Raw genomic sequence first — 144,179 nt, 5'->3', positions numbered from 1 at the left:
CTGTATCAACTGTGAGATGGGTCCTGGAGATTTGAAAGTGTTCTAGTGTTTGTAAATTACAGGTATTTTTGCAAACGATTTTGATAAAAATATATATTTACACGTTCTAAGTGTTTTCAAATTGTTCTTACATTTTATACACATTGTACTTTTAAATACATATATGAAAATGTATATCCTATACAGTTCATGTGTTTGATTTGATCCCAGGAATTTAACTTCTGTACATAACATGCAATCTGTACATGTGTGTTAATAACAACATATACGTGTAAATAAATAAAATAAAATGGTAAACATATAAATACATGTAGAAAAAAATATAGTATTTGAAATAGAAAATAAACATTCGTATTATTTAATAAGTATGATTTCAACGCACAGACACAAACAATCTCTGTTTCAAAGGTAAGGATGACAAGTGGTCATGTGGCGTATCCATCACATTCAGTAGTTGATATTTAAATATCAAAAGGGGGTACCCAGTGAAATAAAGTATTTACATGTAGCCAAAAAAACTTTTTGAGCATAAAGAGTTTCCGCTTGTGACATTCCTGTCGGTTATTTTCCTAAATATCATGTTAAAAATGGTTTGATTAAATTGCCTCAAATTTGTAAACATTATCATTGTGGCTGATTTAAACGAAAGCTAGTTGTTTGCTACTAAGGGGGTTTTTAACGTCTTTGACTACTCTGTCGGGTCTCGCATGGGCGGCAAGCTAGTCGTTTGGTAAGTGCAAGCACTTTTTAAAGCTTTATATTATGCAATACATTTTTGTCAGTCCATGCATGTATTGATTATATAATCCTCGTAATGTCCGTAAGACACAGGTAAGCACAGAAACTATGACATTACATGCACATAATGGGCACTTGTTCATGTTCCTAAACCGCAAACTGCTGTAAATTTTGTAAGTTCTTTCAAGAGTAATCAAGGGGACCAAGGTTTTAGCGGTAATAAAAAAATGTAATCCAGGCACAAAGACCAGACATTGAAAACAGACATATACAACAAAGTACATAAAGTAACTAAAATCATACATACAAAGTAACAAAAGCAAATGAGCAACTCGGACTCCACTAAAAACTGGGAGCATGGACCAGGTACACCGATAGGGTAAGCGTCCTCTGCTTTTCTAGAAACATGAGTTGCTCATAAAAAGTCAAGTCCCGGGTAGACATACGAGGAAAGGAAAACTATGACCCGTTGAATAAATCAGTTTTCATGGTGCTGATGGATACACCATAACGATCCACGAGTTCATGATGATGACCATAAAACTTCTGTAGTGATGACTTCAATCTTGTAGCAACATAACCGTGTTCCAGAAGCCTATTTGTTAGAGTTCTAGTCTGCGTAGTTTCGATAAGCTTTGGCATAACGTATGAGTTGTGATATGAAAACTCCATACGCATGTGCTGTAGGGATGTTACCATAGATGAAAGGAAAGTTGACAATTCTGAATGAAAAGTCATCACGTTTGTCGTAAAGTTTGGTCAATAGTTTTCCTTTACCATCGATTTCTAAGTGTAGGTCAAGATATGAGGCTGACTTCACAGGGTCTGTAGTATCCTTTATCTCAAGTTTTTTGGGGTAGATGCGATGTATCAAATCCCCAAAGTTAGGATTGTTTAAAGATAATACGTCATGTATATAGCGGAAACTGAGATTAAAGGATCTAGCCAAACGATATTCTTTCTTCCGGATCAGATCAGTTATAAAGTCAGCCTCATAAGAGTGAAGGAATAGGTCAGCAAGTAAAGGAACACAATACGTCCGCATTGGAGTGCCGACAGTTTGTTGAAAAACGCGTCCACCACGCTGGACATATATGTTGTCGATTAAAAATTCCAGCATTTTGTAAACATCTTCCTCAGTATATTTGGAAGATAATTTGGAATTATTTCTTACAAAGTCTGAGGAATCTCTACTGAAAACTATATATTTGTATCTAGGTGTACCATTCTTTTTTTTTTGGAAAAAAAAACAACGATGTATAATGTTTTTAAGGCGGGATTTTAACTGAGTATGGGAAATAAATCATAGGTTTTAATGCTTTTATATGCAGATAATATACTTGAAATGATTGTCTCCAAAAGATCTTTCGAATTTTTCAGGATCCATATTGAATTAATACCACTACGGGAGTAACAAGAGCTGTAGTAGGAATGCAGACCCTCTTTGACAGCTGTGGGTATAGAAGTTAAAAGTTTTGAAAGAGGTTTGGTGGTACATTTTGCAGATCCAGCTATGAAACGTTGTCTGTATGGATTCTTGTGGAGTTTAGGAATCCAGTATATAGTCGGTAAATCACAATCATCGTCCTTGGTAGAGAGACCAAAAGAGGATAGCACAGATTTCTGGTTTTCCACAATATCTTCTTTGGAGAGTATGGTAGCAGTACAGGTCTTATCACTGCTATTATTTTCTACGTCTACCTCTGATAATAAACATTGGATGTAAAACGTTTTGCAAACAAAACAATGTTGTTTTGGGCTTTGTCTGCTGGTGTGACAACATATTTGTCATGTGTAGTAGACAATGTTTTCGCAACATCGGGGTCTTGAAAACTTACGTAGCCTTGGAAGTCATTGCCCTACTTAAAACTTTCATTCGTTTCAAAATTAAAGACCTCACGGCCTTTAATCACTCTAACAGAGAATCAATGTCTTCTTGTTCTCGTTTTATCCATTTTATGCATAGTCCTCCACGGCATTCATAAGAACTTGTTATAATTCCAATTTATTGAGCGTGGTTCAAGGTACTTGGGACATTTAGAAAGGATATTATGCAGAGATTCGTTTTTGATGATGGACAAATCTCCCGTAACAACGTGACCGGAAGGATCATATTTGAATGGAGAGTTTTTGCACGAACAGTCTGGTGGTTTAGCCTTGAATTCCTCAATCTCAAGGTTCTGCAATAGCCTTTTATAATTGAAAATTTTGGATGCAATGGGTGAAGTATAGGAATATGAAATAATTGGTATGAATTTGTCTTTGAAATATGGGGAATTGGCCAAATTAATTGCATCTATACCTTTGTTGACAAACGGTAGTGGAAGAAATGATCGTTTTTCTTCATCTTTTCACACAAACTGTTTTTTCTGTGGAAACCAATATCCAAAATGATGACAAGTCTGTATAAGGAATAGGTAGGGTCAGAAACAGGAGTGTCAAGACCTGTTTTGTAAAGGGAGTGTAGTAAAGTGAGAGGTATAGAATAAAGTTTCGTTCTAATGTGATGAAATCCAAGAAGTTTTTGTATAAAAGGGAGGAGACCATCTATGGAGACATCGTGTAACTTAGGTGACGTATAGTGGCGGTGGCCGTGACTCCTTTCCCGTCTTGGATTTAAAAAAAAAAAATTCATCACATTTTTGCTATTGTGATATTGGCTTGATAGGTGTCCTATACTTTTGTGATGTTGTCATTGCATCCTTGATGTATTGCAGTACCTAGTCTGCGTATCCAGTACTCCTCTCTTTCCCTACGATAGTTTTTACTTAGAACGGGACTGTTCGTAGGATGTAATTTTTTTCTATAAAATACGAACTTTCATAGAGAGGATTGAATGATCTTGTTGATTAAAATGTTGATAAACTGTCGGGAATTTGATAGTATTTATTCCCGAACGATGAACGTGTGATTGGGTACTTTTTGTACTGGAATAGTTCGTCTGCATACTGAACGTGTGATTGGGTACTTTTTGTACTGGAATAGATGGTCTGCTGATTGAAGGTGTGATTGGGTACTTTTTGTTGGAATGGTCGGGCACTATCCATACCAGATGTGAGTGTGCTAAGATTCCCATCTGGGGAAACCACAGTCTTACAAGACAACAGTGTGTCCGACCTTTTTATACTGGGCGACGTCCAAGCCAGTTTTTCTTTCATTCCTCTTGTTTTAAAAAAACATAAACTTAGGTAACCCCGGTGATAAGCAATAATGAATGTTAATAGCTAAAAAGGCAATATTGACCTAATACTCATTTGGTAATATGGAACGATTTGAGGTTACAATACGTTTGGTGTTTCTGAACTTAATTCTAAAATCTTCAGTGTTCATTTATAGAAGTATAGAAAAATAATCAAGGGGGCAAAGATCCTAAATGCAATCAAAGGATAGAGACTATACAGGAACAACAGACACACATAGCAACGAATATAATGTAACCAAAATAAAACATGCAAAAAAAAAAACAAAACAAAACAAACAAAAACAAAAGTAATTGAGCAAGCCTCATTTCACATGAACAATAAAGAATTGACTTGTCGGAACAGGAAGTCGATAATTTGCAGAATGTATGCAAATATTTTATTGATATCTAGGTACTTTGCAAAAGGAGGATCGGTTTATAGATGCGATAAGTAATTGATATAGGGAAATGAAAAAAGAACATTAGAAAACCATGTCTATTTAAATTGGTCATGTAATGTCGTTTTTACTGTTATTTTAAGCCATTGTTCTGAAAGAAAGTTTTGCTGCACCCAAATAAGTGTTCTCCAGCATTCATTTTATGCATTTTAAATAAATCTCATCCATTTTAATACTTCATTGCTTTCTTCATTCTAAGATATATAACATTGAATTACACAGTATGCAGGAGATTTTAATGTCTTTTCCATGCAACATGCTTGCCCAGTATGAGAACAGTCTTTGATGTCCATGTTCAGAGGAAATATAAACGTCTCAGAATGTGACGACTCAATATACATATTTTTTGTGTAAACGTTCCTGTCCTCGAAAGCGATACACCTAAATGATTGAACTTCTTTACCACTTCAATTACCAAACCATCATAAATACCTTTGGAAAATACTTTCGTTTTCTGTGTGTTCATTTTAATGCAATTCTTTGCAAAAATGTTTAGCTCATTTTTGCAGATCACTTGCTAATTCTGCTAAAATAACTGTCATCAGCATATAATATGACAAATAGATTCCTTAAAACATCTAACCATTTTTTTTCAATTCCAAACTTAGATTCGAGTAAGGAATATTAGTATGAAAATAAATGAAGAATGACATCTTCAAAAGTACTTTGACTATAACCATTAGGTTCATTAAAACTCATTAAATTCACTTATAAATTCACATAAAAAAACAGAAAGACAAAATATTAACTTTGTTTATACTTTAACAGCATATTTAATTGGTATGAGGAAAATACAGGTGAATCGGGTTTTTAAATATTTTTGAATTTGTGTTCAACGGGGAAAAATTATAAGTGTTTTGCCTTAATCATTGTAACAAAAACATCTCATTAATAAAGTTTGTTCTATCAGTATTTAAAAATGAAACTCATTAGTGCCCTTTTAACCTAAAACGTAATAACAAAATGAACTCAAGACAAAATGGTGACGCACCATTTGTATTTGCAGAAACATCGTTACTTATATTAACTGCTGCGGTCTTTGATTTTCTACGTACTTTATTCATCACAGGGAATTATTGCACCACTAATGTGAATTATACAGTGTATATTGTATTTCATAACAGACTTGATATACATGTATGCAACTCGGTGGGTATTTCTGGTAAAGCATAAATCGCTTTTAATATCCTTCAACTGATCCAATGTAACAGTTCATGCTTTTTTTTATTAGAATTTGAGTTAACGTTATTATTTTTCTTCTTTTTTCGTTTTTAATGCTGTGCATTGTTTTTGTACGACTTTCTCTATAGTAATGACTTGCCTAGGTTACCGCTGAGATTTTAGCAAATACAAACTAAACATGTATGCAAAATTTTCGATGATTTCATATCCTAGCTTATAATTGTATGGTAATATTCATACTAAAAAGCTAACAAAATATTTTTTTTTCCTTTTCTGCGGAAGCGGATTCAGAAGAGGGTATGAGCAGGCCGCCTTTGTTTGAAAGATACATGTATATATATAGCAGATAAAGTTGGGACAGGGAGAATCATTGTGAGTAACGAATTTTATTACATGTATGTATGTTGATACAAAATTTTCTGATTTTCTCTTTCTTCTTTCTCTGCACTTGAAAGTAGACACGGAGAATAGTAACGTTTTTTTTTTCGTAATTTGTTTAATTATTCAGAAAAGATACACAACACGTTATCGTTGGCGACATGATCGAAAATATTTCATGTGCACTTTGTAGGAAAACAGTCTGGTGTAATGAATAGGAAAATATACATAACTCTAGTTGAATTGAAACAAATTTCCCCTCACAATTTCGTTTCGTTTTTTTTTTTTTTTTTTTTTAGATTTCGTATGATGATTTTGTTTTTATTTTGTTGTTTTTCGTTTTTTAGTTTCCTAGTACTAAATCGAACATTCCGGAACTGACTGCAGGTGTGCTCGGGAACTCTTTCCGATTTACATATGTGTTTCACACATCCGGTTTCCCTCGACACATCAGGGGATATCATAGGGAAAGGGGAAGGAAACAGAGAAATATGCCGCAAGAAAATGGCGATTATTTCCTCTCGGAAAAGCTTTGGGTTCTTTAAAAATGCCCGATAAATATATAAAGTAACGCTGTGTTCTCGCTAACGAGATGTTCATTTCATTGGCTGTAAACTTAGCCGAACCATAACGAATATTGTAATTAGCCACGTGCATAACAGCTTTTTTTTTAAGGTTAAACCTCTAGATTCGGCATCCTTTATATAATAATTTACAAATAATATTCAAACCGTAGACATTTAATTGAAAATTTAAACAACCAAATACATATATCCAGGGGGTCATTTTTTTCTGTAAGTGGAAAAGAGGGTTCAGTTGTTTTATAACTTCAAAGAGGGGGGTCATTTTTTTGCACATGGATTTCAAGGGGGATCCAAATTTTTAGTTAAGCAGAGCATTACACCAGTCAAATTAAAACATATTTTACCACCATTAAACATTTTATTTCATTGTCACATGCATGATCTCTGGTAAAATCAAGTTCACATATCAACATAACCATCAGGACCTAAAACATTTACAGTTATTAAATCAAATTGGTCCGACTTATCTGCTGACGATTCAATTTCCTTACCAATATCTTGATCTTAAGAGCTGTGTCTGATTCTGCTTGATTTTGATAAGACTTTTCCAAAGTATCAAGTTTTGGAATTGAAGACTTGAATTTTTTATTGGAAGAATTCTTTAACATCTCAACTGCTTTTGCTTCAAAGAGTAGTGAAGGGAACTACGGTTATAACGGTAATAAGAAGAATGTTATCATGGAAAACAGACGTACAAAGAACATGAAATTTTGTTAAAATCAAATATACAAATTAACAAAAGCAAATGAGCAACTATGACTCCACTATAAACTTGGAGCATGGACCAGGTGCGCTAGTAGGGTAAGCGTCCTCTGCTTTTCTAGATACACCCACCGAGTTGCTCATAAAAAGACAAGTCCGGGGTAGACGAAAGAGGAAAAGAAAACCATGACACGTTGAACAATTCAGTTTTCATGGCGCAGATGGATACACCATAGCGATCCACGATTTCAGGATGACGACCATATCATAAAACTTCTATAGGTCTAGAGGGATGACTGCAATCTTGTAGCAAAACAACCCTGTTCCAAAAGTTTATTTGTTAGAATTCTAGCGCGATACAAAAACTCTGCGTAGTTTCGACAAGCTCTGGCATAATGTAGTAGTTGTTACATGTATATGAAAACTCCATACGCATGTTTAATAGAGGGGGTATCACATTTAAAAAAAATGTTTTTTAAGGGGGATAAGAAAATATCATGGGGGGTCAAGAAAATTTTATATGATTTCAAAATGACCAGTCCCCCCTCCCAGGTAAATAATGATACATTCCTATATCCATTTGAATTGTAAGGGGAAAAAGGGGCTATATAGTCAAATTTTGTGTCCCGGATCTTTTTATGTAATATTCAAACCAGAACCTTTTTTTCGCGTATTGCATCTTTGTATTTATATAAAATCATATATCATTGTCCTGCCTTTCTATTTCAAATGTGATCCTAGCCCCGACCCCACTCATAAAAATCAACATGGTTACTCGGAGGCGTATTCTGGTGGGGGAGTGCGCCCCCTAAAATTTGCAAAGCATGGGTTGTCATGGGTAGATTTAGGCGGTTTCAAGTTGATCTCGCTAATTTTACCACAAAAGATATCAACATTGCACCCACTCTATAATGTTTCAAAAATTTAACCTCAAAATTTGTGTCACATCGCTCCGCTCGGCAGAATTTTTACTGTGCGCCCCTATCTAAAATCCTGGATCCGTCCCTGTTACTCCTACAATGTAAAAGGTTGGAATTCCGTTCCTCTATACCCTAGGATGGCACCAAGTCAGAAAATAGCTTGCCAGACAACCTTTAGCATTGCTGGAGTATAATGTGGTTTGCTACCTAAGCATTGTATTGTTTTTTTTTTTTATACATTTCTTTATTGCTTTTATGGAGAATATTAAAATAGTTTCAAAACAGGCAACTTGTTTCATGCTAGACGATTAAAGCAAAATATGATGAAAGCTATTTACAGATTAGTGAACAGGGACGGCTCCAGACACTTTGAAAAGGAGGGGTGCAAGCCAAAGTGATGGTGATGCTAACACATTATTTTCCATGTTTTGTCAATTTTACACATGAAAATGACTAATTTTCTGGTAAAAAGGAGGTGTGCCAACCCCCTCTGATCAATGAACAGGTATTACCAGCACAGTTGACTAATAATTATCATTCGATAATATGTCCTATTAAACAGGTGCATCATGAGCTTATGGTATGATTATCTCTCTTAACTTGTGAACAAAAAAAAAATCACAATTTACCTTGTACATTTGAATAAGAAATATGATTTTGAAAATATTTATTTTCAAACTTCAGCTTCATATCAGCTTTCATTATAGTGCAAGCAGAGATTTGAGCAGCATTGAAGATCATCTAAATTATACATGTATGAATTCTTTTCGGTCATATATATGCCATGGATGACCTGGAAGTATAAAAATCAGTAATAAATATACATAATACTCATATTCAAAGTTATTGTGATTCATGAATCCTGTATTGAAGTAGACCTCTATTTAAGTAAACCCTACATAATATAGATCATTGGATGTTTTTTTTTCTTCAAACAAAACATCCCATTATGCTAAAATATTATGTCTATGTTACAATCTTCATTTAAGTGTCATGGGAACTGTAGTGCTACATTATAAGCGATAAACACATATGGGATCTATCTACATTACATATGTAGAAATAATACAAATACATTTCTAAAATAAATTGACTAATGAGAGTTTTTAGTGAACAATCAAAAGACTTTGAAATTGGGGGTCAAAGCTAATAATTTCCTCATTTTTGCAGAAATTTTCCACATTACTTCCAACATTTCCCAACAAAAGAGGTGGGTCCTACTTTTGGAACATCCCAAATCAATATTAATTTTTTTTTCAAAAAAAAAAGGCATAAAAATATTGTATACTGAACCTCAAATACCTACGCAATCGATTATCATACTTCATTTGAACAGAGCTTCCTGTTATGATTTGTCTGGTAACTTGTATCATTGGTAGGTGAACATGACGGCTGCATCCAAAATTTTCTGGAAAATATCAAAACATATTTCCTTTTAATATGGAAAGAGATACTGAAAATCAACATTGATAGACTTATATCATACTGTGATGACTATGGTATAATTGTACATGTTCATGACAGCATACTGTGCAAAAGAAATCTGATGACTGATAAAACTAGTTCATTATCCTTAGTTGCTGATACACAATGTAAGTTAACAGCTTGTATTTATGGATCTATGACACATTAAGGTGAATACAAATAAACCTAAAAATCGTAGTTTGAGATAATTCCAAACCTTCTACAAAAAACACCAAACTGTTTAAAATTTTCTCCATTGTGTTTTTTTATCAGCAGCTTGCTTATGAACTTCGGCATATTTGTCGCTAAATTAATTTTTTATTTGAGTATTTTTTTTCATTTCGAACATGGCAGTTTGTTTTTATTTCAATTGTTTGCTATATTTTCTTGTTTTTATATTTTTATATATCAAAAAATTGATTAGCAAAACGAACGAACATTAATGATATGCATTTATTATTGTTTACAGTGCCACCATGATGAAAATACAAATATTTTATTTAGCTCGAACACAGTTACAATAATGAAGAATTATGATAAATTACTTAAGTGTTTAACATATACCATGTATTTGTTAATTATAATTTGTCCAAATCATGTGCTGTAGTCTAAGTAAATGAGTGCAGTTCAAATTACAGGAGATATGGTACACAAGAAACTTTCTTAAGCCTTACATGTATACATGTTCCATAGTCCATACAAACATTTTTATAAAGACATGAAGAGTTGTCGTTGAGTCAATGACTGTTGATTTTCATTAAATGAAACAGTCTATGATACAAACCCGTTGAACATGATGAGGGTTACACATACAAAACCTTACAAGAATCTATTATTTGTGTATACAGTACCCCATATTTCATTTTTGAGAACAAAAATAAATTCATGTACAAGGTCAAGGAAACTCCAGTGAAACAAGTATTGCTGAACAGTTGACCAAGAGCAATCAAAAGCAATATTTAATGTTCCAATGTATTGTACATGTAAGTCATATGAGAACATTTCATACATAACTTGAAGTAAACTACATGAATTACATGTATATGGTTTGGAAATTAATCTAAACATTAACATATACAATTGTATGACCTTGTAAATGACACAATTTTCAATTTTTTTAAGAAGTTTATCGTGCTATTTTTTTTTTACTTTTTTAATAGATCCATAAATACAAGTTGTTGACTTACATTGTATATCAGTAACTAAGGATAAGGAACTAGTTTTATCAGTCATCAGATTTCTTTTGCACAGTATGCTGTCATGAACATGTACAATTATACCATAGTCATCACAGTATGATACAAGTCTATCCATGTTGATTTTCAGTATCTCTTTCCATATTAAAAGGAAATATGTTTTGATATTTTCCAGAAAATTTTGGATGCAGCCGTCATGTTCTCCTACCAATGATACAAGTTACCAGACAAGTCATACATAACAGGAAGCTCTGTTCAAATGCAGTATGATAATAGATTGTGTAGGTTTTTGAGGTTCTGTATACAATATTTTTATGCCTTTTTTTTTGAAAAAAAATTAATATTGATTTGGGGTGTTCCAAAGGTAGGAACCACCTCTTTTGTTGGGAAATGTTGGAAGTAATGTGGAATTTTTTTGCAAAAATGAGGAAATTAATAGCTTGGACCCTCACTTTCAAAGTCTTTTGATTCTTCACTCGAAACTCCCATTAGTCAATTCATTTTAGAAATGTATTTTATTATTTCTACATATGTAATGTAGATAGATCCCATATGTGTTTATTGCTTATAATGTAGCACTACAGTTCCCATGACACTTAAATGAAGGTTGTAACATAATATTTTAGCATAATGGGATGTTTTGTTTGAAGAAAAAAAAACATCCAATGAGCCATATAATGTAGGGTTTACTTAAATAGAGGTCTACTTCAATACAGGATTCATGAATCACAATAACTTTGAATATGAGTATTATGTATATTTAATCCTGATGTTTATACTTCCAGGTCATCCATGGCATATATATGACTGAAAAGAATTCATACATGTATAATTTAGATGATCTTCAGTGCTGTTCAAATCTCTGCTTGCACTGTAATGAAAGCTGATATGAAGCTGAAGTTTGAAAATAAATATTTTCAAAATCATATTTCTTATGCAAATGTACAAGGTTTAAATGTGTCGTGCTTCAAAAGTAAAAGTCACTTTCATACAATAACAGCCATGTATACTTCTTGACAGTACCGTCCTGGAATACAACCTAGAATCCCTTGCACTGCAAGCTGTCACTCTATCAACTGAGCTAAAATAATACTTCTTTGTTTTCTGTAGATTAGGTTGATTATGGTCTTTTGTAAATAGTTTTACTTTATTTGTTTTTGGGCCTTTTTATAGATTGCTTAATGGTATGTGGTTTGCCAATTATTGATATCCATGTGGTGATTTCACTTGTAGAAGCGTAATCGTTACTTGCTTTGTTTTTTGAATTGGCATCATTGGCAAACATAAATGGTACATGTATTTAAGTTTTCTACTTATGACTAGTGAGTGCTAAATCTTTCACTACTTCTCGAACAAGTTATTTTTTGTAACAACTATTTGGCTAAGCAACTGTTGATTCTGTGAGGTAGCACTATGAAACCGCCTCAAAATGTCATAATAGTAGAGTAGTATAAAGCAGGATCATTTCATACAGTAAAACATTCTTGTCCTGAAATGCAAGAAATAATTGCAATATGCATTGAAACCACAACCAATCAATGAAAAAAAACAAGTTCCATGGGTAAATAGAATAAAATATAAACATTCACAGACATTAAACATTTTGAAAAAGAAGGATTTATTGTTGAATTTTGAGCTAATAATCATGCCATGTACTTGCACCTATAATTTACATTGAATTGATCTGAATTCATGGTTTCCTTGTATAAACTCTACAAGACTGGTAAATTGTGATTTTTGTTTTGTTCACAAGTTAAGAGAGATGTTGAGGTGGGGATAATCATATCATAAGCTCATGATGCACCTGTTTAATATGACATCTTATCGAATGATAATTATTAGTCAACTGTGCTGGTAATACCTGTTCATTGATCAGAGGGGGTTGGCACACCTCCTTTTTACCAGAAAATTAGTCATTTTCATGTGCAAAATTGACAAAACATGGAAAATAATGTGTTAGCATCACCATCACTTTGGCTTGCACCCCTCCTTTTCAAAGTGTCTGGAGCCATCCCTGTTCACTGACCTGTAAATAGCTTTCATCATATTTTGCTTTAACCGTCTAGCATGAAACAAGTTGCCTGTTTTGAAACTATTTTAATATTCTCCATAAAAACAAAAAAGAAATATATATAAAAAAAAACAATGCAATGCTTATGTAGCAAACCATGTTGTACTCCAGCAATGCTAAAAGTTGTCTGGCAAGCTATTTTCTGATTTGGTGCCATCCTGGGGTATAGAGGAACGGAAATTTTGGGGGGCGCACTCCCCCACCAGAATACGCCTCCGAGTAACCATGTTGATTTTTATGAGTGGGGTCGGGGTTAGGATCACATTTTTAATAGAAAGGCAGGACAATGATATATGATTTTATATAAATACAAAGATGCAATACGCGAAAAAAAAGTTCTGGTTTGAATATTACATAAAAAGATCCGGGACACAAAATTTGACTATATAGCCCCTTTTTCCCCTTACAATTCAAATGGATATAGGAATGTATCATTATTTACCTGGGAGGGGGGACTGGTCATTTTGAAATCATATAAAATTTTCTTGACCCCCCCCCATGATATTTTCTTATCCCCCTTAAAAACATTTTTTTTAAATGCGATACCCCCTCTATTAAACATACGTATGGAATTTTCATATACATGTAACAACTCTTATATTATGCCAGAGCTTGCCGGAACTACGCAGAGTTTTTGTATCGCGCTAGAATTCTAACAAATAAACTTCTGGAACAGGGTTGTGTTGCTACAAGACTGAAGTCATCCCTATAGAAGTTTTATGTTATGGTCGTCATCATGAAATCGTGGATCGCAATGGTGTATCCATCTGCGCCATGAAAACTGAATTGTTCAACGTGTCATGGTTTTCCTTTCCTCTTTCGTCTACCCGGGACTTGACTTATTATGAGCAACTCGGCGGGTGCATCTAGAAAAGCAGAGGACGCTTACCCTACTGGCGCACCTGGTCCATGATCCAAGTTTATAGTGGAGTCATAGTTGCTCATTTGCTTTTGTTAATTTGTATATTTGATTTTAACAAATTTCATGTTCTTTGTACGTCTGTTTTCCATGTCTGGCCTTTTTCCCTGGATAACATTCTTCTTATTACCGTTATAACCGTAGTTCCCTTCACTACTCTTTCAAGCAAAAGTTGAGATGTTAAAGAATTCTTACAATAAAAAAATCAAGTCTTCAATTCCAAAACTTGATACTTTGGAAAAGTCTTATCAAAATCAAGCAGAATCAGACACAGCTCTTGAGATTCAAGATATTGGTAAGGAAATTGAATTGTCAGCATATAAGTCGGACCAATTTGATTTAATAACTGTAAATGCTTTAGGTCCTGATGGTTATGTTGATGTGTGAACTTGATTTTACCAGAGATCATGCATGTGACAATGAAATAAAATGTTTAATGGTGGTAAAATATGTTTTAATTTGACTGGTGTAATGCTCTGCTTAACTAAAAATTTGGATCCCTCTTGAAATCCATGTGCAAAAAATGACCCCCCCTCTTTGAAGTTATATAAAAAACTGAACCCCCCTTTCCACTTACAGAAAAAAAATGACCCCCTGGATACATGTACTTGCTTTGTTTAAATTTTCAATTAAATGTCTACGGTTTGAATATTATTTGTAAATTATTATATAAAGGATGCCGAATCTAGAGGTTTAACCTAAAAAAAACAAAGCTGTTATGCACGTGGCTAATTACAATATTCGTTGTGTTTCGGCTAAATTTACATCCAATGAAATGAACATCTCGTTAGCGAGAACACAGCGTTACTTTATATATTTATCGGGCATTTTTAAAGAACCCAAAGCTTTTCCGAGAGGAAATAATCGCCATTTTCTTGCGGCATATTTCTCTGTTTCCTTCCCCTTTCCCTATGATACCCCCGGGCACATTTTTTCTACCAAAAGTTAAACTCAATTTGTCACGTAAAAGGATGTCCTTATAAAGATTTTTTGTATGAAAATTATTGTTATACGGGAACAAGATGACAGATAAGCAATTGACTGTCGATGTGAATGGGCATGACAGCCCCGACTTTCTTGAAAATGGCATTGATGACGATCTACTAAGTCCGAAGGATGCACCTAAACCTTGTAAGTACAAGTTCTGTACAACTAATGCGGGGAAGGCATTTGCCTTAAGTGCGAGCGAGGAATGGTTTATGTTCCCTTTTAAATGAAATGGATTTCATGTTTTGACTACATTTCAAAGCTTTAATACATGTAGGTAGAGATGTAATGTCATGCTTTGACGAAAGTTTCTGAAGTGGTCAAAAAAGAAATTGGATGAATTTCTGCACTGATAAGAGCCGGTTACTTAATATTTACTTTCAAGGGCCATCATTTATTCACTTATTTATCAAATATGTCGGGGGGCAATGCCTTAGTATTTGGGCTTTTTCTATGAGGGAGTTATTTGGACTTCAAAATATTTTAGTTGAGAAGGAAACGATTCACTGTAGCAAAATTGTGGTAGTTTTTGGGATTATTTGGTTCACTGTAGGTCATGGCCACTTTTACAAATGGCGTTTTTGCAATGCTATTTTTAAACGAACTTGTTAATGGAAGTGTTATGGCTAAAATTATTTTAACTACTCAGGGTCAGATAACATCACATCAAATCAAAATAACATCACATTACCATTATGCCCTTCGGGGAACACTGTATTTTTAGCTCACCTGGTTCAGCATGATGAGATCGGTCTGTGGTCAAATTTTAGTTTGAATCTGTTAAGCCATGTTAGAGTTATTGCCCTTTTTCAATGTATTTTGACATGTTAATTCTTTCAAAAATCTTCTTCTCTGACACTACATTTGTACTCGTCCAATGGGTACCAAACTTGGTATGCGTAGAACTGTTGTGGAAATTTATTATCCCTCATAAAACATGGCTGTTGTTACTAAAAATAGAACATAGGAGTCATACAGTAGTTTTTTGCATATCTTCAAAACTGTTAGGTTTATCCAAATTTTGACGTGGGTAAAAGTGTTCAGCATTATGAGATCTGTCTGTGGTCAAATTTTTGTTTTAATCTGTTAAGGTCTCACTAACCACTTCTAACGTTTCCATTACTTTACATGTTAAAAAAGTAATTTTCAAAGTCTCACTGTGAATTCCCAGGACAAATGACATCTTAAAGTTGCATACCGTTGCGAAGCTTGGAAAATAAGGCTTCCAAAATCATTATGCTAATGGTACGATGATAGTAGAAATTCTTCACAAAATTTACTTGAATAAATAATACTGAAAATCCACATTTTTACCTGTTCTGCTAACTGACAGCATGGAGGCAAATTACTCACACATGTAAACAATATTCATACAATTTTGTAGTTAATTACATATATGATTTTAAAGTACACATTCTCAGCTTCATTTTGACTACTTTTAATCATAATACACACAAATAATGCACTTACAATGCATATGTCTAGGTTCAGTGTGTTTTTGGTACTACATAGTGGGGTGGCCATTTGACCCGGAAGTGGTTAGTGAGACCTAAGCCATGTTGGAGTTATCACCCTTTTTTCAACGTTTTTAGATATTTTTAGTGTTATTCTTTCAAAAATTTTCTCCTCTGACATTAATTTGTACTCAGCCAATTGGAACCAAACTTGGTATGAATGTTTCTTTGGGTATCCTGCATAGAATTGAAGTAGGGATTTTTTATCCATCAAAAAGCATGGCTGCCATTACTAAAAATAGAACAAAAAGTCAGACAGTAGTTTTTCACATATTTTATCTCCAAAACAGTTACATGTAGATTCAGCCAAATTCTTTCAGTAACTGAAATGATGATCAAAGTTGTCAGATGACTTCTTGTAGGAGTTGATGCCCTTGAAATGTGAAAAAAGTCTTCTTGAGACAAAATTGTTGGACAACTTCTTTTTAAATTGATTGCACTTGAAATGCAAAATTTAACCAGGTGAGCAATTCAGCCTGGAAGCCTCTTGTTAAATTTTATAGTGCATTTCACATTATGTGACAATAATGATAAAATGTTTTTTTAAATTTCAAGAAGTTAAATGTACATGTATACATTTGTATATGTAAAAGAAATTACTTGTAAAAAGTTGTATTTTGCTGTGCATTTTTTTGGTGTTTGTACTTGTTTGTTCTTTCAAAGTTTTTTGGTTTTTGTGCCTGGACTTTCAAGTTTTTTTTACATTACTTACACCAGTTAGTTACATTTTAATCAGACTGGGGTTCTGAATATTGGAAACATACAGATTTTTGAATCCATACATCTTTTTGTAAATTTGTACTAGTACATGTACACTGTAGGTGTCACAAATATAAAGTGGCATGATAAATCACTTTATGATGCCATCATTGAGAAAATACAAGTCAGAGGTAGAGCTTTACACATGACATGTATTGCATGTTTTCGGATTTCAATATGTATTAACTTTTGACCCTTATATTCGGGAAGACTGGTTTTTCATTGACTTCGGTTTTCAAATGGAAAAAAAGTTTTCTTATTTGTTTTTGCTCATCTACTAAAATGTACATGTTCATGTTATTATCATGTTTTTGTGTACTGTATGTTCAATTTTAATGTGTATATTTATACTCTAAATATAAGAATGGGGATTACATGATAAAATTGACAATGTTATGACTTATTAATTAGAGGTCTCCAGTATAAAATTCAGTCAGGTTGCTATTCATACATGTAAAAAAATCCACCAGTTTAAGAAGTGGTTTTATTATAAAATTCAGTCAGGCTGTGATTCATGCCAGATTAATTAGTGGTCTTTATATAATATATTCAGGTTGCGATTCATGTACATTAATTAAGTAGTGGTCTGTAAATTCAGACTGGTTGTGATTCTTTCATGTCAAAAACCCACAAAATTAAGGTAGCAACCATTTGATTTCTAGGGGAAGGGTGGGGGCTGGGGGTTAAGATCAAAGTTTGTGTTCTTTTTTTTTCTGGAGAATTTCTGACCTGACTTATAATTATTTACTCTTGCCTGTCCTATATCTTTTCAAATCAGAGAAGACAGACCTATGCTGAAATTTTCAAAATGATTTGTTGCCTGACATAGGAGTTCTGGCCCCTGAACTTGGTGTCCATTATCATCATATGTTAACAATTACCAAAAACTACTGAGTGGAATTATATGAAACTTTGCACAGATATGCCTTATGGTATTTTGCACAAAAGTTTTGTTTAGATTTTTGATCCGTCCAAAAACATGCAGATCATTACTAAAAATAGAACATAGGGGTCAGACAATATACATATTTTCACATATACATGTATCCCCAAAACTGTTAGGTTTAGCCTAAATTATGACACAAAGTTAAAGTGTTCAGCATGATTAGATCTATCTGTGGTTTAATTTATGTTTCAATCTTTTAAGCCATGTTGGAGTTATTGCCCTTTTTCAATGTTTTTTTGCTCTTTTTAATGTTTATTCTTTCAAAAACCTTCTCCTCTTACTCTACTCAACCAATTGGAACCAAACCTGGTATGAATATTTCTTGGGGTATTCTGCATAGAACTTGTGTGGGGATTTTCGATCCATCAAAAAACATGTTGGCTGTTACAAAAAAAAAATTAACATACACTGTAGGGGTCAGACATTAAATTTTCGCATATATCTCCAAAACTGTTAGTTTCAGGGTCAATACTATTCCAAGTCCCATACTGGTGAGTATTTGATAAGTCACATGCCTATTTAAGGAAAATTAGTTGGCAATTACTTTAAATTTATGTGAAACTCATCATTAGGACTTGAATATCAAACATTTATTGTGTCTCTGTAACTATCTGAATGAAATCAAGGAAAATGTTAATAGTTCCAAGAGCAATAATTTTGGCAAGAAACACTTAAAATTTAGAGCTCATCATAATAACCTCAGAAAAGAAAACAAAAAATGTCTCAAAATAGGCAAGTGTTAAGACAAATATGTGTATAATTGATTTATCATACTAACAGACAACTAGACAGGTGAAATCTAAAGTCACTTGTTCCCTTATTACTTTGCTAGTTACATAGGAAGTTATAAAAACTGATATTTTGCTACAATTCATTTCACAGGGAATAAACTCTGATTTAGATTTTGATAGCAAGATATTCAACTTTGAATGTACTTTTTTTTGTGAAAATTTGTAAATTCTTCCCGGGATTTGTGCTATAAGATTGCTTTTAGTACAGGAAATATATAAATGGCAAACCAATAGTAATCGATAATCAGTTGGTTGACCCTAACTGATTATGATAAATAATTGGTTGCCACTTTCAACTAATTGCACACTAACTTTTAATTACTTAGTTATTAGGGCATGGTTTACAGGTGAGGCAATTCTTTAAGAGCCTCTTGTTTTTCTACCACTTGCGTCCTGTCTTTTTATTTTATGCACTTGTTCATCCTGTTTTCTTATATTGAATTTGATCTTAGTACCCCAATATAAATCAAATGGTTGTGAGTCATGCATGTCAAACCCTACCAAAGTAAGTAGTGGTTCTTATTATATGATTGATTGATTGTTGGGGTTTAACCCCGAGCAGCAATATTTCAGCTATATTCAGACGATGGACATGAAATGGATGATAAAATGAACATGAAATGATGATGGAATGAAAAAAAGGGATGGGACACAAGGATAATAGGGACGAAAAAATTTTGATTGCCACTAGGAAAAGGGAGGGATGGGTAAGTTCGGGCAATTTAGTCCCTGTGGCGGAACGCATAGGTTCCTATTCCTATCAAAAACCACAGCAGGGTTCTTTAACATGCGAGGAATGTGGCATCTTTCCCAACACAGTGCACCACTATGGTTTGAGGTCAGGTTATCAGTATTACAGCCTGACAACCCCAGCATGTAAAACGCCAGGGGTTCCCCACTCACCACCTGAGGCACACATCCCAGTTGCTCTGTGGGCAGAGGACCTAGCCCCCGGCTAGGTTTCTGAGCACTATTTAATCGCCTTTTACGACACCTTAGCACTGCTGCAGGCCTATCCTTTTAACACGCGGGCCTGCACAGGGCGGTTCTTATTATAAAATTCAGTCAGCTTGTGATTCACATATATGTCAAGAACCCTCGTACAAAATTTAATAGCAGCCTTCATTATAAAAAATACTTAGGTTGTGAATCATGCATGTCAAAACCTCACCACATTAAGTAGCAATTCAGTCAGGTTGTGATTCATATATGTCAAAAGCCCAACACATTAAGTAGCAATTCAGTCAGGTTGTAATTCATGCATGTTAAAAACCCACCTTATTAAATAGCAATTTAGTCAGGTTGTGATTCATATATGTCAAAAGCCCAACACATTACCGGAAAGTAGCAATTCAGTCAGATTGTGAATCATGCATGTTTAAAACCCACCACATTAAATAGCAATTCAGTCAGGTTGTGAATCATGCATGTCAAAAACCCTGGCACCAAATTAAATAGCAGTCTTTATTATAAAAATACTTAGATAGTGAATCATGCATGTCAAACCCTGGCACCAAATTAAATAGCAGTCTTCATTATAAAAAAAATACTTAAGTTGTGAATCATCCATGTCTAAAACCCACCTCATTAAATAGCAATTCAGTCACGATGTGAATCATGTATGTCAAAAAAACCCTGGCACCAAATTAATAGTAGTCTTCATTATAAAAATACTCAGGTTGTGAATCATGCATGTCAAAAACCCTGGCACCAAATTAAATTGCAGTCTTCATTATAAAAATACTCAGGTTGTGAATCAGGCATGTCAAAAACCTTGGCACCAAATTAAATAGCTGTCTTCATTATAAAAAAATACTTAGGTCATGTATCATGCATGTCTAAAACCCACCTCAAGTAGCAATTCAGTCAGGTTGTGATTCATGCATGTCAAAAACCCGACTCCTTAAATAGCAATTCAGTCAGGTTGTGAATCATATATGTCAAAAACCCACCACATTAAGTAGGAATTCAGTCAGGTTGTAATTCTTGCATTTCAAAAACCTACCACTTTAAGTAGCGATTCAGTCAGGTTGTGAATCATGCATGTCAAAAACCCACCTCCTTAAATAGCATTTCAGTCAGGTTGTGAATCATATATGTCAAAAACCCACCACATTAAGTAGGGAATTAGTGAGGTTGTGATTCATATATGTCAAAAACCCACCACATTAAGTAGGGATTCAGTCAGATTGTGAATCATGCATGTCAAAAACCCACCACATTAAGTAGCGATTCAGTCATGTTGTGATTCATATATATCAAAAGCCCACCACATTAAGTAGCAATTCAGTCATGTTGGGATTCATATATGTCAAAACCCACCACATTAAGTAGTAATTCAGTCAGGTTGTGAATCATATATGTCAAAAACCCACCACATTAAGTAGTAATTCAGTCTGGATGTGAATCATGCATGTCAAAAACCCCTCTCATTAAGTAGCGATTCAGTCAGGTTGTGATTCATATATGCCAAAAAACCATCAAATTCACTTTAATTCAGAAACAGTTACATCTTAGTAAGTACAACACCTGAATGACAATTTGGTCACATTGTCATTCAGGTGTTGTACTTAAAAAAGATGTAGATTGTGTGTGATAATGACATTTTGCGAGAGTTATTGTTCATGATTTGGTTGATTTAAGTGGAAGATGGATGGATGGTTTTCTCTAAACTACTGATCTGTACATAGAAAGGACTATAATAGTTTATATTGTTTATGTAAAAGTATGGCTTATACAGATAGAAAATGCATTGTTTGATCAGTGGGTTTTCTGTACCATGAATCTCCTGTACAATTGACAGCATCTGAGCATTATATGTGTTGGTACATAAATATTTTAAAGATATTATGGCACATGTACATATGTACATGATAACAAATGTGCATCTGTCTTAACATGTTGAACCTAATTTTGAAACCACAGTCATGATCTATTGACTTTGAAATTTCAAATTTTCTGTCAATGTTTTATGTTAAGTTTTTAATCTGAATCACATATGTTAGATCAGTCATATTTGGTATGCAGTCTCATTAGCATCATAATAAGACAATTCCTTATCCATTTCATTCATATGTCCCCACATCCACGGTCTATTGACTTCGAAATTTCAAATTTCATGTTCAGATTTTTATGTGCCAGTACAGAAGAAGACATACTGTAACTGATCACTGACATAGTGGTACACCACTCTGAGAGTCAGGTAGCAAATAACATTATAGTACAGAAGGAGATATATCAACACAGATCATTAACATATTGTAAAACCACTCTGAGAGTGGTAGCCAATAACATTACTGTACAGAAGGAGACATACCATGACTGATCACCAACATATTGTAACACCAGTCTGAGAGTGGTAGCCAGTAACATTACTGTACAGAAGGAGACATACCGTGACTGATCACCAACATGTTGCAACACCACTCTGAGAGTGGTAGCTAAAAACATTACTGTACAGGAGACATACCATGACTGATCACCAACATGTTGTAACACCACTCTGAGAGTGGTAGCCAATAACATTACTGTACAGAAGGAGACATACCGTGACTGATCACCAACATGTTGTAACACCACCCTGAGAGTGGTAGCCAATAACATTACTGTACAGAAGGAGACATACCGTGACTGATTACCAACATGTTGTAACACCACTCTGAGAGTTGTAGCCAATAACATTACAGTACAGAAGGAGACATACCATGACTGATCACCAACATATTGTAACACCACTCTGAGAGTGGTAGCCAATAACAGTATTACTTCTTAACACTTTTGGAAGTTGTTTGGCTCAACCTTCCATCAAAGCAACAACCAAAAATTGGGAACTTCTCTTGTGATAAAAAGATTATGGGTTACCACTCCATTATTTCAGTGATAACAGTTATGGTATGTCTCAGTAAGCTAATATTATGATATCCCCCATTAATAAAATTTGGGAGGTATAAAGGAGTCACCATGTCAATCCGTCCAACTTCTTCTCTATTAAATTGTTAGTCTACCCTCATGGAAAAAATACATGGTCAGATACTATTTCTTTCTGTGCTGTATGTTTCAGATTAGGACAGTTTAATATGAAAAACTTGTGATACATTTTGTAGGTCAATCATGTATGGTATGCGGTGACATTTGCATTACTTTTTTTTATTCACAATTCTGTGTGCGTTCTATGTAAATGGCCCTGCAGTAAAGGTTAACTGACATTGAAATTAGTAACTATGTCATCATCAATCAAATTTTGAATCACAGCATCCATGTGCAACAGGCAAGACATACATGTATCTCTTCAATAACAGTATACTTATTCTATATGTATTTTACCTTTAAGTTTTTTCATTTACTTTTGTTACTTTGTATTTATTGTTTTAGTTACCGTATGTTCTTTGTTGTGTTTTTCTGTTTTCCATGTCATGGTCTTTGTCCCTGGATTACATTCTTTTGATATCCACTACAATCTTGGTTCCCTTTATTACTCTTTATACAGATATCATATGTAGACTTAAACATATGTTAAACATATCCTGCATGATTAATGTACTGCAATAGTCAAATGTTGCACTCTATTGATTTATATGATTCTCATATGTGGCACTATTGGTTGCGCATTCAATATAAAATGTAGCAACAGTTGAACTTTCTCCTCATAAAATTATGATTGTAATAAATTAATTAAACATATTTTTTTTTATGAAAGATTAGGTAAACAATTGGCAAACAAATATAAATTTTTCCATAGTGATGAGTATACCTAGTCTAGAAAACTTTTCAGCTTAATTTCCTACCATAAATTAACATTTTATTCCTCAGTTTAACGTTTTTCTCCATTTTACAGCAATGCCATGGTTTGGAATGGATATTGGAGGAACATTAACTAAACTTATTTATTTTGAGCCTGATGATATTTCTGAATTAGAGCAACAAGCTGAGAAGGAAACGCTCAAGACAATTCATAAATATCTGGTTGGCAATGTTGCCTATGGCAACACAGGCATTAGGGACACTCATCTTGAGATGCAAAACCAACAAATTGGTGGAAAAAGTGGGACATTCCACTTTATACGCTTCCCTACAAATGAAATGAATGGTTTTATAAAATTAGCAAAATCCAAAAACTTTTCAAAATTAGCATGTGCAATATGTGCAACAGGAGGAGGAGCTTATAAATTCGAATCTGAATTTAAAGAGGTATGCTTGATTTATAGATGGTATCATTGCCTAAGTGAATATTATGTAAGTGTTCCCAGCTTATTGTAAACAAGAAAAGATACTGTGAAAGTACTATTATTCATGGGGTACCAATTTTCATGGTTTTCATGGGTAGGCCAAACCACAAAATTTATTTCCCAATGAAAAGGAGATTACCTTTGATGAGTATACTGGAAACTTGAAAAGCATGATTTCAAGAATCCACAAACTTGTGTTTCTTGCCTAGTTTACAAAAAATTGGTATTCACGAATTACTTTCACAGTAGCCGACATATTTTCTCGTATTGTTCATTCGAGATCTGAATTAGATATATTTGATTGTGTGATTACTGCATTTTATTTATATAATTGGTTCAACAAGTAAGCTAATATTATGATATCCCCCATTAACAAAATTTGGGAGGTATAAAGGAGTCACCATGTCAATCCGTCCAACTTCTCTATTAAATTGTTAGTCTACCCTCATGGAAAAAATACATGGTCAGATACTTGTTGCTGAAGTGCCTTTTTCCCCGTTTTTTTTTTTTTTTTTTTTTTCACAAAAAAATGAACAAATAGAATTAAAGAACTTTAGAAGATATATATTGTCTTATTTAAAAAATTTGAGGCATCTTTCATGGATTTGATAATTGCAAATTGTTTTTACTGACCATGCATTCGCAGAGCAAATCAATGTTAAAGACAAAAAATCTGCAATAAGAATTACAATTTCAGTTCTTACTAAGAACTGAAGTATACATTTCTAATTCTATTTCAGAAAATTAATCTTACTCTACATAAATTTGACGAACTAGACTGTTTGATAAAGGGGATTCATTACATCGATCGTCACTATGATATGGAGTGTTACTACTGGCGGAATGCCGACTGTGACAATCTAGATGTGGCGGAGAAAGTCCCTTTTGACTTTCACAACCCTTACCCTTACATTGTAGTAAACATAGGATCTGGTGTTAGTATGTTGTCTGTTCGAGGACCATTTGAATTCAAGAGAGTATGGGGAACAAGGTAGGCCTTGCTTCTATATGCGGCCTGTTTAATAATTGCTTGTTGCTGTCTATTTGCATAAGTAAAATATTCTTGGAGCATTTTAGCAATGCACATTTTAGTACAACGTTTATCTTCTCGAACATACTATTTCCATTTTTCATTGTTTTAATTTCTTCGTTTTGGAGTTATAGCCCTTTGAACACTGAGAATAGGGAAAGTGCAATAATATTCAATTTAATAATAAAAAACCTATACATATATAAAACATAATGGACTACATATATTAAACCAAAATCATCGAGTGTGTTTAAAGTTCTTTATTCCCCAGTATACAACACCTACACATCAACTAGATGTCAACTATACAATTATCTGCAAAAAACAAATAAATATCATAAATAATATTGCCAGAAATAAATTCACACAAGTTGGTCAAGATAAATAATGCAATTGTCTTCAATCTTCATGAAATTTCATTACAAAGTTTGTTTAATGATTATGTTACGATTCAATTATTAAATTATGTCTCTGCATAACTCCTACACAATAAATGGTAAACTGAAGGTAAATTACCAGTAGAATCTTACAAAATTATAATCTCTCGTGACATAAATGATGTGAGTCCGAAATATTACTTTCAAAAGAGTATAACTTCATCCATACAATATAAAGCAGACAACATCATGTCATGGAAGCAGACGACAAAAAAAAAAAAAACATACAGACATTTGCCCCATAATAATGTTGTAAAGCCTATATAAATTGGATACATCCTTATTTTTATTTTTATAAGAACATGGTATTGTAAACAAATATTGACAAATTATAACAGTGTATAAGATAAGACAACAATTTGTAAAAATAACAAATAAGGAAACTATTTCCTAAACAATAAGGTTATTTTTATGATCATTGACATTGTCCTACTAGTAGTTATGTTTCATTACTAACGTAAAAAATTTGGGGTCATATATTAGTATGGCATTGTCGTCATCGTAGACCCTAGGTTTTCATGTGATAACTATAGTTGTTGTTGATCAATTGTTATGAACTTTTGATGTGATTTTACTAACTAGTCGTGGAAAGTTTCTTTTTAATTAGGAGCTTGTGGCTCCTACTGTTTTAGAAAAAAATGACCAAAAAGGGTAAAAAGAGGTGTTTTATTAAAAAGCATGTAGAATGTTTAACTCATGATTATGATTGTTTCTTTTTTATTGTGTCCCTTATTTAATTTAATTCTGGTAGATAAATGTTTCAAGCAGATTTGATGCATTTGGACCATTTTTTTAGTTAAAAAATCTCAAAGGGCCACCCCCCCCCCAAAAAAAAAAATCGACTTTTTTTATTTTTATTCTGATTTCATTTTTTTTTATTCCATATGAAAATCCCTGCCTTCATTTTTAAATCAGATTTCATATATCTTATGATTTTCAAGTTATAAGGAGTCAAATGTGCTACACCCTAAAAAATTGACTTTTTTTATATTTTGTCTCATTTTAAAAATTTTTATTTGAATTTCAAATTTTGTACAATATAGTGTCCAAACCAGTTGTTGTATCCATAATAAATTGTAACTCCCTATGCTCAAGTGTGTCAAAAACTAATATTATGTTCACACTTGCCCCCACTGTTCAGGGTTTGACCACTGTAGTTGTATCATGCTGCTCTGCAAAGCTTTATACCCTGCCATATGAAATCATGAGGTATTATGAGAAAAATTGTGTGTTTGTCCCTTCATCAGATTGTTTCATGATGATTACTTGAGAACAGATAGATTTTTTTTAACTTTTCACAGTTTTTAAGTACCATAAAATACAGGTTAAGTTCAATTTGCAACAAAATCGAAAATGTAGTTTTAGAGTTTGGCCATTTTGAACATTTTGCCATCCCCGTTTTCACCATGATGTGGCAGGGTATCACATTAACGCCCTATTTTTAATACTGTCTTTTTCCAATATTTAAATAGCACTCCAGCTAAGAATCATGCAAAATGTGATTCATTGGTAAAAAGCATACATATTTTTATTTTTGATATTTTGTATAAACTGCCAAAGTAAACAGAAATTAATATTCAGTTTTTCATATACCCATGTATAAATTATATAGAATGCACTGTAGATTTCAAAATTAAGGGAGAAAACTCTGTAAATGACACTCAAATACAATAGAATCTATTAGATTTTCAATGTCGATTATCTCCTAAGAGCAGGCGGATTTGAATGAATAATTACACATTTCATAGTATAGACCAATAAAACAACTTAATTACAAAAATGAAAATATATAGCCTTTTTTTGGGGTGTATCTCATTTTTCAGATTTTGCATGATTCTTACAAAGATAGCTACTTAATACTCTATAATGTTGTTTTTCATTGTTTTATTAGTTTAGGTGGTGGAACATTCCTAGGTTTATGTTGTTTATTGACTGGGTGTAGTACATTTGAAGAAGCCATAGAGTTAGCAGCTGCAGGTGATTCACATAAAGTTGATAAACTAGTAAAAGATATATATGGTGGTGATTATGGTAGATTTAATTTAAAAGGCAATAATGTAGCTAGCAGGTAAATAACTAGGTCAGCTTATGGTAGTTGATGCATGCCTTAAGATTAAGTATCTTTCTGTCTAAGAATCTAGCAAAATGTGTATAAGGTATGGCTCATGTAGAAACAAATAACACAAAGATTTTATTACATTATCTTGGTATTAATACCTTATAATCATCAGAAGTAACTATCAGAAGAAGAGGGTTGCAGGGTGGGAGGAAATTTGGACTATTATTTCCTTATTTGAGCAGTATTGAATATAAAAACAACAAAATTGAGAAAAATAATGTGCCACCCATTCAATCTTCATGGTTAAGGAGTAGTTTGAGGCCCGAGGCTTGTCAAAATGGAGGTGGGCCTGTAAAATTAACTACTACAGGCCAACAGTCACCATAAAAAATGTATTTTGGGCTTGTGAACTGAGAAGTTAGTTTTGCAGACTGCCCATTGTTTGATTCTTAAACGGAATTGTATTTAAAAAAACTTGAAACTAGAAATAATTATCATTTCAGTCATGTATTAAACAACTAGGTCACTGACTTATTGACCTACATTTTTATTTCTACATTCCTTCCTGAATTTTCTAGAGAAGCATTAATTACACTAATATGTTGCTTATTATTATGCTTAACCTGTAATAGGCTTTTAATTTATGTTTACAAATACTTAATAGACTTTCTGACTTATGCTTTTTTATAGCTTACAAATGATGATATATCATATTTTATTCACAAAAAATTGTAATTTTTTGTTTTAGTTTGATAGATTTTTTGGAGGGTTAATGTATCTTAATTCATAGTGTTAATTTGAAGGAGAAGTATTCATTTCTAAGTTGATATAAATGACAATTTAATTCACTTTTTACTTACCATAACATTTACAGAAGCACATAGGGAAGCTCATCTTTCAAATTTTTACTAAGTTTTTACTGTGGTAATTAATAATGCAGTGATGAATGAAAATTGTTTTGAAAAATAAATTTGTTTATTTTTGTTTTGTAAACAACTTTCAAAAGAGCATATAAAATACATTTTTTTCTACATTTTTATTGTGAAAGAAAGAAAGTAATTACTCTATTTTAAACATTTTATTTACTGGTCATTGTGATATCCTTCATATTTTGAGAGACACATACAAAATTAAATGTACATTTAAAGAACTGAAATAAGGCCATTCAAAGTGTATTTAAATAATCATTAGAGAAAGAGAGTGTACTGCATTGACTTATGAGAAACTTCATTTCTCCATACTTGTGAATTATAAGTATTTGAACAAGAAGAACAATATTAATGCACAAACCATTTTATTAGCAAGGTTTCTTCTTAAACAAAATAATTCCAAATTTCAGCCAAAAAAATACTCAGTCATAGACAGAAAAAAAACAGCTTAATATTTCCCCCATTTCAAATAAAAACTGATTAAATTCTGGCATGCACAAAAATATTTTTCTCATTCCACAAAAAATCTCAAGATGAAAATGGTCTGTGCCTGATGTCTTTACTTAAGCTTTATGATTTCAAATAACTGGAAAAAAAGTCAGTATAAAGCTCTGTCATGCCGGTAGTTTATAATCTTACTTCATGCCAAGGTTTAAAAAAATCTTTAAGGGCTGAATATACTGCCATATGTGGTAATTTTTTGACAAATACTTTATATGGTGTAAGTCAAATAGCCAGGGGCAACATGAGGTGAGTTAACCCATTTCATCAATTATTTCATTTCTAATAGAACAAATAACTTCACATTTACAGAGAAAGAACGTGTGGGTTATTTGGTTTGACAAACATTTGTGAGTCCTGCCTGAAATTCATTAATGGTAGTTTTTTTTATCATATTTAGATGCACAGGTTTTGTTGGGTAGTGTTTTATTTCTGTAATATTTACTGATATGTGTGAATCAACATGTCATACTATTGTCATTCTTGCTTGTTAAAAATTCCATCATTTCATTACAGTTTTGGCCAAATGAATATACCAGAAAAACGAGACCAAGCATCAAAGAGTGATCTAGCAAGGTCTACATTAGTAACTATAACTAATAATATTGGTTCTATAGCTAGGATGGTTGCTACCACTGAGGTAATTCATATACAATATCATCAGTTTTTATATGACTGAGAAAAATTTTGGGCCATTCAATGTTTTGGTGCTCTGATGGCCAGCATCGATGTCTTTAGTCGTTTGACTTCTAAGCCATTGCATGGATCTCTGTCTGATTGTAGCCCAAGGTTCCAAACCGCTGAAGTGATGCTTGGATTGATTTGGGAGTTTGACTTTTAACTGTTAAGGACTTATGGGCCAAATACAAACATTTTTCTGGTTTCAACGACTATGTTTTGATTAGACCTTCAGACTTACCTGTAAATATGTTTGTTTGTTAAATAATTCTGATAATCATTGATTCTCCTTTTTGATCTCATTTACAGCCTTCACAGGAGTTTATTAAATGCTGTAAGGTATTATTTAGGTTTATAATAACTTGCATTTTCTCCCTTTTAGCTGAACTTACCGTGAACTTCATGAAAAAGCCATTTGGTGTGTAATTTATTTTACCTGACTAAAACAGTTTCAGTGTACATATAATTTTAAATGTGTTATGAATTTGTATTATAAATCTTAAGCAAATACCTTTTACTTGATGTGTTTGCTTGATATCAAGATAAAATAATTATTTCTTCATTTCAGAAAATAGATAAAGTAGTATTTGTTGGGAACTTTCTTCGAGTCAATACTATATCAATGAAGTTACTAGCTTATGCCATGGAGTATTGGTCAAATGGTGCTTTAAAGGCCCTGTTCCTAGAACATGAGGTAAATTTCCATGATATTCCTAAAATATTCATCAAAACAATCAGTTTTTTAAGGGATGACTGTTATATTTTAATGGTCTGTGAAGAAATAACCTCAATCACGTGGTGCACACTAAATAACCTGCGTAGCACCACGGCATTGAGGTTATTTCAAATATACTGAAAAAAATATAACAGTCATTCCTTATAATTTAAGTACCAAAATTCACCGAGTAAATCATTTAAAAAGTTTGATGACATCACAGGCATTACAAAATTTGGTCTTCAAGATGATAATTGAAATTTTTTATCCAATCACAAACTGTGTTACTTCTGAAATTAAATTTTTTTCACAATGATAATAAGAATAGATGTAGTGAAACACAACAATTAAACCAATTATAACTATAATACAAAAAACAGTTAATACTTTCAAAAGTCTTCAACACATTGAAAAATACAAAAACAAGTTATTATACTTATTACTCCATCAGATGGAAGAGTAATCCAAGGAACCAAGGTTATAGCGGTAATCAAAAGAATGTAATCCAGGGACAAAGACCAGACCTGGAAAACAGACATACACAACAAAGAACATAAAGTAACTAAAATCATACATACAAAGTAATAAAAGTAAATGAGCAACTCGGACTCCACTAAAAACTGGGAGCTTGGACCAGGTGCACTGGTAGGGTAAGCGTCCTCTGCTTTATAGAAACACCCGCCGAGTTGCTCATAAAAAGTCAAGTGCGGGGTAAACAAACGAGGAAAGGAAAACTATGACCCGTTGAATAAATCAGTTTTCATGGTGCTGGTGGATACACCATAACAATCCATGAGTTCATGATGACGACCATAAAACTTCTGAAGTGATGACTTCAATCTTGTAGCAACATAACCCTGTTCTTGAAGCCTTTTTGTTAGAGTTCTAGCCCGATACAAAAAGTCTGCATAGTTTCGGCAAGCTCCGGCATAACGTATGAGTTGTGATATGATCACTCCATACGCAGGAGCCGAAGGGATGTTGCCACAGATGGAAGGAAAGTTGACAATTCTGAATGAAAAGTCGTCACGTTTGTCGTAAAGTTTGGGATGTAATATAACCACATGGAGATGTGCATACTGTCAGGAATTAATGTTTGAACAAAATTGTAGAAATGATAGCTGTTGGAACTTAGGCATTTTTTATTATAAATTGGTCTGATGTGTTGTCCGTAACTCCTCTTGAGCGAATTGCAGGATTGTAATGAAACTCAATGGCGTGCTAGATTATAATATGGAGATATGCATAATTTGTCAAGAATTAGTCATATTCTGATATTGTGTTGTTAACAAAAATAGTACTGATTGCTGTTTGGAGTTGAGTGTTTTAAAAATGGTAGCAAATTGTTTGTCAAAAGTGCATAGTATTTCCATTATAAAAATTGTGTCCAATATGAATTGTATATCCACATTGTTCCCCAAATGTACAGGGTTAGTCCTGTTAGGGGCAATGTCTAGTTAAGATTTGTTAAACTTCTTTATTACTTGGAGTAGTCATGCTAATCAGTACAATATTGTTAGTCCTGTTAGGGGCAATGTCTAGTTAAGATTTGTTAAACTTCTTTATTACTTGGAGTAGTCATGCCAATCAGTACAATATTACTATATTGCTAGATTATAATATGGAGATATGCATAATTTGTCAAGAATTAGTCATATTCTGATATTGTGTTGTTAACAAAAAATAGTACTGATTGCTGTTTGGAGTTGAGTGTTTTAAAAATGGTAGCAAATTGTTTGTCAAAAGTGCATAGTATTTCCATTATAAAAATTGTGTCCAATATGAATTGTATATCCACATTGTTCCCCAAATGTACAGGGTTAGTCCTGTTAGGGGCAATGTCTAGTTAAGATTTGTTAAACTTCTTTATTACTTGGAGTAGTCATGCTAATCAGTACAATATTACTATAGACATCACATATATGTGTTAGTCTTTTAACATCACATCATACATGTGTTAGTCTGTTAACATCACATCATACATGTGTTAGTCTGTTAACATCACATCATACATGTGTTAGTCTGTTAACATCAAATACATGTGTTAGTCTGTTAACACCATATACATGTGTTAGTCTGTTAACATCACATACATGTGTTAGTATGATAGTTTGTTGGTTTTGGATTTTGTTTTCTTTCCAGGGTTATTTTGGTGCTATGGGTTGTATAATGGAATATGTCTCTATGAACCATAGTAGTTATAATTAGTTCGACTGTGATATGAACTGTGGGATGATATATCATCACGTGGGACTTCCTGTTAAGGCATTTTTATCCTTCTTTGTTTTGTATGAGTTTCCCTTGGTTTTAATCTTAAGATGCCATGAAGAATGCATTACAAGAAAAGTTATATATTCAGAATCACTTAAAATGCTATTGCTTTTTTTCTAACATCTTAATTTAAAGGGTTTTCTCTACTGAAAGTAATTTTTTTTTCATTTTCATTAGAAAAAAAAGTATTAAAAATGTTTTTTTTTTCATTTTTTCAAATTTTAGTTTTTCATAGGAAGGAGCTGAATGTTTTCACTTGACTGAATACTTTTCACATGACAGCTAATAGTGGCTACAAAATAGTTACCAATTTACTGAAAAAATTCTGTGATAGACCATATAATTTATCATCATTGAAAAGTTCTATGTCATATTGCCTATGTATTTGCCATGGCAACTGAGGCAATTTTGAAATACTAGTCACTTTATTTGTATAACCCTTTACTTTTAGAATAAGGTTATAATTTTTTTTTAAATTTAATGAATTTTAATTGATTTTTTGTCAGTTTTATTCATTTATTCAAGCATTTTTTTTTTAAATGTTTAGCAGAGATAGTTCTTTGTTTTAAAAGAGCAAAAGGGTCCAATGTAAACAACTTTAGTTTATAATCAACTTGCATTGTTTTATTGATATATTTAATCAGAGGGACTTGTTACTAAAATTTCGTATATGCTTTTTTTTAAAGGTTTCTATAAGATCTGACAATAACAATATCCCAGAGTCTTTGCAATACTTATCTATATATATCTATATATCTATATATCTTATTATAACTATTTTGCTAGCAGAAATCCAAATAATTTCCTTATTCTTATCAAATATTCATTTGTATATCATGACATCTATTCTGATGTAATATGTAACAGAGTGTTGTATTAAATTCTTATGAACTTATAAGGTCTTAGCTTTTATATGTTCAGTAATTTTTGTCTTTCATTTACATTGACTATAGGTAAATAGACTATAGATACTACATTGTGATTAGCTGGAATGTACCAATAAGTTTTTGAAAGATATCTTGTTTTGTTGTGTGGTAACATAAAGTGGTAAATAACTTTCATGCCACAATAGCCTTGAATTTTGGCTCTATCATATTGCTACTTTGTTGTGATAGATGTGAAAATATTATAAGGTATAAAACATTTGTTATATATTTTAGAGGTTGTGTTTTCAAGAACATTGCTCACTAGAATTCATTGGAAAGTGTAAAGTTGATATAAATGTATACATAACATTGGTATCAAAACAATCATCAAAGTTTAAAGTTATATACTGCAACAGTTCTTTTTTACCAATCAAAATACGAATTTGACAGTTAATGTATTGATGATGTTGTGAAACCTCTGTTAACCAAATTCTTTTGGACTTTGAAATGTGTACGAGTCAGACAGGTGTTGGTTTAGATACCAAGTTTCAAAATTAAATTTAACTAATGTAAAGGAACTGTCTGTTTTAGACAAGTTTTAGATTATTTAGGTTTTGGTTTTGACAGGTTTTAGATTATTTAGGGTTTGGTTTAGACAGGATTCACAGTACTTGGTCACTGAGGGTATGTAACACTTCAGCTCTCTTTACTTTCCTTGAGCTACCTGTTTAACTTAGTATCACTATTTGAGGAACCATTGGGTAAGATTAGTAATTAAAGCATCATATGAATTTAAACTTGATTCAAAATTATTAGGATTGCAGTATAAAAAATGGTAGTCTATTCATTAGAAATTAAAAAAAAACAGCAAATAAAGTCGGCACAAATTAGTCAAAAACACTCAGCAAAGTCAGGCATTTTACCCTCAAATTAGGCCCCACCCATATGTTTTCAAAAATCTTACAAAAAACATACTGCGATCAAAAATTCATCCTTTAAAAGTCCTAGAAAAAACATAATAAACGTTTGTTTTGTATTGAATAAATTCATTACTCCTAAGCATATCTTTTTCATGTTGGTCATTATAATATTAAAAAAATGCAACAAAGGTGTTTTATTGAAACACAGGAAAAAACCTACATTCAATTTTCCTGTTTATAAATGATGTTAATTTTCACAATTTTTCGCCTGACTTTTTCACATAAATACATACAAAATTTTTTGTTTTCAGAATTTATATTAATATGGAAAACATTTAATTACTATATTATTTGCGACAACGTATTTTTCTTAATTATTTCATTTATCCTAAGCATAACAAAAATATATATATTTTCATATCAGATTTAAACATGATTTCCTATGTTTTAAAACTCGTGAAAAGTGGCATTTTTCCTGTGTAGAGCTTTTCTATATTGCAAACAAATATTTTTTTTAACTTATGTTTAGGAAAAATTACCTCCCTGACTTCAATCACAGCATCTCCACTGTGAGAACAGACTTGACCAGTATGACATAGTTTCTCTCCTAGTGCAACCCAGATTTAACATAATACAAGGGTTTAATGGTTGCTTCTAAACTAGCAGATCGGTGCAACTGGTCCATGCTCCCAGTTGTTAATGAGATTCGAGTTGGTCATTTAATCTGTAGTTCCTGTGTGCATTCGTTAATTTGTTTTGTGGTATTTTTGTCTGTTTCCCTTAACATTTGTTCCTTGATTTTGAATATCCTTCCTTGTTATGATCATGATTCCCTTGCTTTTACTATCAAATGTTTGTGTTGATCAGTATTTTTGATTGATATCTTTTGATGTTCTTGCCTTTACTCTTGGTTCTTGTGTTCATTCCATTAGTCATTTATTTTATGAAGATATTGTTTTACATTTTATTTCCAAATATTAATGTTGTGTTGTGTTCATTTATTTGTTTAGTTTTCTGTGTGGGTATTTAGAGGCTAACACCATGCACTTTGAATGACTAACAATATGAACTAGCTTTTTTTAGTTCTGTAATAATTTTATAAGAACGATACACCAACTGTAATAAGTCTAACTTATTTTTAAAGAAGATTTTTTGGGGTAACATTGTTGATATAAATGTGTTGGCATTATTCATAATGGATTTGTAGTATACATATTCGTGTATTTATTTAAAGAAATATGTTCAAGTTAGAGTATGAAATGATAAAAACATAAAATTGTTTGAATGTTTATAACAAGTTAATTACATTATTTTATTCTCAGCTTTTTTAAATTCTCATTTAATCTTCAGGATGTTCGCTGATCTATTTAAGAATAACAGATTTCAAAGTGTTGTGACCTTTCATGCTAGAACAAAAGAAAAAGAAAAAAATGGATGACTCTGCTCGTTTTTGAGACATAAGCATTCAAAATTTGGCGGCGGAAAAGGATTTCTTTAGATTTTGTCTTAGTAGCTTTTATTAAAACAACTGAAGATATAACTTCCTAACTGATATTTTAAGGTGTATTTAATGAAATTATGAAAAGAAAAGTGGGGGTCACTGGGAAAAGAAAAATGAATGCTTTGAAATGGATAAAACAATGAAAGTCCAAAAATCTGACAAAAATGAACATGACCAACAGACATCCTTATATGCTCAATTGTACTATGAACGACTCAATGAAAACTGATTTTCTTTTTCCCTGAAAGCTTCTGTCTCAAAAGTATATGTGATCATTTGTATTTGGTCTTTATTATACCCCCACCACACAAATTATATGAATACTCCCCGTCAATCCTTCTGTCCACCCTAGACGGTTTCCAGTTGATAATTTTAGAAGATTATGAAAATTCTTTTTTAACATTTGTATTGTTATTCAGTATCATAAAATACAGGTTAGTTTGAAGTTAAGTTTTATTGGATTATTTTCATAATAGTAAAGGTCATTTTAAATTCTTTTTACCCAAAAGTTTTTTTTTTTTTGGCAACATGGTGGGTTATCATTAATGTCCCATTAGATGCCTTATTTTTAAAAAAAAAATATAGTAAGCCATTTAAAGTTAATATATTCGTTCTCATGTCATTTTTCATTAAAAAAATTGCACAAAATATTGAGATAAGAATCAATTGAGAAATTCTATTTTATTTTAGTCGTAGATAAACTAGGCCACATTTTCTTACTTTTTTTTAAATGTACTTTTTAAACGTTCTTCGTGATTTACTATTATGATAGCTTTATAGTTTTAAGTTAAACATACTTGTTCATTACTTCACAATGATTTTATTGATTGAATTCCTCGCTGTAATTCTTTTTGCAAATGAAATATTTAGAATCATATATGTTTAGGCCAAATTGAAAGGATATGTTTTACCTATAACATACTTACATGTAACAGTCTATAAAGATCAGGAGATGATTCATGGACGTCAAAAACCCACTGAATTCACTTTTATTTCTTACATAGAATCAATTACAGACCACATAATCAGTCATAGTTTTTCATTTGGGTGTTGCGCTTTTTACGATAAAACTTATATAGATTGTACATGAAATTAGCACTTTGTAAGAGTTATCGTTCTTGATTATGTTCCATTTGGTTGATTTTAGTGGGAGGTAAATGTATGATTTTCTCAAAAATACAGATCTGAATATAGAAAAGACAACCGTTAAGTAAAATATTGCATACATAGCTTGAAAAAAATCATCGTTCTGTGGGTTTTCTTCACCATGAATCACTTTAATATGGACAGTGTCTGAATTTTGTATGGCCTGGTACGTAAATACATTAACAATATTAATAAGAATTTCTTTTATAAAAATGTTTTACCCCATGAAAGTGGTAGTGTGTGTTAACGTGAATTGTAAAAGATTCTGTAGAATCTACATTATAGAGTTGCTCATCTTGTGTGTAATGTTTGAGTTAGATACAATGTAATTTTTATTTGGTGTTTGTCAATTATAGAATTACCATGTTGAATGAGTCCTAAATAGGTTGGGAAAATACCTTTAGAGAGGTTGCTTACTGATTTTTAATGAGGAGTAGAATGTAATTATGGTTTCATGTATTTTATAAAATATTTGGAATGTATTGTTTTTCTCTCAAATCACAATGTTAAATTTTCAATATGTCCCTCTTTCTTCCCTTTTGTTTTCATGCAATGAAATTTATAGTATCAGTATGGGTTTAGCAGGGTTTCTGTCTTTGATAAGATAGTCTACTTATATTTATACATTTTGTAATATGTTTGATAATTTATTGTATATTTTATGGATATTTGATTTAAAAGATAAAAAAATCAAATTAGTAACTGCTTATTTATATTATCCATAACTGTCACACATGTGAAGAAAGAGATTGATTAACTCCAATTTAATGTTGCCTTTAGAATGCTGAAAAACATTGAAACATTGTAAAAGTGGCTTTATATGAATTCAACAGTTTCCATCATTTTTTGTAAAACTTGTTACAGAGCGTTTGCACAGACCAAATGCTGTTAAGTTTTGTGATTGGTACTAGTGATTATTTGCAAGAAGGCAAAACAGGCTACGTCATCCTAAGAGCACACCCTACTCAACCATATCTGTCAAGCCTAAGAAGGGGAGACCACGATACAAGCCATCATATAAAAGCAATATACCAAATATCTAAGCATTCTTTCTAAGCAAAGGGTCATAGTTTTCCTTTCCTCGTTTGTTTACCCCGGACTTGACTTTTTATGAGCAACTCGGCGGGTGTTTCTAGAAAAGCAGAGGACGCTTACCCTACCGGTGCACCTGGTCCATGCTTCCAGTTTTTAGTGAAGTCCGAGTTGCTCATTTACTTTTGTTACTTTGTATGTATGATTTTAGTTACTTTATGTTCTTTGTTGTGAATGTCTGTTTTCCATGTCTTTTCTTTGTCCCTGGATTACATTCTTTTGATTACCGCTATAACATTGGTTCCCTTGATTACTCCTTCCAACAGATGCTAAGAAATTTGTTCCATCAATTAAAGTTAAACGGATTGGAGGGAGGACAATGTGATAACCCTCACTCATAATAAACCTAAGAAAACGTATATTACACTCTAGAGTCATCTTAAACTCAAAATAGACAATTTTTATCCTAATAAAGACATTTTTTTGTTTTTAAATTTAACTCTTTATCTCTTAGATTTGCAATAGTTGGAAAAAAAAACACGCATGAGCAACGCTATGAAACTGAACAAATTTAGAAAGAAATATCCACTTATATGGAATGATTATTTTAAGAGCAGTTCGGGCCTTAAATTTGTCTTAATGTCCTGCAGTAAATGATGTATTTAATTGTTTATTCTATAGACATTAAGTACACTAATTATACTGGAGTCGGTATTTATGTGAAAGGGGCCACGAATTTGTGTTTTAAAGTAGAGGTTTAATTTAATTCGATTTTAAAAGTTAAATTTATAGGCTGAGAGTGTAAACGTAAGAGTTATATTGTTATTCCGACAATATTCCTCAATGTTGTAGTTTCTTTTTGGTCTAATTTGCAGTGTCAAAATCATCTTGATACGCAGAGTTCTACGCCTCCAAGTTTTTTGGGTTATAAAGCCAAATCATTTATGACATATACACCAATTTATTTAGAAAAATACACACAAATAAATCATACACAAAGTATCAAGGTACAAAATTATCTATTAGACATCGAACACCTTGATGGTAATGCTGCACCATCACTTGGACTACCAAAAACGTCAAGGTCATTTGAAAGGGAAAATAACGTTTTGTTCCATGCTCGCATACAAAAACCAGGATAATCACAGGAAGCAGAGGAAGTCATTTACAATCTGAAATTTCCTTTAAGAAGTGAGAAATTCTTTTTGAAAAACCATGCAGCAAAATATATGCAGTTACTATAAGATAGTGGCATGTCGGAGCTTGTATCATCACGTCAATTCATACAAACTATACACCCATCAATCATTATCTTTTGAAAATAAATACTTTTCATTAAAATGAGAAAACAATTACACTTCAAAAATGCAAGTGACGAAATTAGTAGGTTGATATATGAGTGAAAGCATTTTTGAAGTAACGTGGTCCAAAGTCATTCCAGAATGGTACTGGGTTTGCAGGAATGGCATGGAATACTTGGTGTCTTAGTACGCTTGGTTCTGCCCAGGCATGTAAATCTAAGTCTGGAAGAGCTTCACATGGCATTTTATCGTTCCTGTAATATAAAGTTAACAAAAGTAAGTATATTTCTGTATGTCTCTCTTCTTAACGCAATTTGCCTTTAAATGAAATGTAGTTATAATTTCAGTGAAGAAATGTCACGCTTTATCGCCTATAGAAAAGCGGACAAATGAAATTGATACATATTTCAACATTTCCAATTACATCAATTAGTAACTATTATATTTAATCATTATTATTAATATTAACGTAAATGATATTGGAACTAATCCATTATCTTCATCTTGAATAAACACAAGATTAACGTTAAGCACCTTTAAATTATGGTAGGTTGTATGTATTTTTATTATTTTCGTAGTCGTCTTTGTCATCTCAATGTCATCCATTATCATAATGTCTTCTGCGCCAAATACTTATTTGTAACGCTTTATCGCCTTTACATGAAATAATTGTTTGATTATGACGTATGCGTTCAACTTAATCTTTTTACGAAATTCCCTTTTATGTTCTATGGTGTTAAAATATTTTTTTAGCTTTAAAGCAAGTATCTTGTATCTTAAGGTCAAATATGTTTTGGAAATTAACTGATAATTTAATTATAATGTAGAAAATTTGGTGAATAAAGGTGTAAATTAGACGTTGCTACTTCCCAACAAAATAAAATGTCAAAACGTCTATATAACCCATTCGTCGACATATTCTCCAGCTCAGATGTACTTAATGCATCATTTCGCCTCTTTAATTTACTTATATGAAAACACCTTACTATATGTTTTTTCTCCTTAAGCTTAAAGAACAATCTATCAACATTTACTCGTACTCACTCTTTTGAAGGAAGTTGGAAAGCATGTGGCTGTATACCATATATCTTGGTATTCTGACAAATTATCTTTGCCATTTTGTGACGCCTGATTGAGTCAAGCTGCTCTGTAAAATTAAATTTAAAAATGTAAGAGGAATTTTCTACTTGAAGTAATATTTTAAATAAAATATCTACCGACTACATTAAACGTGAAAATTACTGATTTGATTTAATACTTACGCTTTCAATTTTGTATGCACTTTTGCAACTAATTTTTTTTAATTTTGCGCTTCTGAAAACGCCGCTAAATATTCAGTCACAGTACACTGAGAGAAAGTAGACAAATAAAGTGTGTCTATAGGTCCTTGTCATAATATCAAGCAAAACATTTGAAATTAGTTCAAAACATTGTTACATTTACTTACTTGGTGTGAATCCTGTCAGAGAGAAGTCATTCTCATACCAAAATCGGTCACCAAACTTCCATGTTTCAAATGATTTAGCAATGATGCAAGCAAATGTTGGCCCAGTTAGACCACCTTTCACCCGCCGTTCTGATAATCCTCCAGTATACATATCTATATCATCAACATGTCTACAAAAGTTTTTATTTTTAAAAAATTAAAATAATACTGACTTGTTTGCTTTTCTAAAACGTCCAAAGTTTTTTTAATTTTTTTTATCTCAGGGTTTAAATAGCGAAATAACAATATGAGTTGATCAAACGTTCTCGTCCTGTAATTTAAGAAGTATCTTTCATAGGATGTAATTACATACTATTGAAAGTTGAAAAAAAATGGATTCAATCAGAAAACCTAGAACCATTTACATTTTGATAAGTATTACATTTAGAATATAATTTACAGATTCAATATTTGTTGTTTATCCTGAATTATTGACCATTAAAAACCAACTTAATAACTTTGATCAACACTCACTTGTAGACTTTAGAAAGTCGCATAATGGCATCCTTGTCATGATCAACTAAACCACCGGGACCAAAACCGAAATGTACAGCTGGAGGGAAACCACAGAATTTTCTCCAAGCGTTGTATGTTGGAAGACCATGATCTCTACCTCTCTGGATATTTAAAGATGCAAGATCAAAACTCATACCGTGGTGATCCATAAAGAGGTAGTTTCTGGCACCATCATTTATCATACGATCATTTTTAGCATGTGAATCGTCCAACATCCATTCTCCTAGCCAATCATTTGCTTTTCCACCATTTGACAAAAGGACGCCTGGTTTATTGTATGTTTTGTAAATGGGAAATTCGGCGATTTTCTTTCCACCTGGTCCGCCATATCCAAGGAAATTGGGAATCATAGAATGCCCAAATCTGAAGGCAGCGGCTGCCATTACATTTGCTGTTGTAGGGTCCATCTTCTTGTTGTAAACTGTATTATATTTACCATACACTGACTTAAGTCCATGGACTTTCATAAAGTCTTCATTAAGAACAAGAGGTAACCATTCAGCGTAGACAATATGTTGAATAACTGCTCCGATGATTTTCCTTGTCTCTTGGTAGATAATTTCGTCAGTCCAATGTTTGTTCATTTTTCCGAGAACAGACGCTATACGGTTGTGTTCTCTTAGGAAAACGACATGGATAAATGCAAGAGATGGGACAATTGTGTTTCTGTCATCACCTGTGGAAAAAAAGATTAAATCACTTTTTTATGTATCTCATATTAGGAGTACTAAAACAAAAAATCTCACTTTAGTGAACAAAGATGATTGAGATATTTAAGAAAATATTTATTGCATTAAATAATTATTACAATTGGATTTTTTGTAGAATTTCAAGATTTATGCTATGAGAACACATACCTGCACCGAAGCAGTAATCACCAGGTCCCTCCTTTATACAATCACCATCTGGATATTGAGGCAAGAATCCACCCTCAGTCATTTTCAAGAGACCTGCAAAATGATTAAGAGGTAAATATACACGTGTATCTATACTTTGTAAAAACACAAAAATTATGAAAACGATGGATTTGTCGTATAAAAATTAACGGATATGGTAAATTGCATCTGCGTATAACATAAATGCAAAATAGTAAATACTTTAAGAGATCCCCAAAAGGTTTCCAAAAAGTATTAACAAACCTTTAAATAAGTCCTGAAAGGCCCCGACAACAAAAGTAACCAGAAAAACTGAGCAATTCTCTCTAACTTGTTACCCCCCCCACCCCCTAATTTGATAGAGTGCACCTTTTGACCTCCATTTTAATTTGAATCAAAATCTAAAATAGAAGGTGCACAATGGAAACATGTCATAAAGATTCTTTGAAAGTTTCATTCAATTCTATTCAGTGGATTAGATGGAGTAAAGGAAGAATGATGGACCCCAACCTTGTGTAACATAAGGAAGGAAGGAAGGAAGGAAGGGAGTACGGACGGGACAGACGGACACCGCTATCACTATATACCCCTCACTTTGCAAGTAACGGTTTAATGCAATCCACGGTAATAGAACGATGACACTTCTTTGAAACTCGTGTAGGTTTAGTCTCAACAGAATCACATGTTTAACAAAACCTTATTTTTCGGTGAATCAATATTCGACATAATACAATGAGTAGTCACATAGATTTGTCTTGTCTAGAGCATATCTTAATTATAAGATGGCTATACACCTTTATGACCATTCATTGTAATTTGAACATGATGATCATATAGGTAAAATAACCTTTTACTTGGCGAAATATACAAAAAGGTTTTTCTTGCTTTTTATTTGTTGGTTGCTTATAACATCGGTCTACAACTTATCGTTATTTTAAACTACTGACAGGCTGTTCTACACCAAATAGAAAGTTTACTTTTCACGCTATTTTTCAAGGAATTTTGCATACTTTCCTTAATCCTTTACTTTTCACATACCTCCTTTTCCAAGTCTCAAGTATTGCTGTTCTTTAATTGAGTTGCCGTAGATCATGGATGCATCAATGAAGGATGACTGTTGGTTGATTTGATTTCTTGGAGCTAGACATTGAAAGTTAAGATGTACAGGTGAGTATACTGTATGTATACATGATTCGCTTACTATCAAGGTATTTGGACAAAATATACGGATAAAAGAAACCACACATTATTTTTCACAAGTAACACACTACACAAAAACAATGAATTTCTGTTCTGCATATGGAATCTAAAATACTGTGAACCAATTTTATATCGCGTTTTATGGCGTCAATCTTAATATATGACTATTTAATTTCATGACTAATACACTGTTTTTTATTTTCGGGATTTTTCTTTTGCTCTCAAAATAAAGGAACATAATTCGGTTTACAGAACTGCTGTAATTTTCAACAATATTACTGAAGTTCATACCTGGTTTACAGTAAAGTTCTGGAGCAACTGAGGACCTTACAAAGTTCATACATGGGTAGTTGAAATGTTTGTCTCCTTTAGGGATATGAATTGGGAAGCAGGATCCGCTGGAAATAAATATTAACATGAATGGTTTTCATAAATTAAATTTATAAACACTGAGCATTAGTCCTCCAGTTGGTTAACTTTGAAATTTATGAAATTATTTGGCTTTGTCTATTTATATGCATAAAACCTTATTCATTTTTCGTTTTTACTTATTTTCCTTTATTTCACACTATGTCACTGTCTACGAGAGCTGATTTCAATTTACTTTCGCCATCTTAGGTATTTTTTTACTGTACCACTTGAAACATTTCTCGTCTCTCAAAATATTCTGACATTTCAGATTATTTCTTACCGTTTATCTATCGTGGATTTGTCAAGGTTACAGCACTGGATTTCAGAATTATTAAAACCTAGGAAGGAAGGAACAATGCATAAGTAACCATTGGTTAATACATTATTTTTAGAATACAAATATCCCGCATAGTATTGATAAAGACGTGCATTTTAAAAAAAAAATCCTTTGATATTCTCTTTGTGACTGTACACTGTGGTACATTTTTTTTTATAATTCCATTTTCTTAATGACGCCACTATTTTTATTACAGTGACACATATTTTTTTTCAAGTTAAAAGTAGATTCAATATATAATTTTTAGGCCGTTTCATTTGTTTATACGCCTAGTAGCTTTTTTGGTTTTTTTTATATTGTACAAAAATGTAAAAGTAAGAAAATTACTATTAAACTAATGGCAACATCCATAATATCAGAAAACAATGAAAAATCTACAGAAGATTTATCTTCCAAATTATACTGACGTCTGGACTATGACAAAAATAAATCCTCATAGAAAAATAAGGTTTGAATGGTCGTCTGCCTGAATATATTATTTGTAGTTAATGTCCAAATTGTAAAAATGTGTGGAAAAGGAAATATTTGCATAATCATGATTTATTGCTAATCTTTTTGACTAAATGGTAGTGGTAAATAGATCAACTTTTTAAACACTTTTTACGTACTAGAACCATTTGTTCTTGAAAACTTGAGTAAAGATGAAGTATTTTAATACCTGTGCAATCCATTAAATACCCATTACCTTGGTGATGTTTTAGTCCTTGTATTGTTTCCTATGTTCGTATTTTAACATATGTATCAAACAAACAAACGTTGATGTTTTTAGAATATCTTAAATCAATAAAGTAGATTGAAGCATATTAGAATGTACATTAATTCATACCAAATGACGAACCTTCGATTTGTTGTTCATCAAAGACATTACACATGGTAGAACCTCTTTGGGCTGGATTTCGATACCTTGTGGATTTGAGTACTCCTTGTATACAATAATATTTTTTATTTAGATTTTCCTTTATATTCGACGGTAATGCTGCTGATGAGAGGTTACATCTTGAAATCATTCATGCTTTTGCATTTTTTTTTTGCAAGACCACTAGTAGTTGGTATCAGAATTTGTATTATCCCTTACCTCTGTTGGTTGGAGTTCCAATGAAATCGTGGTCAAGGAACTGACCGAACTGCATCATAAGTGTAGACTGCTTTGGTTCTCGGAAATCGCTCATATGTGCATTGTGGATTACATTACTGATAAGTCTGGGACTTGGGAGGGTTGCACCGGTAACACTCTTAATTCTTGGAACATTCAAACCTACAAACAAGAAAACGAAATTTAGAGAAAACAAATATACTATTTACAGCAATTAAGATGCAAACAATTGACTAGAAAATGTACGTTTAAATTTTGCCGCTGGGCAAATATTGTAAATGTTCCCGTTCAGTTATCGCAAATACTACATTGAAAATGCATATTTTACTCGAAAACACGTTCAAGTAAATAAATAATAGAACCATGTTGTATTTGCTGACTATTTATGTTAACATTAAAAGGTACACACTCCTCACCCTGCTAACATATTACATCTTTTTTTATTTCTGCATAAGAAAGAACTAAAATTTTAAGAAAATAAAAGATATTTTCTTTGCCACGAATTCAATGGTCATGTTTCATAGAATACACTTGGACGAAAATACTGCCACATTCTAATGCAACATCAAATGCCGATTAAAAGTGAGATATAATAATTATTCAAACTTATTAAGCCATTTTTATAAAATGTCATAATTCTGTATTTTTTCTTTGATCTTGAGTTATTATTTTCCAATTATTGATTTTGACATTTATGATCATGTATTTGACCCATGTCTGCCGAAAGTAAACAGTTTATAGATCCATCATGTTATTCTTGTAGGTGACTGTCTCTAATTAATACGGTTTAAAACTTTCATTTTGATAACAAAGTTGCCATAATGACGTTACATCCAGTAAAATATTTAACTTCAGGGGATAAAGTTCGTCGTTGCTCGATATATTGACCATTACCCGATGAATTGTCGCAGGCAGTTACCTGAACAGTAAACAAGATTTCATTTTTCTGTCATTCCATATGTAGTTTAACACATGTGTGATAGACAGTTTAAAGCTCTACCTAAACTACCTAAAGCAGCTTATCAGATAATAATTTAATTTGATATATAAAAAGCTTTCTGATTGGTTGGTTCTCTTTTTGAGCAAGCCAAATTATTTTGCATAGTCTGTCTTAGTACTATGACGATATCAACGTCGATTGGTCCACACTCCGCTATTCAAATGGTCCCCCGAGATAACGGTATGATTACGAATCAATTGTTGGCATTTGACTGTCGCCCATTAGAAATTAAATTATAGGGAATATTTCTTATTTTCGTTTTGGTTACATGTATACTCAATAACCTTAATAACCTGGTTGGACCAGTTTACACTTTAAACTGCCGCAGAACTGGTAATTTTTATATAACCTGTTCAAAAATAAGAAACATTCCTCAAAGGATCATTCTGTCGAGGGAAAAAATCATATCCCCAAAAGTTGACTATTTTCTTGATGCTACAGCATTATAAAATACATTGCAAACTATATACATGACTCGTTTTGTTCGTAATTTTTTTTTATTGAAGCTGAACCAAATTAAACAATAGACATAACCTTTAAGAAACATACTACTGAAAAAAAGTGCGTGAATCTATTTTAATATATTTAAAAGATAAAATAATAAAAAGACAAATATTCACTCCATGAACGAAAGAAAGTTATTTTGATGTAAAAAAGGACGAAGTACCTTTAGTCACAATGATTCAGGCTACTCGCTGTTATTTTATTTCACGTTCGACATACTGTATACGTACTAATTTTCGCTATTTTCGCGGTGGACACGCGAAAAATAGTAGACGCGAAATTGATTTTTAAAAGTATATAACGCTAATCATTTTTTAAAACCGCGAAAATTGATACCCACGAACATGTTCACTTAACAGAATCCGCCAAAAATTAGTAACCGTGAAAATTAATATGTTTACAGTATTGATGTTAGCTTAATTATGGAGGTACTTTTATTCGTGTGTGTTAATATTCGTGGTTTGTCATATATTCGTCATTTATTTAGAGTTTTAAATGAGTTTTCTGTAGAGATTTCACATTTCATTGATATTTAAATTCGTGGTATGTCCGAACAAAATAAAACCAGGAAAATTGATACTCCACAACTAAATGTTCTTCCACCATAATAAATCGGTGGTCTGTCTTGTTATAATTCGTAAGTGTAAAATAAGTTGTAATGTGTGGTGGCAAAATACAAAAATCATTGTGGCATCACAGTTAATAATTTTCACTTACGATTTTTTATGAAATTTACTGCCGATTTGTTTTAAAATGTCTTACCATCGGTGTATGCTGCTGGCAACCACCTCTGTTGTGCTCTCATTGCTTGTCCCCATGTCGGGAATTCAAAATTGTTACAGCTCCCATCAGGTGATCTGTATGGGTATTTGGGATTACATTTGGGAATGGGACAGTCACAATGAGGAGCAATCATTTTCTGCCAAAGTTCAACAAGTTTAAAGTCGTTCTGCATATGGTAAAGGGGAATTCCTGATCTGTGAAATAGATGTTTGAAAATATTTAAATCTAACTTGTTTTATTCAAAACGTCAAGTCTCTTATTCATGAAATCATGTTATTATAATAAGCAAAAATTATTATTGTAAAGTATAATAGACATGATGAATTAACCTGTAGTTACTAAAGATAAATAAAAGAAACAGATAATTTTCTTTAAAAATAGAAATACGAAGAGCAATGTAAGGAAGACAAATCTTTTGAAATAACAAATCTGTGTCTCTGGATGTATAAAGATTGCAATAAAGATGAAAATACAACTAGTGTTCACTGAACAAAGTCGAAAGTCATGTATAGAATGAATAAGATATTGTCTTATTTGAGACAATCGTTCGAGTAACAGGACAGTCTATTCGGTCTTTGTCTTACGTTAATGATATAATTGTCAATTTATCTGTTCAATGGTCGTCTTTTACCGTGGACTAAGAGTGCACATTTTACAACTTTGATGAACTTGTTCGCCCTTTTTATAGAGATTAATTTATATTAATATATAACGCGTATTACTATAAAGTTGTCGTAAAGCTAAAAGAATATTATACGAATCTTTATAGATTTATCTAGTGTTTTATATATATGCTAAAATGCATAAGAGAGAAGTTTACAATCGTTTAAACTGTCTGTTACTGTTTAGTAAGTTTCATCTACTAAGATTAAAATATGAATAAAAGATAACCCAGTGATGTGAAAAATACTAATTATAATATTTGTTAATTTCGAATAGTTTTTTTAAAGAATTTTGTCCATGATTTGATTCACATGTATTGCTTAAAGTTTTAAAAAATGAGATTCGCCTTTAAAGAAAAAAGATCATATTTGTTCCTAATATGGTAAAATTAGTAAATTTTTTGTTTCATTACAAGATCAATTAGAAATATGTTTATGATAGTCATTCGTCAACCCTTAAATCTGTTCTGAATACTTTAAGTCTGTGTGTTTTGTAGTTTCGGTGTCATGGAGCATTAAACAGCTATAAATGACAGTTCTTCTTTGCAAACATTAACCTGATACTTTGTAATTTGCTGTTGGAAAATACAAAAATACTAAGTATATTGAAATTGCAAATGTTGGTATGTTGTACACGTTTTTCAACATCGAGCAATACTCATCGGCCGCATTAGAATCAAATACTTAGAAAGTTCAAGATCTAAATATAAAGTATATAAAGATAACGCAAAACCAAGATTATCAGTACCAATAAGTTCTGCCATAAGTATTTAACATAACTATTTTAAGAATTTTCATCATTGTAACTACGCCACAAATTTAATCCAGTGACTGGATGTATAAATAGACGTCATCCAATAAGGTGCCATCCAAAGATATGGCATCACAGTAGGCGTTCCCGAAAAAACAACCTTTGGGAATTTTGGATACATTACTTTTTATGCACCATCCCTGTTACTTACAAATGCTCAAATTCAGCCAGTGCTCGTAGGTTTATAAAACCTTTCTGATTCAGTATTTGTACTTTTCCGTATTCCTTCAAGTTCATGAACATAGCACGATGCCAAAGATAACTGCCTTTTGACACTTTATCATAACCTGGAATAAAACATGCATCATTGAAATAGTGCATATTTTCATTCCTCAAAGTACTTAGTAATAAAAACTACTTGTATAGGCTTACATTATTTTGTACATGTAGGTTTGTTTGCCTATCTGAGTTATTTCATTTCGTTTTACGTCATATCTAATCTGACACGTAAACACAAACGTAAAACATGTTTATTGTGTGGAAGTTTAAAACTTGTAGAAACACAAACAAGTATTTTGAATTAACTGTAATTGTAATATTAAGTAAAACCATAACATACATCTGGTCCAATGGCATAAAAGCAGAAGAGATTAATTTTTTTCCAGAATTTCATCTGTCAAAATGATTAACTCCTACCTTTCTAAACATCTTAAAACACAAAATATTATATATTTTTTTTAAGTTTTAACCATTAAACCTAATTTTAGCTTACCCGAAAAGTACATTTGTTTCTCAAATTCTGTTCTCATCGCCCAGTCTTTTAAGGCAATGTCTATTGCCTTTGCCATCATTTCTTGTATTGGCATACCACCAGAAGAAATCGTTCCCACTACACTGCGCTTCTGTCTGCCTTCACCAGATATCACGGTGAAACAAACTATAGACGCCACCAGGAACAGTTTGGGGGTCATGATGGTCCTATTATGAAAAAGGTTTTTAAAGACATATTCAATCGTAATACAAAATTGTCTGTGTTACAGTGAGTAAAATAGTAAATTTCTTCGAGATATAAAAATGGGTTTCCTTTATTACAACTTCACAATTGACAAAAAGATTTTTACTTTCTGTAAAACTTAAAATATTTATGAAATGAAGGAAGCATTAGTTCATCACGTGATTGTCATTTATGTGAGAAAAGAGCAGCAAAACTACTGATGCAATTAAATCTAGTCCTACGGTTTTGAAAAAAGAGTCATGTTAAAAACGCCCTTACCAACAAAATGAAAATTCAAAGGGGAGAATTATTGTTCTTCAATCAAAGAATATTTGTTATATTGTATTTTATAAAAGTCTTGTCAAATTAGAAAAGACATGTTATTCAATCAAATCTACAAAAATCTTGTAATTACAAAGAACAATCATTAAACATGCAATGAAAAAAGGAAAAAATAATACAACGAACAAGTTTGTTTGTTGTTTTGACGTGATCGTTGTAAATATGCACAAAATGCAGGTGCAGACCATGTTCACGTAGGTCACGTATTCATACAAGTAAAAGAGTAGAAAAGGTTTAGTTTTTTAATATGTTATTATATCATTACATCAAAATTGTCATGACATGTATCTATATACTGTCATAGATATGAAAATTTATATCTGCGATAAATTCTTGATTTAAAACTTCATAAACATCATATGAACAAAGGTAAGTGGCATTGAAGATAAAGTCTAAATAAAGTAAGTAAATTAGTATAACTGTATTATTTCTTGATCTTTTATAATGAATGATATTCATGAACTTTTTTGTTGTTCTTTTGTATTCTTAAGTAAAACGGCGATTGCGTTGGAAGAAAAGTATTATTTAAAATATGAGCGAATCTCTTGGTCGAACAAAATATTAAGTTCTGGTATGTTTATATACTTACTCTCGGTTGGCCACTAACAGCAAAAATGAAATATATCTCAAAGTCCAACCAATTCAAGTAATTCCTTTTTTCTACACTTTATGTATACAAATGTGCCAAAGTGAGATTTATATATTCCTTGGTTGTTACCAACCTTCTCCTACTTGGATCTTAGAATGTGTCTGAGAATGCCCAGTTTGATCATGTGATAAAGTAAATTTACCTATTAATCATATTTGAAAGAAATCATTTGTCCGTGAAAGACAAAGGTAAATTTACATACATCAAAATTGCAAAGTAATGTTGCTGAGAATTGTTTGAGGAATTAACCATCTATTGTTAAACTAGTCACTGATGATTAATAAATAGTGTAAGCTTTAGATTGATGAACTGTTGTGGTTCCCTACTTACGTATTAATGAAATATGTGGAAGTTTGGAATTATTCTTTTGAACTGTCGTAGTGTAAATTCTGTTTTTTATAATAGTAAAAAAAAAACTCAGATTGAAAAATTTAAACAAAAGTTTAGAAGTTTTCCCATAGTAATAGGAACAGATTTCTTTAATAATTTTTTGTTTTAACGTGACTGATACAGCACATCAATTAAAAGACACTGCTGTATTGTAAAAATACAGCGTTTGTAAAAACAAACAACATTAAAGTCAATAGTAGTGGTTAAATATTATGTTTGTTATTTTAATGTTATAGTAATTCATTTATACAAAACATGAACATCTTTTTGTTTAAGTTTTTATCAAAGTTAAATTTACTATGCTTTTCGATAAATTGCTACTGCTTTGTTTGAAAAAAATGAAAATGTTGGGGGATTACAAACTGTCCCTGTCCCTTTTTCGTTTTCCCTTCTTTCTTGGTTACAGCAAAATAATCTGACACAGTTGTGCTCGGGTGCCCAAGTTCTCCTGATAGGGCCTCTCCTAGAGCGGATGTCATACCTTTACAATCATTCGGAGTTGTGGCTATGAGCGTCCCTTTAGTCGGTTTATATATGTTTAATTAGACACCAATAACAATTTGATGCGTACATGCTATGTATGGGGTGTACACAGGCAAAATTATTTCACATGATTTTCAAATGAACTTAACATGATTTTCACCTGAATTAAGCAAATTAAGGTTGAGCCATAGTTTATGTGAAATTTAGCTGAATCGAGCCTTCACGTAAAATTACTTAAACAGCTCACATGAAGATTATTTCAAATGAATTTCACATTAACTTCATGTGAAGTTCGATTCACACGAATTTCAATTGACAAATATTTGCCTGTGTAGTTTGTTATCGCTTAGATACGAATGTTTTCAAAGTCGTTAATTGCAAAGAATTCAGTCACTTGATTTAAACAAAATATAAATATTACTTAAATAAATGGTCCTAATTAGACGGGGCGAGTCAATAGTTGACTGGTCATAGAACATCAAATCAGATTAATTAAAACATGCCTTCATTTTTTAGATCTAATTATCCAGAAGTCATTAACTAGTTAAACTGTACTTTTATTCTTTGGTAAGAACAAGTATATCGTGTAAGTGATCATTGGATCAGCTTTAATGAAAGGTAATGACATAATTGCCGGACTGATAAACTCAGGGCAATAGTCAAAAGGAAAGTCCGTATTACCAATAGCAGTACAGTACTAGTGTCAAAGGAAAATCAACAAAACATGTAAATTCAATGTACTCTCAGGTTTAAGCCAGGGATTCCTGTTTTCCTGACTTTTTATGAGCAACTCGGTGGGTGTTTCTAGAAAAGCAGAGGACGCTTACCCTACCGTTGCACCTGGTCCATGCTCCCAGTTTTTAGTGGAGTCCGGGTTCATTTGCTTTTGTTACTTGTATGTATTATTTTAGTTACTCAATGTTCTTTGTTGTGTATGTCTGTTTTCCATGTTTGGTCTTTGTCCCTGGATTACTTTCTTTTGATTTCCGCTAGAACCTTGATTCCCTTGGTTACTCCTTTCCTTCCTTTTATATGCATTGGTGTACATATACATGTATGTATAGGTAACCTGAAATGTAACTGAAATGCACCAACTTTTTATATGCATGCAACATTTTTAATTGAAAAAAAAATGTCATTTTTATTTAATGTTGACAGGGAAGGAAAGTACTCACAAGTTAACTGAATTAACCAACTATTTGTCAAAAAATGTTACAAATAAATTATCTCCTTGTTTCATCCACCGGCATCTCGTCAACCAAATTTCGTGGTATAAAGATAAAAATTTGAATACAAATTACCAATAGTATATGTTAATGACCATTTCCATTCGAAAAGGGTATACAAAGTATCCTGCACAGTTTAAATTCAAACTGACAAAGTCCAGATCTAACAGTATCTTGCTAATCACTAACTCTATAAATTTAGTAATATTAACCCGATCTATTAAGTATGATTGAAAGTACGATAACTCCTGCATCACATAGAATACATTTCTATACTCCCAATTAATATATTTCTTGCAGAATTAATCTGTTTGAAAGAAATCATTTACATTACTCCCTTTAGTGTGTTCTTCGTGACATAGAATATTTTTTTTTTAAATCAGATTGCAGCATAACTTAAAGAAAACAATAATAATTCGAGATTACATTTTACAATGATGTTTTGATTAAGTGTCGATGTATTTTTTTTCTAAAATGCATCCTCCGTTTTAATTATAATATTTGCTCATTTTTAACTTTAATTTGCATATTTGCGATATGTTACCTAAATCACTTTAGCTGTTTGTTAATTACTATCTTGTATTATCATGATTGATCTATTTTGAAAATTTCCCCAAACTATTGAAACCTGAATATCACGTTAAGAATTCTTTGATTTTTTTTTCTTTTAAGCGTCATGAAAAAGAGTGATGGTAATTAAGTTGTACTTTTTGTAACGAAACAAAATCTTTAGCACCAGTGTGATGAAATTGTTATGTACATGACATAGTTTTTGATTAATTATAACTTCTGTCCATTGGGAAAAATGATGGATGCTTCGTAAAACCCTCATTTATCGATTCATCATCACAAATTATTTCTGACCTATAAAATGCCATTAAATGTCCAGATAGTTACCTGATTTTCCTTATAATTCAAATTAATGCAATAAAATGATCATAGTTAAGTACAGTTCCAAATATTTTACACTTAATTCAATAAAAAGCACCGTCAGCTTTAAGGGCATTACTAAAGTTCATTGACAAAACAAATAGCATTGATTGGTTCTTTACGCTTTTTGAGTCCTTGATGGACTAAATGAACAATAAGCATTACTTTTGAAATCGGATAAGCGTCGTAATATCTGTATTCTAAACTAAATTCATTCACATTCATCATGGCATGAGAGTTGTATGTACCTATTTCACAAATATGTTATAACCTGTTATAGAATAAAACACCCGAATTACTACGCGATTATGTTTAAAACGTTATATGACAATTCAGCATGATTTTGCCCCAGGAACAGATGTAAACCATGTGTCATAATGAATCAATAGATATATTATTAAAACTTCGAACAATAGCTAAGTTATTCATTGACAATGTCTTGCGTTAGCTCTTATATCATTTTATTTGTTTTTGTTCATTTCGTTTCCTTCTTAATCTCTGTCTTACTTGATAGGACCAACAATTTTCATTCTGCCTCTAATATAACAATATTTAGATGGAGATTCATTTATTTTTGTATAATTATGAAAATAAGATCAAAACCTTTTGTGGTCAATACAAGGCTTCCATATTAAGATTTTGTCATAAATGTATTACAGTTAAATTCTAAAGCGTATATACTTAGCCATGACAATTTGAAGGGTGTCGTTTGTTCGAAAATTTGCTTTTTTGAATCGACCATTAACACAGAAAATGCAAAACTAAAAACATGATTCTCCTAGATTGAATGACATTTATTGTTCAGTGAATATGGTCCTCGTAACGACACATTAAAATGTGCTTTTGTCAAAAATAAATACATGTAAAGTAATAAGACATCAAAATATATGATAATAACCACCTGCTCATATTTATTGTGTGAGAATTTACATTAACAACTACATTTTTTTCAGTATTTTTAGCTTGACATTCTGTCTTTGACATTATATTTTTCATCTCATTTATTTTTTTTTCGTTAAAATGAAAGCGGTCACTTAAGTGTTAACTGCCAACTAATTTCTGTATGTATGTGTTACAGATTGTATACACATTCAGCCATGTTTACGTGTTGAAGACAATTCAAAATATTAAATACTAGTCGAACAAAATACAATAAAAATGATTGTACTAGAGGCTAAAAAATGGATGATCAGTAGGGTTTCTTTTTGTCATAGTGCAATGTACACTACATATTTTAAGAGGATATCTTATTTCAAAGTAATTGATAAAATGAATGTGTCTGGTAAGATGTAATCATTACCTTTAAATTCAAACGGTAAGTTATCGATTGGGCAACCTTGTCATGACCCAAAAGTTAGTTGATTTGCAGCACAACAACACAAATTAAACATGTTTAATACTATGTACCATTGATAAAATTTCATTTATTACTCATGTGTGGGTCTTTTTCACGTATGTATACAACACAGAACAAAGTATATAATGGTTCTTTTAATTCTCTTTGGTAAAAGGAAATTTAGAATTAAATTTATTTGATATCAGTTGGGAAATAAGTCAACATTTTGCAGTGAAAGATATTTTACTATCTGTTCCGCATTATTCTAAATCGTTCGTTTATAAAAATACCAGTATCATGTTTTTTAAAGAAATTAACATCTTAACATTTGAAATGTGACAAAACGGCTATCGAGAAAAAATATTAATCACATATAACTAGATTTGCCACAAGTCCCTCTTTAAAATCTATATGTCACAAAATCTAAGTAATTTACCTATGTGATAACTAACCCACAATAATTGGTATATTTCCTATCAGAGGGATAAGTGCGGTCAATAATTTTTTTTCATATATTCTTTAAAATAAAGAAAGGGACTTAGCAAGTCTGACATATAACCATAAAATATTAACTTGAATTACAGGACAATTAGAAATATGTACCAACGTCTACCTGTTAGGAATTAAGTAGTTGTTAAAGTAAATGCTAAAGCTGTTAAGAGCTAGGTGTTGACCAAGTTACTGCATTTAAAAAAAAATTGCTTTAGGTATCGAAATATAGTTTTTTTATTAAACATTTTTAATTTTCTGGTAGCAGGCAAAAATCAAGGGAATACATTTAATTTTTCAGTTTAGGGAAGATATCACTTCTTTTGCCAATATTGTCTACTATGACTTCTTACAAGCGTATCTTTTTTTAAATAATGTACTTCAAATGAAAATTTATTTCTGTTTCATAAATAAAATTCCTAAAATTTTAAAACTAACACACAAAAAGAAACATCATTTTCAAACAGCAACTTTTCTTTCAAGGTTGAATAAATAAATCAATCAACTGAAGAAATTTGTGTTTACAATACAAAAAAACATTGACCTTGTTTTAAAATTTACATTCAATTATTTGACGTTAAAATTGACAATCGACGAAAACGAACGTAAATCATCATGTTACTAAATTTAAAGACTTAACTATTTAAACTATCATTTTCTAGAATTTTACTAAATGATAGCTATTTTTTTCGGTACAACAGATATTCGTTTTACTTACTTTCGCTTGTTTCCCACAAAGGTAATGACTATTGGTTTTGACCACAAGCAAAGAAATGTGACAATACGAGTATTATTGTCAATAAAATCTTTCGTAATATTTATATAGATGACAGCTAATATGATTGATCATTGGCTGTAACGATTACATAAATTATTAAACTCTTTTATCTAGGTACCATGTATACTGTACTCTTTAAAAATAAATTTAAGTGTACCGAAATATACAATTTAATGGTACTGCACAAATAATTCCTTAATTCTTTCATCTATTTATTTTATTTTTTTTTTCATTTATTTGTTTATTTATTTATTTATTGCTACTGTGTTTTTCTATACTTACCTTTAAATAATTATGTTTAAGGTACTGGAAGAGTAATCAAGGGAACCAAGGTTATAGCGGTAATCCAGGGACAAAGACCAGACATGGAAAACAGACATACACAACAAAGAACATAAAGTAACCAAAATCATACATACAAAGTAACAAAAGCAAATGAGCAACTCGGGCTCTACTAAAAGCTGGGAGCATGGACCAGGTAAAATATTTATGTTTACAACTGTGTTTCCCGTACTTGCTTCAATAGCTTTATATCTACTGGAGTTAGATTGCATATGTTTTTATTTCCTATGTAATTTTTTTTATTAAATAGGTCTTGTTCTTATAGGACTAAGTTAATTAATCTTGATCAATTTAGTAAATTTTCGATGTCGTGCATGCTCTGTAACTGTCACTTTTCTTTCAAAAAAACTAATTTAAAGTTACTGACGAATACAAAAAATACCAATCGTATCAATAGTGCAAATTTTAGAATGTCGTTCAAGTATTTGAATGAACGATTTTTCTCTTCAGAAGCATTAAACCAAATACATAGGAAGATCTAAATCAAAAAATGAATTGTATACAAGAAAACTATTAGTACTCACTTGCCAAAATAGCGAAACAGGAATTCAAATTCAGAAAACCATTTTTCTAAATAGGAAGCAAAATTCAGAACCATGTGCAATACAAGAAAATTACACGGGTCTCAGTTTGAATTTTATGATCCTGCCAATTTTGGCATATAATCTATGATATAATTCAGATCAGTATGTATGACTACTGAGCTGGTATGTTTTGGTCAACCAGGAAACGTTTCTAAATACAAAAATACCAATCATACGATAATGCTAATCATTAATGGTCCAATCCAATTCAAATACGGATGAAAGATGTGTTCTTACATCTCACAAAACAGTCAAAGAAATGTACTCAAAATAGTTCTAGAGTCAGCTCTTCTCGCAGTTCTAGTGGAGTAGACTCTCGTAGAACAATATTAGTTCTGGCTTTGTAAAAACTGCCAGAAGAGTTGCTCCTCTGACAATTTTACTGAGAATTTAGGACAGATCTCATCAGATCGTCTATCTGGTTGTTGGTATCTGAATTTAAACCGTCTTTTCCCTGTGGCTCCCACTTGCAGACAAATGGTGAATGAGAGACTTTAGTTCACCAGACAAAACAAAACATTATATGATTTCCTTATTCAATGTAAATGTCTGATTTAATATGCTTCTGTTAGTGAGACCCATTTGTCCGTTGTAATAAAGTTGTTACTTACTGTATTAGCTTGTCAGATCAGAAAAAATATAGCTACTGGACAGTAGTAAAATGATGACCAATATTGGAATGACCTACAACACCTTTTGTCAGCACTTCCACTAACATTAGCGGATAGTGCTGAAATTCCGAAAGACGGTGGGTGGGGTGACTGGCTAATGAACAGTGTTAGCTCTGTTGCCGTACCCCCAAAAGCGACTTGAGTGGGGACACTCTCCCAGACCCACATAGAGTTGAGATTAAGTCTGAGCGTCACTTCCGCTAGTTGGACACTCTGCTCGAGTTTGTCGGTCAGGTATCCCAAACCAAAAGCCACCACTAAGCATCTACCTTTAATCACCACCAGTAAAATTAGAAATTGGCGAATTCTTTCGTGACCCAAGTTACAGTTAATGGCACTTGTGGCCCTCTGTTATCTGCTAGTTAAATAACACTATAACAATAAAGTTGAAAAAATAGCACTTTCCGTGTGTTATCCGTTACACCCTTCATTCCGTGCATTATAAAGCTAGAACATCGTTGTTTGACTGTCTTTGTGAATATAAACCACTAAAATCCTCAAAAAACTTTCGTAACACAGTGTTAGCCAATCAATGTCACAATATTAGTGACGCTGACCATCAGCTGACTGTTCGTATACTTGATTTAATTATTGTTTTCGTGCTAACATATTATACTCAATATTGTAGACCCGGCTTGCACTCAGATGTGGTATTTGTAATTATACATGACGGACTGAGAAGTTTCTTAACCCCCTTGGCTATCATTTGTGGTCTCTCACGGACGGTGCAAAGCATCGAAGCGTTTACACAGTCCCCGGGCATAGTCATACCCGTGAATGTGGGTCATGGTGTGTTCGGGGAAATTGATTGTCAAGTGATCACGTCCATTCCTCAAATGCATTATCACGTGATTTCATGTCGAAGGCAGATAAAAAATAATGTTAAGCTTCCGATCACCATTCTAAAATTTTGTAGGGTCGATAGGTAGGGATTTATATTGTTTAAAATTGTTTAAATTTTGAAATGAAATAAGTGTGACACCAAACTCAGAATACAATGAAAACCAAATATGCAAGTTCACACTACACATGATAACTATTGGATTCCAACAATTTTAATAAAATTTGATTTATTGTGCTTTTCTTGGACTTAGAACAATTTGCAGTCATATAATAATTTGACAACATCTTCCCTGTTGTCAGTGCATGTCCATAGGCACTGTTTCATGTGATGCATGTAATAAAAGTATTGGTTGGTCAAGTTTTCAAATCCAAAAGGAAGGTTGGTATTAATTTTGGGAGATATGGCCTCAACCGTTAGGGAATTAAGGCCAAAAGTAAGTATTTCATATAATTGAACTATATTACATTGAACTCAAGTAAAAGCAAATGAATGTCTCGGATATCGCTCTACAATGTTTTATACCGCTAAGGCTAGACTAGTGTTGATGGGTAAGATTTGAACCCTTAAGAAATTATGGGCCGAAATAGGGATAGAAACAAGCATTTCCCGGATTTCTGAAAAGTTACGTGTAAGTACCAGGTTCAAGTAAATTGATCTTTTTCAGATTGTACCACAAGATGCCATTTTGGGGGTTTTGACTTGATCAGTTTCAGAACTATGGGGTAAGAAACAAGCATTTACCTGATGCCTGGATGATAACTTGAGTAAAACAGAACTGGTCTCTGAAATTGTACCATCATGTGGCTTTTCTCCAAAGGAAATTTCAGACTGATTTGGACAAAATGCAGGCCAAAAAGGGCCACTTTGATTCTGGTGAAATTCTTATCACGTGTAAATGCAATCAAAGTTCAACTTTATGAGATCTACAACAACTATGCAGCTTTCTTTCAGAGTTACGGGACTTGAAACCTTCAGTACAGAAATATCCTTTTTACCATGTGACTGACAGATACCACGCTGTTGGTTTCTGTAATCTAAAAAAACTGAGAATCCAGAATTACAGCAACAAATTTACCAAGCTGATCTACATAAAGTGAAGTGGTTAATCCTTAACATGACATAGCAAGTTCAACATATCCATGTAAGTACACTTTCAAGAAAGAAGCATTGTAATATGTATATGACTTGTCTTGTGGTAATGGCAAGCCAATGTGGAATTTAATCCCAATTAATTGATATCAGTAGATATTTATTAACATATGTTAATGGATATTTATCAACATGTGCATAATTCAATTATTGAATCAGTGAATGGAGGAGTTTTCTAGCCAATGCAAACACATTCAAGACAAAATGTATGGTTTTTTTTTAATTTGCTCTTCGGGCAATAACAGTCTGCGTCCATACTTGCCCCTCGGGCAATACCAGTCTGTGTCCACACTTGTTTATAGAAAAAGAATAATAAAATAGAAATTGAACGAACAACGTACGTTGATTGAAGTGAGAGTCATTCATAATTATAAAACATAAAACAATTGACATCTTTATTGTTGCTGATTTTTTCAAAAGTATTTTATTTGGTACAAAATGTAAATCGTTAGTTCGTTTTGACATTTTTTAGTATTGCGCGACATCATTTTCAGTTCAAACTAAATAGGCCCTTGTATAAATTATTGCCATATACAGGAAATAAACAGTATGTGGTCACATTTTTTAAAATTGAATTGAGTCGTTTTTCTGGTTTTGCCAATTGAAATTCCATTCATGGATATATTTTTTTATTTATTCATTTCGCCTATTGCAACTAATTTTCACCCAAAAGATTGATCAAATGTGGTCACATGATTGAAGACAGAGATTGCGTAGATGTTCCACTTATCAATGGTGTATAATTGATTTTGTCCGGTTTTCATCAGGAATGTGAAGAAATAAAGAAAAATATTATAAGTTAATAAATAATAGTATCTACGCATGCTGAAAATAACTATAATTACACATGATCTCTGACATGGATACATATGAGATATATGTATATACATATAATTATGTTAAAACTTTAAAAAAAAATGTCACATATCCCATATTCAGTAAATTATGAAATAAGTTGTGTGTGATACGAATTAAATTTGGTATGTTTAAGCAGTGATTATGTACCTAACTAAGGGGGTTTTTAACGTCCTTGACTACCCTGTCGTGTCTCGCACGGACGGGATTGAGTACCGATTTCACTTTTTCATTTATACTCTCAATGGTTCCCAATGCAAGTTTACCCCATCATTCAGTCAATTTACTCACTCACTCGATCGATAGATCCGAATTAATTTATTAAATAACATGCCGGTTCCTGTTGTAATAATATACTATTGAACTTGGTAATTTGGAGGTGAATTTATCGTAGAACTTATGATATTCCTCTTCTGATCTTGCATATGATATTCTCTGTAGGAGGTCTAATTCTCTAATTTTGTCATCTGTTGTAATTCCTAGTTTTTTTTTCTGGTGCTACCTCTCTCCTGTTTGTTCTGGTTCTACCTCTCTCTTGTTTTTTTTTTCTGGTGCTACCTCTCTCCTGTTTGTTCTGGTGCTACCTATCTCCTTTTTTTTCTGGTGCTACCTCTCTCCTGTTTGTACAAAGTAGGTTATTACGTATTACAATCAGGATATTGTATCCTAATCCTAGGTATCTATATCTTAGATATATCATATATTTAGATTACAATATAACTTGTTAGTATATGAATTATTAGTGTAAACCCGATATCGCATACTCCATATTACACCTCGAGACCTATATCACATACCGTATATCACATCCCTTCATAGAACATACTTTAAGTATGGTTAAAATATATATGATATAATGAACATGACATGTTAAAATCTGTATCATATGCTGTATCAACCCTCGACCTATATCACCCGTGGGATGGGTATAGGAGTCTCGGGATGATATTACATGTGATACAGATTTTGACATGTGATAGCATCCATGAGAATTTGTAGCTACAACTTTTTTCATGTTTTTATATTTTGGTAATTTATATGTATATGCAACTTACTATCATTAGAAATTTTAGACTCAATAAAAGTTTTTTTTAAATGACCTTCTAAACTTATACGAGAAAAAAGTGAACTTGCCTGTACTAGAATCCTTTTTTTTCACAATTGCACACATTTTTCCTTTTAATTTTTTTCTAAAACTATATATTTACATGTACTTGTATTACTAAGGTCTTTATAATAGTCAAACTTAGCACCTTGTACGAGTTTTTTTCGACGTTTCTTCTACCTTTTTAATCACAAATTATATAATTATCAAACTATATGTACATGGGTGAAGTTCATCCAAAAGGAATAAACCAATTTTAGTCATGACTAAAGAGCAAAAGTTAATAAATATATTACATTTGTAATTATTGTAGTCATTTTTTTAGAACGGCCAAATAGCATGCAATTGAAAGCCTAATTGAATTGGCTATCTTGCCGGAACTCATATATAGCCCAAGTTAAAAAGAGTTTAAACTGCAGTTTAAGGAATACAAAGATTTTTTTAATTATCTTTATAAATTAAAATTTAGGCTGATTAAATTAACAATTTTGATCAATATCCCTTAATTGGCAGTGTATGGATTTTAGCTCCGTCACTCACACATGTTATAGACAATGCCTTAAATCCCATTTATTATTTTATGAAGTGGTTTTTTATCATACTAAATCAACATTTTTTAAACAATTGCAAGGAAATTACAATATAAAACTATCGTGATGTGTTTTTTGGGGCGAATTATCCTCAAATTTAAAAGTACACGGGTGACAGTTACATTTCCCTGTATTATTTTACCCGAGGAGAGCAGCCCGCCACTTTCAATTCATGAGATATCAAATATATAAGATTTAATCAGCTAATGGGAAAAATGGATGTTGCTATTGAAAGAAAAGGTTTTTGGATGATTTTTTTTCAAATCTTATTCACAGATACACTATTTTCGCATTTATCACTCATTACAAACTGCTTAGTCCAATGTCAGTGGCAATGTTATTGTTAATTTATACAAATGTAACTTACTTGACATGTACATGCCAACTCATATTTCTTTTTACATGTAGGATAAAGGTCCAAACAATGGTGTGATTTAGAGTTTTAAAGGCAACCTGTTACATTATACTTGACTGCATTGTAACAAAAATACTGTATGAATTGTGTTTGAGAGTGAAGAAACTTTGTTTCTCTGTTAAACACATTCCTGTTAACTGAGAAAAGTGCACCATTTACAGCAGTTTTTTCATAGCTGTGACCTTGAAAGCAACTGGCATATTTTTTGGAAGATTCTGTTCCAATGGTAATGGGGTGTAGTGAAACTGGAGGGGGTACATTATCTCATCTACAATGCTTCTAGATGTCATTTGCACCAGCAGAAGAAACATTTTGCAGAATGTATTGTAACTTGATTACTTTAACTGTGGCCTTAGTGTGACCAAGTGGGGCGTGATGGTAAATGCTGGCCCAAATATAACACGAATGTGGAACTACTTTTATTAACACATAGAAGGCATTGAAAGATCTACAAAATAGAGAACAAAAGGAATAATGAATAAATATACAAAATAGACCAATTATCGTCAAATACATGCAAAGCATAGAAAATCATTGCAAATATTCAAACAACTTGCATAAATCAAATTCATTTGCATGTTCAAAACAATTCAACTTAACGAACACACGAAAAGAACACAAATCATCAATTGAATATTTAAATGTAATACCCACAGTTAACTATAATTGTACACAACTGACCATTTAAAGTCCTTTATAAGTACTCACTATAACAAGGTATAACATTAAATCAATTAAACTGATTCAATGATCTGCAAAATCAATAAAACAAATTGAAATAAAACATTGAAATACAAAAATGCTTTAAATGCAAAGTGCCAGTACGAAAAATGAAAAGTAAGAACATGAAAAAGTAACATCATAAATACCTTATCTGCTGGCTATACTTCTAACAATTAAAAGCGGACATTCATCTTGGCCTCCCAGTTCCACATTGAAATACTATAAAAAGTTCTGAGTATTTATACCAAAATATAGTACTACTCACAAGTGGAAAAACTAGAACATCCAACCTCTAAATATATTAAATCCAATAACAACCAGTGAGCAGATTTTCAGCACAATGCGAAGAAAATGCAAAATGCAACGAAGCGTAGAGTAACTCAGACCACTGTAGAGAACAGATCAAAATTTCGAAAGAAATATAAGTCAATAAATGGAAAACAATAATTATTTTGATAAGAAAAAATCAGCTTGTCCACATTAGTGACATGCAGAGTATGATACATGTTTTACTGTAGATGTTTTGTGAATGGCTTGTCACCGAGGGGTGTAGGGTTTGATCCTAGTTGGCGAAGGTATAATTTTGTAATGAGATTCATGCTCTCCCCTTATAATTGTATCCTTCAGACCCATTCAGATTTATTCTTGAGTCACATGGCCAAATCCCCAATTTTGAACTTTCTTTCATTTTTCTCCTACATTTTGTATATGGGTAATTAAAAAAAAATAAAAAATTTCTACTGGACCGAATAAATGGATATTTTGATTGGTCTGATCCTATGCTTAAAATTTTTCACACTTTAGCATAACTTAAGAAGTTTTTATATAATTTGTCAACATTAATGGACACTAATTACTTAATGCGCTATCTAAACTCGGCGGGTGTTTCTAGAAAAGCAGAGGACGTTTACCCTACCGGTGCACCTGGTCCATGCTCCCAGTTTTTGGTGGAGTCTGAGTTGCTCATTTGCGCTTGTTACTTTGTATGTATGATTTTAGTTACTTTATGTTCTTTGTTGAGTATGTCTGTTTTCCATGTCTGGTCTTTGTCCCTGGATTACATTCTTTTGATTACTGCTATAACCTTGGTTCCCTTGATTATTTTTATATGGTAATATTTTTTATTACTACCAACATTTATCAACTGTACTACATCAAATCCCAATTGAAGTAGAACTGTTGATCAATTGAGTAGAAATGATGAAAACATTCCTGGGTTATGATCTATATGTATAGCTAAAGTTTTGGTTTTTGCTTTTCAACCCAAACTTTTCCTACATTATGATTTTTATTGCAAACTGAAATCCTGTCTGAAAGTAGAACATTTATCAAATGTAGATCAAATTTGTTTTGAGTGTCTAGTCACTTTAGAGTTTTGGAGGGGTAGCAAGATGAAACTTCATAAATGCCATCAATTAATTTATATAGAATCTTATAAAAAGTGATGTTTCAGATGACTATTCAGTTTCCACTAAATCCGAAATTGTGATATTTTCATTTTTCTGGGCAGAATATAATGTCACAGCATCCTGTGTCAGCCTCCCTTCTGATTCAAAATAGCCTAAACTTTATTATCTACAGGTTGGAAGTGGTCTGGTCACTTCTCTTAATTAAGCTGTCTTTAATGATTTGTTTTGACAAATAAATACCAGGTAGAACTCAATGATCCCGTTTTTGACACCTCCAGGTATTACAAATAAATCAATTATAATGATGAAAGATAAATTTTAATTGTTAATCAGTTTACAATACATTGGGAAAGGTCACCTTGAAAAAAAATTTTAGGTTCAACAAGATGCTGGTCTGGTGTACTGTGGGACCACCACCCAGGATCCACCAATGTGCTCTGTCTTCAATGACTGACAAAAACTATTGTTGAATTAGTCTTTTAACATTTTTGGTTAGACTGACATCTTGAGCAAATACAAATGTAGGTTGGTCAATTTTAAATGTGTGATACAAATATTCTTTATAGTGATGTCTCTCTAAAATAGACTTTCTGAATATGGACCTATAGTATATATGGTTGTACCTTCAAGATCTAAGTGACAGACAGACTGAATAAAACAGCAGTTGTCTGCAAGTTTCTGGAAGTCTGTTTTCATTCTTGAATCAGGAACATACAAATTTTTAGATGCGCTACTGGGATTGTATACATGTACTAAAACTACATGAATGGTTGTATCAAACAATGCCCAGTGGAGTGCTTTATTTATCATATGAAATTATGCATTAGTTTGATTATGATTTCATTTTTAGAAAGGGACCATGGTAAATATCTAATTGGAGTGTATTTAATTTATGGAGATAATACAGAAACAAGAACTTGTCTTGGAGTTGTCATGGTAACACAGAAACAGGATATGGATTTACACAATCTCCGTACCATGTTATATACGCAGATGGCAACACTTCCAGAAAATTTTGTTTTCTGTACAAGTCAGGGGTAAGAGCTAATTTACATATAACTATTAAAACGTCATTATCAGTGATTTTTGTATGTAATTCATATGCTCATTTTTAGACAAAAAACTTCTGTCCCATCTTTTCATCCACTCTTTATAATGAAACTCAATAATACATAGAGGGATATTTGTAACAGTGTTTCCTTCATAGCACTTAACTTCTTTTAGCTTTTACATATACACTATGGCTAACGACTATTTTGATGATTCCCTTTTCCCACAGTGGGCGTGGGCAATGGTGGACAATTTGTGTCCACCCTTGGACACGTTCCCACCGGCCCATGGTGTACACATGGTTGGTCGCTGTCCACATTACCCACGCATTCTGGTGGTCACTTTTAAATCTTGTTCGGTTTTATCAGGAATTGGAGTTGAAACTCATTCTGATGTAATAAATATTACGATCCTGTTGTATTATAAGAAGCGTATCTAATTGTATGAACTATCAGTAAAAATATTTCACAGGTGTCAATAGAGCTTCTTGTAATTGACAATCATCAATTACATGTGGGATGGATTAAAGCAGAGAAGCATGAGCATTTGCCAACAAATGGAATAAATACAGGAAATTGTGGTAACCTTTGATAGGTGCCATTTGACCTCTTTAATTGACAGTTAAGTAATTAATGGTAGCGGCAGATTTAGTATAGTGCAGCACTATCACTTGTCAAAAAATAAGTTGTGTTATAGAAGAAATTTTGATTTAACGTTAATTAAGTGTTACTTGTTGGATTAGAATATATTCAGAAATACTGAATAGTTCAACTTAACTTATATGAATTTGGAAACAACAACTAATCTTGTAAGATGAATTCTGAGAAAAATACTTTAACGACTATGTGATGGAGAAAGTGCACCCTTTTTTTGCTTATAATATTTAAAGTTCTTAAAGAAATTCAGCTAAGATTGGATGTGCAGTCCCTTTGAAAGATGAAACTATTTACAACTGCATCCCCTTTTACAGCACTGCATTATTTTGCTATGAATTTCTCATGGTGGCTAAAGATGCAGGTGTTCTATCTCGGACTTTTGATTGACATGTAATCAATTAAATAAAATGTCAAGGGTGTGGTTTTAAGTAAGGATGCAATAACGTTGACAGGTATTAAATTATAGGAATATTTAGGGTGTGGTTTAAATTATTGTGAACTGAAACTTGACAGTTAACCGGCGTGTATTAGCAAACGACACTTACATGTACCTTAGAAGACGTATTCATGTAGGATATTTAATCATGATTAGACCTTCGTGCATGTGTGTACTAAGATTGAGGAGTAATAAAGTGTTATAATATGTACAGTATCCATTTCAACAACTACAAGTGAAAGGCAAAATAACGCAAAAATACGAAATTTTCAAACCCATTTTTTGTCCTGTTTTAGTATTGAAATATATTGGAGATTTTCAGAAAAAGGCCTACTAAGTCGGCACACCAGAGTAAATAAAAACCAGGTCAGGTGTACAATATTATTACATGATACATGTAGCAACTGGAAATGATAAAATTAAGGCTTTATGAATTTCTTAAAAAAATTATATCAACTTTGGTTTCCGATTAATCCAGGTTTACATTTCGATGATACCAGATAATGATAGACTGAAGTACGATGTGGGCCGTAAGAAATAGAAAAAAAACAAAAACAAAAAACCAAACAAAAAAAAAAACTAGAGTTTAAAGCATTTAATTCATATAAAAACCTATTATATTAATTCCTAAGTAAACACCTGGTGGTGTCACAATTTCGGCTTGAGGCCCATGATACGTGAAAGAAAATTGATTCTCACGGTCAAGGTAATGATTGACACATTGTTTGTCAACTGTTTGAACATTGTAATAAAATTGCCGATCATGGATTAAATCCAATCAACAGGTTATCACGCATCCACCGGATACCACGGGCGTGGACACTATACTGTCCACCTGACACGGTGGGCACGTGGACATCTGTCCACTGTGGGCATTAAGGGTGGGCAAAGTGTGGACAACTTGATTTGTCCAAAGAGGGCGAGTGGCATCGTCAAGATAGTCGTTAGCTGTAGTGTATGCATGTTGGTAAAAATACATGTATTTTCTTGAATTCCCCTACAGAATTACACATCATATACTTATTGGTGCCAAGTGTAAACATTTGTGCAAATATTTGTAACCATTTCGATGCAGAGATGTTTACCATATGGTTTTGCTGAAATTTCTAAGAAATTTGGCTGCAGATTGATTTAGGGTTTGTTAATCTCTCCATAATACACATGTTGAAATGCCTCAAAATTCACGATTTTATGAATAATTAATACAACTGAAAATTTGGTTTTTTATAAAGTAATATTAATACAATGTAGGTCTGTTGATGTTCTTATAATACAAAGGAAGTTAAAAACTAATTGTTAGAATTCTAAAAATAAGAATTTAAATCATTACATTATCTGAAAATAGAAAAAAATTGAACAGATGATATAATTTGCCACATTAAGATACATTGAACATGTGGAAAAACTGTTTAAAGGTTTTTTTTTCTAAATTGCATCAGCAATGACTAAAGTACATTTGAACTGAAACCATGCCCAAAAACGTGTTTAACACAAATAGGTCATTACAACTATTTGACACACTTGTTTCTTTTCATTGCTGATTGATTTTACTTAAACATTCTGGCAAATTTTTTTTTTCTTTTTTGTTGATTTTGTTGAATAATTAACATAGTTCATCACTGTTAATTAGAGTAGATTTATGTGCATAATTATAAATTAGGACACAAAAATGTATTGTAATGATGATGTATAAGGGTTAAATGATGATGAAATATACACCTATAAATTTGAAGAATTCATTACAACAGAGTAAAATTGATGAATACATTATCATTTATATGAATTAATATGGTAATGTTTCTGTAAATTCCCTTAAATAAAATAAGGGTAACAAATAATCATATTCCAGGCATGGTGTTCCTTTATACAAAACATATTGATGACTGACATATTTACAGACTTATAAGGGTATTCAAGGATGTTTAGAAAATCCTATCATTATGTTTAAAAATATACATGTACATGTACAATTAGCACATCTAGAATGAAGTATTCAAATATACGATGCCTGACTGAGCATCTCTGTATTAAAACAATGGCCTAAGCTTAGTATAGTACATTTACATGTTGTAGTATGGTACATTTACATGCTATAGTATGGTACACTTACATGTTGTAGTATGGTACATTTACATGCTATAGTATGGTACACTTACATGTTATAGTATGGTACATTTACATGCTATAGTATGACACTTTTACATGCTATAGTATGGTACATTTACATGCTATAATATGACACATTTACATGCTATAGTATGACACATTTACATGTTATAGTATGACACATTTACGTGTATAGTATGACACATTTACGTGCTATAGTATGGCACACATGTTATAGTATGACACATTTACAAGTATAGTATGGTACACTTACATGTTATAGTATGACACATTTACGTGCTATAGTATGGTACACTTACATGTTATAGTATGACACATTTACATGCTATAGTATGACACATTTACATGCTATAGTATGACACATTTACATGTTGTAGTTTGACACATTTACGTGCTGTAGTATGATACACTTACATGTTATAGTATGACACATTTACATGTATAGTATGGTACACTTGCATGTTATAGTATGACACATTTACATGTTATAGTATGGTACACTTACATGTTATAGTATGACACATTTACATGCTATAGTATGACACATTTACATGTTGTAGTATGACACATTTACATGTTGTAGTATGACACATTTATGTGCTATAGTATGATACACTTACATGTTATAGTATGACACATTTACATGTATAGTATGGTACCCTTGCATGTTATAGTATGACACATTTACATGTTATAGTATGATACACTTACATGTTATAGTATGACACCTTTACATGCTATAGTGTGGCACATTTACATGCTATAGTATGACACTTTTACATGCTATAGTGTGGTACATTTACATGCAATAGTATGACACATTTACATGTTATAGTATGACACATTTATGTGCTATAGTACGATACACTTACTTATATATTATAGTATGACACATTTACATGTATAGTATGGTACACTTACATGTTATAGTATGACACATTTACATGCTATAGTATGGTACACTTACATGTTATAGTATGGTACATTTACATGCTATAGTATGGTACACTTACATGTTATAGTATGACACATTTACAAGTATAGTATGGTACACTTACATGTTATAGTATGACACATTTACGTGCTATAGTATGGTACACTTACATGTTATAGTATGACACATTTACATGCTATAGTATGACACATTTACATGCTATAGTATGACACATTTACATGTTGTAGTTTGACACATTTACGTGCTGTAGTATGATACACTTACATGTTATAGTATGACACATTTACATGTATAGTATGGTACACTTGCATGTTATAGTATGACACATTTACATGTTATAGTATGGTACACTTACATGTTATAGTATGACACATTTACATGCTATAGTATGACACATTTACATGTTGTAGTATGACACATTTACATGTTGTAGTATGACACATTTATGTGCTATAGTATGATACACTTACATGTTATAGTATGACACATTTACATGTATAGTATGGTACCCTTGCATGTTATAGTATGACACATTTACATGTTATAGTATGATACACTTACATGTTATAGTATGACACCTTTACATGCTATAGTGTGGCACATTTACATGCTATAGTATGACACTTTTACATGCTATAGTGTGGTACATTTACATGCTATAGTATGGTACATTTACATGCAATAGTATGACACATTTACATGTTATAGTATGACACATTTATGTGCTATAGTACGATACACTTACTTATATATTATAGTATGACACATTTACATGTATAGTATGGTACACTTACATGTTATAGTATGACACATTTACATGCTATAGTATGGTACACTTACATGTTATAGTATGGTACATTTACATGCTATAGTATGACACATTTACATGCTATGGTATAGTACATTTACCCAGGTAGGATCTGGGAGCAGGCCGGAGCATCAACACAGCTGCCCAGCCGTTAGAAGGACATAGTATGATATATTTACATGCTATAGTATGGTACACTTAGATGTTATAGTATGACACATTTACATGCTCATAGAGAACATACCAGTAAATAAATACAATATAAGACAAAAAATTTACAGACACCCCCTCCCCCAAGAACTAGACCTATCACATACTGGTAAACAAACACAATTAAAGACCAAAAAATATTTTTAAAATTAAAAAAAAAATAGACAGATAGACACACTTAGACTTGAAGCCCTGGTTTACCATCAGTTTTGAATTTCAAGTAATTTGATAATTATTCATATCTTTTATTTGGTAATTTACCTAATTTTTAAATATTTAGTAGTGCTGAACAAATACATCAAAATAAAAAAAAATGACAACAAAGAAAATTTACACCTCTCTTAGCAAATACATTGTTTCCCCTGATATGATATATATGTGTATAATAACTTTACAAAAAATCCTGTTTTACATACTGGTTGTTTGATTGTACCAATTTCCTACCTAAGGATTATACAGTGAAACCTGTCTTAACCAAATATCTTTGGAATTGTATGATTAATTTGGTTTAGACAGGTTCAAAATACATTTTAACTCATTTTAAGGGACATTAAAAAGTGTCTGGTTTAGACATGTTTTTTTTTTTTGTTTATTTATGATTCGCTTTAAATGGGTTTAACTATATAAACTTACATTTAGTTAAAAATGGATTAAAAAATATAGTATTTGATAAATAAACAGGTTTGAATTATCTGTATTATGTACATTGAAACATTTTTAAACGGAACTCTAGATAAACTAAAAACCTGCACAAACCACTCTAGATAAACTGAAAACCTGCACAAACCACTCAAGATAAACTGAAAACCTGTGTAAACCAGACTTCTTATGAAGTCCATTAATACTGTTGTCAATGCATTTTGTACCTGTGTAAATTGAACATTTGCCTTAACCATTTGAAACCTGTAGATCTTAAAGTGTTTGGTTCAGACATGTATCACTGTACTTTTGTATTAAAAATGCATTTTATATTACTTATATTTAATGTTTCAGTGATTAGAATTAAATTCTGATAAAGTTTCATATTCAATGATATTCCAATATCAATGAGCCATTTAACATTCTGTAAAATGGACCAAATTAGAAATTCATTATCCGTTGACATACAAGTTAACACCCTTGCACTGTTGCAGCATACTCAAAAATATGTCTTGATGTCTCAGGGATGTCATGAACAATAGCAATCCCAGAATGCCATGCAGTTTCTGAATCAGTTAATCGGACATTTTCAGATATTGTGTAATAATGATCTAATGTTAATCACACTATACTCGTTGACATACTCCCAAATGGAGTGGGAAAATGCTCTCTGATCCACTTAGGGTCTGGGAACAGGCCGGAGCGTCAACACAGCTGCCCAGCTGTTAGTAGGACATACTCTTTCCAAGTTCTTTGGTTGGGTATCCTGAAGGCTAGGTTCCACTACCAACACCAGTTGGTTCTGTTAACCACTACCATCAACTATGAGAGACCTGCATTGGTATTCAAGGTCGTTAAAACCCCCCATTCATCTAATCTTAATCACTAATTTTCAGGATATGTTTTATTTTGATTACAGCTGGCATATAAGTAGAAGTTACGAAAAATCTGTGTTCGTCAGACAAGTTCTTACAGAAGATGATTCAGTGTTTATACAGAGGCAATTTGGTTAGTAAACCATGAACAGTGTCTGTGCACATGCAGTACATTTATATTTTCATTTACATCTGTCTGTATGTCTGCCCCAAACGGTTTCCAGATGATGAGTTTTTTTTTAAACTTAACTCAGTTGTTTATTACCATAAAATATATGGAAGAGCAAAAGTCCAAAGTGTATTTATTTAGGTAAAGCTGGTTTATAAATAAAAAAATACCATTCATATAAATACATGTATTGCAAAATTCTATAAGCTTGTTTCAAGAAGTAACCTCTCATAACACGGAGTTTCTTACCAATGTTAAGGATGGCTGCTTCTAGCAAAATAATTTGCCAACCCTGAATAAATTTAAAACATCAGTTGTTGGCTGCATGTTAGGTATATTGAGTTCTATATGTGCTGTGGTGATTAGTGTGTTTTGTTATTTGTTTTATGGTTTTTTTTTATAGATTAGGTCAATTTTCATCTTATTAAGTAGCAGTCTTTATAAGAATCAGACAGAAGGTGATTTATGCATGTGAAAAAACCCACAGAATTCAGTCTTATTTCTTGTTCAGAAACAGTTACTAATCACATAACCAGTGTTAGTTTTTCAGTAGGTTGTTGCGCTTTTGAGATAAAAATCATATAGATTGTACATGAAATTTACACTTTGGCAGAGTTATCGTTCTTGATTTGGCTTCATTTGGTTGATTTCAGTGGGAGAAGAATATATGATTTTCTTAAATGTGCAGATTTTAATGCAGAATAGATTGTTGTTATGTGAAAGTATTGTTTGGTGGGTTTTTCTGACCCATGAATCACTTTACTATTGGCAGAGTCTGAATTTTATGTGGACAGGTACTTAATAATAGTTTCACATTTTTATTTATTTTGTGGCCTTTTACAGCATGGTATAGTTTTTGCCCATCATTGAAGACCACATGGTGATCTGTAAAAGTTTTAAGTTGATTGCTTGGTATTTGGTGGATGACTATCTCATTGGCAAACATTCAACATCTCCTATTTTTATATTGTATTTTATTCAGAAAAACCTTGTGTAGGAATAAGACAGAAGTCTGGTGATAAGCTCTGTGTAGTGTTTGTAGATCTCCATTGTACTTTAATAGAAGCTAGGAAGTGTATACAAACTCAGGTATGTAAATTAGTCAGATGATATGGGTTGATATATGTATGTGTTTTAATAAACTGTAGTTGAGTTAATAATTTAATTCTTTTTTTTGAATGCATGAATAAATACTTTTATTGCATCAGCAAAACAATGCTATACCAAGTAACACAGTCTATATATATGACAAATATGACAGAGAACAAACAATATGTAGTATAATATGAATGAGTTATATCTAAATGTAGTGAAAATAGGAAATAAGCTTCAAATGATTTGAGCCCTTAGTATCCTAGCCGCATTTAGACAATGACATAGTTTTTTTGTTAAACTGCATGATCTTGCTTGTAACAAATGTTTAAGTTTAAAAAGTCTGTGTGGTTTTATCTGCATTGTAGTCAATTTATAGACAGTTCCTTTTCTTGCAATAACTTTTAAAAGTATTGTTTATTTTTGACCTTTAAAAAATTTTGCAACAAGTTTTTAAATGACATAAGGAAGGTATTGTTTTGTTATGGCCCCCTGTTTTATCACATAAGGAAGGTATTGTTTTGTTATGGCCCCCTGTTTTAGATGATTGAACTATTTAACTCCATTAAGAGCATATGGATGTTGTTCCACGATATTCTATACTACTAAGGTCATACTGTGATTTTGGTGGGTTAGACTTGAACCATTTAGGAGTGGATGGGCACAAATGGGGCCAGAAAGAAACATTGACCTGAAATCAGGAAAATAAGTTGACTACCAGTATCCCTGCTTATTTTGATAATACTGGACTCCCTTCTATTTGCTATAATAACAAAAAGCCAACCTGTAAACGTGTCTTTAATTATAGTGAATTATGCAAAGATGTGAATAATAAGGAAAATACACCAATACATGTATCTTGAAATTGAAGTAACTCAAAATTGATGGTCCCAGTTCCCACATTATTACAGGTAATCTGTAAGTCGTTAACAACTGAGAGTTAAAAACATTTCTTCAAAAAGGACCTAATTATTTAGTATTGTCTTGAAGCCACTATCAAGTAGAATAAATGTTCTAACATCAACCAGGACTCAATTCATATTGTATAAAATGGATAAAACACAAGAAAGTAGACAAGAAAGCATTAGATTCTTTCTTTAAAACAGTTATGAAAATAGTTGACATCCAAACAAAACAGTTTGAGGAACACTTTACTCCTAGAAAAAACAACATCCAAACCATATTTCTTGAATAAAACACAAATTGAAAGAGCTCAGCAAGGAATTTGTTTTTTGTTCCTGCTGATAAAGCTGCAAATAATATTATTATTTGATATAAATTTTATATTGAAATTCTACAAAAAGAAATAACGAAATAATCAACAGTCCAACTGACTTAACTTTCAAAAAGTGAAATTATGAACAAACCCAAACTCGTTGCTTCTTCTTTACTAGCTTAGCCTAGTAGCATCCAAGTTCCTACTATATACACCTTATAAATATAGATTCATTTCCTCTCCAAGTAACTGCTTTACAACTAGACTTTCTATTTTACTTACTAGAGCTCTCAATACCATTAAAAATCTGATTATAAATTTTTGTAGCAAAGCTCATGAAAATTTTGGCATTACCTTGACCATTCTTGGAGTGTTAAAAACTTGATTGAAGTGCTTGATAGAGTAATCAAGGGAACCAAGATTCTAGCAGAAATCATAAGAATATAATCCATGGACAAAGACCAGACATGGAAAACAACACAACAAAGAACATAAAATAACTAAAATAATATATACAAAGTAACAAAAGTAAATGAGCAACTCGGTTTCCACTGAAAACTGGAAGCATGGACCAGGTGTACCGGTAGGGGAAGCATCCTCTGCTTTTCTAGAAACACCAAAACCACTTTAATCTGACTTCTTTTCATATGCTTACAGCACTCAAATCCTGTTTGACAACATTTTCATGTACTTTGGCAAAACAGTTTATCATCAAGTAATTGGAAGTCCCATGAGGACCAGTTGTGCACCATTTATTGTGGACCTTTGTCTGTACTGTTACTAATCACAATTTACGGCTAGGAAATATAAAGACCCTTCCAAACAACATTTGGTAGAAAAATTTAATAACACCTTTAGATATGTTTTGGGGTCTGCAGTCTGCCCTGTAGTATGAGGGTTTTCTCCTCGTTTATTGAAGACCAATGGGTGGTCTTTGGCTGACATTTTTATCCAGGTGTGGTTTTTGTCTCTTTGACATATTCACTATACCTATTCTCATTGTATAAGTAAATGGATCTCTGTGAAATTACATCACAAGATGTCAAACCAGCAAAGAAAGGCTGAGATTAATTTAAGGGGTTTTGACATGAACTAGTTTGTGATTAAAAGCCAAAAGGGGTCAGCAACAATCATGTCAAAATTTAAGGCTGTATTATTTGTCTATACTTGCCCCAGTTGTTTAGGGTTCAACCTTTCTGGTTATATCAAGCTACAAACTGCAATCATTTAATTACTACAAGCTGACCATTTTATGTGATAATTTTCTTAAAGTGACAAAAAGAGGTAAAATAATAATAAAATGATGACATAAGTTTGCAGTGCATGGTCCTATCTAAGGATAACCTTGAGTCTCTTTGAATTATTTTAATCTATTATAAACACTGTGAAGAAGTTCTTAAAACAACAACCTATGTAGTGTATGTTACTACAGACAGTTATTATAATGCAAAATAGCTCCATGATATTGTTTCCATATGGTAAAAACCAGTCTATGACATTGTAAATTGCCTGTTCATGGTGCATGTGATAATGTATTAGATCATTATGTAGGGGAATTTTTAAACCATTAAAGTACAAGTGAAGTTTAAGCAGTATTGGTTACAATGTAAGTCAGAGAATGATATGATGTTATTGATTGTCGTTCTAATTGTATATATCTTCATGTTCCAATTCTGTTTCAGCTGGAAGGACATACAACAAAGTTATCAAGACATGCCTACCAATTCCTGACCCCAAGTGGTTGGCCAATCAACAGTAAACAGGAAGGTCAGCTGACAGTGATTGACATATTGACAGATTCCAGTCTGATTGTTGATGTTGATACTTTCCTCACCCCTATAAGTTCACCTTTGATACCTAGTCCACTACCCAGGAAGAAAATCAAAGGGTACATTAAGGTTTTTGAAAGTTGTTTTAATGTATACTGTATGTATATTTTTTTTCTCTTGTGGAAAATTAACAGGTACTTGAAAATACTTGGTATAAATATAGGGGGTACTAGAAGACTAGAAGTTGATTTTTTTATTAGATGGTGGTAATAGGCATTCCTTTGTGATGTTTTCAATTAATTGGCCTTGAAAATGGCAAAAATCAAATGAAGGTTGAGAACAAAATTTCAGAACTAATAAAAATTAGGCAGTAGTCAAAAGGAAAGTATGTTTAACAAACTGGAAAGAGGATTTTTAAAAAATTTTAAAAATCAGACAAAAATACTGGTTCTCAAGAAAAAAGGGGGATGGTCAAAACCATCTCTGCCCCAAACTCTGTGATAAAAATATTTGTTATTAATTTCATGACTTGAAATTTCCTCTGAATAAAAATAAAATGCAAAATTACATGTACATCACCACAAAAAGAACCTGAATTTTGTTACTGTGTATTTACATATTTAATGTTTGTGTAAGTGCAGTACATATGTGATTAGTAGTTATCAGTTTCTAAGTTTTTAGTTTTTTAAACCTTCTCATTTCTTTTACTGAAAAAATCACCAAAACTTTATTCTTCTTGAAAACAAAATCCTGAATTGTTGAAACTCAGGAACAGACACCATTACAAAATATTGCAGACATATCTAAATGTGATCTATATATATTTTTTGAAGTTTTCTCAGGATAATGCATTGAAAAATCTGAGTAAATCATGCTTTTTCCACTCTATTTGTGGACAAAAATAGAATTTCTATTGTTTTGTAAATGGTGAATGGATCAGTGAATGTCAAGGAGTTCATTAGATTTCTTTTTGAAGTTTTAGAGGAATTCAGTTATTGATCATTGTACAATGTTCATTTTGATGAAAGTATTCTTTTTGCCCAAAACACCCTTGGTCAATTATTTCAAGACTTTAAGACTGAGTGTCTTTACAAAAATTAAAGCAAGTTAAATAAGGATTCACCTTCACTGGTTGTAGAAGTACTCTTATAAAAGCAAATTTTTTATTGTTGTTTGATATTATGCCCAATTGTTTGTTTGTCTGTACATCTAACCTCACCTTTTCGTTACAGTTCCTGTGCCACTTCTTATCACAGCTACTTGATATTTTGATAGAAGCTTTATATAAAGATTGTTTTAATTTTTTACCAAGTTATGCAATGTAACCAACTTTGGTGTAATTTAAGCTACATGGGTTGCAAAGCAGTTTATGAACAGATGTATATTGTCCCTAAGTTAATACAAGCATAACTTGTTAAAAAATTAAAAAAACAAACCTCATACTTTAAATTCTAATTGATTTTAGTCCAAATTTAGATTTGATCCTTAATCAGAAGGTCTGGGATTATTTGAATAGCAAACTGTAGACCAGTCGAAGTTAATGATATCTTATTGCCAAATTAGTTTATATAAAATAATACATGTTGCCTTAAGAGTTGCATCCAATCAGAAGGCTTGTTACAAATCAATTTTAGATTACGTAGGTTTCACATTTTGTGGGATATATACATATGGAATAATACAGAAATTGTTGGCACAAATATCTTGGCTACGAATGAATGGATTGATTTCAAATTCATTGTGTGGCTTTATATAGATGAGGTATACATTGTAAGCAACTTTGGGTGCTGTTCATGTCTTGACTTTGACCTTGAACTTTGACTTTCAGGTTAAAATTAATGATTTTTGCACAACTGTTTATGTCTTGACTGTAATGAATTTTGCATGATAAATTTAATTTGTTTAGCATGACTGATGTACAGGATTTTTCCTCAGGGGGGCCCACAGAGATGGATTCCATTTTAATGATATCTAATTAATTTTTCTTCACCTTGTCTTTGTTTCATAAATTATGACATTTGCATTTTGTTTTAATTATGCCTTTGTTTTCACATTAAATGAAGTTAGTATATCCCTGTTGACAACCCTTTCATATGCCCATCTTTTAAGACAAAAGTTCTACATAGGTATACAAATGTCTGTCAGTCTGTATTGATATAATTAAAGAATTACTTGAGAACCTCTTTCTCAGTTATTACAAACTCTTTCCATAATTTTTAGTTTTTTGGTAAAATTTAGTGGAACATATAGAAAATATTAAACAAAGAATTGGTCTGTATACATTGTATACTTTTTGGTGAAAATTTGAAAGTTTCTGCTTCTGACTTATAGAACTTTTACACTTGGAAAATTGTTGTTCATTTCACTCATCAAAATCACATTCTTTTACAGAAATAATTAAATTCTTCTTGAATGGTCATTCTCTTATTATACAGTATTTTATACTGCTAGGTGGATTAGTAGATTTTTTTCTATCAAATATTTAATGTTGTAGTCTGTTTCAGTCAGATATCAACTTGTCTGTCCAACTGCTATACTTGACAGTAACGGATTTCTAACATCTGTGGGAGGGAATGCCGAGATATTTGGTATTTTACCTTTGTATGATGGCTTGTACTGTGTCTCTCTATTTCAGGTGTCTCACTGTTGTACTTCCTGTTCACCATCCAACTAAGTACTTTTTAGGTGATGCATGATGGAAATTTTCATTACAGATTTGTCAGCTTCTATTAAATGGAATGCTTAGACATTTAGTATATTCTTTTGAATGAAGACATGTACAGTGTCTGCCTTTTCCAGGGTTGACAGAAATGGTTAAGTTGGAGTATTCTTAGCTTAATGCCGGTTGCAACATCTCGTTTACTTTAAAGTATTGGTCTTTCTTGGTTCTTCTTCAATAATCTCAGAAATTGAATTTTACATGAGACGCCTCATGTTGTCAGATAGTAGTACCTGAGGTCATGAACATGTCATATACATAAATTAATCACATTTTTTTGTCTCTAATTTGAAAAAAAAAAAACTGAATATGTTGATTTGGTTAGGTATTGTAACAAATTGATAACTTACTGTGACAAAGTTCTTTAATGATTTTTCATTTTAAGTCTCCCATTATGTAATTGCATGTAAAGGAAAACAGTTTTTGTTAATGAGACTCAGTGATTGATAATTTCCTATTTTTGTCTAACTTGATAAAAATTGTGCCATTGTTTGTTTATTGAATACTAAATTAAATTTGACCTTTTCTTATCATCAAAGTAAATATACATCTCACCTCATCAAACATCTTATGTACTTACAAATGCTAGGGTTTTTTTGGCTGTAAATGTTGCATTTTATTTTGTCACTTCCTGCGGTTGAAAAATATTGTTGAATATCAAAGAAAAACGGAAGAAATGGATGTACCGGTACATTTGAATTGTGGTGTGTGATAGATAATATACATGTAGATATTAAATATATATATATATTTTTTTATGCTTTCTTATTTTTGTTGTTGTTTTTTTTGGTTTTTGTTAACATATGTAAACAAGTAATTACTACAAAGAAATTGCACATTAAATTGAAGGGCAAACTTAGAAATTTATCCTACACAACACAATTTTGATTGATAGGGTTTTAACATAAAGGTACATAACTCTGTAATGTACATATTGGACTGGAACATATCTTTTTTGAATTCCTTAAATGTTTTTTTTGAAATTTATACTACATACTAACAATGTACCAGTACATTTCCAAAATTTAACAAGTATTTCTGAGGATGTAAGCGTAACACAAGGTCATGGTCATGTAAATTCGATGACCTGGGTCAAAAAGTATTTCTTGTGCCCTATGGCTTTAAATGAGAGCAATACACAAATTTCTGAACATCCTTCTGGTAATGAGGTGATGTTGATGAAAGTTTGATGTACTAGGGGGAAAAGGAGTTCTTAAACCCCATGCTTTAAATGTAAGTTTTTGTAATATTCAGCAAAATGGGAAAAACCAGTAACATGCATGTCAAAATCTTTCAGATCTGACAATATAACTTCATTCAAGGATGCTTTTTCTATTTGAGAAGACCATTATTTGATCTCTGCATCATTGGATTTGCTCAGAAATCTTTCAATGGAATGTTAGAAAAGTGAGGTCTTTGACAAAGTTATTTGCCCTTGAAATGTTCATTTTCAGTGAGGAAATCTTGTATTTTTTTTTATTGATTCTGATGGTGCAAATAGTCAAAATAATTTTTCAAAATGGTAGGTCTCTTGATACAATAATTCACCCACTGCCTAATTCTTACCGAAACCTACATTTAAATGATAAATGATAGCAGTACTTGATTTTTGTACACCCTCCTTATGATGACAGTTGTACTGTTGTCCATTTGTCTTTCTATCCGTCCACCATTTATATAAGATAAGTTCTTTGAAGGATATAGATGTATGTCAGTCTTTATGGCAGACAGCTCCCTTGTGTGTCTTCCATAGCTTTCATGCCCCCTCACTTTGAAAAGATGGAGGTATATAATGATTGTACTATCTATCCTTATGGTCATCTCAAGTTCTAATCAGCAACTCCGCTGAAACTTAATGAATGGAATCTGTTTCACATGACAACATTTTGCATATCCTATTGTATTTGTCTATTTGAGTGACTCTTGTGGACAAAAGGGGGGACATCATCTTTTTTCTGCAGCTACTGAATGGATTACCCCATACTGCTACTGTGTTTTCTCATGTTCTATTTTCTATTTCAATAACTGTTTTAGTTTCCTATATTGTTTCTGGGAAGGGGACTATGGAGTATTTGATTTCAGAGATACAAGACCTTGAACACTGAAAATATAGGGGATGGGCATTTGAAATAACTTAAAATAACTGTTTATTGAATTAAACTGTTCTTGAAGTAGGGTGTTAACAGATGATGGATGTGTAAAACTTGAAACCTATAAGAGGTCAAAGTTAAATGTTTTTGTTATAAGTATTTTTCTTTAATTTTGAATTTCAATTTCTCCTTAAAATTTCTGGCAAGTTATTAGGTACTTGCTTGTTTTTCTTTGTTTGTCTTGATTTGAAGTTGTCATATTGAAAATTTATTTGATTTTAATTATAGAACCAGACATTTATCATTCCGTACCAGCAAGGATCTGGGTAGAAAACAAGTGGCAGATTCCAGCATGACAGATGAGAAACAGATTCTAATTAGCTATGTTAGAGTTGATGCTGCACATCATGCTCTGGCACTTAAGGAAGAGTTATCTGCTCTTGGTTTTACTGTTTATCTGGTTGGTAGATATTTTGTTGAAAATTGAAAGTGTTTTGAGAAAAAATCTGCAATCCTAATGGTATAGTTTTTTCAGTTCCTTTTACAACAGAAAGGTTGGGTTTAGGTTAGCAATAATCTGTCTTTCTAGATACTTAGCGAAAAAAATATAAAAAATAGGAGATGTTGTATGAGATAGTCATCCACCAAATGCCAAGCAATGAACAACAAAACTTCTATAGGTCTTTTCATGGTCTTCAATAATGGGCAAAACCCTTCCATAAAGCAAGCTGTGAAAGGCCCAAAAACAAATTATGTGAAATTATTCATGAAAGACAAAAATCGACCTGATCTTTAGAAAAAATGGAAAAGGAATAACAATGAACATAAAATCACAAGGACAACCACTGGAATACAGGTCCCTGACTTTGCATGTCTTCTTAGATTGGTTATTGAATTTTGTTGAAGTGATTCCATATTTACGTGGTTATATCACACCACCATTTTGATTTTGAAAGAATTTGTGAGTGCTATTTGATTTAATTTTATTCTTAAGTTCAACCAGACAGGGGAGGGGGATATGGCTACATGACAAAAAGCTTGTATAACTTAAGTATGATCAGTTGCAGTTTAAGACATCAAGTGACAACAGAAACAATTTATTGAGATTCATGTACAAGACTCTGTCTGTTTTTGTTAGAAATTACTTTGTTCCATTATTGTGTATTGCTGTGTTACTCTATTTTCCAATCCATTTAGTATTATCAGGGAAATTATTTTACCAAATTATAGCATTTAAGATTTTGTGATTGGTTTCATACAGAATATTTCGACTTAGGAGCAAGTTATTTTTTAGACCATGCCACAGAAAGTGACAAGGTATTATGTAATACACTCTGAAATGTTGTGTGTATGCTTCTAAAGTTGTCATGTAAAACCATCTTCAGCACAAAGAAGCTGAGGGAAAAGCAATAGGTATAACACTCTCTAATACCATTTCAGGATGTTCATGAGATAACATCTGGTGTAGATTGGCAGGATTCACTCAATAATGCTGTTAGAAGCTGTCAAATCTTTGTACCTCTAGTCACACCTAAGTATGGAGAAACTTTATGGACGAATAGAGAGGTTTGTTAGTTAAAAAGAGAAGAAATAATGGCTTATACTGTTTATGTTATTAATACCTTTGCTCAACTATGGGATGGTGTATTGGAATCAATCTGTCCCTCCATTTGTCCAAATTTTTGTCACAGAAAATTTGTAAAATTTGTAACAATTATAACTTTTTTTTTCATTTTTTACTCTTTTGTTCTGTTAGAGAATAAGACTGATCATATAGAATTTTTTTTAAATGATAATTGTTCTCAATATAGTGAACAACCTTTAATCCATCAGTACATTTATCACTTGTTTGTTTGAAAGAGATCACATGAACACAAGTATAAAATCCTTTTTTTTTTGGTTTACTATTTTAGGTCAAGTTAGCAGATGTGTTGGGGAAATACATTGTACCTGTCAATTTCTTACCAGAGTGGCCTCCCCCTTGTCTGGCTATACAATTCTCTACAACACAGTACATCACTTGGAACAACGCACAAAATTCTGGTATATAGAGCTTACTGGATAAAGTTATGTAGAGAATGATACATGGAAAAATCGGTGTCACTTGCCATTTCATCCCAAGATATCTGTATTACCACAAGAGCCTCAGGCCCAAGGGCTGATATTAATGAAGTGGGAAATGGAAGGTGATGCAGATTTTGCTTTGTAATGTTCAATTTATCATACATCAAAATAGTAGAATACAATATGCAAACTGTCCGAAAATTATAGAGAATTCTGAGTAGGATGCTGTAAAGGGATATGATAAAGGTTAGCCATGTGATACAAGTTTGTGACGTCACTATGTTTGATACTGGTAAAAAAAATTCAGACTATATCAGACATTCAAAACTGCTGTATTTACTACTAAAATATGATAAAAGTTATTAACATGGTATCTTCTGCTGTGCAAAAGGTTATTTATGAATATAAATGACTAGATTGGTATACTGTTAATTCAGAATATAAATGACTAGATTGGTATACTGTTAATTCAGAATATAAATGACCAGATTGGTATTCTGTTTGTTCATAGGTTATTGCTATGTTATTTTTTTTTTTGTTGTTGTGAAAAATGAAATGGTTTTTAATTTTGCTATATTAAAAGCGGTACCATGGAACTTAAAATATTTCTGATGTAGAATTTTGCTTAATATTCCAACAACTGAATTTGTATTTTTATCTGAAATCATAGAATTTCTTAAATTAGTGCACACAATAACTTTAAAAAAGCAGACAATTGGCAGGAAAATGTTCTATAAAAATGTAATGGGAATTTTAGTTCATTTGATATTACAAGAGTAAAAGTTGACTCCCAATTTTCTTTTTAAAATATGGAAGAATGTTAGATTAATGTTTTTTTATGCAAATATACAAAAAAAGTTATATACCAGCTTTTTAATTGTTTGCGAAATAGTGAAAATTTCCCACAAAATCTATATAAAATGTTGAAAAAAATTGCCTATATTTAGGGTCAATTTTTTGGTGACCTTTGCTTTTTAAATTAAATTGTAACAGTATGTTTATTGAAGGTCTTATTTAAGAAAAATAAGGATAATCTAGATATTTTAGGTATGATTTACGTTAAATGTTGTTACTGACTGAATTTAAATTAGTGTTGTGAAGTCAGAAATGTATTACTGATCTGAATTTGCCCAGATGTTGCCTGCTTTGAATCAAAATCACTGTTTTTCTAGCTTTAAACTTTTTTATTTTTATATTCTTTCTTTTAATTTAAAAGATACAAAAACTTTAAAATGAATACAGTTGAACTTCACTCCCTTGAACTCAGATGGCTCAAACACCCAGGATTCCTCAATCACAATTTAAAGTACCAAAATTTTCTCCTATATATTCATTATAAATAACCTTGGATTTCTGGAACTTCGATTTCTCTCACACTCAAACTGACTTGTCGGTCCGTTCAGTAATAAATTTTAGAGAATAACCCTCACTATCTTGAACTTGTCAGCTTGGGTAATAAAAGGTGTGAAAAACTGAAACCCTATCATTATCAGTGTCATTGTAGTTAATTGCAGGTAATATATAAGTCATCACTAATTACCCAGTTTTTATCTTAACTTAGTACTGATTGAATTTCGAAAATGCTCCAAAGTCAGCATGATGAAAGCATCAATGAAAATCAGATGAAAACAAATTATTGACCAAGAAACTTGAACTCTGAAGTTTTTAAAAGCAAACACAGTATTTTTAATGTCCACAAGTCAACATAATCTTCCGAAAGTGAATAAAAAGATCCACAAATTAACAAAACATCGAAGGAAGTAAGTAATTTTTAACGATAGTCTAACTCGGACTGGCAACGAAAAAAATCCTGAAATATTCCAACTTCAATTTCTTGAACTCCTGATAACTCAAACACATTTCAATGGTCCCTTGGAGTTTGAGCTACCAAGGTTTTACTGTATATCAATTTAATGTAACTGGTGAAAATGATTGCACAGTTTTACATTTTTCAGGGTTCTTTGTGGGACAGCCTCATTCATATATTGGCTATAAGTCAAAGTCGGTGCAGTGGTATTGTTTTTATATTCATAGGTATCAAAAAAGATTATTCAACCTGGGATCCTAGAGATCTTAAATTTGTTGCATGTAAAATTGCAGAGAAAGTGAACAAATTCCTCAATACTGACTCAGATATACCATTTTTAATGAAGCGAGTAAGTACTAAATGGATATAGAATTAATAAGATGATCAAATCAATCTGCCTGTTAGTTTGTAGGAATAACTATGTCTTAACGAAATTTGTACTTTTAATCTTTATCACTAAGTAATATAAAGCCATTTGACCTAAATAGTTACTGTTGATGTTTTGTAACAACTTTGGTATTTTTTAAACTAATTCTAACATGTAATTCCTGTATTTACATGCTAGAATAAGCTTAGAAAATTAATATTTTTAATGAAATTTTGAACTGTTTTAATTCTCTAAAGAAAAAAACATTCAGAGACATTTAGCGTATTTTTCCTCCAATTTTTCACTCTAGTCTTCTGAATTTATATCTTAATCTTAAAATGATAAGTGAAAAAAATCCCATTTTCCCAGTCAATAATCAGTTAATAATTTAGAATATTATTTTATAGAAAACTGTAGTAAGGAGCTGTCCATTTGTAGATGAGTCTAACTCTCAAGCTTCCATAGAAAACAGAGGAGGACGACAAATGGTGGTTGTCTCCCTTCATCCTAAACAGGCAGCTTTGGTATATATACATTTACTTTGTTAAATCTTTCAAAATTCTTACTTAAAAAGTCTGTTATGAAAGATATTTTCATACTATTTGTCATTTGTGTTCATAAAGTCCAACCTTTATTCCGTAATAACCTGTCTTAAAATACTATGAGAAAAATATTTCTATATACATGTAGTGCAATCTGTGTAAAAGTAACCTACATGTATGTAAAAGACTACCTGTCTTAATGGCATATAGCCATGACTTCACTATCCTTTGGAAGGTCACTTAACACAGATTTGACTGTATGTGCTTATTTAATCCTTGTAAATTCAGCTCTACAGATTTTAAAAGGTGACCCTCATATTTTTAGCATAGATGTACATTGATCACCAGGAACAACAAAATAGTGTAAGAAGCATTGAAAACAAGTATCCCAACAAATTCTGAAAGGATATTAAATTAAGCTACTTAAATATAAAATTTTTAAAGTCTATAATTTCAGACAAAAACAGAAATGGAATTGACTTGAACTTTTAGCTATAATAAAACACATGACAATAATTTCAATTGAATATACAGTAACCTATCCTCTTTCTTTGAGGAATTTTTACATACTTATATCTGTATATGTAAACTCAATGATAAAATTCCATAATAACATATTTTAAGGGTGAAGAAATAAAATCTTGGTTACTTGGCTATAATTTTGAAGTATGGTGCACAACAGAGCTGTCAATGAATTACCCTGACTCACTGGCAGATTCAGGTATGTTTTATACATAAAGCCATAAAAATATATGTCTGTTTACAGTAACAAAATGAAGGTCAGTAGGTTGGTATTTTCATTTTATTTTAATTCTTTGACACAGATTTCACCTTTTAATTCAATCAATTCATTAGTCTTGGAATTTTACAGTCCCCTTACCCCCTGTTCCTATACATCAAAGTTTATGATGAGTCAGTAAGACACTTCTGTAATAACAGACTCACTGTTCATATGGCAATATTTATTAAATTCAGTGCTGTATGCTACTTTTTGTTTATAATTGGGTGGCTAGTATGCTTTTACGAACATGAAAACGCCTGGTTTACTGAAAGCTGAAATATGCTTCTCTTCTTTTACGGATTTTACTGATTTTTTATTGTTTTGTTTTTGTTTTTGTTTTGCATGTAAAGTGACTGGGGTTCAGAAAGTGGTTGGGTTGGTCTGGTAACTGTTTATAGACATATATTAGTTTATGGATAATAAATGCAATGTATGTGAACAATGTCCACATTTTAAAGATAAAAGGCAACTAAATACAGAGATCAAGATCAACATTTAAAGCCCCCTTCTCTGTATAGTCTGGGCATACCTGTTAACCTTCCCTCTTTATGAGGGAGACTCCCTCTTTTTGGGTCAATCTCCCTCTTGGAGAAAGTCTTTCATGTGGGAGAAATAAATCTCCCTTTTTTACAAATTTCTTCCCGCAAAATCTCCTTCTTACCAGAAATATTGTGCCAATTATGTTCTTAATGGCTTATAAAATTGATATAAATACAATGTTTATGTAACAGAATAATTATTGAAAAACAATAACAAATAATTAATCCTTTATTAATTACTCAATTTTTAATTAGAAACTCAAAAAACAAGATTACCATAGATTTTATATATTTGTCTTGTCTTTTTACTTGGAATTCTTGGGGTTAGCGCTGTATGGCAGCTCCCACAAAGTAAGTGAAATTCGTCTTATTATATGACTTTTTTAAATGAACATTTTGTGGTGAAATTTGGTTCAGATACTTCATTTGCTATGATACATTGATTGATAAACTTAAGTTAAGAAATTTGAAGAGGAAAGTGTAACAAATGATACACATGTACTATTGTTTATAGTACATATAGTGATCAGTCAGCCATGATCTTATCGAAAACAAGGCACCTATTTTTAAAACTTTGTTAAATTGCACTACAAATATTCACCAATACAGTCCAGCGTGAATCCGTTTCATCGCACCAGACGCGGTACAAAAGCAGGCAGGAACTTCAATAGACAAAAGTGTATTGTCAGAACTAATACCTGATGGTTTTGCAATCAGACATACGGCAAGAAACGGCAAAAGAGCGACGGAGTTGCACTTATATACAAAACAAACCTTGATGTTAAAGTTATCAAAGAAAACCATTCGTTTACTCATTTTGAAATGTTACAGTGCAATGTTACCTCGGGAAAACGTCATCTTCGATTGTGCATTATATATCGCCCTCCGCCCTCCACCGTCACGAACAAACAATTTTAAGAACTCTACCTTCTTTGAAGAATGGAATGAATTCCTTGACAAACTTGTGAAAACTCCTGATGAAATATGTTTAACCGGTGATCTAAATTTCCACCTTTACAACGTAGAAGATCACGATTCTCATCATCTCCTAGAAACACTAGATGATCACAGATTAGTACAGCACGTTCACGGTGCGACTCACATCCAAGGCCACACACTAGATGTTGTCATGATAGGTGATAACTCAAGTATCTTGTCGGGTGAACCATCAATTGAAGATCCACATTTCTATGACAATCATGGAAACTCAGTGTGTGATCACCTGGCTCTTCATTCTCAACTTCAGATCACGAGACCACTGAATCAAACGAAGCAAGTGTCGTTTCGCAAGTATCGAGATGTTGTAAAATTAGATCTAATTGAGGACATACAATCTAAATCATGTTTACAAAACCAAGATGCATTGGTTGATATATTAGTGGATTCATATAATTCTGATCTTAAAGCCATCATTGACGACCACGCTCCAATTACAACAAAAGATATGAGAGTTCGTCCCAACAAAGAATGGTATAACGATGAACTTAGAACAGCGAAATTAAACCGACGAAAATCTGAACATCTCATGAGGAAAACCGGTTTAACAATATATCGTCAAATATATAAAGAACAGTGTATACAAACAAACAAATTTCTTCTCAAATGTAACTGAGATTATTATTCAAACAAGATCGAGGAAATTGGAAACGATCAAAAAGAACTTTACAAACTTACAAACCATCTAATGGGAAATAAGTGAGAAACGATCCTTCCATCGCACACGAATGAAAAAGACTTGGCAAATAAATTTGGAGAATTCTTTCTTGGAAAAATTGAACTTCGAGCTGACATCAATTTTACAGGCGAAACACTAACTTTGTTTTCACCGATCAGTGAATCAAAGTTCAGCCATGTTTGTTATATTTTTTTACTCCTCTGGTATTATCCATTCCATAGCATTAATTCTTTTTCCCAGTGACCCTACTTTTTTATTCATCATTTCATAAAACACACCTTAAAACATTTTGATGAAATCCATGTTATTTCTTCAAGGTTTTTAATAGATAAAATCTACAAACACAAAACATATGGAAAATCAAAAGAAATCCTTTTTGCACCAAAATTTCAAACGCTCAAATCTCAAAAACTAGCACACGGACCCATCAGTTTTTCCAACTTATTTGTTCTAGCATGAAAGATCTAAAAAGATTTCACATCCCTTTGTAATCCTAGTTATTTTTAAAGCAGTGAACATCCTTAAAGCCTAATCAGTGTTCTCTCTGATGATATGACACTTCAATTTGGTGTGCCTCAAGGCTCAGTATCCGGGCCTAAATTTTACTGCATGTTTGCCAAACCGATGGGTTAGGTTTACAGGCGTCACATTATGTCGTATCATGGATATGCTGACCATACTCAGGTGTATTTGATAATAAAGCCTCTTGATGACTTGTCTGAGGTGTCTGCTAAATTAGAGCAAAGTGTATGGATGAGCTTTAATTTACTTAAACTGAACAAAGACAAAACTGAACTTATTGTTTTCTCTCCGAAAAATTGTTTAACCAACTTGTCAGAATTTTGGCTTGCTTTCGATGGGGCTATACTGACTAACGTACCATGTGTTAAAAACCTTGATGTCCTCTTTAACAATACATTGAGTATGGAAAATCAATCAAGTGCCATCAGCAGATTGTGTTCTATCATATGCGTAATATTGGTCGTATCCAATCTCATATAACAGAGGACGCCTGTAAAACTTTAGTCTGTTCATTAGTAACTTCTCGGCTGGATTACGGCAATGCTTTATTGTATGGTGTTAATGCAGGGATTATAACGAAACTTCAGCGAATACAAAATACTGCTGCAAGACTAGTGACAAAAATGAAAAAGCATGAACATATCACACCAGTGTTTTTTTTTTTATTTTTTGCTCTCCACTGGCTTCCGATCGAGTTTCGTTGTCAGTACAAGATCTGAATGTATGTTTTCAAATCTCTGCACGAGAAAGCACCAACATATCTCCAAGAACATTTATCTGTTTATAGACCTGTATGAACCTTGCGTTCTGAAAATAGCCACCTACTACAAGTGCTGAAAGTAAGAACTAAATCCTACGGAGAGAAACGTTTCAATAAATCTGCACCACTTCATGGAACAGCTTGCCCTCTCAAACTATGAAATGTGAATTCCCTGGACGTTTTTAAAAAAGATCTCAAGACTCATATTTTTAAACTTGCCTTTTAGATAACATACATTTTATTCATTTTTAACTGAATCATAATATTTTTAATTTTGTATGACAGTTTCCATATCATTTTTATTAATGGCTTCTTGATCTTGATTCTTGCTTAAGATTCATTTTAATTGGTCTGTGTAAATATATAATGTTAATTTAAAAAAAAAACATCCATAATATTATTTTTATTATTTTATAAATTGTAATATTTTATTTTGTACATATGTATATTTTTGCATTCTTAATTGTGATTTTAATTTATGTAATGCACTTAGAGTAATTGTATTATATAATGCGCTATATAAATGTTTATAATAATAATAATTCTTACAAAAACATCCTTTTTTTCTGGGGGAAAGGTTACCATGCTAAATCTACCTCTTACAAAAGCTAAAAAGAGGGTGATCTCCCTTTTTAAGCATTCAAAAGGTTAACAGGTTTGAGTCTGGGTTATCAGTGGTCTCTTCACTTCAAGTACTTTTTTCCTCTGATGAACGCTGAAAACTTGTGCCTCCTTTCAACATTTTATTATGTTTTGTTAGTATTAACTTGTATTTAGTTGCATTTTATCTTTTTTATGTGGCTATTAATCACCTATTTGTGTTTTGGGCCGCTTTGTAACTTATATCATTAATATTTTATTTTAAATGGCCTAAGAAAGCATCATTAGTAGTTTTATGTATTTTTCATGTATTTAAAATAAAAAAAGAATAGTTTATAAATGAATTGTTTAATTTATTAGGCTTTAAGGATGTTCACTGCTTTAAAAATAACTAGGATTACAAAGGGATGTGAAATCTTTTTAGATCTTTCATGCTAGAACAAATAAGTTGGAAAAATTGATGGGTCCGTGTGCTAGTTTTTGAGATTTGAGCGTTTGAAATTTTGGTGCAAAAAGGATTTCTTTTTGATTTTCCATTTGTTTTGTTTTTGTAGATTTTATCTATTAAAAACCTTGAAGAAATAACATAGATTTCATCAAAATGTTTTAAGGTGTGTTTTATGAAATGATGAATAGAAAAGTAAGGTCACTGGGAAAAAGAATTAATGCTATGGAATGGATAATACCAGAGGAGTAAAAAAATATAACAAACATGGCTGAACATATCAGCGAACATCCACAACAGGTGGGTAAACAAATGATGTATAAAGTATGATAGTGTTTTCTGAGTGTGCCTCAAACTTGTGTGTGAAGGTATTTTTGTCTTGCTTGGGATGAATGTCGCGATACAGAAGACCAAGGTATTATTTTTTCAGCATCCACATTGAGATTTTCACTTGAAGTTTACTGAATAGGTCAATTTGATATGAACCATGTATGCTAGGTCAATCATATTTGGTGTGCAGTTCCATTAGTATCATTATATCTCAGTTTTGTAGCCATTTTGTGCATATGCCCCCACAGTCATTGTTTTCCTGATTATCCCTTTATTACAGTTCTATATACAGTTGCATACAATAAACTATACCTGATTTTTTCTTATCACAAACAGGGTTTGGAATAAGCTTGTAAATATAGCATTATTGTCAAAGATTGGTGATAGTACTAATAACTTTGATATATTTTCTATCTGTTGGTACCATTATGGATGCAGGAATACGACCATGTAGTATTGAGATGAGAAACAGACAGATATTCCAACAGCAAGCTGATGAAGCTGGGGTTGTTGTGTTCATCCTCTCTAAAGATTTTGTCTTTTCTAGAACTTGTCAGCAGCAGGTATAATTGAAAAGGGGAAGGGGCAGTTAAGGGTCCCATTGTCCTAAAATACAATTGAAAATTCCTAAAGTGTTAAAGGATTCAATTGTGAATTTGGGAACTTGAATCCAATATAAATGAGAAAACATGAAGATTTCTGAAAATTCTTGCATTAAAAGGATATGTTATGGTTAACTTGTTAACATTTATGGAGACAGTGTCAGTTGGGGAGAATCTCTTACATGAACTGTTCCAAAGGTTAAAGAGTATGGAGACAGTGTCAGTTGGGGAGAATCTCTCACATGAACTGTTCCAAAGGTTAACAAGTATGGAGACAGTGTCAGTTGGGGAGAATCTCTCACATGAACTATTCCAAAGTTCAACCCGTAGGCAGTTAATGACACTAGTAATAGAAGGTGTGTCAAATAAAAGTATTAACTTTTTATGGTGCTTTGCCACAATTATGGTCAAATGGAACATTGTTTTTTGCAAATCATGCTATTTTAGAAATGACATTTCTGTGTTGAATTTTTGAACGGTTATTTTGCCACTTAGTAAAAATTAAAATAACTATGCAGTGAAATATACCATAAGCATATAACAACTGATCAATACCACACTACTATATATAATGCAATACTTTGTTAAGAGTAAGATAAACATGTTGAGATTCATTGTTTGCTCTTACAGGTATTTTACTGCGAACAAAGGAAGAAGTTGATACCTATACTGTGTGGAGATTTCGTTATACCAGGTTGGCTGACTGTATTAACTGGTGGGAATATTATTATGGTATGCATTGTAAGAGCACATTATTAGTCTTGTTTTACCTCTACTCTATGATTGATAATTGGGTGTTATATTTGAATCGCTTGTCCATCTGTCTTTCCATCTGTTTGCCTGTTTGAATATTGTTGCAATTATCTCGGCTTCCAAAGGATGACTTCATTTCAAATTTTGTGTGTGGTTTTCATATAGATCGGGCATATGTTGTAAGCTATTTTGGATGCTGTCTGATATCAACTTTCTGTGTTTTATTTTACTTTATGGAATGATAGAGAAAATTTTTATTACACAAATTTTGGTTCCCAATGAATGGATTGATTAAAAATTTGGTGTGGCATCATATTGATTGGGCTATGTTGTAAGTGGTTGCTTTATGATATCAGCTAACTGTACAAGTAGGGGTATGCCTAGCATGACAATGTGTGCAACTTCTTGTTTTGTTTTTGAGACTTGTATCACCCTTTCCATGCCTTAAAAACTAAGATGATAGTCTGTTATTGAACACTTTTCAATTTTTTCACTGGTAAGAAACATTTGTTGATTTACATGAATGATGACACATTTTGTAATTGTACATCATAATGTGAAGGAGTAATCAAGGGAACCAAGATTTTAGTGGAAATTAAAAGAATGTAATCCAGGGATAAAGACCAGACATGAAAAACAGACCAACAACACAAAGAACATAAAATAACTAAAATCATACATACAGAGTAACAACAGTAAATAAGCAACTCGGACACCACTAAAAACTGGGAGTATAGACCCGGTACACCAGTATTGTAAGCATCCTCTGCTTTTCTAGAAACACCCACCAATATGAGTTGCTCATAAAAAGTCAAATCCAGGGTAGACAAATCCAGGGCAGACAAAAGAGGAATGAAAACTATAACATGTTGAACCATTGGTTCTCATGTTGCAGTTGGATATACAATGTTCCATGAGTTCATGGTGATGACCATAAAACTTCTGTAGTGATGACTTCAACCTTGTACCAACAGCAACATAGCCCTGTTCCAGAAGCCTAATTGTAAGAAGTCTAGCGTGATGCAAAAAGTCTGCATAGTTACGGTAAGATCTGGCAAAATGTATGAGTTGTGATATCAAAATTCCATACACAGGTGTTAAAGAGTTTGTTGCTACAGATGAAAGGAAAATTGACAATACAGAATGAAAAGTCATTCTATTTGTCATATAGTTTTGTCAGTAGTTTTCCTTTACCATCAATCTCTAAGTGTAGGTCAAAGTTTGAGGTTGACTTTAAGCAAGCTTTTAACTATATAGAGATTGATAATAATTAAATCAAACATCAACACCTTAGGCTCTTGTTGGAGGAGGCACTATGAGATAAAAATCTGACTATCAGCAACTTCTTTAGATCCTGATAATGGCTAAACAAAATTAGGTAGGCTGTCCTGGAAATCAGCATTGGAAGTGGAGTGTTCCAAAACATATTATCAATGCTTTCTTGTAAGTTAGTATGAGGGTGATCAGATAAATTTAAACATGTAGTTCAGTACTTTCCTTGTTTTTTAAGGCAAGGCTTTCTCATGTGATATTGCTTTATATTTACAGAATGTAGAGTGTTACAAAGACCAGTTGTTAGGAAGAATTAATCATCTGCTGATATCTGCACACATTTTTACTGTTGATTCTGTGGAATCTGTTGTAAGGTTAAATTTTGAATTATGCTTTAACATTCTGGTTTGCCTATGAATCATACAAGTACATGAAAGAGGAAGGTGATAAGAATATGTCAATTTTGTATTCAACCTCAAGTTTTATAGAACCGCATCTGTGGTCTCAGAATATTTGGCTCAACTTCAGTTATGGAGGTTGTGGGTTAGATCCACAGACAAATCACACCAAAGGCTTTAAAATTGGTTGTCACTGTGTTTCCACGAAGCATGAGGTATATAAAGAAGAAAGATTGATAATTAGTTGGCTTGGAGTCAGAATGATGTGTCCGGGTAGGGTGCATGCCTGCCTGCAGGTTGTTGCTTCTGTTATCTAGCACAACAAAGACCCAGCTCAGCTCGGTCTAGTGCAAAGAAGGGTCTGATGGATTGGTCAGTTGTTCTCATCAAGAGATGCATTAAATATCTCACATAGGATGTTACATCTCAATCAATCAATAAAGTCTTTCAGAAGTTTACAGAAAAAATACACATAACAGTTGCATCTTTGATAGGTATGGGAAAGTAATGAAATTAGTTTTTATTTAGTTGGATTATATATTTAAAACTTATTCCCACCATTTGATCACTTCTATTGACTTTATAAATAAATCATTTCTACTATCCAAGTCTCATCTTGCTTTAATTGGTTCTCAAATTACTAATTAGATATACTGTATGTACATCCCATAAAGGTGATCATTAGGTGAACTTGTATAAATTTGAATAAATAATGCAGTGAGAACTTGTACATAGTCTGCATTGATGTAATATGATTTTTAGTCTTTGAATTTGTGAGCTATATCTAATATTTGATTTATTGTTGACAATGCACCGTTATGGTGTTGTCTCGACCAACTGGATTATGGGACATTCCTATAACGCATGCTGGGCGTCCTCATTAAAATTTCAAACAGTCACTTTCTAACTGCATACATCATTTTTGAAATACATCAGTAAGTCCAGAATAATTTTGAGCCTTTTATATTTCAGAGCTACTACATATAAAGCAAGTTGCTGATGCTCTGTTCTTGTAATCTACACCCCAATTTTGTCTGCATTAGATCAAATAAAATTAGATCTTATTTTTCAGATTCAAAAATATAAGCATTTTATGTTTCTGATAAATTATTTTGGGGCAGGCAATAAGTATGGTATCAGAATATGTTCAGCATTTGCTTTTGTTTTATATTACACACATATACATGTACTCGTATAGTATAAAGTCTTTACTTAAAATATTTACAGGCCAGTGATTTAAAGGATACTTTATCTAATCGACTGTCAGTGTACATTTCTGGTGCTACAGTTCTGGACTACTCGGAGAAAGTTTGCAGGTGATAGTCATTGTAAGAATCAGGCAGGGGGTGAAAAAAACCTACCCATTTTGAAAGTTTAATATGATTATTTGCACCATCAGAATCACAGAAAAAAAGACAAGATTTTCCATATCATTTTGGTGAATTGAGTTGTAATTTCATTGAAATGCACTGAAAATGAGCATTTCAAGGGCAGATAACATTCTTTTAAATTTCTGAGGAAATCCAGTGATGCAGAGATCAAATAATGATCTTTTCAAATAGAGAAAATAGCCTTGAGTGGAATTATATTGCTAAATTGGTTAGGTTCTGACATGCATTTTCCTGATATTTTTATTTTTGTCTCTGGCTTACAATAACTTATATTTTACATCTTAGTCATCTTTTTTACTCACCTGACCCAAAGGGCTGTGTGAGCTTTTACCATCACTTGGCATCTGTCATCAATGTCATCAGTTAACAATTTTTCAAAAATCTTCTGCTCTAAAATTACTGTATGGAATTATATGAAACTTTGCTCAAATGTTCCTAAGGGTATCTTCCTCAAAATTTATGTATAGATTTTTGATCTGTCAAAAAATATGGCCACCATAGATAAAAATGGAACATAGGGATCTGCCCATATGTTTTGACTTATATCTTTAATACCATAACAGATAGAAAGAGTAATCAAGGGAACCAAGTTTCTAGCGGAAGTAAAAAAAATGCAATCCAGGGACAAAGACCAGACATGGAAAACAGACAAACACAACAAGGAACATAGAGTTACTAGAACTCTAGAAGAAATCTGAGTCATCTCAGTCTATTGTCTTGATGGAAGAATGTAGTACTGTGGGAGGATATCAAAGGGAGAAATCTGAGACATCTCAGTCTCTTTGGCTTGATGGAAGAATATAGTACTTTGGGAGGATATAAAAATGAAATGATTGAAAGAGTAATCAAGGGAATCAAAGTTATAGTGGTAATCAAAGAGTAATCAAGGGAATCAATGTTATAGTTGTAATCAAAGAGTAATCAAAGGGAACCAAGGTTATAGCAGTAATCAAAGGTTAAGCGGTAATCAAAGAGTAATCAAGGGAACCAAGGTTATAGCGGTAATCATAGAGTAATCAAGGGAATCAAGGTTATAGCGGTAATCAAAAGAATGTAATCCAGGGACAAAGACTAGACATGGAAAATAGACATACACAACAAAGAACATAAAGCAACGAAAATCATACATACAAAGTAACAAAAGCAAATGAGCAAATTGAAGTTATGGTTGTATATTTAACTTTGAAACAGGGGGTATTTTCTTTGTCAGCTTGCTCACAGATTTTCTAAGTCATTTTAATCATTGTCTTTTTTTTTTAACCTTTTAATGCCCCCTCACTTGGAAAGCAAGAAGTATATGATGATCAAGCTGTATGTCCTATTGTCCATCCCACGTTCTACGCTGCAAGTCTTCTCAAATTGCTGAAAAGTATTGGATGTTACTTAAACACAATCTTTATCTCATGATGTTATTGTGCACCTCTCATTTTGTTTTTTCATCTGAATGACTTTGGGCTTCCATATGTAAAACATTGATTTTGTTATTGGTTCATCAAGGGAGGATCAGCTTTATATCTGCAATCCTTCCTTTAAAATATTCTATTCCAATTTGATGAAATTTTCACAAATTCTTTATCACATGATGTCAATGTCAGGTGGCCCTATAATTCCTACATTCCCTATAAAATCCCTCTCTATATTATTCCTATAAATTAAATTCATTGGCTGAAAAGTTGGGTTTTCTCCTGGATTGAATACTAAAACCTGTTTTTCTACATGTATATATGACCTGCTAGTTAAATCTACAAACTACAAATGAAGACAATTACGGTTTCATTTTTTTTTCTAGAATCTGAATTTTTTTTTATCATTTCATGTTATACTCAACACCCAAGTCTTTGTGATGGACTACAACATTATGGTACCAAGACAGCATTGGCAGTTTGCGAATCTTTGGTTACTGAAGACTTCAAGATGTACCAAAGCTGCTTTGGTTTCCCTGTTGTTGTAGTACATGTACAGTCATTTACAAGACATTATTTAAGGTTCTGCTAAATTTAAACTCTAGGACATTAATTGTCAAAATAATTTTAGTCAAGATGTTCCTGAAAACTTTGCTGATGTTCCTTTATACAGTTTTGTTTTCATGTTTTCTCCCTTCTCAAAACATGTTACATCAGCCATATTTTGCTGACAACAGAAATGTAAACATCAAATTTTTAAATGAATGTACAGATTTACTAGAACAGATTTTTGTTCAGTAATGCAAATATGCTGTAGCCTAAATATCTAGTGCAGTGTAAGATAGCAATAATTTGTGACAAATTACCAGATTTGAATGAAAATTTTATTATTTTATGTATATTGGCATTGGTATTAAACTGGATTCTGGCATAAAATATCTCAATTCATCTAAATTTAAAGAAATGGCAATTTTTTTTAAGAAAATCAATGCTATTGAACAGGACTATATGAAGACTTCAAATCATGTTTTTGACAACTGTAGATTTATTCTAAGATATGTTGTTTACATTTTTGTTGTTTTATGTTAAATAGAGGTTATAAAACATCTTTTCCTAAGTTTGACTTGTATGTGTGTTTAATAATACGCATAAAGAAGATTAATTTAGCAATGTTTCAAAGCTGAATTTAATGTATTATTAAAACTATGAATGAAAACATTTCATTAAGGAATGTCCTAGATATTGACTTTAGCTGAACCTTTAGTGTATATGCTTGATATGATGTCATAAGAGTTTTCATTATAATTAGATAAACATGATAAATAGGTATGTATTTCTAGCATATAAATTTTGTGAAAAATTTAGAAAAATCATATTCATCAGATTTGCCCTATAAAAAAAAATAATGCCCTATTTTTCAAGAAATTTAGCCCCATTAAAAGCCCTTTTTTAACCCAAACCCACTTGAAGGCCTGCAATGTTCACTTTCAATGTACTTTTTTACTTTTTGCCAATTATCAAATATTCCTTATGAATTTTGACCTTAGTCGGACAAAAAAGTAGCACTTGAAAAATACTAAATTCCAACTGATACCTGGATGTCATGCAATAATATTATTTATATTTATTACTCAGAGTGATGTGTATAAGAGACTATAAAGTCTTTGGAATGCCCCACAAAAAGATGGATAAAATAAAATATATACTCAAAAGAATTTTTTAAGGGGCAAACTAATTCCAGTCAATTTGAATTTTTTTTTACATCCAAATGAACCATATGGTACAATATTCAAACAAAAAGTCAGTAAAAATGTATGGAGACCTATGGAATCATTAATTATGCTTCTGTGGCCATTTGAATGACTTTTGGGGTTTCCTGATTCAAAACATGGATTTTGTCATTAGTCCACCAGTGAGTGGGGGCAATTTTTTCTTCATTGAAACCACTCAACAACTTTCACACATTCTTTATCACATGTTGCCAATATGCATCTCCCATAATTTTTCCATCTGAATGACATTTGGGGTTCCTCATATGATTTTTGGGGGAGCCACAGGTATTAACAAGTCAGATTTGCTCAGTTTTTCCAGTTTTTTAATAATTATATTTTAATTTTTGTTTTTTATTGATAAAAAACCCAAGTTTTATTTATTGATACACTTTTAGAAGAAACAATGATTGTTTCATCATAATGTTATACTTTTCCAGATCAATTGGTGAAAACCTTGCCAATTTTGATAACTTAGTTATAGGAACAAGAGGCAATAGTAATACAGAAAACTTTATTGTCCAGAGTTTTTACCAGGAGTCTATAAGGCTATGGAAAGTCAATAATATGGTGCTACATATTCAAACAGGTTCACAGGTATTTTAAGTTGTGCTGATTAAATAGCAATTGAAATAATTTTCATTTTCATGTTAATTTGAGATAACAAAAAATGATTTCTGACTGTTTCAATACCCTTATACCTGTCCATTGATCCTATTCAGAAACCCATGACATTTACCTATTGTGACAGTATTATAATTTTACCCCCAATTTTCATAGTTAGATAATTTTTTTTTTTAATTTAATTTATTGCATGGCTAAGTAATGAAAATCTTAATGTCTTGATTTTTTTAAAGATCATAGGTTAATTTTTTTTTAAATGATGGAATACTGAACTTTTTATGAATGATATCTCTTTTTTGTAGGTTGAAGTAAAATCCCATGGCAAGTCTTTTCAAGTAAAGAGTGAGTTACATGATGGTGTGGTATCTAAAGCTTTTGATGTTTGTCTGTTTTTAGGAGGTACTTATTTATGTAGATGTTTTCAATTACTAATATTCATCCATTGTAATGGCTGTGGTAGCATGTTGACTTGAGGGTGTAACAGCCTCGTTGTAATTGTTGTTGCATATTTGTTTCAGTTTATGATGCTCTGTGTTCTATCCTAGTTCAAGTAATACCAAATATTTACAAATTGGATGAGTAATGACTGGTTGGTTTGGAATGATGTGTTTAGTGAGATGACATAACTATCTGTGAGCTACCACATTAAAAATCTAATTCAATGTGTTGAACTAATACAAAGCAAGATCTGCTCAATTGAACAAACATTCTCATCCTGAAATGCAGTAAATATCATAGGGACATTTGTTTACACTTTAGTCATTTGCCTTTTTTGGCGGGAAAATTGGTAAACAAATAGATGGGGATTCCCAAATTGTACTTATATTCAGATAAACAGAATTCGAGATAATTGAAAAGGGACAAAATTAATGGTCAATGATTGTTTGCTAGAAATTTTATCACTTGAAAAAAGAATTAAGTTTGTTGAAAATATATAAATGAAAAACAAAATTATATTTTAAGATAAACTTGATTAGACCACAAAGGACAAAGGTCAACAATGAACATGTTTTAAAATTTGGGACTATATGAGCATAGTAATATAAAGTCATTGTTAGAAATAAAACACCTTTTTCTGGAGTAGTACTTTATTATTTTGCCTATAAAAAGTGACAAATGGTTTTATATCCTGACTGAGACTAGAGCTAAAAACCTGCTTTATACTTGCATCCAGAGTGAATCTTAGATACATGTACATGTATGTCATGAATGAAGGGGTTATTTTGATGAATTGATAACTCATCACTGGACTTAATACTGTCATATTTAAAAAAAAATAGAAAAGAAAAAAAGATTTTGGCTCTAATTTCGAAAATTGGCAACAAAAATTGGCAGCTGGTGATTTTTCTGGCGACAGAATTTTGAAAGCCAGAGCAGCCCCTGAGAGGATGAAGTAAATTTTGTTAACTCTGAAATTATTGCATGCACTTGTTATTGTGACAGCAATTTGAATAAGAAAATTAAAGAAAGGGCCATTTTTAATGGCTTGCAGAATTACATTTTAACATTCTTGGTAAAAATATCTGATTTTAAAGGAACCTTTTCAGTTAGAATGTGATAAATATTGCATGGCCCCCTCCAATCCCAATTATTATATGATTTTTTATTACATATATTTAAATTTAATAATCCTTAGAAAAAATCCTATTAAGTCATTCATATAAAGTATTCTGAAATGCAACTACTGTGATTACAGTCCTGTTTCATTTTTTCACACTAAAACAATGCAAAAATTTCTGAATTGATATTATGCCTTTATTAAATTAGTATTAGTAACAAATTTACCAGGTTTGTTGAATGTTTTGATAGGTTTTGCTACTACCATTTGGACTAATTGTGTACAAAATAACAGACCTAGAAACCATGGGATGTCATAATCTAATTGTTAACAAGAATGGAAATAGGGCTTTGCATGAATGGAAAAATTTATATAGTAAAATTATTAGGATAAACGGTATGACATGGCCAAGACAGACAATGTCATCTTAGACATGTTAGGCTCTAGGGCATGATATAATGTGTCTAGGCTTTCAAAACTGGTGTAACTATGCTCATTGGCATTCTGAGATAGAAATATCAGACATTACACATGTATGATAATAGGAAATGTATTATGTCAAGAAATTCTTCATGATCTAGAGGTCTGTGGTTATAATGAGTACAAATAAATTATAAGGACATTGCTCTCTTTTTTTTTATTTCAATCTGGGCACATTATAGTCTCATTTAATAGAATATTCACATTTATTTCTGAATGAACAGTATTAAGTATGGTAACCTTTCTGCGTGAGAATTAGGAAAATAATTTTTCTCAATTTAGTCTCTTGCCTGAATTATATTCAATACATCTTTTAAAAAATTGACAAAAACTACTAAAATTTATCCTGAATCATCTGTGGAGTAGATATTTTTTAGTGCTTATATAGGGAAGAATTGATGGAAAATTTTCCTGCCATTTTTCTATAATACATTTCAATTGAATTTGACCTATTACTATCTAAAAAAGGCAAGCTTTACACACACTTTAATGATTATTTCTGGAGGTTATGAGGTATTAATACTTAGATAATGCAATAAAATGTCTGTGTTTTTTTGTTGTTGTTGTGTCACACCTTATACACATTTTGCCTGACTTTTAGACAGAGAAGTGCTTTATGCTTAAACTGTGTTGGATATGCTGTGTGGGTGAAGTGGATTACCATTTAATAAAATTGTTGGTTTTAAATTGAGTTTATAAGTGATTCATGCTAGTAAACAATTTAATTCAGACTTTTAAATCAGATTTGATTAAATGCAATTACCTCCCTTTTTTATGTGCATACATTTTTTCACTCTATGAATCAATATAGGTTTATTGATTTTGAAATTTGAAATATATTTTTGTATTGTAACTATGGTTTACATATACAGTCAAACCAGTCTTGGAAACCACCTGTATTTAGAAATAACCTTCCTCAAAAGACTATGATTAAAAATCTATGTTTTATGTGACCATGATTTTGTTCTTCCTTGTAACATAATTTTAGACCAGTTTGACTCTTAGCAAAGATTTTAACAAGTATTTCAATTTTTTTTCAATTAACCTAACAATGCTTACTGTACAACCAAAATGTTAGTCATGTTAGCCATAAATATGCTGTCAGCTGAGACATTGTCAATTGGTAAATTGCTTTTGGAGTAAAATGATGCTTTTAATTGTAGATGGAATGAAATCCAGTCTGGTAGAGAACTTTACATGGAATGAAAAGATGACTATTCCTGTGCTCAACACTGAAACAAAAAACTTAGAGGTAAATAAGACTGTCTTTGAGCACTTGTACAAGCTAGTTGACTTTTTTAACTGATTTCAGAGTCAACTACTATGCATTGATTACCTCCCTTTAAAAAAATATCAGTAAGTATTGTTATCTCTTTCTGGTGAAAAAAAAAGGTTTAATATGGTTTTCTGTAGATTGCTATTTGGGTTAAAATCTCTTCTTGTCACATTCAGATTACTTCTTCTAAATTGCTCAATGGGTTTTGATGAAATTTTATGAATGTTTAATGTGCATAAAGGAAGATGTTTGCAGAGATTATCTTATATTATAAGGTTAATATTTTTCAAGTCCATGATAATGCAATGATATTTTTCGTAATTCTGCTCATTTTTCCTGCAGCTTTTCCTTTCAGCATTTGTTTTAGCCATTTGTAATATACGTGTTTAAAAGTAGAATCCAACCCCAACATAATTCTATCCAAATGTTTCTATATATAAGTCACACTGTGAATTGCATGTATATTTCAAGTAATCAAATTGTTCTTGGATTGATTTTTTATGCATATTAGGCCAACTTAGAATAATTTCTCAGTTCTCAGGCCCAGCTTTTCATCTCAGTTAAGGTGCCTCATTACCAAGTTTCATTGAGATATCCAAAAAATAAAAACAAAGCAGCACCTCTTTTATCATTTTTATCTAAGGCCCCTCATCCATTTGCTTGCAATAAATTATCTGTTATTTAGTTGAATTACTGTACTACTTGTAGTTACATTTATTTTTGGCTGAATACTTGTCTTTTATAGAAACCACAATCAGTGTCAGAAAAAGACTGGTCAGTACTGAGTGACAGAGAATCACAACCAGACCAGATTGGTCAGTCAGTCGGGAATATAATAACAAACTTGGTTACCATGGAGACCCCTAGTAACACTGAGGGTAGTCCTAATACACAACTGAGGAAAATGAGTACTGTTTTGTTGCCTTAAATTGTATTTTTTTCGTTATCTGCTAGCCGACTTTAATATCTCTTAATGTGCAATTTTCTATATCAATTTATACTGATTTATATTTCTATTATAAAAGAAGTTGATTGTTTGAAGAAAATTAGGTCTTCAGAATAAGAGTTATTTTGTTTGGCACAATCATTTTGCAGCATTATTACTACCATTCATCCATCCTTCTATGAATCACTTTTGAACCAATGTTCTTCAAGTGATTTTACCAGACATACTTTGTACTTTGTCCTATTTGAAAATTTGACCAGACATACTTAGTACTTTGTCCTGTTGAAACTTTGAACCCTGTTGATTTTCACATTACCAGGTCAAAGATTAATGTCACAATGGCAGATTTTTTACTTAGTGTGGGGTGCGATGTAGTGTTCTGTTGGTTTTGTTACCATATTTTGCTCACCAGATGACAAAGGTGTAAAATATGAAATGGTTTGTGAATTAAGCTTTTGACTGTTACAACAGTGTTCACCATGTACTTGTGGATCATTAAGGTGTATCCATCTGCACCATGAGAACCGATTTATTCATCGTGTCAAAGTTTTCCTTTTTTCTTTTGTCTACCCTGGAAGTGACATTTTATGGGCAACTTGGAGGGTGTTTTTAGAAAAACAGAGGATGATTATCTCACCTCGGCACCTGGTCCATACTCCCATTTTTTAGGGGAGTCTAGGTTGTTCATTTATTTTGTTTCTTTGTACATGTTATTTTAGTTATCTCATGTTCTTCACGTACGTGTCTATTTTCTTGTTGTTTCTTTATCCTTGGAATATATTATTTTGATGTCCTCTCGAATCTTGATTCCATTGATTACTTTTCTATAACTTATGGTTCTCTGAGAGTACAAAATAATTAAAAGATAAATAGTAAAATATTGGATTCTTTTGTTTAAGTTATTTATATTACTGTATGTGCATTGTTGGAGCATTAAGTAGCACTCCAGCTAAGAATCATGCAAAATGTGATTCATGGGTAAAAAGCCTACATATTTTTATTTTTGATATTTTGTGTGAATTGCCATATTAAACAGAAATTAACATTCAGTTTTTCATGTAACCGGTGTTCTTAGGAGATAAAAATTATATAGAATGCATTGTAGATTTCAAAATTAAGGGAGATAAATCTGTCAATGACACCCAAATACAATAGAATCTATTGGATTTTCAATGTCAGTTATCTCCTAAGAGCAGGCAGATTTGAATGAATAATTACACATTACATAGTATAGACCCAAAAAACAACTTAGTTACAAAAATAAAAATATGTAGCCTTTTTTGAGGTGTATCACATTTTTCAGATTTTGCATGATTCTTACAAAGACAGTTACTTAAATTGTAACATATTTATGACGAAAAAAAGTATTATTATGCACTCTCAGTTCTCTTGCTTGTTTGTATACTACATTGTGTTTGTCATGGTGGCTTCATAGGCTATTTATATGACTGCAAAAAAAATTGTTGATATATAATGTTATGTTGCAGTTGTGGATGTCATCGTCTGAGAACACTTTTCTGTGTGATAACTTTAGTTGGGGTTGACCAGTTGCTCTGAAATTTCGTTTTGATTTTACTTACTACTAAAGAAATGTTCCTTATTAATTTGGACTGTGTGGCCTCTACATTTAAAATAAAGGACCTTAAAGGGTAAAAATAGGTGTTTTATTATAACTAATGTAGAATGTTTTTTTTTTTTTATCCAATTTTAATTAGTCTTTTTTTTATTGTGTTCCTTATTTAATTCAAGGAAACTATTGTAACAAGCAGATTTTATGTGTTTTTGACTGTTTTCAAGTTATTGGGAGTCAAAATTGGGCCACAACCAAAAAATTCAACTTCTTTATTTTTGGTCCAATTCTTAATTTTTTTTATTGGAATCCTCATAACAATCACTGCCTGCACTTTTAAATCAGATTTCAGATATCTCATATGGTTTTTTGAATTATAAGGGGGTCAAAGGGGCTACACCTAAACAAATTTTTTAAATTTTTGGTCTGATTTCAAATAAAAAAATTTATTGGAATCGTTCTAAAAATCCCAGCCTGTATTTATCAATCAGTTTTCAGGTATTGCTTACGATTTTTTAGTTAAATGTTGTCAAAGGGGCCACAACTTTTTTATTTTTGGTAAGATTTTGAAAAATTTTAATTTTGGGATAGTTTACCAGTTTAAGTGTCATACCATTATTTTTGGGCAAACCGTTGCCCTTTGTTGACAGGGCAGATGACATTGGTATGTTGTTTATTTATATTCAAGAAAACAAAACATAATGTATATTAACAGTTTACCCCTATGATTTCAACAAATTTTCTACAAATAATGATTGTAAATTAAGCTCTAAGAATTATGAATCTCTCCATAACGCCTATGTTAAAATGACACACAAAGTTCAAAATTTTAAGACTCATTTCTATAAAATACAACTAAAACTAAAGCTAACATAAACAGGTCTGTAATAAGTATCATTGTTGAGGAACTATTAATTGTAATTCAGCTGTCAAAACAAAACCAAAGTCTAAAGGAACTTTGTGTACCAAATCTTCATGAAACCCACCATAACATGAAATTGATACCCAAAAATTAGTTGTATTTTTTAAAAAGGGCTTGAGTGTTGTTTTCTGGGTACACTGATTGCAGTAAGTGTTAGAATTAATTGTTGTTTTTTATTTGTATTTTTGTTAGAAATTTACATTTGTATTTGTATTTTAAATTCTGTATTCATGCACTTTTTAGCTCACCTGGCCAAAGGCCATTTGAGCTATTGCCATCACTTGGCGTCCATCGTCGTCATTGACCGTCGTCGTAGTTAACAATTATACAAAACTCTTCTCCTTTGAAACTACTTGACTAATTAGAACCAAACTTGGTATGAGTGTTCCTTGGGGTATCCTGCATAGAACTGATATGGGGATTTTTGATTCGTCAAAAAACATGGCAGCTGTTACTAAAAATAGAACATAGGGGTCAGACAGTAGTTTTTCACATATATCTCCAAAACTGTAAGGTTTAGCTGAATTCTGACATCAGGTAAAAGTGTTCAGCATGATGAGATCTATCTCTGGTCAAATTTCGGTTTTAATCTGTTAAGCCATGTTGGCGTTATTGCCCTTTTTCAATGATTTTTGCTATTTTTAATGTTATTTCTTTCAAAAATCTTCTCCTCTGACACTACTTGACCAATTAAAACCAAACTTGGTATGAATGTCCCTTTGGGTATACTGCATAGAACTGTTGTGGGGATTTTTGATTTGTTGAAAAACATGGCCACCGTTACTAAAAATAGAATATAGAGGTCAGACAGTAGTTTTTCACATATATCTCCAAAACAGTTAAGTTTATCCAAATTCTTTCAGTAGCTGAAATGATCCATATTATTAGGACTACAAAAATCTGCAGACTCCATGCAAAAGTTATTGTCCTTGAAAGGGGAAAATGACTTTTTTTTTAAAAGTTTTCAGTCAATATCTTGAAAACTATGATAGGTTAAAAGAAACTTTCAATTGTTGAAAAGATCTTGTGATAGTCCTACCAAAGACTTCTTGAGTCGAAATTGTTGGACATCTTCTTGTTTAATTTATTGCCTTTGAAAGGCAAAATTCAACAAGGTGAGCGATTCAGGCTCCTGGGAGCCTCTTGTTGTTTTAATAATTTTGAACAAATTTTTTTTTATATAATTGATCCTTTGTTGTATATGATTAATAGTAATAATGAATTTAATACAAATTATTTGTAAATTATTTACACTATTTCACTTTTATTTGTTAAAAATTGTAATGCAAATAATTTTGATAATATATGTATGTTAAACTTATCAAATACTTTTAATTTAGTGTTGCATACATCTTTTACTTTTCTGCTTTTATATTCAATTTTATACTTTTCAGCTTTTATATTAAATTTTTCTTGTTAAGTATTGTTAATATTTGTTGTATTTTATCATTGTTTTGTCATTTCCACTATTTATGATGATCTTTCTTTCATGATCTTTGTTTTTTTGAATATGTAGATCTCTATCCAAAAATGGAGTATATATTTATTCAATCTGTTTGTCTGACTGTCTTACCGTAAAGATTATGAATACATGTAAAACATACCAAGTGAAGGTCTGTTGGACTTGGATCTATATGAATTGTGCATTCGTAGACATATAATGTTTTATAAGATCCTGAAAACACCTTGGCGTACCAGATTCTGACAAATATATTTATGGTTGTATTTATGGAAGAAATCTCCCATTTGTTCGGTAGCTCACCTGGCCTGTAAGGTCATGCAATCTTTTGTCATCACTTGGCATCTGTTGTCATCATTAACTGTCATTCGTCGTTAAAGCAGCAGCCTGGGTATATAAGGGTTGCATCCCTTGCTTTTCAAAAATCTTATTGTAACTGGCAGGGTTAAGATCAGAGAATATAATTTTAGAATATCATGAGCTAGAAACAGATTTTATTGACAATCTTTGTCTCAAATGTTTCTACCTTAACAATAAACAAATTGTGAAAACATATTTGCTATTTGATCAAAATTCCTTGAGAAATTACATTTGAAAAATCTGAAGTGGACACAATTTGTACAGATTTTGAATTCAGTGGGAGGAGCTTGGTATCAGCTGTTTTTGTTTGTAAACAAGTGCACATGCAAGTTAGTGGTTACAGGCATGCTTCACATACCTTGTTAGCAGTACATGTAATTTTCACCTTATTCCAACAAATTAATACTGATATCAAAATCCATTAACACATATCCAAAGAATAGAATATGTCAACAAATAAGTTGTTACACATAAATCAATCTATTCTAATATACTGCAAGTGAAAATTCGTTCTAAATAACAGAGTTTCATATTTAGCACTCTAGCAATTTTCAGTACCATCTGTGCCCCATGTATGGCTTTGACTTAAGATTTGGATAAAGTTCTCTCACAAGATTTAAAACACAGATAGGCATTACCTCTCTCCTCACAACCACTACTGAGTCATCTACTCTATCTCTATTAAGAAGACTTTTTTTTCTGAGGTACTGCTCATGACTCCAGGCTCTTCATTCTGCATCATTCTCCAAAATAGTTTGTATTTGGTTTTCCTAATAGCACTATTTCTAATGTGAGCCATTTGCCCTTCACCTAGCCAACTTTGCCTGTTTATAGTTACACATGGAGTACAAAAACATTCCAAACACACATCCCAATCTACTTCATGCTGAATGTCTTCCTGATGGTTTGGCCCACTTTCAAAAGTTTGCAGGTCAACTTGTTCTTCTTCAGACTCATTTCTGTTGGTGTTTTCAGCTGGTTCTTCAATACAGCAATTTGTCATTTTATCCCAATCCTCAAAACATTGCAACAATCAATCAGATGGGAGGATATACCTGTCAAAGATAAAATATTTCAAAAGGTAATGATGATCCTTACAAAATACATCAATTAATATAAATAAAATGCATTACTATAAATTCCTTGATGGCCCCATGTTTTAGTGGGAAATTTGTAAATGTCACAGTTTGGAGGGAAATTTTGAATAAATGAAAATAAATGTATCATCATGGAAGCACTACCTCTTCAGAATATCAATATAAATAATGAAAATAATCAACGACAGAAAAAAGGAAATACGCCAAAGATAATTTTGAAAGTGCCAAGAGGAGAAATATTGCCAGAAAAGATAAAGCAAAACCTATTGATGAAAAAATTAATTTTACATGTGAATCAATTGATGAAAAATATATATATATATATAATGGCCAATGACATCAAGTGTGCCATGGGTGGTGGAAATCCTAATAGAACAACAAATAAAGACATGCTTTTGGAAGTATTTTCTTTTTGTATGAGAAATAAACTAACACAAAAGTTGGATCCTGAGAACCAAAATGATGAGGAGGATGTTCCATTTTTAGACTGTTTGTTTACAGCTTGTGATATTGATGCATCCCAACAACAGCTTTTTATAACTGGTGAAAAGTCTATAGAAAACCTCATTCAGAGAGTAACACAGGAAAATCTGCAAGAGCAATTTATTTGTCAAATCAACTGATATAAAAGGATATGTTGGAGTTTGTAAACTTAGATGTGAAGACAAACAACATGATCTACTTTGGTCTTCTTCATCCTACCTTGGTGACAAATTTCTTTGTAACGTTCGGATGGCTCATGGATTTTATGTCTCTGGTATTTTACCAAATCCGTATTCACGATTCTGTTAGGCCTCAAATATTGGATGTTGGAGAAATTACCCTAAATGGAATATTTCAGTGGTAGAAGGTTTAGTAAATGAGTCATGTAAAACAGCACTTCTCGAAGAAATTGCTTCCTATGAAGAACTTCAGGACGGCACTGACATTGTTACTGATGCTAGGCATGGAACTAGGAAGAACTCCATGTTTACTGATGTTGTATGTCTTAGTTCTAGAACTCACAAAGTGTTACATTTCGAAACTATTTCTAAAGTTGATTGTCCAAGTGCACAGAAACACGAACTGATTGGAACAGAAAGAATATATGAGTATTTTAACAATTAACATGATGAGTATGAAGTAAAAATCTGTGTTCATTTTCATGACAGAAATACAAGTGTGAACAAATTCATAAGGAGCAATGGAATGGATACTAAATCTACAAATGATACTTGTTGGCATGCAACAAAAAACATTGCAAAGGAAATTAAATCAATTTGCACAGGGCCAAAGTACAGAGAGGGCAAACTTGGCATCCTGAGTTAGCAGATAAAAGTGCCAGTATCAAGACTCACATTTACTGGGCAATGAAAAGTTGTAATCAAGATCCTACAAAATTTAAATTAAGTATACTAAATATTGTAGAACATTATAAAAATAATCATGAACACTGCAGTGAATTATCAAGATGTAAAACAGAACTGAAGTATGAGCCATCAAAAGATGTCTGATCCAAAGGCAGAAATGTTACTTGGACGAGCGTTAATGAACACTCAAGTGTATAAATCACCTGTAGATTATATTCACTACATGGACAGTTATTATGTTGAAAGCTTCAACAATGCAATATCGCAGTATCATGACAAAAGGATAAACTTTTCCAAGCAAGATTATGTACTACGAACAAATATAGCTATCTTAGATTGGAATGAACACGTGAATAGGGAAGCAACATCAACAAAAACTGTGCAAGATGCTAAAAATCCAAGGCGACAAGTAGATATAAAAGTGCTAAAAAGAAAGGCATATAACATGTGGTCAGAAATATGGTGTAAACTAGTAAAAGCATATCTAGATTAATAAAATTGGAAAGGCATTATTCATTTTTCAATTGAAAATGTGATTTAGAACTATTTCTTTATGTAGCAAATAATAATTCTAAAAGTGGTCTGCATATATTTACCTAGATAGACTACCAATTCAACCAATGAGTGTTTGGAACGTATGCAAAAATAGTCCTACGCAGAAATTACCCCTGTTCCTCATAGTGTTGTGAAAAAAGTTCTCATCTCATTTACAAAATTTAAACAGTTTCTGAAAGGAAAAACATTTCTGTACATTTTATAGGTGCATTTTGCTTCTTGTGATGTGAAGCCTAATCTCCATAATGATTTCTAAATATACCCCTATCTTGTGAAAACACTGGGATTTCCCATGCTATTTATAGACACTTCACTTCCAGTGACTAGTACTGCACTGCAAGTCTGCTAACCCCACATGTCATTCTGTGGATTGTGAGATGACATATGTAGAATCATGCTGATATATAGTCCTCTGCAGGTTAAAGTTAAGGTAAAGTCCACAGAAACCATTGAATATTGTGAAATTAGCATAGAAGCCTATGGGAAGTGGAATTAGTGGTTTCTAGCCTAGATAACCACACATGCATTTGTTTTTATTTTATACACAGCTGTTTGTTTAAGTACCGCCCATATGTCCTTATCTAATAAAACTTATTTGCGCATGTTCCCCGATCAGGCTGATTGGATGTTGCTGGTTTAAATCTATTTATAATCTTCTCCTCTGAAACCAATGGACATAATTTGATAAAACTTGGTGATAATCATCCTTGGTAGGTCTACTCCGAAAGTTTATATCCCATATGGTCCCTCGCCAAAAAACATGGCCACTGTTATTAAAAATAGATCATAGGGGTATCACCATATATTTTTGTTTATATCTCAAAAACCATGACAGATAGAAGAAACCTGAGATGTCTTAGGCTTTTTGACTTGAAGAGATCTATCTATCCTGAATTTTCAAGATTATCAATTTACTAATTTTGGAGTTATAACCCACCCATTTTTTGCTAATTTTACCTATTTTGGCAGTTTAAGCCTATTATTTATAAAACTAAAGCAGATTGATGAGGAATTAAAATTGATCAAGTGTTCAGCATTTCAATATCTATTTTTGGCACAAATTTCAGAAAAAATTGTTTACATTTCTTGGAATTATTGCCATCAAAAGTGTCATTTTGACCATTTTCCTTGTTTTTGCCTGCTAAAACAATAGCAGATTAATGATTTATGTAAATTTAAAGCATATGTACTGGTATGTAAAAAATCTGTTGTTTTTTTGTTTTGTTTTTTTTTTATGATTTTTTGCACTTTTAGCATGTTATTCAGATAACATTAGTAGAATGATGATTAATGTTTAAATGTTCAGTATCGTGACAAATATCATCTGTGCAAATTTGATCAAAGGTGTTTGACCATTTTAAGGTTCTGCATGTATTCAACTTTTTATTGCTATTAAACCATATAAGTGATTCAGGCTCCTGGGAGCCTCTTGTTTTACTGTATTCCAAGTTTTCTTTTCAGACAGTGATTTTTATTGGTACATAGAAGCTATCATGCAAATTATGGTTTACATAAGATTATTAATACACTAAAACACATGATACACCCATCCTCTTTTTAAGTGATGAAAGAAAAAGAAAAATGAAGAGCTTTTGTCAGTGATGTCAGGCATTTAGTTTAATAATAATAAGCCCCTCTAATTTCTGTTTATTTTGTGAACAGAAAAAGTAAAAAATATACATGGTATAATTTTGATTAGACTGGATGTTTCTAAACATATGCAAGGTCTTATTTAATGAGACTGGTCAAATATTGTGTAAATTAATTATCTAAACCCTTTAAAACATTTTGAGAGTAATTGTATGACATGTAAGTGCAAAGACAAATTTATACCCATGTACCTCAGTACATTAGTCACATAACTTTATAAGTTTGACTTGACAATATTGTTACCAAGCTAATTGTGAATTGTCCTCAAAAATATCATTAAATCATTTTGTTTCCATATTTGAGTTATTATGTGTGTTCTCTGACTTGCTATTTATTGCTGTTTAAACTATGTCTAGTTTTCATCTAGAAGAAAACTAGGCAATAGTTTAAATAGTAATAAATAGCAAGCAGACATGTCAGAGAACACGCATAATAAGTCAAATGATTTAATGATATTTTTGAGGAAAATTTTTTTTTAAATCCTGGTCCCAAGTGATGGAAATAACTAATTGCAAGTTATCATTTGGAAATAAAAATGTGTTTAACTTAGGAATGGATTTCATTCCTAATTGACATTGGTACAATTGGCTAATTTGCTCATACTTTGTTCTTATGTAGCAAACATGGATCCAAATAGGGGCCTGGTCCCCCTTATGATTTAAAATTTTGATATTTTATATAGAGAATTGCCAGAATCACTGTAACAGGTCTCCATTTTAACTTGTCAGTGCCCCAACTTTTTCTGAATTTCTGGATCAGCTATTTTATTGATGCCTTTTTTCACATGCTTTGGGTTCTTTGGATGCAGTATGCCAACATAGAGCCTTGGAATGATCTGAACATAGCATGTGGAAATACTTTTGGCAGTACTCATTAAAAAGTTTGATTAAAGATCCATTAAAATAAATTAAGTGTGAATGCAATATGCAATGTAGATCCAAGAAAAGGTTTATACAGTGAATTTGGTCTAAACCAATGGGTAGATTTAGAGATTCAACTACCGTATTTATAAAGAGTTGGGGTGTTATGATTCAGAAATTAAAAAAAGGGTGGGGTCTAGGCTATACTTTTCTTATTTTTGCTCAAGTAACAAAATTTTGAAACAAACTTTTCTAACAAAAGGGGAGTTATGACTTCTCCCTGGGTCTGGATCTGAGTCTAGAGCCTTATTAAAATACCTATGCTGTGTCTTGTTATATTAGTTTGTATGCCTCATGAATGAAACCATAAAACCAGACATGATATATTGACCCCTTATTTGGACATCCCCTACTGTATATACAAAACAATTGTCTGAACTTTCTTTGACCCTGCAATCTACCTCTTTAGCTTACCTGGGCCATGTCACCTATTGCCTCACTTGGCTTCTGTTAAATGCTGTCTTTATTCCAGACAATAACGGGTTATAAGTGTATGGATCTTTTTGAAATTATACCAAAAGGTGTTATACCACATAAGGAAAGCTGATTTTTAGAGTTGTGACTTGAACCGTTAAGGAATTAGTAGCCAAAAAGGGGACAGCAATACACATTTTCATGATATCCAGACAGTTAGGTGATCATTTGTAAATGGGACTCAATGAAATTGTACAACAAAAAAATAGCAGTGATTGATTATAGTGGTTGTGAGTTGATTTTTTAGGATATAGGGACCAAGAAGTAGCCAGAAACAATTATATTTAGACAAAAACTTGACATCTCTTTGAAACCGTACCACAATGCGCCATGCCACAAAAGGAAGACTTGCATTGATATTTTTGGTTGTGACTTTAACCGTCCATTAATTAGGGGCCAGGCACAAGCATTTTTGTGATATCTTGACATTCTGACCATCACTTGACTAAAATTGAATGGATCTCTGTAAAATTGTACTTCTAAGTGCCATACATTTGTACCTCCAAAGGAAGGCTGGAATTTATTTTTGGGGTCGTTTATGGAATCATTTATAAATAAAGGGCCAAAAAGGGCACTTTGATTCTGGTAAAAATTTTTATTTGTCAAATATTTAAATTGATTTATCATATCATATAATATATATAATACATTGTTGTTAACAATTTCTTTCTCCTATCAAGCCCCACCCCCCCCCCACCCCCTCCACACACACACAATGACACACATATTTAAGTAGGACTCCAGCTAAGGATTATGCAAAATGTGATTCATGGGTAAAAAGCCTACATATTTTTATTTTTGATATTTGGTTTGAAATGTCATAGTAAACAGAAATTAACATGTGGTTTTTCATCTAACCTGTGCTCTTAGGAGATAAAAATTACATAGAATGCACTGTAGATTTCAAAATTAAGGGAGTAACTGTAAATGGCACTCTAATACAATAGAATCTATTGGATTTTCAATGTGAATTATCTCCTATGAGCAGGCAGATTTGTATGAATAATAACATATTTCATAGTATAGACCCATAAAACAACCTAATTACAAAAATAAAAATATGTAGCCTTTTTTTTGGGGGGGGGATATCACATTTTTCAGATTTTGCATGATTCTTACAAAGACAGCTACTTTAATTTCAATATAGGTCCTATCCAGTGAAATCCGGAATAAACCAATAAGCGGTCGGCTCAAATACACACACCGTCTTTATACAAAAGGTCAAGGTCAATATCATTACGACAAACATTGAATCTGCTCTACAGTCTCTGTAAAAATAAGTTTTTGAAAAGGTATGTGAAAGTCTCTTGTTTTGTTTGACGGTATAAAATACGTTTTGTGTTTTAAGTTTTTATATTCCAGAAGGATAGAACAAAATAACTGACCTAGATTTATCTGCCTTAATCAAGATTAGACTCCCAGCTGATCATGATTTGTGAAACAGTAATAGGGGATTTCTTCATAAACTACATTTCCTCACCCTTTCTCGCACTCCTTAAGTTACTGACGATTTCGATTTATAAATTTGGTAAGAAAATACCTCTGTTTTATGGTATTGCATCACCTTTGTATATACTATGGAAACCTCCCCCTTTTTACTTGAGCTACATCTGTACATCTACATGTACGTAAATTACATATTAGTTATGCAAAGTCCCTTATGTAAAAGATATTTAGATCTCATGAAAGATAAGCAAATTTCTTAGAAGACAAAAGTTTTAAAACCAATTAAAATGAACCAAGAGGAGAGTCGTAGGGTAAGAGGAAATTAAGTCCTATAAGTATGTCGAAACATTTTTGTAAGTTATACAGAATTTTACTGGAGCTCCTTGGAGTGGGGTCTCCTTTTCAGATTCATGGGATCTACCACTGAGACTCCCCAACACCTGAAATTTGATTTGATGCTCGTCAGGAGATATTGGTACATGTATTTGTATATGTACACAAAATTGCTTCAAGCTCCTCTTCAACATACATGTATCATCAGGCCTGTGGTTTTTATTAGACCAATAGAACTTATTATGGTACATGTATATGGCCTTGTTGTCTGTGTTTTTGTCTTCCTCCATAGACACTTGGTTTTCATGCAGTCATTTTAATATTAGTTTGTTGATCTTCATAAAATTTTACAAGGTTCCAAACCACAAAAAAGAAATATACATGTAGAAGATTTAGATTTTTGGGGTTATAGCCCATATGAAATTGCCCCCAACTGTTTTTGAATCACGACACCTAAAACAAGAATTTCATAACTGCATTGAAAGCATACAGATGTCTGTATATACTATATTTCACCAAGGTCAGACGTGTAGATTTTGGGATATACAAAATGTAAGACTAGAGCTGTTTAGGATTGAAGGGTGGAAAAAGGGATTAGAAACAGGCATTTTCATGATTACTAGACAATAACTTCACTATAAGATAAGTAAAAGGATCACATCGAAATTGTGCCAAAGTGTGCCACACCATCAAAAGAAAGGTTGAATTGTGAGTTGAACCAATTAATTTTCCTGATTTCTAAATGATACACAATGTATGGTACACAAAGTAACTTTAGTAAAAGGGAAAGGATCATTGTCTTTTTGAAATTGTACTGGGTCACAAAGTTTCATACATTTGTACCTGTCAAGAAGGTTAGGATTTGTTTGGTAGGTTGTGACTTGAACTGTTTACAAATTAGGGCTCATTTTGACTATGATCAAATTCTTTTTGTATCACAATCAAAAACCATTTTGCTCTGAACAGTAAATTTCATAATGAACAAAAAAGCTACCAGTAAGACTATATATAATATCATGGAATACATATTTACCCCAACATTTACAGAACTTGAGGCCATACAGTAACTACAGGTTAATTTAATATAGTGAAATAAATGATGTTAAAAAAAGTTATACCAGTACAAATGTAGTTAATCTTTACTACATAATGTACTATATTACTATTTTTGTTATTTAATACATATTAAATTACTAGACTAAATCCTGTGTGAGTAGGAAGAGATTAAGATGCATATAACTACCATGTACATGAATCTAAATTGTATATTGTGTAATGAATTTTCTAATAAATACAAGATTATTTGATGTAATTAATTGACCTGGATATTTTTGACACTTTATTTCCTGTTTTACTATTTTTAGCATGCTTGATGTGTAATATCAGGTAACGAGGTATGGAAAATCTTGAAGAAGCAGCACTACCTTCAGGTAGCATCCCTACATTTAAGATTAAAAATCTTGCTACTGCTGATACCCAGGACGAGGGAGCTGCTAATCAAGGGGGTTACAGTTATATACCAAGAACTTTTAATTTATTTTCTTGGTTTGGAAGATTTGCCAATATAATTCCAGAAGAAACTGATGGTAAGTTTGTTGGTAGTCATGTATCTTTGTATTGATTTGTTCAGTAATTCAATTTCTGCATAAATTTACAATGCGTGCAATATAAAATTTATGAAATATTCAATTTAATATGGACTCGGTCAAATTAAAATTAGACCATGCATACTATTCCATTAAATGTGCTTTCATTCCCAAGGAAAATGAAATTGAAAGGGTTAATCTTAATAAGAATGAAAGCATTATATGTTATTAAAGGTCAAACATCTTGCTTTGAATTACCGTACAAATAATTACATTGTGTATGTTACAGGTACACGAATCATAACATTCTATTTTTATACTTTGTATGTACTAATATGTATAATGTACATATACAATATGTACATTATGTACACATGGAAATAAGGAACTGTGATTTTAATATTTCAAGAAAATGATATGAAAAATGTTTGAAAATACAGCATTCTAGTGATGTTCATAGAGAGCATACTAGGGAGCACAATGTATGACGCTGCAGTACATTAAATTCAAAAAGTAATCAAGGGAACCAAGATTTGAGTGGAAATCAAAAGTTTATATAATAAGGAGATAGACTAGATAGGGAAAACAGACATACGCAACAAAGAACATGAAATAACCAAAATAACACATACAAAGAAACAAAAGTAAATGAGCAACTCGGGCTCCATTAAAAACTGGGTGCATGGACCAGGTGCATTAGTAGGGTAAGCATCCTCTGTTTCCTAGAAACACACACCGAGTTGCTCATAAAATGTCTAGTCTGGATTAAGAGGAAAGGAAGGCTGACACAGTGAACAAATTGGTTTTCATGGATGGATACATTGTAACACTGTGTGTACATGCTTTATGTAGAGAGCTAATGAAAAATATGAAAGGTATTTTATTGGCATATCTTTCCCATATATGTATAGAAAGTATTCAAAATACATATTTGATGATTTATACTCTTGGGAAATGATTGTGTAGGTAAATCAGACAAGAATTATGCATCCAAAAAGAGTAAGTATGCAGTATACACACCTGGTTTTCAGTTGAATGTTTCCCACTGCTTATGCTTTTCCAAGACACCTAGGTCATTTTCTGAATGCTACTTACTTGTGTTAATTGAAGTGAAATGAGAAATGTAAGGGTTGTTTTACTGATTTGCTAACACATTTATTTTCCTACTGCTTTGGGGAAGGGCCTGTGGCCCATGGAATTGGGAAAAACAGCGTAAAACTTCTGACTGGGAAGTAATCTATATAGAGGGAATTTTGTACATCTTTCAAATCTTCATTTTAATCATGTAAAAATCTTGAGATAATGTTTTAAGTCTAAATTGGAAATTTCATGATAAATTTTGGGAATTTGGAGCGTATATTTCTTTGGGAATGACACCCAAATGCAGACCTAAAATATGGAAAATCACTGTTAACATGTTTGTGCCCTGATAATATCAAGATTAACATGTACTAAAGTTAGTCCTTCAAAGCGATTGAAAAAGGGACAGATCTAGATATGGTGGAACACAACAGATGCATCAGCATATAAAGTAAATATAAAATAGTAAATACTTTCATAGATCACCAAAAAGTCTTCAACAAGTGTAAACACACCTTTCAGTATTTGCTCCGCATTTGGAGACTTCGGGGCAAAAGAAATATTTTTATACATTTTTTTTGCATGTAGGACAGATATAATCTAGTGATTGCTACTCAACACTGTTAGTTGATGTTGAATGGCTTTTATACATGACTATGCTTTGTGTTAGATAGAGTTAACTTTCTTGGAACCAAAGAAAACCAGAAGCCTTCATGTTTTCTATAGCAAATGCTTTTTTATTTCTCTGAACATATATATTATTCATTGAAATTTATGTACATACATACCTATTATTTTCTTCAAAATATGAATCAGTAGTAACTTAGTTTTTCTTTGATAGCATTGTTTCAAATTCTATACATAAGAGAGTAGATTTTATCTTGTAAAATGTTAGGATTTGATTCATTCTCACAAATCATTCATGTGTTTATTGTAACAGCACAAAGGGGTAAATACACTAACATGAGTTTCAGGCCATAATTTTTTGACAAAATTTCATCTTTCTATTTGAAATTTTCTATTAGCCTATTTTAAAGCTAAAATACAGTGTACTGTCTAATACTAATATACAGAAAATACAATCTGTTATGTCATAATTTAGTTACAAGAAGGGCACAAAGCTATGCTTCTACAAGATTTTCAAAGAATTTTCATAAAAATGAGAGGATTAGGGATAGTGTTTTAATTCAAGAATATAGAGCAACAAAATCTGTTGTCAGGAGTTGGGATGGTACAGAAGGCTGTTTTTGTATAAATATCTAAAAGTGCGACATATGCGCTCTATATTTTCTACATAAACTTGTCTTGTGAAATAAGCTATTTTGACATAATTCGGCTAAATTTTCTAATTTTGCTTTGATTTCATCAACAATTTTAGTGCAACACATTCATTAACAGCTATGAAACTTTGTTTCAAACAAAGTCACATATTCAACTAGTGAATTATGCAATTTTCAAATTTATTTGACACACTTTATTTTTTGGGGCTTGTTTTGATACTTTCTGAACAATGTTCAACATACTCCTGTCCCCGCCGACTCATTTCCATATGTTAATTTTGATACTTTTTGAACAATGTTCAACATACTCCTGTCCCCGCCGACTCATTTCCATATGTTAATTTTGATACTTTTTGAACAATGTTCAACATACTCCTGTCCCCGCCGACTCATTTCCATATGTTAATTTTGATACTTTTTGAACAATGTTCAACATACTCCTGTCCCCGCCGACTCATTTCCATATGTTAATTTTGATGTTCAACATACTTCTTTACCCACCGACTCATTTCCATATGTTCAGATGCCCTAAACATCCTATCATGTACAGTATCAGTACATTTTTTGTGCATTGAAGAATTTATTCAAATTTGTATATTAATTTTTCAATATTTGGAAGAAAAAAAAGGATTTTTGAAAATGATTTATCAGTGGTTTTATCCATGAAAATTACATAAATAATGCTTATAAAACAATAAACATGCACAAAACTTCTGAATAGATATTTTGTACTCAAAGTGAAGATCGAAAAGCTTTGTACAGATGTAATGTCAATGACCATTTTCTCCATTGATAACAAATTACTGTAAACTGTCTTATTTTCATGAGCAATTTATTTTCTCTATTTTCACAAGCTAGAAAAAAAATCACAAAAAGTAAATCACCACAAAAATCGCTTTATTAATATCAAATAAATGTTCAACAGAATGTTAGACAAGAAATTAATAGTAAAGATACTGAAGTGATATCCTGAAATGAGAAAATGGATATGATGAAGTAAATTGGTTTGCAGAACTGGTAAGTATTATTAATTCCTGAATTTAATGAGCATACACGTACATGTATGCATTGTATTATTGTAAAGCACTATCTCACAGTGTTATCTACAAGTTGTATATAATTATGTTTCTTCTATTTTTATTTTTAGAAGCGACAGATGATGCTTTCCACAGTGCCACACAAATAAGTATCAGTGTTCAATCTTCTGGGACTAATCCACCTTCTGCAATCACTAGCGAAGTAAAAAAACTTGGCTTAACAGCAGATGTCCAAAACAATTTAAGTAACTTCGAACCTCGTTGGGTTGAAGTTCAACCAAAATACAATTGTTATGGATCACGACGACATTCTATTGGTAAGAAAAAGACAGGAGTTGAGAAAGAGGTACTGGCAGCTCCAGTAAAAGGGAGTGCTGACAATGTAATTCAGAGTAAAGATGATCTTGATTTAGTGAAACAAACAACGTTACAGAGAATGGCTGAATTTCTTGATGACACTGGTGTAGATTTTAGTCAAATCGTTGATGTGCCAGAAACATCAGGCACTGACTCAGTGTTGCAAATGACACGGTCACCATTGATTAAAAGGGGAGGGCTATTTAGAAGGGATGACCCTCAAACATCTGAAGATATGATCACATTTGTACGTGGAGGAATATTTGGATCAAAGAAAGGGCTACGAAGGTCAAGTTCTACAAGTAAACTTCAAGCAATGAAGGAAGAAGAAAACAGAAAAATGGAACCTTATCATGGATCAAATTCCTCATCTTCAGATGTGTTTGAGTCTTCAAAAGAGCTAAATTTAGATCGACCAAAAAACTTAGGACATAGAAGATCAAGTTCAATGGGATCTCTTCAAAGGTTGAATACTACAGAGAATGATGAAGACAAAACAAGTGATGTTCATGGAGAGAAAATTTCAGAGAAATATAATTCAAAACAAAGTGGAGATGGAACAACTCCTCTTAAATCAGTAAAAGATCATATAACTAGTGTAGGCAAACAGACTGTATCATGGGCAACTACCTCAAAAGTACGGCAAAGCAAAAGAGAAAAACAGTTTTTTGCCCCAACATCATTTTAGATCTGTTATTTATTTGTACAGTACTTGCATGTCTATGTTATGGACTGAATCTCACTATATTAGTAGAACTTAAGAAAGAAAGAAAATTAGTTCATTTACTCACTAGCAGTGTGGTAGGCTAGTGTGGCTTTTTTTTTTCTGAAGAATGGACATTTGAAAAATGTATTAATCAAAACCAATGAATGTTCTTAAAGTTCCCTGACTTTGAAAATAATCTGCAAACAGTATAGATCAGAATTGCTACTGTCAAAGCATTATTTCTCACCAATGATTCATAAAAATAGAAAAATGAAAAAGAAAGTGCAACATGTTAATTTTTTTTAATAATCTCAAGCAGGTGTACAGTATGTTCCTTGGAAGATATATTATTTAATGTACAACTTAATGTGGAAAAAAAGATAAGAACTGGTGTACATTATTAAACTTCGGCTTTCTTGAAATAGCAAGTTATGTTATCTTTAGATAGTTGAGTTGCCTCCTATTCCCTTTACTCATACATGTATGTTACTTTTTTTGTAATAGTTTAAATGGAAAATTTAGGTTTATTACTGTCTTGAAAAAAAAATAACCTTAAACAATTACATTGTAGTTTTGGAAGGCAAAGCTTCATGGATTTGTATGATGAAAAAAGTTTAAAAGTCATATGAAAATCACTGAAAAATTATTGTGTTAAATGTTCTTCTTGTTTAAGGTTTTATTATATTCTGGTACATAAATAATGAAAAAAGGACTCATTCCAACCTTAAAAGGATGAATGTACATTATACTGGCTAAGATATGTAAGTATGGTATTTGTGACCTTTGATCTCCATTTGTTTATATACATTGTGTGTTCTTTAATTTATTTGACTGATTATGATTTTGATTAATTTATTCAAAATGTTTGCATGAATTAAGTTCCATCATTGTATAAATGTAAATATCAGTTTATTTTTCCTTTGGGTACCTCAACAGTTTTATATCATTATTGTGAATTTTTTTTTTTGGAACTTCTTAGATCACTTTACATATTTTTTCTCAAAAAGCAAAAAAAAACTTCAGTCATAGTATCAAATGGTCGTGTTTTGTAGAATATTTTATTTTTCCTTATCATTTTATATGACAGACATACTTGTATAATGGTATAGAGCTATCTGTCCACATCACTTTAAAATGTTTATGGATTTTAGATAAATTTTTGATAGAGTGCTTAATCTTCTTTGACTTTTTGTTGCTTCCTGATTCTTCATTTCCAAATTATTGGACTTTGAAGCAAAACAAGGGTTCTCTTTTCTTTTTTTTTTTTTTTGGTGGCCATTCTTCATTTCAAAGTCATGGGGATTTTGATGTTAAAAAGAGGGGAGGGCAAGTCATGTGTGCATTGACACTGTTGTTCAACTCTATTATTTTCTATGCTCAAATGGTTACTGTGAGCAAAAAATAAAATTGTCATTTAATATTTATGAAGAGTCTAAGGAAAGTTTATAATGAATTCTTCTATATAGCTGAATTATAGCTGATCTGATCCAAAAGAAAGAACATCCATTAGCTAGATCTTTTAATCGTAGTTTCTGCAATACAGATGACATATTATCATTAAACAGTCCCTGTTTCTAGGGTTCGACACATCTCATCTACCCAAAGAACTTGAGATGAAGGATACTACAGGCACTGTGAAGTCATTCTAATATCTTGACCTACACTTAGAGATTGATGGTGAAGGAAAATTATCGACCAAACTATATGACAAACACAATGACTTTTCATTCTGTATTGTCAACTTTCCTTTCATCTGTGGTAGCATCCCTTCAGCACCTGTGTATTGAGATCACACGTTAAGCCAGAGCTTGCTGTAACAGACTTCTTGTGTTGCACTAGACTACTTACAATTAGGCTTCTGGAACAGGGTTATGTTGCTACAAGAACACTACAGAAGTTTTCTGGTCGTCATCATGAACTTCTGTATCCATCTGCACCTTGAAGACTGATTTGTTTGAAGTGTCATAGTTTGCCTTTCTGCTTTCGTCTACCTGGACTTGACTTTTTATGAGCAACTGGGTGGGTGTTTCTAGAAAAGCAGAGGACCCTTATTCTACCGATGCACCTGGTTCATGCTCCCAGTTTTTAGTGGAGTTCATGTTGCTTATTAACTTATGTTACTTTGTATGTATTATTTTGGTTAATTCATGTTCTTTGTTGTGTTTTGTCTGGTCTTTGTTACTCTATTACATTCTTTTGATTTCCACTAGAATCTTGGTTCCCTTGATTAGTTTTTTCTAGAGCTGTTTAATTCAATACAGCTTGGTTTAGCCTTTCTTTTGGCTGACTCATTGATTAAATGTTGCTTGTTTACATTTTGTAAAAGAGGGAAATTAATGCAATAATTAATCATGAACATCCTGGGTGACAATAATGGATCAAGTCAGATATTGTTTCATTGCAGAAGTCAATATTATATATGATTTTAAGGTGCATTTGTACTTACATTGATATTGAAAACATTGAAACTTATTTTTATATTTTTAAAGAGCACTGATACTTCTTTACTTCTACTATATAATAGGTCGAATTTCTGTTTATCAGTACTAATGACACCAAGTCAGAATATAGCTTGCCAGACAATCTCTAGCATTGCTGAAGTATGACCTTCCTTTGCAAAAGTATCACCATTGCTTAAAAAATGTAACCTGATAACTTAGAAGTCAATGAATCAGTGTTGCTAAAAATATGAATTTTGTTTTAATATTATTTGTTTATGTTTGAAGGAATCTGATGTTGTGGATTTTATTAGGGTATATTTTCTAAAGAAACCAAGAGATTCTAAGTACAGTGACACCTGTCCAAACCAAATGCCTTTTGTTTGGCTAAACAGGTGTACAGTTAATTCAGGTAAGATGAAAGAACTTGAAAAAAGAATCTGATTAAGACATGACTTTGGTTTACTCAGGGTTTAGTATAGACAGGTTTCCAGTTTACTCAGAGTTTGGTATAGACAAGTTTCACTGTATTTTGTTTCTGTTGCTTAAGTATTTCCTGTCTAAGAATCAGGCAAAATGTGTGTAGGATGTGGCACATGAAGAAAAAAAAACATATTTTATTGCATTATCTAAGTATTCATACCTCATGACCTCCAGAAATAACCATCAAAGTGTTTGTAAAATTTGCCTTTTAAGATTTTGAATGCTCTAATTTAGATGAAATTCATTTTGGAAAAATGAGGACAAAATTTTCCAGCACTATTTCTTTATATAATCAGTCAAAAATAACTTCATCACAGATGCTCCAGGATAATTTTACATAGCTTTCCGGTTGCTTTCTGGATGTATTGAATATATTTCAGGTAAAAAAAGGCCAGCTTAAGAAAAATGATGCCCCACCAATTGCCTTATTCTTACACAGAATGGTACTTAATCATACTGACATTAAAATACATATCCTTCTTACTGTCATGTTTTGCTTCATTTTCATCAGAAATGTACTTTTCAAAAATTATGATTAAAAAATGTGATATTTATATCTTTGTGTTACTATTGAAACTTGAACATAGTGGATCATGCCTTTTGTGACTGCTTCTTGTTCTTTGTGTAATAAATGTTTAATTCATGACATATTGTTTTTTGTTTTTTTTGTTTTTTTTCAAAACTGGTTGTTTATCATTCTTGATATGGTTGGTAAAAAGGGGGATGATTGTGTGGTTTTCTCCAAAGGTACAGATCTGTGTGCTGAAAGGACAATAGTTTTCTGAAAATATGGTTTGTAGACCGAAAAAATAGCATCTTTGTTTGGCAGTTTTTTTTTTGACATTGTATTTTATCAAAATGTTTCACCATAAGGGCAGCAGCATTAGGTCTTCAACTTGGAACAAACTGGCAGGAGGGAGGCAAGCTTTCAACTGGCCCTTATATTCTCAATTTTCCTCCTTTTTGGGGGACAGCCCTTTTTTCCAGATTTTTAGATGAAAATCCTAAAATTGCCTTATTTTTAATTTGAATTCCTTCTCTTTTGAAATACCACATTTTTTTTCAGTTGCATTATACATTTTAATTAAGATATCTATAATATTAATATGTATTTAACTGTAGTACTGTCAGATACTGGTAAATTTCTACCAGAAGTCTGTTAAACAGTCATGGGAGGATACATTTAGCATTGGACCTCAATCCATGAAGTGTCTAAAATGTTCATAGAATTGCTGAATGTGTAAGCTGATTATTGTGGAACTAAAACCTGGTAATAACATAGCCATAGCACCCATTGAAGCAAGTGAGTAATTGCCTCACTATATGATTTAGACCAAATATGATTTTCATTTTCCATACGATTAATTACGGAGTTCATGGAGTTGGAACTATAGTTGATGAGAAATGTCTGAGTTCAATCGATCAATAAGCATATGTTATTTAAACAAAGCATTATTTTTTCTCCGCATGGATTTTCGTACACATCCGCTCCTCCATACAAAATGTTAATGGATATATGTTTAAGATATGAATAAAAATAATATTAATATGGAAAATACAACTAGCTTACCATCGCATTATCACAAACTAGAGAAACATACTCCAAGTCAATTTTAGAGGATTTTTTCTTTCTTTTTTTTCTACGCTGATTGCAAGCATAAATTCATAAGGGCGAACCCAGCGTACACCCCTCTCTAAAATAGGGAAAACATTGAACTCTTGATTTTTCACAAATTTCTTCAAGAATTCAATAAGTGTGTTTCCCTATTCAATATTGTCTACTGGCTTTACTCAAACAGCGATGAGTGAGGATCTTTCAAATTGGGCGAATTTGTGAGAGAAAAAATATGTCCTGCTTCTTTATAAAAAGTGAGTTGAAAGCCTGAAAAGATTAACAGTTATGCTGATCTGATTTCTAAAATGCAAAGAAAGATGGATGACCCTACATCTCCAGTCAAAATAAAAATAAACCAACCATTTGGGGAATGTGTTGTCAAATGATGTTTTTGCCTTTGAATTGCCAAAATGGTTGATGTCAACAGTTTCCTGTTGAAAATTATCTTCTAGTACTGATAGGTTAAAATGGTTGTAAAAGTTTATACATAAAAACCTAGAGGCTGTACACTCAATAGTTTGTTTAGTATTTACAGCTAAACTTTATCAGGTTGGTTGTTAAGATGTATCTGTCTGAAATGTTTCAGGGGCGGAACTACTGATTTTGAATAGTAGGTGGACCAGGCAAGTATCTGCTTTTTCCCCACATTTTGAACAAAACACACATTTTTTTCAACAAAAGAGGGGAGGGATTGTAGTTTTTTTTTTTTTATTAATAGTTTTTATCTGATCTCGATCTGTTATAATTGTGTAATTAAAACGAAGCTGTGTATCAAAACAACGTAACCACCCTGTCCTCAAATATTATTTTGTTTTATCAACGATAAATTCCCTCATAAACTTCGTCTATTGACTTTGATCCACACCTCAACTGCACTCTAATCATAGACCTCTGGTTTGTGGTTGGTACATGTAAACTTTCTATCTCGGGCCATACCGATGTTTAGAAAAGATCCTTTGCAATGCATTCAGTAGTACTGCAAACGGAGATGATACTAGAAGATCATCCAAAGGAGGCGGGGTGTTGGTACCACCCTTTTGTTGGAAAGTTTTGTTTATTTGGTACACCATTTGCCAAAATGTGCAAGTACAAATGGAATAGCCTAAGACCCCTTTTTCAAAATCTCTGGGTCAATACTTGGATGGGATTATATTTCTACTGCTCCTATATTGCCTTTCCTCGTATGATTATTCACATGTAACTCTTGTTATTCAAATTAAACAAGTCTAGTGAATTTGGTTTGAATTTCAACACGACCACACATATGCATCTTGTCATGAAAACTTCTTTGTGTGTTAATAAACAGTTTTGGTATTTAGGAGCTGATCCGTAGAATTGGAAAAGGCAACAAAAGAGGGTGGTCTAGACTGTGATCCGTTACTGGGAATTTCAAAATTTCTCATGGTAGGTAACACTTGCTACCTACATAATACTGTAAAAGAACTGTCACCTTCTAAGAACAGACCAATCTGTCACCGCTAGAACTAGCCAATAACAAATAACTGTAGTGACCTTCAGATTAGCCCAAAATTCCTTCATGCCTCTAGTTTACACAAAAAGTTGTATTTATAATAATATACATGTATGTGCAATTTTTAAAATATTTTGTTCTACATGATTGGCAACTTAAAAAAAACAATTCTGTAACAACAGGTCCCAGTGTTTTGACTCGATAAGGTTGTTAACATTTAATCAAATGTCCTCTACAAGCGATCCATCGTTAGTTAAAATTCGTGCAAAATTCGGACAAAAATAGCAAATAAAAGCCTAGAAGCCTCTTTTAAAATCTCTGATTCAGCCCTGAAACCCAAGAATGATATTCGGTCCAGACGAAAAACATCGGTATACAGGTACTATACTGATTTTCCATAGTTTTATTACTTTGGGATCTTTTGGATATTAAGTCCTGAAGTCAAAGCTGCTGTGACGAAGTTTCTTTTATATCTATAAAATTGTTTGCCGTAAGGAAAACTTAGACTTCGAGAAATATTTTTTGTCAAATGATGTTATGTGTGCAAAGTACACAGTCCTGATTTCAAGCAACTGAAAAAATCAGCACATTTATCTCTTATCTTACTGTCCCACTTATTCACGTTCTGTAAAGTGAATGTAATACATGAACGTCACTATTCTTTGTTTGTAGATACTAGTAATGTATGCTTTATCTTTATCTCAGTTACGAAATCTTAGACGTGTGCAGTTTAAAAGCCCAAAACATTGTACTAACTACCAGTTTGTTTAGGAATTCCAAAATGTTTAAAACAATTTTCTATTTCGTCATACCGGCTTTAGCCTTTTCATGTACTCCTCCAAAGCATTGGCAAGGTATCACGTTTGCTGAATATATTAGTGTGCCAAATGGCAAGTTACCAGTAGTGTTAGAGGTAAGTTTTTTTTATGTTTGTGTAACAGTTTTGTTAAAAATAAAACAATATTATGACGGATCCAGGACCGTTTGCTGGAATCCGTACCCTCCGTTTCGTTGGAAAGTATTGTAATTTTCGTGCAAAATTTGGGCAAAATGAACCAATAATAGATTTGAATTCCCTTTTTTTCTGGAACGCTCTTTCCAAACTCTCTAAACCCTCTACTACCTCAACGATATGTTTCCCTAATTTCTTCAATGAAGTCTTAATACAATATATCTAGTCATTGATAATTAAGGCTAATTTCTACCCCAAATGGGTTCCAAGCTTCAGGTACAGATCATTAATTTTTATTTTGGTACAGGTCTGGCCTTTTTTTCAAGTGGTTCAAGGTGTTTCTCTTCTTCAGTGGACTTAATAATGCAACCGATTTGAACAACCTTCTTACCCCTTTAAACAAATACTTGTTTATATCATAACTGAGAACAATATTTTGGCTTAATTATCTCCTGTTCTGCAAATACTTTTTTGTAGATTGTACAAGACACATACTATGATGGCGAAAAGAACCGAATGACTCTTCATCAAAATTTGACTAATGTATCCGACCCTGCTAACATGTTTACATTTCTACAGTCAGTTTACATGGACTTCAACACGGTGAGTGAGATATATACGCACTAATCAACGGTGAGTGTATGTCTTATGCAGTACCTACTTATCAATGGTGAGTAAGTGTGAAACTACTAATCAACGGTGAGTTAATGACATATACTACTTATCAACAGTGAATGTGTTTTATACTACTCAACGATGAGTGTATGTTTTAAACTATTACTCAAAAGTGTGTGTTTATACTACTACTCAATGGTGAGTGTGTGTTTATACTACTACTCAACGATGAGTGTGTGTTTTATACTACCACTCAACAGTGAGTACATGTTTATACTGCTACTCAACGGTGAGTGTTTGTTTTATACTACTACTCAACGATGTGTGTGTGTTTTATACTACTCAACGGTGAATGTGTGCTTTATACTACTAATCAACGGTGAGTGTGTGTTTTATACTACTTAACGGTGAGTGTCTGTCTTAAACTACTAATCAAACGGTGAGTGTGTGTCTTAAACTACTAATCAAACGGCGATTGTGTGTTTTTTATACTACTACTCAACGGTGAGTGTATGTTTTATACTGTACTAATTCAACGGTGAGTGTGTGTTTTATACTACTAATTCAACGGTGAGTGTATGTCTTACACTTCTTTTCAAAGATGACTGAGTGTCTCATACTACTTAATGTACTCAAGTCTGATCGAAACACTGGACCAAGAAATGAATTTTAGTATCTCATGCCAACTTTAGATTTCTAAAAGATTAGTTTTATTATTACGCACTTGTCATCGTTGCCGAGAACATCCCTTTTAAGAATGCATTTAAAATTCCCTAAAGTTCTGATTTTCTATGTTCACTATGTCAATATAATTATTCAATGAAGTTGGCCATTAGGCTCAAACACCGTTCGAATGATTATTTGTTTAACAAATCAAACACTCATTGATCGAACTCCCAGACGAATTAGATTGATGATTTTGATAGGTCAGAAATGCCTGTTTACATGCGATCATTATCATCGTCATCATCAAGGTTACATGCAAGTCAACACTGCCTTCATCCATAAGCAAAAAAAAAGTCTTGGTTAATATGGATAGGACAAGCTTATGTATGAATAGAAACAGACAAAATGCACAACAATGTGTCCCCGTTCCTCGTTGGGACATGATGCATGACAGGATTAATAGGTTGATTATGGTTGTTCAAAATTCACTGCGCTCTTTCATCTTGCTTTTAAATGCATTTTTACGAATCTTCTACAACAATTTTTCCAAGTCCATATCTGTATTTGGAAACAAATATAATATTTAGGAATAAAACATAAACCTGCCAGGAATATATTGTTAAATAAACATGATATCTATAACCAATTCAATTTTTTATTGAGAAAGAATCGGTTTTTGTGTGTGTGTGTGTGTGTGTGTGTGTGTGTGTGTGTTTGTTTTCCTGACAGTACTTTCAGGAGTTTATTTCATTGCGGAATTATCTAGTGTCAAGTTTGGCAGCAACCACTTGATTTGCGGGGAGGGGGTATATGTTTTTGGGGTATTTTTGTGTAGAAAAAGTTTGAAAGTTTGTTCCAGAATTTTTTTTAATGAATTATTTGTCGCAAGCAATGTGAAAAAAGTTATGGGTTTTGTGTGTTTAACACCACTGAAATCGTATCTCTGAAGAAAAAAAAAATCGTTATAATAATCGCGAAAAAAAGTTTGTCTACAAAAATGCGCCTGTACCGTAGCCCCCTGAAAAAAAGGTTGGTACCTTAGTGTTCCTGTTATTGTATTGTCCATGGATATTGCTTTGTTTGAAGCATTTGTTGTCCCATTTTGGCCCAATTTTCATTCATCTTTTATTGAAAAATGTAAATTTGAAGTACAAGTCTGTAATGAATCAAAAATTGTATCCTATTGGACATTCTCACTTAACTATCACCAAACTATATTCAGTAGAATTATCCATGCCTTTAGTCTATTTCAATATAAACTGAGTGGGCAACATTTCAGTTGCACGGTTTATATCAACTTTTACCCGACATTAAAGGGGGTAAAGACAGAACAAGGATCAATTGAAGTAAATGAACAAAAAATCACTTTCCTAACGAGTTTTTAAATCATTTTGTTTCCATATTCGGACTATTATGCGTGTTTCTATGACATGTTTGCGTATGATATTTAATGCTTTCAGTGCTGTGCCAATATTTTCCTCTATCTCATTCGCTAGATAAATATCCTGGTCTCAAGGGCCTGTGACATTGTATTGGATTTTCATATTTTTTTCCAAAACAGGGTATACAGTACGTAGCGTTACAAGATGGTTCATGTGTACCATCAAACATTACTTCATATGTTGGAAACTCCATTCCACGTAAGTTATAGTTATATCTAAAGTAAATGTTTCTATTTAACCAGTAAGGATTGTGGTATAGTTTCATTGTCTCTTCCCGCTAAACCAGCACTACGGCATTTGTATTTTAGCTGAGTCACAAGATTAGATCTCAAATTAATTTAAATGTGAGTATTAATAAGAATCAGGCAAAATGGGAAAACAAACAGAAACATGCATGTCAAAACTGTAATGATCTGACAATATAATTTCTCTCAAAAATGCTTTCTCTATTTAAAAAGGACCAATATTCGATCTTTGCTCCGACATTTTTCAATAGAATGTTAGAAAAAAGTAGGATTTTGACAGAGTTATCTGCCCTAGAATTGTTCATTTTCAGTGCATCATTTTCAATCTACCAAAACGATATAGAAAATGTCTTTTTTGCTTGACTCTGATGGTGCAATTAGTCTAATGAAACTTCTTAAATGGTGGCTTTTTTTCATACCATGTTTCACTCACTACTTGATTCTTACAAAGACTGACACTCAAACATTAGTCACAGTACTTTTTTTTGGTTTTTGTTTAAAGAACCTTAGGTTGAACATCTTTTTGCAAGGCACTAAAAGTTTTTTTGGTCTTTGAGAGTTATCGATTATAAAAAAAAACCATTGAGTTGATTGTTAGATGTATTTTCTGGGTATTTCTAATTGTAAAAATTGATAAAAAGAAATTAAAGTTTTAAATAGAGGTGGAAATCAATTTTTGTTGATCTTTTTAACTGGCGTCAAAAAAGATGGAGTTGGGCGTTAAAACATTCAATGATAAGTAAATAACTGTAAATTATGTACAGCCCTACTTTTCTCTTGTTTTTATCTTAAATAGTTTGCTGTTTCCACATAACCTCGTTTTTTTTTTGTTTGTTAATTCTTTTGATTTCTGTATTTTTTTATGTTTTATCTTGGTTGTTTCTACATAACCTCAGAGTGCAGTTGTAATTAGTCGAGCTAATTTTATCGAAAATAAACATATATCTTGAAAGGTGTCCCCACGTATTTAGCATATCAAGTTTGATTTTATCTGATTTTTCCAACATAAAGTTGTTTGCGTTTATTTGAGCTTGTCCACGAAAACCTTTAGAACTATGTAATGCTTTTGATAATCTTTGATCAGAAAGAGAATAATGTTATTTTAGCTGAAGCTGAAGTTGTGCAGAACTCCACCATTGGGACAGGCAGATCTACACTAAGTGTAACGACATATAGATACACAATGCAGGGACAGAACATATTTTTTACCATGGAAAATAGTAACTGTGTTCCTGTGTCTTATGAACAAAGTGGTGTTCTTCCAACTGGAGGTTAGTACTTTAAATTAGTTACAGCGAGTAATATAGTTAGTTAAATTTAGGGACTAAAGCTGGTATTCCCATGATTAAATTACAATTACCTGATGAAATGTTTTTGATAATTAATTGGACAATTGAGTTAAGTTTGATATAATAGTTTAAAGCTCTTTGACATTTGTTCAGTTAACTACCTTAGGAAGTTCATCAGTTTATCAAGGAAAGACCAACTCGATTCCCTGAACTTATTACTAACTACGTTATTATTTGCCGTTATTCAAAACGGTATCTACCCTTTAAACAAAAATATTCTTCACAGCTAGGCTTAATAATCACTGTCTGCCTGACTAATACATAATGTATATTATTCTTACCGATGCACCTGGTCCATGCGCCCAGTTTTTAGCGGAGTCCGAATTGCTCATTTACTTTTGTTGCTTTGTATCTATTATTTTAGTTACTTTATGTTCTTTTTTGTGTGTGTCTGTGTTCCATGTCTGGTCTTTGTCCCTGGATCACACTCTTTTGATTTCCGCTAGAATCTTGGTTCCCTTGACTGCTTTTCAATGCGCTAAACCGAATCCTATTAAGCATGAGCAATTTCCAGAAGAAGTGAGATTTTAATCTGAAATACTACTTCTTCATGACGTTGCTTCAAGTAAGACTGAAATCCTATTTAACAAGAGCTGTAGTCCATATAATTCAAGTAAGACTGAAATCCTATTAAGACCGAGCTTTAGTCCATATAATTCAAGTAAGACTGAAATCCTATTAAGACCGAGCTTTAGTCCATATAATTCAAGTAAGGCTGAAATCCTATTAAGACAGAGCTTTAGTCCATATGGGACGCTAATTGGAATGAAAGATGATTTCATTTAATTGTAATAAGATTGATTTTCTCCGGAAAACGCCTCTTCAAACGTCATCATTAGTTCATGATTGGTTGATTCCTTCTTTTGCGTCACTCAGAAGCCCCTATATTGCTTTTTAGCGATCATAATAGTTTCTTGACTTTATGATATTAAATTTGTAATAAAGTTATAACAATTTTGTTAGCAATAATATAAACTAATACTAGTAAATAAATATCGCATTCCCATTCCCATGCTTTTATTCAACTCACTTGTCAGCCGAAAGTCTTCTTAGTATTTTTTACCCGTTTATCATAATTTGACTCAAATTAAAATCTGAGTTATTGATGAGCATGCATGTGTAAGATACACTTCCAGTAGGTTGGGCTTGGTGTAGAACAAAAGAATTTTTCTTCCGGAAATGTATATTGAACAAACCCACAGACATACTTCAGAAACTAGTTCCTAGTATTAGTAGTTGCATTTCGTATTAGGAGGCAATGAGCAATTGACACACAATTACGGAATAGCAATATTGAAGGTGCAAACAAGAGGATTTCATTTGAGAAACAATACTGGGAACACCAAACAAATACTACACAGGAAGAACAAAACTTACAGCACAGGGAGAAAAAATTAAACGTGCGATACAGGGAGAACAAATTAAACATTCAATACAAGGAGAACAAACATAGAACACAGAAAGAACAAAACATACAATACAGGAAGAACAAAATATACAACACAGGAAGAACAAAAACATACAACACAGGTAGAACAAAGCAAACAACACAGGAAGAACAAAACATACAACACAGGTAGAACAAAACATACAATACAGGAAGAAGAAAACATACAGCACAGGTAGAACATGACAAAGAACACAGGAAAACCAACACTAACAACACATGAAGAACAAGTAATCAAGGGAACCAAGGTTAAAGCGGTAATCAAGGAATGTAATCCAGGGACAAAGACCCGACATGGAAAACAGACATACACAACAAAGAACATAAAGTAACTAAAATCATACATACAAAGTAACAAAAGCAAATGAGCAACTCGGACTCCACTAAAAACTGGGAGCATGGAAGAGGTGTACCGGTAGGGTAAGCGTCCTCTGCTTTTCTAGAAACACCCGCCGAGTTGCTCATAAAAAGTCAAGTCCGGGGTAGACAAACGAGGAAAGAAAAACTATGACCCGTTGAATTAATCAGTTTTCATGGTGATTTACACAACACAAATATGAATCCCAAAATACATACAAAAAAATATGGTGCCGCAAATGAAAACCATCTTATGACAGAAAAAGCCAAACATACCTTTTGATTTGTACACTTAATTTTCATGATTATACTTTCTCTACAATCAAATACTAGACTGATACATTTTTAATGTCAACTTGTGTTTTAAATTAATCTTTAATGATTCCATGTATCTCTTGCATACAAGCGCCTTAGTTATTTCCAAAAAAATTGTCTTTTCCAGAAGGACTGAAATTAGAAACTCAGTTTTTTGGTATCGAGCTCCGTAGAGCTGATCCTGCTGTTTTTCATATGCCAGCTAAATGTGTAAGTACATATTCAGTGGCGAATCCAGAATTTCCGATTTTGGATAGGGTGCTAAGCGACTTAAGATGAACTTCGCTCTGATAATTTTCAGTGACTTTCTATATATTACCAAAGTTTTAGTTGATGAGTCCTACAAGAATTGGTATTGATTAGGTAAATATCAGAGATAAACATTTCTTTAAACAGTTCGTGCAGTTGTATATACACGCGTTGAACTATTTGAAAATCATATTAAGTTTTCAACTTGCCACGGAACAGTGTAACTAAGTACTTAACTTTCCCTGACCCAAAGTTCACATGCCCCGAGTAACGGGAAATAGGAATCCTAGAACACTGTCTTACCTTAAACATAAAAAAAGTCTTGTTGAAAAGAAATGTTTTTATTAAGGATCGAAGTTAAAAAAGAAGGAAAATAGTGATGCGAATCTCTATGCTTTATTTCACAGCTTCTTGCCTCTTGTTTTAAAACAATGAGTATACCTGTTACACCATTGTACATCGAATTACTTTAGGGTTTGTAAATTAAACATCATAAAAAACATAATAAATTATTCCTTAGGTTTGGAAACTTTAAACTTAGTATTTTATTCTTTCAGCGCTCATAAAGACTCAATAAAAATCATATCACAGTTATGTTATAGTTATAGCTTCTGCTATATTATTTTCTGATATAATATTAAAGTTTCTGCAAAACTGATCAGAGAGATGCCAGAATGCCAGAGTTGCCGGAAATGGTTTGGTTTCTCGGCCACAGAAGTGAGTACTAATACTGACTTTTTTCCTCAAAAACAGTTGTTCCACCGGAATGCAAATTTCTTAAGCATCTCTCTAAGTCCGATGTATGAAATCAAATTCTTATCTGAGTTGCAAAAAGCATTGGAAATGGCTAGTGAAAATCTTAAATAAGATATATACACAGTATCAGCAAACGTTAGCCATAAATGCTTGAAATATCATACTAAATTAATATTGTATTGAAGACCAATAAGTCGCATTATTATTAGTATCATTATAGCGTATCATATAGTATAAAGAATTAACCCAACCGTTTTACATGATACAAATACTTCCAGTATACTCAAGCAAAATGTAAATAAACAACGCTATCGTAAATCGAAAAAAAACCTGATCCTACAATTACAAAAAAAAAAACATCAATAGCCAACCATAAAAAGTATAAATTGAACCTTTTTTACATTAAAATTAAATAAATATCAGATAGAATTTCAATTGATTTTAAAAGTTTAAAAGGAAAATGATAAAATATGTTTAAGTTAGATTATACCTAATACTTCTAGTGTATAAATTTTCTAGTTTTTCTTAAAGATGACATTGAATAAACATACTTTAGAATTTTAATACAAAACCATTCTAAAAAAAAGCTGGTAGATAAAATTTCTTACAACTTTAAATTAAGAACTCTTAACTGATATTCTTTCATATTTCAATACGAAAATTGAGGATTATCGAACTCTTATTCTCGAATATTAGAAAAAAAAAATAAAATTCCCATTATTATTATTATTATTATTATTATTATTATTTGCATAATTTTCTTTTTATAATTTATTGGTACTATTTAGTTATATATTGATAGTGCATTTATCATATATGTGCAAGAAAAAAACATGCAGATTTTCCGTACTTTTTGTTTCACTGTAGCCGATAAATTTGCCTGTGAAACATTCTGAAGATTTCTTTATTGGGACTACCGTGACGTAATTTGTTTTTTTTTTCTCACTGTTTTTCACATTTCCATTGTTATCATTAATGCAACTGGTCATTCCGTAAAAGACGACAAACGTATTCACGAAGATGGGAATTATCAATGACTGCATGACGATTCCTGGAATTGCACACATGGAGCAGACGATTTTACCGAAAGCAGTTTTTGGCGTGAAGTCACTGTAACCTACCTTTGTTATGGTAACTAACCCAAGCCACCAGCCTTGAGGAACACTGTCAATATTACCTGAGTCTTCTACTAAGAAAATAATGTTTGCAAAAATGAGTAAGACGATTCCGATGTGTAACAGTAGTACTAATAAATCCTTTGCGTTCTGTCGCACAGAGAACCTGAGAACTTGTATGACGGCTAAATGTTGACAATATCCAAGTAGTCTTAGAATTTGAAGAAACTTAACAAAATCAAATAATATTGCTCAATCCAGTTTCGTATTTGTAAGAGGGTCGCAAGTTGACCATCAAAATATCAATATATGTCCCAATAAGAACGACAGTATTTACTGCAGTCAAGAAACTCCAGAAAAACAATTGGATACTTGAACAAACGGTAACTCTAAGCAACAATTCTAATGTAAAAAATGCGACCTTAATGAAATTAACAGAGTAAAACACTTGATTCTTCAACTTGATGTTTGGCAATGATGTATTAAGTTTATGAGATTTGCTTGCGTTTAATTTAGACTTATTTTCCTGATTAATGAGTGTCGTATTCAAAGACGGTGTTGTATGTTCTTCCTGTGAGTAATATTCATACCAAAAATCCTCTTCTGAATAATCGAGGTAAAGAAAGAAACCATCAGGATCATGAACTGGTTTTATATTCTGGCAATCATGGCTTTTGAAGTAAGAAGATATTGATGTGTCAACTTTGCCAACTTCAGCCATGTACTGTCGATACTGACAGGGTGAGAGAGCGTGTCTGAACTGTGGTAGCGTACTCACGGCTAGATTTATAACGGAGACTAATAAGAACGATTCTCCAATAAACAGCAAAAACCAATAAAAACAAAAAAAAAATAAATGATATTCATTGTGTTATACCACTTCGATTGTCTCTGAAGTCATGCTGGTTCTTGAAAAATGAATTTTAAGTTTAAACGTTGAAAAATATTTGCAAGTACATATGTAGCAGTTTTATCAGGGTAAATAAAAACTTTCCGGTTTTATCATGATATTGCTATGTGCTATACGGACTATTCATTTTGATTATAACTACTGCCTATCAGTTCAGTAATTTTGCTATTACCCTTCGAATTCATATACAATTTCTTAATGATGATTTATGATACAAAATAATATTTTTTTATTTGCATTTTAAATCACTTGTTTGTTTCATTTTTTCCCGTGACATTCTTTATCCCTTTGATAGTTGTGTTTTTTAACATCTGGAAATAGATTTGCTGCTTATGTTTGGCGACTTCTATTACATCTTTGAATTTACGATATGTGATCCTTGTAAAGACGTTTATTGTAAAGTGTGGCAAATAACACCCTGTTTGGACCTACCTTCAACACCTATGATTTCTCATGATACTCGATAATTCTCCATATTCTTCCTTTCGGTGATGTTACTGGGAAACTCGTCGCTTTTGAGTTCAACATCAACTGGAACTAAGTCTTCCGTTGATGATTATCCATAAATTGTGAGTAAGTCATTTAACAGCACTGCTCCAATTTGTTGTGGTCTATTTTCCAATATCTTAGTTCAGACTTAAACACATTTGGACACACCATTGGCGGTAGATGTAACTCTCCTGTTTTGTAATATGTCAAAATTGATCCAAATGGTTCTGCCGGGCTGTCGAAGTAAAATTCATCCCATTGCACATCATCCACAGTCTCTGCCAATTTACCCAGTCTTGTGCCTGGGTATGCCATCAGTGATTTTTTTGTTGCCCTAAACACAGTTCCAGATACGTTTAACTTCAATCTTTTGGTTGCCATTTTTGTCAGCAAAATAGTGTAAGGTGTGAGAGGAATCTACCAATTCACCATGCTGCGGAAACCAAAGAACTTTAACAATTTCAATTGTTCAAACAAGTTAAGAAGGAACTATGTGAGCGTAGATTACAATGCCCATTTTAGCTCACCTGACGGTAGGCCATGTGAGCTATTGCCATCACTTGGCGTCTGTCGTCGTCGTCGTCGTCGTTAACAATTTATTCAAACATCTCTGAAACTACTGAATAGATCTGCATGAAACTTATAGTGATTGTTTCTCAGAATATCCTGCACAAATTTTTGATCAGTTAAAAAAATTGCCGTCGTTACTAAAAGTAGAACACAGGGGTCAGACAGCAGTTTTTGCATATATCTTCAAAACCGTTAGGTTACGCCAAATTCGGACGGGAGTAAAAGTATTGAGCATGATGAGATCTATCTGTGGTAAAATTTTGGTGAAAATCTGTTGACCCATGTTGGAGTTATTGCCCCTTTTTGGACTTTTTTTTTGCTGTTTTTGATGTTATTACATTAAAAATCTTCTCCTCAGAAACTACAATACAGAATTCAATAAAAGTTGGTATTCTTGTTTTTAAGAGTATTCTGCACAAAACACATGACCGTCGTTACTAAAAAATAGAAAATAGGGGTCAGACAGTAGTTTTTGTATAAATTTTGGTGAAAATCTGTGGATCCATGTTGGAGTTATTGCCCTTTTTTGGACGTTTGATGTTATTACTTTCAAAAATCTTCTCCTCAGAAACTACTATACTTAATCCAATGAAAGTTGGTTTTCTTGTTTTTTTAGAGTATCCTGCACAAAAGGCTGTTTGGATTATTGTATTGATTGGTTAAAAACATGGCCATCGTTACTAAAACTAGAACATAGGGATCAGACAGTAGTTTTTTGTATATATCTCCAAAACCGTTAGGTTTAACTAAATTTTGACGTGGATAAAAGTATTTAGCATGACAAGATCTATCTGTGGTCAAATGTTGGTGGAAATCTGTTGATCCATGTTGGAGTTATTGCCTTTTTTTGGACGTTTGATGTTATTACTTTAAAAAATCTTCTCAGAAACTACTATATAGAATTCAATGAAGGTTGGTATTTTTGTTTGTTACAGTATCTTACACAAATCTTGTTTGGATTTTTGATTGGTTAAAAACATAGCCATCGTTACTAAAAATAGAACATAGGGGTCCGACAGTAGTTTTGTGCACATATATAAAAAAGGCCTTTAGGTTTAGCTAATATCTTTCAATTGCTGAAATGATCATTATTATAAGTCCTACAAAAGTCTCCATGCATCAAATTTGTCAGACGACTCCATGTAAGTTATTGCCCGCGACATGAGAAAAATGACAGGGTTTTTTCATAGTTTTCTGCTAATATCTTGAAAACTATAATAGATAGAATGGGACTTTCATTTGCTGAAACGATTCTTATTATAAGGCAAACAAAAGTCTCCAATGATCAAAGTTGTCAGACGATTCCATGCAAGAGGTATTGCCCATGACATGAATATGTTTTAGCAGTTTTAAGCCAATATCTTGAAAACTATAATAGAATGAAACTTTCAGTTGATGAAATGATCTTTATGATAAGTTCTACCAAAGTCTTCATGGAGTCAGATTTTTCGGACAACTTCTTGTTAGAATTATTTCCCTTGAAAGGTAAAAAATTAACAAGGTGAGCGATTGGAAAACTAGGAGTTTTCGTTAAACATCGTATTGATAAGCAACAATTTGGTCCTTATTATTATGTACATTAACTAATGGATTTTATCTCAAGTTTTGGACCAGCAAATAAAATGTTGAATCAAAGATGAACAATAATTCCTCTCCTACTACGGATTTTGTAATTAAGGTATTGTACAATAAACAAATATGTATTATAACCTGACATTATTATATTCCAAGTTTCAATTACCTGTCATAAAAGCTATTGTATGGTTAATAAATATAGCTTTGTTAATTGAGATATAGGCCTTGATTATTTACACAACTACTTTTACATAGTGTAAGCATATATTATTTCATAACCTACATTAATAATTATTATAAAAAAAAAACAGACGAAAAATAAAAAAGGCAATCTTCCGAATAACGAAAAATAGTTTATCTAGTAAACTGTTACAGTGGTGTAGAAATTAGTAATTGTACTTAAGTTTGATGGAAAATTTCCTTTTAAACCCTGCAGTTGCCAAATCATAGAGTAAGTTTTTAGAGCTTTATCACAGTAATAACTATATGTAGTTTATTCTGCAGACAGGAAGGAATAAATTAAAGAAACCATTTTAGCAACAAGGACAACATTTAAGTCCGTACTTTTGTGTCGATATTCATACTTTGGCATCAATAGTCATTTAGTTTCGAGAATTTCTTATTCCATGGTTTTTCCAGATGTTATCATATGATGATTTTTCTAATTATTTTTTTATTTAAGCAAACACATTCAACACCATGAAGTAGAAATTAAACCTCTACTTGCAATTGCTTCATGTATTTTAGGGCAAAAACCAATCTATAGTGTTTTAAACAATTCATGGGAATCAGGATACGAACGGTACTGTAATAGAATATAATCCAGGGAATAGAATAGACTAAGAAACTAGACACACACACACACACACACACACACACACACACACACACACACAAAGAATATGTAATAACCAAAATAACTCGCACTAAGAGTATATCAAGATATGAAGCTGACTTTAATATATCAATAGTTCTAAGGGCTAGATGTGTAAAATCCCGATTCTAATATGACGTGATTCAAAGCTCTTTAGATCGCAGCCATGGTTAAAAATGTTATAAATACATGACCAAATTTCGTTCATCTATTAAAAAATATGAAAAACCTAGTCCTATTAGAATCGAAATAAATCGCGGAAACTCCATCATTGTTTTACCACGGGCCATTTATGTCGTTATTTAACCCCTAGTTGTCACTCGAGGTAAAACAATGCGACATAAATGGCCAACCCGTGGTAAAACAATTTATAAAATGGAGTTTCCGTGATTTATTTCTTAAATCTACAATTGTTTAAAGACAAATGATCATCTTTATATCCGAAGCTGAAAATCTATGAAAGGATTTGGGGTAAAAAAAAGTCTGTACATAATGCAATTTCGATCAGACAACATTCATGTTACTAAGTCAATTTAAAAAAAAATGAAATTACAAAAAAAAAAATCGGATATAATGTTAATGTCTTTGTTGATAACTTAATATTTGCATTTAACAGTTTTGATTTTACATTTAAAATTACTTTTTTACCATGAAATGGTCCGGAATTAGAATACTTTATGTAGCTTATTTTGATAAGATTTCTATACAAGGTCTGTAGCAAGAGGAATCAAGGGAATCAAGATTCGAGCGGTAATTTACATAAAATAACCAAAGTAATACGTACATAGAAATTAGAGTAAACGGACAATCCGGACTTTATTAAAGCTAATTTTAAAACCGAAATGCTCATAAAATGCTACGTCCGAAAGAAGTGGAAAAGAAAACTATGACACTGCAAACAAATCGGTTCTCGTGGTGAAAATAGACACCACGGAGTCATTATGACGACCATAAAAATTTTGAACTGAAATTATGACTTATCTTGAAACAACATAACCGTGTTCCAGAAGCCTTATTGTGAAAAGTC

At 32.1% G+C, this 144,179-nt stretch overlaps 6 protein-coding genes and 2 long non-coding RNA genes across 17 annotated transcripts; 5 read left to right on the top strand and 3 right to left on the bottom strand.

The window, feature by feature from the left end:
* The first annotated feature begins 14,680 nt into the window (after positions 1-14,680).
* Positions 14,681-37,770, top strand: LOC148620916 (pantothenate kinase 3-like). 4 transcript variants are annotated; one of them, XM_088574796.1, is made up of 8 exons: positions 14,689-14,924; positions 18,457-18,490; positions 23,625-23,977; positions 24,756-25,006; positions 27,374-27,550; positions 29,488-29,611; positions 30,218-30,343; positions 32,507-37,770. In XM_088574796.1, exons 1-8 carry the CDS (start codon positions 14,910-14,912, stop codon positions 32,570-32,572), a joined length of 1,146 nt encoding a protein of 381 aa, XP_088430922.1. In that variant the 5' UTR covers positions 14,689-14,909; the 3' UTR covers positions 32,573-37,770. The 4 variants fall into 4 exon arrangements, with proteins under 4 accessions (XP_088430921.1, XP_088430920.1, XP_088430919.1 ...); XM_088574795.1 differs by lacking the exon at positions 18,457-18,490 and having other exon boundaries at positions 14,681-14,924; positions 35,772-37,770; XM_088574794.1 differs by lacking the exon at positions 18,457-18,490 and having other exon boundaries at positions 14,681-14,924; positions 32,861-37,770.
* A 1,271-nt stretch (positions 37,771-39,041) lies between these two features.
* On the bottom strand, positions 39,042-56,632 carry LOC148620914 (salivary peroxidase/catechol oxidase-like). 2 transcript variants are annotated; one of them, XM_088574791.1, is made up of 13 exons: positions 56,577-56,632; positions 49,792-49,997; positions 49,231-49,366; positions 47,586-47,800; positions 45,302-45,481; positions 44,170-44,227; positions 43,770-43,876; positions 43,317-43,418; positions 42,261-42,353; positions 41,362-42,079; positions 40,849-41,018; positions 40,446-40,548; positions 39,042-39,655 (listed from the first exon to the last, which is right to left on the bottom strand). In XM_088574791.1, the coding sequence occupies exons 2-13, from the start codon at positions 49,988-49,990 to the stop codon at positions 39,481-39,483; spliced, it is 2,256 nt and encodes a 751-aa protein (XP_088430917.1). In that variant the 5' UTR covers positions 49,991-49,997; positions 56,577-56,632; the 3' UTR covers positions 39,042-39,480. The 2 variants fall into 2 exon arrangements, with proteins under 2 accessions (XP_088430917.1, XP_088430916.1); XM_088574790.1 differs by lacking the exon at positions 56,577-56,632 and adding an exon at positions 50,945-51,082.
* Positions 40,186-42,333, top strand: LOC148620915 (uncharacterized). The gene is made up of 3 exons (XR_015921030.1): positions 40,186-40,570; positions 41,368-41,558; positions 42,229-42,333. It is a non-coding gene; the product is annotated as an uncharacterized LOC148620915 (long non-coding RNA).
* A 6,280-nt stretch (positions 56,633-62,912) lies between the features above and the next one.
* LOC148620912 (uncharacterized) lies at positions 62,913-108,960 on the top strand. The gene is made up of 19 exons (XM_088574783.1): positions 62,913-63,016; positions 66,174-66,360; positions 73,124-73,212; positions 74,231-74,337; positions 77,239-77,444; positions 82,423-82,594; positions 83,575-83,700; positions 84,048-84,177; positions 86,233-86,354; positions 86,780-86,896; positions 87,539-87,635; positions 93,005-93,129; positions 93,799-93,900; positions 95,470-95,562; positions 96,819-96,907; positions 100,595-100,751; positions 101,081-101,177; positions 103,980-104,068; positions 104,838-108,960. Exons 1-19 carry the CDS (start codon positions 62,983-62,985, stop codon positions 105,018-105,020), a joined length of 2,322 nt encoding a protein of 773 aa, XP_088430909.1. The 5' UTR covers positions 62,913-62,982; the 3' UTR covers positions 105,021-108,960.
* Positions 63,598-64,393, bottom strand: LOC148620913 (uncharacterized). The gene is made up of 2 exons (XR_015921029.1): positions 64,061-64,393; positions 63,598-63,639 (listed from the first exon to the last, which is right to left on the bottom strand). It is a non-coding gene; the product is annotated as an uncharacterized LOC148620913 (long non-coding RNA).
* Positions 108,961-109,466: 506 nt separating the features above from the next.
* LOC148620911 (uncharacterized) lies at positions 109,467-116,910 on the bottom strand. 3 transcript variants are annotated; one of them, XM_088574787.1, is made up of 2 exons: positions 116,780-116,910; positions 109,467-110,404 (listed from the first exon to the last, which is right to left on the bottom strand). In XM_088574787.1, the coding sequence occupies exon 2, from the start codon at positions 110,350-110,352 to the stop codon at positions 110,017-110,019; it is 336 nt and encodes a 111-aa protein (XP_088430913.1). In that variant the 5' UTR covers positions 110,353-110,404; positions 116,780-116,910; the 3' UTR covers positions 109,467-110,016. The 3 variants fall into 3 exon arrangements, with proteins under 3 accessions (XP_088430913.1, XP_088430914.1, XP_088430915.1); XM_088574788.1 differs by having other exon boundaries at positions 116,875-116,910; XM_088574789.1 differs by lacking the exon at positions 116,780-116,910 and adding an exon at positions 112,392-112,478.
* On the top strand, positions 116,562-126,786 carry LOC148620910 (uncharacterized). Of its 3 annotated transcripts, none has more exons than XM_088574784.1 (4): positions 116,562-116,686; positions 118,538-118,759; positions 119,726-119,758; positions 122,267-126,786. In XM_088574784.1, the coding sequence occupies exons 2-4, from the start codon at positions 118,570-118,572 to the stop codon at positions 123,199-123,201; spliced, it is 1,158 nt and encodes a 385-aa protein (XP_088430910.1). In that variant the 5' UTR covers positions 116,562-116,686; positions 118,538-118,569; the 3' UTR covers positions 123,202-126,786. The 3 variants fall into 3 exon arrangements, with proteins under 3 accessions (XP_088430910.1, XP_088430912.1, XP_088430911.1); XM_088574785.1 differs by lacking the exon at positions 116,562-116,686 and adding an exon at positions 116,802-116,922; XM_088574786.1 differs by lacking the exon at positions 119,726-119,758.
* Positions 126,787-129,933: 3,147 nt separating this feature from the next.
* LOC148620909 (uncharacterized) lies at positions 129,934-139,736 on the top strand. 2 transcript variants are annotated; one of them, XM_088574781.1, is made up of 6 exons: positions 129,934-130,139; positions 130,656-130,781; positions 133,021-133,099; positions 134,253-134,417; positions 136,742-136,824; positions 137,507-139,736. In XM_088574781.1, the coding sequence occupies exons 1-6, from the start codon at positions 130,008-130,010 to the stop codon at positions 137,519-137,521; spliced, it is 600 nt and encodes a 199-aa protein (XP_088430907.1). In that variant the 5' UTR covers positions 129,934-130,007; the 3' UTR covers positions 137,522-139,736. The 2 variants fall into 2 exon arrangements, with proteins under 2 accessions (XP_088430907.1, XP_088430908.1); XM_088574782.1 differs by lacking the exon at positions 137,507-139,736 and adding an exon at positions 137,421-137,457.
* Positions 139,737-144,179: the final 4,443 nt, after the last annotated feature.

Source organism: Perna viridis, chromosome 3, assembly GCF_037379345.1.
Source record: "Perna viridis isolate PV_CMFRI_1.1 ecotype Kerala chromosome 3, ASM3737934v1, whole genome shotgun sequence".
In the NCBI taxonomy this organism is placed as follows: domain Eukaryota; kingdom Metazoa; phylum Mollusca; class Bivalvia; order Mytilida; family Mytilidae; genus Perna; species Perna viridis.
Note: the sequence above shows the minus strand (reverse complement) of the source record. Positions and strands in the feature narration are given on the sequence as shown.

Bases quoted from the DNA above. Each gene is read 5' to 3' on its own strand.
- LOC148620916 (XM_088574793.1), top strand. From the start codon at position 14,816: ATGACAGATAAGCAATTGACTGTCGATGTGAATGGGCATGACAGCCCC. The intron at 27,551-29,487 runs GTAAATAACTAG...ATTTCATTACAG, and splicing joins GGCAATAATGTAGCTAGCAG to TTTTGGCCAAATGAATATAC. The intron at 30,344-32,506 runs GTAAATTTCCAT...TTTTCTTTCCAG, and splicing joins CCCTGTTCCTAGAACATGAG to GGTTATTTTGGTGCTATGGG.
- LOC148620914 (XM_088574791.1), bottom strand. From the start codon at position 49,990: ATGACCCCCAAACTGTTCCTGGTGGCGTCTATAGTTTGTTTCACCGTG. The intron at 43,419-43,769 runs GTATGAACTTCA...TTCAATGTCTAG, and splicing joins AGAACTTTACTGTAAACCAG to CTCCAAGAAATCAAATCAAC. The intron at 42,080-42,260 runs GTATGTGTTCTC...TTTTTTCCACAG, and splicing joins TGATTACTGCTTCGGTGCAG to GTGATGACAGAAACACAATT.
- LOC148620912 (XM_088574783.1), top strand. From the start codon at position 62,983: ATGGGAAAAATGGATGTTGCTATTGAAAGAAAAG. The intron at 77,445-82,422 runs GTACATTAAGGT...TTTTAATTATAG, and splicing joins CCCAGGAAGAAAATCAAAGG to AACCAGACATTTATCATTCC. The intron at 95,563-96,818 runs GTAAGGTTAAAT...AAATATTTACAG, and splicing joins TTGATTCTGTGGAATCTGTT to GCCAGTGATTTAAAGGATAC.
- LOC148620911 (XM_088574787.1), bottom strand. From the start codon at position 110,352: ATGACAAATTGCTGTATTGAAGAACCAGCTGAAAACACCAACAGAAAT.
- LOC148620910 (XM_088574784.1), top strand. From the start codon at position 118,570: ATGGAAAATCTTGAAGAAGCAGCACTACCTTCAGGTAGCATCCCTACA. The intron at 118,760-119,725 runs GTAAGTTTGTTG...ATGATTGTGTAG, and splicing joins AATTCCAGAAGAAACTGATG to GTAAATCAGACAAGAATTAT. The intron at 119,759-122,266 runs GTAAGTATGCAG...TTTTATTTTTAG, and splicing joins GAATTATGCATCCAAAAAGA to AAGCGACAGATGATGCTTTC.
- LOC148620909 (XM_088574781.1), top strand. From the start codon at position 130,008: ATGTTTAAAACAATTTTCTATTTCGTCATACCGGCTTTAGCCTTTTCA. The intron at 133,100-134,252 runs GTAAGTTATAGT...ATGTTATTTTAG, and splicing joins TGTTGGAAACTCCATTCCAC to CTGAAGCTGAAGTTGTGCAG. The intron at 134,418-136,741 runs GTTAGTACTTTA...TGTCTTTTCCAG, and splicing joins TGGTGTTCTTCCAACTGGAG to AAGGACTGAAATTAGAAACT.